General features: G+C 39.0%; 2 protein-coding genes and 1 long non-coding RNA gene across 4 annotated transcripts; 1 reads left to right on the plus strand and 2 right to left on the minus strand.

Moving 5' to 3' along the window:
• Nucleotides 1-11,844: 11,844 nt before the first annotated feature.
• Nucleotides 11,845-13,719, minus strand: LOC110957082 (ADP-ribosylation factor-like protein 4C). The gene has a single exon (XM_022202928.2). It carries the CDS (start codon nucleotides 12,952-12,954, stop codon nucleotides 12,376-12,378), a length of 579 nt encoding a protein of 192 aa, XP_022058620.1. The 5' UTR covers nucleotides 12,955-13,719; the 3' UTR covers nucleotides 11,845-12,375.
• An 8,152-nt stretch (nucleotides 13,720-21,871) lies between these two features.
• Nucleotides 21,872-26,997, plus strand: LOC127537114 (uncharacterized). The gene is made up of 2 exons (XR_007946599.1): nucleotides 21,872-22,471; nucleotides 25,458-26,997. It is a non-coding gene; the product is annotated as an uncharacterized LOC127537114 (long non-coding RNA).
• A 22,634-nt stretch (nucleotides 26,998-49,631) lies between these two features.
• On the minus strand, nucleotides 49,632-120,579 carry LOC110957081 (SH3 domain-binding protein 4). 2 transcript variants are annotated; one of them, XM_022202927.2, is made up of 5 exons: nucleotides 120,418-120,579; nucleotides 87,064-87,262; nucleotides 83,023-85,382; nucleotides 56,958-57,146; nucleotides 49,632-53,190 (listed from the first exon to the last, which is right to left on the minus strand). In XM_022202927.2, exons 2-5 carry the CDS (start codon nucleotides 87,185-87,187, stop codon nucleotides 52,966-52,968), a joined length of 2,898 nt encoding a protein of 965 aa, XP_022058619.1. In that variant the 5' UTR covers nucleotides 87,188-87,262; nucleotides 120,418-120,579; the 3' UTR covers nucleotides 49,632-52,965. The 2 variants fall into 2 exon arrangements, with proteins under 2 accessions (XP_022058619.1, XP_051814789.1); XM_051958829.1 differs by lacking the exon at nucleotides 120,418-120,579 and adding an exon at nucleotides 116,126-116,796.
• Between the last annotated feature and the right edge of the window lie 1,317 nt (nucleotides 120,580-121,896).

Below are 121,896 nucleotides of genomic sequence, written 5' to 3' on the forward strand. Positions count from 1 at the left end.
TTGATATTTGTGTGAATGTTGACAAATTTCAACAAGCTGAGAACGGCTCTTATTTTTCAGACTGTTTAGTCCAGTACAACCTCAAGTTCTTCGAGATTAAAGAAGATATTAAGAAACAACGCCCACAATTTTGGGACCAATTTCAGTCAAAAAAAATTGTAAAAATGCAACAGCCTCTCATTATTCTGATCTTCAAAATAAAAATTTGGCACTACAGGACGTTACGACGCAAGCAGGAAGTCCGCCATAGGTTTAACAAACGCTCAGATGCGGCCTCTGAATTGGAACTTGGCAACTGTAATGTACCAAATGGCATTAACTTCTATTCTGTCCTGTTATGTTAACAAGGCTAAAGCTAGATTTTTATCCAGTGAAGGTATTTAAATATTCAAGCTACTTACAAAAGTAAGTTTCTGGGCCCAGCAATAAAAGGTTGACAAGACCATTGACTCAAACTCTAAACAAAGATGTATGTATAGTCATCAACTTAATGGTGGAAGAAAGCTTTCTGGCTTATTGTGCTTGTAAGCGAGTCTAGCATCCAAAACTCGAGAATTAAACACCTGTACATGTAGATTAAAGTTGTTACACCATATTAATACCTGCGTTGACAGAAGAGTCTATGAATGTTAGCTAAACTATCTGTTCTTGGGGATAGTTACGTCTACGCTGTTGGAGACAGCTGAGATCGTCTCCGTGTGACTTCAGATGAATCTGCTGCTGTTGTATATTGTTGAGGAGAACCGTGACACGTTCCCCCACGTGCAGAATGTAAAGCAGAACAACAAGAGATGACCTATATCTGCCTGAACAATGCCATGGCTTATCAACCCTCCCAGCACAATAACAGCTACAGGAGCAACGAGGAGACCATCCACGAGGAGCTCAGAGCCAAGAACCTCCGACAAGCGTTCCTGTAAAACCAGTTGTCAGTGTTCTACTGTATTTTTACATAATTATAACTAGAATGGTTAATTAGTGTCGAATTAATTATTGAACTCTACAGCAGCAAATGAGGTTTGTTGTTTATTCCTGTATGTAATAAACAATAATGTAAATCAGATTTATCTGGTGTTGCCGCTGTAATCAACTTTAACTGGAGTTTTGTGTCTCGTTTTTTTTGTCATTTTGTAACTGTTATTGTGTTGTTTTGCCTCATTTGTGTGGTTTTGTGTCCTTTCGTGTCTCATTTGTTGTTTTGTGTCATTTTGTGTTTAATTTTTGTTGGTTTATGTCTTGTTTGTGCTGTTTTGTGTCTCCTTTTTCGTTGTTTTGTATTTTGTTTTTGTTGTTTTGTGTAATTTTGTGCCACATTTACATTGTTTTGTTTCTTCTTTTGTGTTGTTTTGTGTACGGTTTTTGTCATTTTGTGTCTTGTTTATGTTCTTTTGTGCTATTTTGTGTCTAACTGTTTTTTCTTTGTATCTCTATACATGTTTTGTGTATTGTCTTTGTTGTTTTATGTCTCATATTTGTTTTGTGTCTCTTTTTGTGTCATTTTGTGTTGTTTTCTGTTAACTTTTCGTCACTTTGTGTGTTGTTTTGTGTCATCATTTTGTATCTCATTTGTGTTGTTTTTGTAATGTGTCTTATTTTTGTTTTGTTGTGCCTCCTGTTGTGTTGCTTTGTGTTTTGTTTTTGTCACTTTGTGTGTGTCAGATTTGTTGTTGTGTGTGATGTTATGTGTCATTTGTGTCATCCTGTGTTTGTTTTTGTTGTTTTGTGTCTCCTAATGTGTTGCTTTGCCTCATTATGTTAAAGTTTTATCTCCTTTTTGTTGTTTTGTGTGTCATCATATTGTTTAGTTTGTCTTTTATGTCTCACTAGTGACGTTTTGTGTCAAATTTTACACACCATGAGTTTACAGCAGCTGCTGGATACAGCTATTCTCAGTCAGATTTTACAGTTTTTAACCGTATTTTAGAAAAAAAACCACCACAATACTGTTATTAGCTGGCTGTATTTTTACAGTAATGACACCACAAGATGAGTTTCAGAAGGAATCCATAGACTAGTTCTGTATTTTTTATAATCTCAGAGTCACAAGAAGTCAATCAAGCACTCATTACCGTCTGTATTTCTGCTAAATTCACAGAATGTTCAGTTTCACTTCAGATTAAAGATCACACGTGTGGTTTACAGGCTCACCGTGGAGACAAAGAGAGCTCGGGCTGCCGAGGTCGACGGCGTTTTACGGCGTCAGCTTATTATCTTTTAATTTCTGCAGCGACTGAAGCAGCACAAAGACTGGCTGCTCTGTAATCAGCAGTTTGTTTTGCACCAGCAGACATTCAGCTCCTGCTTTAAAGAGATAATTGGATGGCTGAGGGAGACACCGACAAAGACCAGAGCAGGAGGAGGATCAGGGACAAATAAAAGGGAGTTAAAATACGCAGATGTAAAAGAAAAATAAAAGGCTTAATGAAATGAAGGTTGTAAGAAACAAAAGCAACCAGTGAAAACCATTAAACCACCATGTCTGTCAACTGTTGGACTTGTTTTTAATCATTGTGTGCAATGAAAGGATTACACTATCTAAACTAAAGCTATAAAGTTTGTGTTGTTTTGTGTCTCATATTTGTTGTCCTGTCTCATTTGGTTCATTTTGTGTTGCTTGGTGTCTTATTTTTGTTGTTTTGTGTCGTGTCTTTGTCATTTTGTGTGTCATTTGTGTTGTTTTGTGTCTCATTTGTGTTGTTTTGTGCCTTGTTTTGATCATTTTCTGTCTGATATTTGTTGTCATGTCTCATTTGTGCTACTGTATCTCCCTTGTGTGTTGCTTTGTCTTGTTTTTGTCATTTTGTGTCTCACATTTTTTGTTTTGTGTCTTTTTGTCTCTCATCTATGTTGTTCTTGAGTCTTATTTTTGTCATTTGAAAACTGATGCAGTAGTTGTAGTAGTAGTTGTAGTAGTAGAGTGAAAAACAGCTGCTTTGTATTTAAGAAAAATGAAAAATTTGTAAAATAACAGATAAAATCTTTTTAAATTATTCCTTATATATACAATTTTGTTTTCAAATATCTGTAATTAATTATATTTTTGGCTTATTTTCAATGACAGTAAATAAAAAGTGTAATTTTATGATTGAATGTAAAAGGAGAAAATATCATTTTTGAATATCTTTTAATGTTTTTTTCTGTGATTAACTGTGTTTCCAGTAGTAAATGACACCAGATAAATATCATGTATGGCAGTGGCACAGCATAGAATAGATTTTGTGCCTGAATCAAACTTTCATAGATTATGAAGCCGTTAAATTGATATTTTTAATGTCATTTGTTCTGGTTGTTGGAGACTCTTATAAGAAGATGATCGGGGAATCAGGTCATCAGACAACTGGGTCAGTCTGAAAGCAAATGAAACCAACTTTCCTCGTGTTTCTTTCGGTCTGTGTGGGGTAAAGTTGACAAAAGTCACAGCAGCTTTCTGTAACGTTGCTTTCAGAGTAAACACAACTTTCTCTGGAGGCTGCTCTTGGTCTTAATGCAGCTAAACGTGGCGCTAAATGTGCTGCACACATGCGGCCTTGAGAGGTTTTTCCAGCTTCGGCACATTTCAAACCGACAAATGGGTCAAAGGAAGAGGAGCTCGGCCGTCACTGCATCGGCGTCTTATTGAAGAAGACAGCTGGAGTTTCCAGACATCACTTCAGAGAAACGTGTCCCTGTAATGTTAGATTTATCTCATATTAATAACTTCATATAGACTGTTGCTGTTGACACGCAGGAGGAATAGTAGATAATGTGTTTTTGAAGGTCCTTTAAAGCAAATTGAACTCAAGAACAAACCAGCTGAGACTATTGGGATGATTAACTGAAGCTGGAGCTGAGCCAGAGCTACAATAAAGAGCCTTCTTTCTCCTTTTAACTGGATTTTCTACCTAAAATCTCTCTGAGCGTCGTCCTCTGATTGCATAAACCATCACAGTCCTGATTAGAGAGCGGCTGCCTCGACTTTTGCCCTGACTTTTGCCTCTCAGGCTGAATTTTCTGCCTCAACCTGCTGGTTCTGACCAGTTAAAATAAGAAACTGTCAGATTTTAGTGCTTTTTTGGGAGAGAAATGCAACGGGAAACAACATTTTACATCTGAGAAGTGCTTGTTTTATGCTCAGCACATGTTGAATCTTCAAAATAAAAGCTCACATTTCACATCACATTTTATTTCCTTGCTGCTATTATTTTCTACAATACGGCTGGTTTATTAGAATGTACATCAGATTTTGTTGACTTGTTCAAATCAATGATTTGCTTTTTCAGGTCTTTTCTGAGCTCCTCAGACTTTCCTGCTGTAATTAATCGGATTCGGAGGAGTCACCAGCTGTAGTCGATTGTACATTTTCTTCGTGGCATGACGTCTTAACTTCTCCTGAATGATTCCAGTTGTCTACAGCTGGTGACTCAGGAGTCCTGTTTTGTGCCTCCTTTTGCGTCTAGTATTTGTTTTTTTGTGTCATGTTGTGTCTCATTTGTGTTATTTTGTGTTCTGATTTTTTGTCTTGTCTTGCTTTGTGTATCTTTTATGTCATTTGTGTCAATCTTTGTCATTTTGTTTCTTACTTGTGCATTTTGTGCCTTTTATTGTGTTGTTTTTTGTCTTGTTTTTGATTTTTTGTGTCATTTTGTCTCCTACTTGCCTTGTGTTGCTGTTTTCTTCTAAAAAAAATCGAAATTAAGGAAGCAAAAAGACAGGCAGTATTGTGTTGTTTTGTGTCTTGTTTTTGTCAGGGTGTACCTTTTATTGTTTCGTGTCTTGTTTGTATTGTTTTGTGTCTCCTTCTGTGCTGTTTTTGTATTGTTTTGGATCTTTTGTGTCATTTTGTCTCGTCTTGTTTTGTGCCTCCTTTCACTTCCGTATTGTGTTGTTTTGTCCCTTATTTGAGGTTGTGTGTTTAATTGTTCATGTTTTGTATTGTTTTTTTGCTGTGTGTCATGTTGTGCCTCGTTTGAGTTGTTTTGTGTCATTTTGTGACTTGTTTGCATTGTTTTGCACTCCATTTGTGTTGTTTTCTTCTAAAAAGGTCAAAATTAAGGCAATATAGAGACAGTCACACAGTATGTTGTGTTGTTTTGTGTCTTGTTTTTGCCATGTTGGGTCTCTTTTCTTGTCATTTTGTATTTAGTTTTGCATTGTTTTTGTGCTGTTATGAGTCATGTTGCCTTGCATGTCTTGTTTGTGTCTTATTTGTGTGGCTTTGTGCCTCATTTTGTGTTGTTTTCTTCTAACAAAGACAGTCCAACAGTATTGCGGTTATCATACTGAGGCGTATATTTTTATTGTCTGCACAGTAAATTTTAATTATCTGAACCCAAACTACTTAATTTTTAATGACCGTGAGGCTACTTTGGGGCCAATAACGCACAAGACGTACAGAATATTCAGAGGATCGCCGCAGGAGGAACATGTCTCTCCTTTTAATATTTCACTGAGTGCAAACATCATATAGCTTCAAAGAGAAGCTTCTCTGAGATGATACGGAATATTTAAAACTATACAATCTGAGGTTTTTTTTCTTTTGTCTGCGCTGTGAACGTCGGAGAGAATAACGCCGCGTTAAACTTCGCGACTTCTTGACAGCTGCCGGGAGGGAAAATCTGTTTTCCGTCTCCAGGATAGACCAGGGTTGCTTTGCTGTTGCCATGGCGACGGGTAGTCCTGAGATGACAGGCCTTTATTTTTTATTTTTTGTGGGAAACCACATTCTGTTTCTCTGAGCATCAAAGCATCAAACAATCACCATGTTCCTCAAAGTGAGACGTCTTCTTAAGCAACTTTTGTTATTTCGGTCTATTTTAAGTCTAGAGAAAAAAGCTTTTAATTTGAAGACATAAAACAGCAAAAGCTCTGAGCTCGTTGGTGTGAGATCGTTTTTAAAGTCAAACTGAGGTTTCCTGTTGTTGCTGCGGCTCCGAGTGACTCATTAGTTGATTCATCAGTTTTCAAGTCAAGTCCAGATTTTATTGTGAGACGCTAAAACAGCAACTGAGCTTTTATTAAACCGACTGAAGACGTGTTAAAGGAAACAAACACTGATTGGCTGCCTCGGCTCTTAAATATCGACGTTGTTTTCTCCTCACAGCTGGACGCTTTTAGTCTCAGCTGTTTCCAGGCAACATTTGAGCTGCTGGCATTTATTTCAGGCCTGACAAAGATGGTGCCAATAAAATATTCACTTTAAAAGGCGAGCTGATGTCAGCAGCAGGAAACACGCTGCTGTTCAGCGCTTACAAACATTATTGCAAAATGACTGGAATAAAGAAAAACTTGCTGTAATTTAATTATTTTAAACTAAAGTAAAATGTTTTACTGTGGGTGATGAAGTTTAAAGTGAAACACTGGCAGCAGGTTGTCGGTATTTTTACATCATTATTACTGTAATGGTTATTCAGTGTCCAAATAATTGTTGAACTCTGCAGCTGAAAATGAAGTGTATTACTGGAAGTAGACTTTACTATGTCAGATTTATCTGCTGCTGTCGCTGTCATCACATTACCTGGAGTTTTTTGTCTCGTTTTTGTCATTTTCTGCTTTTTATTGTGCCGTTTTGTGTCACGTTTGTTCTGCTTTGTGTCTTCTTTTGTGCTTTGTGTGTCATTTGAGTTGATTTGTGTTTTTTATTGCTTGTTTTGGGCCTTGTTTTTGTCTCATTTGTGTTGTTTTTGCATTTTGAGTCTTTTATTTTGTTGTTTAGTGTCTCATTTGTGTCAATTTGTGTCTCTTTTTGTTTTGTTTTGTGTCGTGTTGTACCTCATTTGGGTTGTTTTTGTGTTGTTTTTTGTCTCATTTATGTCGATTTGTCTTTTGTTTTGGTTTTGTTTTGTTTCTGTGCTGTTTTTTGTCTCATTTATGTCATTTTTCTTTGTTTTTGTCATTTTGCTTCTTGTTTGCGTCAATCTGGGTCTCGTATTTGTCGTTTTGTATCTCGGTCTTGTCACTTCCTGTCTTTTGTTGTGTCGTTCTGTGTTTCATGTGTTTTGTTTTGTGTCTGCTTTTGTGTTTTGTGTGTTATTTGAGTCGATTTGCATTTTCTTTTTGGCTTGTTTTGGGTCTCGTGTTGTGTCTCATTTTTGTTGTTTTTGTCATTTTGTGCCTTTTATTTTGTTGTTTAGCATCTCATTTGTGTCATTTTCCATCTCTTTTTGTGTTGTTTTGTGTCATGTTGTGCCTCATTTGCGTTGTTTTTGTGTTTTTGTCTCATTTATGCCGTTTTGTGTTTTGTTTTTGCGTGTTGTTTTGTGTGTCATTTAGGTCATTTGTGTCTCGTTTTGTCATTGTCTGTCTTGTTTGCGTTAATCTGGGTTTCGTATTTGTAGTTTTGAGGCGACAAGTCCCGCCCATCTAATATCTGATTGGTCATTTGTGTTTGTCATAATTTACAAACAAACTTAACCCAGCAGTCTCAATAATGTGTTTAGTTGTGTATGAATGTAATCTGGTGGAGCAGCTCTGAACTCGTTACCGGGTCAAAGTTTAAACATGAAGCTCTGAAGTTGCTCAACAGCCGATGCGTCACCGGAAACACTGAGCAGCTCCTCATGTTCACAGCAGTGGTTGCTCAACAGAGTGAAGAAGAGAATGAGGCTCATAAAACACAGCAGAAGAAGAAAAACTCTGGTCCCAAATTACACCAGAAAAGAAGCACAAGCTGATGTAGTTTGTGTCTGAGTCTCATATTTGTCATTTTGTGCCTTTTACTGTGTTGTTTTGTGTCTCATTTGTGTTGTTTGGTGCTGTTTTTGTGTTGTTTTGTGTCTCATTTGTGTTGTTTGGTGCTGTTTTTGTATTATTTTGTCTCATTTGTGTTGTTTGGTGCTGTTTTTGTGTTGTTTTGTGTCTCACTTGTGTTGTTTGGTGCTGTTTTTACGTTGCTTTGTGTCTCACTTGTGTTGTTTGGTGCTGTTTTTGTCGTTTTGTGTCTCACTTGTGTGGTTTGGTGCTGTTTTTGTGTTATTTTGCGTTTCGTTTGTGTTGTTTGGTGCTGTTTTTGTATTATTTTGTGTCTCATTTGTGTTGTTTGGTGCTGTTTTTGCGTTGTTTTGTGTCTCACTTGTGTGGTTTGGTGCTGTTTTTGTGTTATTTTGCGTTTCGTTTGTGTGGTTTGGTGCTGTTTTTGTGTTGTTTTGTGTCTCATATGTGTTGTTTGGTGCTGTTTTTGCGTTGTTTTGTGTCTCACTTGTGTGGTTTGGTGCTGTTTTTGTGTTATTTTGTGTATCGTTTCTCATTCGCACCTTGCTTTTTCCATTCTGACTTGTGTAATTTTGTGTTTTGTATTTGCTGTTTTGAGTCATGTTGCATCTTATTCCTGTCATTTTGTGTGTTTTTTTTTGTCATTTTGAGTTTAGTTGCGGTCGTTTTGTACGTCTTTTGTGTTGTTTTGCGTGTCGTTTGTGTCATTTGTGTCTCATTTTTGTCGCTTTGTTTCTTATAGTGTGATTTTGTGTCTTGCTTTTGTCATTTTGTGCTTTTTATTTTGCTGTTTTGTGTCTTTTGTGTAGTTTTCTGTCTTATTTGTGTTTTTCTATGTTTTGTTTGTCATTTTAAACCTTGTTTATTCCATTTTCTTTCTTATTTGTGTGATTTTGTGTCTTGTAATTGTCCTTTTCCTTGTCTTAGTTCATCCCTGGAACTTCATGCTAATTGTCATCTCAGAACATGTTGTAGCTGCACATTGTTAGCTTCTGTTTAGAAGAAGAAGAAGAAGAAGAAGAAGAAGAAGAAGAAGAAGAAGAAGAAGAAGAAGAAGAAGAAGAAGAAGAAGAAGCTCCTGCAGCAAATACGGAGTTTTACACATTTGGCTGCATCTTCTTGTTTGTTTCTGAGCTGCGGTTTCTTCTTTCCTCTTTCGTGTTTTGTCTTATACACGTTGGAACTATATTTTCAGACGCTGTTTAATGAAGGAACTGAGTACAAAGGAGGATGAAGGCTGTGAAGGTGTGATTGGATGAGCCCAGTGTCAGTTAAATTTACATTAGTTACACCTGTTTTATGGAAGAAACATTGCTGTGTAGGCCACATGATCTGATGATTTCATGATTTTTCAATGTTTTGGGTTCTAAAATCTCACTTGCAATCAGAAAGACAAGGGAAAAAAAACGACATTCAGTCACATTTAACAGGTACATTTTTGACCAGTTTTGCTCAGACGATAACCTTCTGTGTTGTAAATTTAGGTCAGCTGGCTTCTTGATTAATCTAAAAATGCAGTTTGAGCTCCCCTCTGGAGCAAATTACAGCGTGACAGGATTACAGGTGAGCCAGAGTTCAGAGTGATGCAACAAAAAGCTCAAACGAGTCACATCTCCACAGAACTGGTTCTCAAAAGGAGCTGCAGGAAATCAAAGGTCTTCACTTCATTTCTTGCATTCTGGCGAATTTTTATGAAGCAATTTGTGTCTTTTCTGCATCAATTTATAATAGAAACGTCTTTATATATTAAATAATTCCTACTCAGCCGTCTCTGATTTGCCTGAAATCTTTATAGCATAAAATGTGGACTTTTATGAGGATGTGTGGGAAGTTTTAGCTTCATATATTAAATACTTCACAAGATTTCTTTATAAACTGCATATTGACCCACTTTTTTTTGCACTTTTTTAAGCAGTTCCATAAAATCCTAGAAAAATGGGTTATTTAGTCCTAAATCATCAGGATGTTTTTGCTCTAACATGTCTGATTTATTTGAAACCTCTTTTTCATTATAAACTGGCAACTAAAAATAGTATATGTGAATTTTTAGAATGACATGTCAAGTATTTTCTGACATATTTTTTTTTCCGCACATTGAAATTCAAGACTGAACAACATCTCAGGAACTACTGAAGATAAAAACCTGAACTTTTCTCTGTTATTTCTCATCATGCCATTAATTCAGAGTCTGTAATATTGGACAAGATAAATCCCTGATTTCTGGTGAGTTGAAATATGAAAAAAAAAAAAATCAAAGCCAACATGAGAAGTTGCATCTTTAAGCTCACATTAACAGAAAAACTGATAATTCAGAAGTCGACTAGCGATTTTTTCTGATCAATATGTAGCTGAATGTCACAATGATACAAAAATAAACATATAGAAAAGGTTTTAATGTGAAATACTTTGTCACAAAAATGACAAGGAAGTATTTTAGCTAAACTTTTGTAACTGACTGAGCAGGCAGGAGAAGTTGTAGCACAAAAACTAAAGTATTGATGTATGGTTTTGGAGGTTTAATGTGGTTTTCTAAATATATAAATAGAAAAATAAGAGTTAAATGTCAGTGAAACCAAAAGTTTCAAGCGAATCAGACATGGTTGAGTTGATGATTTGGGATTATTTCGTGGGCAAAACTTTTCAATCGAGACACTAACAAGCAGATTAATCAACTGCACAAGGAGGAACTTTAAGTGAACAAACAGTCGAACGGTTCAGCTCTGACACCTCTGGCTGCATTGAACCACATCCAGCAGCGACATTTCTGCCTCCTCTGACACATAAACTCGTCTTTTCTGTCTCAAAAAACTAACTTTCAAACCAAACGCCCACATTAATTAGAGAGCAGCAAGCGAGAAGTGACGGAAATCTATAACAAGCTGACGAGTATCGGTCCAATTAGAGCTCCGTCGGCTGCTGTAAACACACAACCGCAATGCAGATCCATAAATCTCACAGAGGAGTTCCTGCTTCGTTCACGTGTTCCTGTTTGAAACCTGAGCTGAGACCTTCTGGACCTCAGGTTAACCTCCTGACTGACCTGTGAGAACATCTGGAGAAAGAGGAAGTGAGACACAAAACTACGGCAAAACAGCAATTTCCATGATAAAAATACAGCTTCTATCATTAATTTTTACACAATGCGCATTTTTTTAGGCTTTAAATGTTAAATAAAGGTTATTTACATTCATAAAAACAATCAAATTAACTAAAAATAAGGTGGAAAGTTGCTACAATAAAGATAATCCAACATATTAGCTGGGTTTTATTCTAGAAAATGTGTAAAATATGCCAAAAATACTGCTGTAAAATGAGTAACTTCATTTCAAACAGCAAGAATGTACAGTTGATATGAGATCATATCAAGCATAATGAGTAAATTATGTTGCTTTATGTAAAAATCTTCTATATTTCATATACATACTTTTTAAAAATTAAAAATATGTCCATAAAATTAATGGATTTTTCTTAAAACATACTTTTATCAGAATTTCCTCATTTAACTTGAGTTTTAATTCCCTTTGAACTTTCTTTTATTTCTTCGAACAATGTTATTTTTTTCAGTTTTATACAGCAAATTGTGTTTTACCAGTCTCATGTGATGATTTTTCAACACTGATTATTATTATTTAGATCCAGCTGTGAACAGAAAAGACACATTAACAACATGATGATGCCACCAGCATGCCTCACACAAAACAACCACAGGAAGAAAAACAATGACTGTTAGGGGTCATTTTTTTCTAATAATGTTGAATGTTTTTATAATTGTGTTTTTATCTGTCTGATCTGATGATTTTATAACTTTTTTGTTTCATTTTGCCGTTCTAAAATTTGGATTTGGTCTAGAATTTATTATTTTTTGTCATTATTTGGATCCAGCTGTGAACAGAAATGAAGCAACAGGCCTCTTGGTGTAGACACATTAAAAACATGATGATGCCACCACCATGCCTCACACAAAACAACCACAGAAGGAAAAAGAAATATTTCTCTAATGTGGCATTTCTGATCTCGGTCTGACCTGATGATTTTATGATTTCTCTGTCTAATTTTGTTGTTTTAAAATTAGGATTTGGTCGATAATTAAAAACTATTATCATTATTATCACTTGGATAAAGAGGAAGTCCCTTCTTAAAATAAACAAACAACCCAAATCATGATTTAAAATCTTTTAATATACAAAAAATACTTCAATTTTGGCTTCTTGGTACATAAACCACCTGGATTGGCTCCTCTATTAATACAGTGTAGTTCTCTACTGTTTGTTAGCAAATGAAAAGTGCAAAGTAGTGGACTCTGGTTCAGTCCACCATGCAGAGGGAAGGCTACTTCAATGCTCCAATAAACAGTCTGCAGGACATCCGCCACCATTCTGCGGATGTCTGTTGAAATAAAAAACTAGAGCAGGGAACACAAGGTGTCCCGAGCCACGTGCAAAATCAAACTCATCTCCACAAAGTCGACCTGTGGATGGAAAGAAACTGGTTAAAGCAGCAGGTGAACAGGCCAGCCCGTTCAGATCCTCAATGCTGGAGCTCCACAGAGTCACTTCAAGTCTGCTTTTTTTCGCTCTTTTTTTTGGTTAAAGTTGTGTTTTATCCACTGAGGCAGCTCCTGTGCGCACCGGCACCGTCCGCAGGGCTTTAAATCCAAACACAGGAGGTCGGATCACAGCGCAGAATGTGTTACCGCTTCTTCTTCTGCTTCAGGGATTTCCTCCTCTTCAGGATCATCTCGTACAGCTTGTCCATGCCTTCGTGCAGCCCCTCTCCGATGATGGCGCAGGCGGGCTGGATGTGGTAGCTGGTGGACGGGGTGAGCTCCTGCAGGGCCAGCTGCTTCTCGATGTCGGCCACCGGCAGCGACTTGGGCAGGTCCTGCTTGTTGGCGATGACCAGCAGCGGCGTGCCCTGGTTCTCCGCGAACTTGGTGACTTTGTGCAGCTCGGTCTTGGCCTCCTCCAGCCGGTCCACGTCCACGGAGTCCACCACGTAGATGATGCCGTCGGTGCAGCGGCTGTAGGACTTCCAGAGAGGCCGCAGCTTCTCCTGGCCCCCCACGTCCCAGAAGTGGCAGCTGATGCCCTTCGCCGTCCCGTTGCTCAGCTTGATCTTCTCCGTGTTGAAGCCGATCGTGGGCACCGTGTTGACGAACTCGTTGAATTTGAGCCTGTAGAGCACCGTGGTTTTCCCCGCAGAGTCCAGACCCAGCATGACGATGTGCAGCGACTGGAAGGCGGAGATGTTGGAGAAGCTGTTGCCCATTTTGGCGTCTTTTTATTTTTGATTAATAATGTTTCACGCAGCTCCCCCTCCTCCTCCTCTCCGCTTATGGAAGTGTAAATAAAAAGCAGCTCAGATGATTAATTCCCGGGCTGAAGGTGGGTAAATCTCCGGCCCTCAGGAGCAGCGGGGGACGCGGTGCGCCTCGGCAGGACGCAGCGCGCCGTTCATTAGCGATTCTCCTCACGCACTCGCATCCATTTGGCGGCGAGGAAAGCTCCACAGTTCAAATACTCCTTCAGGGAACAGTGTCAGGCTGAGCGCGGTAAAAAGCCCTCCTTTATTCTGTCCTTCAGAGTCCAGAACGTCCTTTAAAAATGACGCACAAACAAACAGCGTCTCCTCTCCAAAGCTCCAGGACCCGGACTGCGCCCCGCTGCTGCTGCTGCTGCTGCTGCTGCTGCGTCTCTGAAATCTCCTCCAGCGGCGGGTGTCGGTCGCTGCCCTTCTCCTCCTCCTCCCTCTTCTCTTGACGGTCGCTGCAGCTGCACTGACAAAACAAGAGAGCAAACGAGGAGGCAGCCCCGCTACGCTCCACCCCGCCGGGACATGTGCCAAGGAGGCTGCTGCGGCGGTCCGAGTCCTGGAGACAAAACGCGCAGGGTTTGGAGCCCAGCAGCGCGGGAAAAGGTTCACCTGTGGCACGAAATGAAGGTCAAACATGTGGTGTTTTATGTTGCATCAAAGAAAACCAAAGCCAGAGATACACAGATGGAGCAAACCAGGAAGTAGTCTCACTATGAGGATTGAAATTTGATAATTATTTATGGACAACTGCGCCACCTTCTGGTGCACATGGACACGGAATACAAAGGAGATGTAACCTTTGAACTTAAAGCAGTAATTCAGACCCCTAAAAAGGTCCTTAGAGGCTGTTAAATCTCAAAAATTATATCTTCCTGCTGTAGGTATTTTATATAAAATGAAATACAAATGTAAGATTTTGTCAAGTGTGCCCCAAAACCTGCTGGAAAACCACAATTTCCACAATTCTAATACAGTTTCTACCCTTAATTATTACATAATGTACATTTAATTATTACATAATGTACATTTTTTGCCTTTAAAAGACCTTTAGAGGATTTTAAATCTCCAGTTTAGTTCATAAAAATCCAAATTATATCTTCCTGCTGTAGACAGTGTTTAAAAATAAGTTAACAATCTAAAATTCTGTCAAGTGACACACAAAACTACTGTAAAACAAAAATTTTCACAATTATATGACAGTTTCTATAATTAATTTCTATATAATGTGCATTTTTTGGCTTTTAAATGGGCCTTACAGGTTGTTAAATCCTATTTAATTCACAAAACACCAAATGATATCTTCCTGCTGTAGTCAGCTACACTACACTGAGTGAGGAAAGGTAAATAAAAGGTACAATTCTGTCAAATGATGCATAAAAACTACTGTAAAATAACAGTTTCCACAATTAAAATCCATTTCATACCCTGATTTTTTAAATAATGTGTATTTTTGGCTTTTCAATGGGCCTTACTGTAAATTTCCAGTTTAATTGACAGAAGTTCAAATGTACAGCTTTACACATTTTACAAGGTCAGTCGTCTTGTTTTCCTTCTAAATGTGCTGTAGTTTGGTTATTTGGTTATTTGGTTTGGTCTGCTTGGTTTTATCTCCATTATTCTAATTTCTGCTTTGTGCTGTAGGACTTTAAAAGCTGCTGTAGAAACAACATTTTTCTTACTTTGTGCAAAAAACACACAGGAAAAAGCTTCATCTTTAATTCGAACCAAAGTCAATCATCCCAAAGAGAAACTTTTCCTGCAGTTATGTCACAGAACTGTAAACCAGTGAGGCCGGTGAGACGCATGTTTAGCCTTTTAGTCATTCAGGTAGTTTCACTGCAGCTTTTCTCCTCTACGCCTGGAAACCGTCCAGTACAACCAGTCTGACCGAACCCCGACCAGGCGTGGCGGTGAGGCGTTAAAGAGGTGAAAATGACCGACTGAAGGTTCTGGAAGGAGGAGGAAGTACAGGCTCATACGAATGAGAATAAAACACATTTAGAGAGCTGATAACATCTGAAAGGTCAGGCTGAGGGTCATGAATCCACTAAAACACAACAAAGAACAGAGACAATACAATCAGAACAGTAAATTAATGGTGCTCTTTCATTTAGAATTCTCTGTATTTCTGCATAAATACAATCTAAAACATCACCAGACTCACACACAAGTCCTCAGAGTAGAGGACCTGTCTGCCTTTTGGAGGCAATAAATGCCTAAATGTCTCCTGTTAATTAGTTCTGCACACCTGCTTGAAGGAATCTTCTAGTAAAGAAGATAAATGAACATTTCGGATGAGATAAGATCAGCTTTAGTGGAGTGATTCCCACATTACAGCAGCTGGATAGAAATGAAACTCAGTCAGAAACAGGACAATGAATACAAAAGGAAAAATAAATATTTTTTAAAAATAAAGACCCACAGAACTGCTGTAAAATAACAACTTCTGCAATTAAAATATTGTTTCTGCCCTTAATTTTTATGACATAGTGTTTTCTCTCTGTGGGGTCTGAGAGAGAAAACACAGTTCAACAAAGCAAACACAAAGGTTAGACTTAAAATGTCCAAAATTAGAAAATTCGGTTCATCTCCCCCTGTTGGAAGCAATAAAAGCAGCTAACCCTCCTGTTGTTTTCATTTACGGGCACCAAAAAATATTGTTTCCTTGTCTGAAAAAAAGCCAAAAATTCTGCAGAAAAATTCTACAAAACTCTGAAAATTTGCAAAACCTTCAGGACGAAAATTCCAATAACTCTTTAAAAGTTTCCCTTAAAAGTTTTATTTTTTAAAAAAAAAATCTCCCAAATTTGACAGGAAAATTTATGTAAATATTTTCTAAAATGAGTAAAGATCTCCAAAAAAAATCCTTAAAATATCTAACATGACTACATCTATATCAGTAAAACTTCTAACTTCTTTAATTCAAAAGCAAAAAGATAAGACCAAACAATTGAATTTCTCTTCAGGGATCAATAAAGTCTTTTTTTTCTATTCTATTCTAATGTTTTCTTTGAGAACATTCACCAAAATAAAAATCCAGCATGGCCTTTGAACATGAACCTGGATTTTGGTTGTTTTGTTTGTTTTTTTAAATTTTGCTTAACGTTGCATTTACCCCATTAACAATGTGTAGACGGTATTTCAGATTAATTTAATGTTTTCTTCATCAAGAAAAACTGTGTTTCTTTCAAAAATAAGGACATTTCTAAGTGACGCCAAACTTTTGAATGGTAGTGTAAAAACTAAATGCTTTTTAAAATGTTACAACCGGAGACGTGTTTGAAAATACAAGAATGTGGACCTCGGGGCATTCTACCATTCATTAGAATAAGAATTAGAGTGAATTAGAGCACGTTAAAGTGACAGACATCCTGGGTTTGACTGTTGCAGGTCTTATTTATAGATCTCTGTTGGCCAAACACTCCTGCGGGAGGGAACAATGCTCAGTCTGGCTGCAGATTTTTGGAGTCTAAACTCTTTCAAAATGGTTTTCTAACCTGATGAGCGTCAACAAATAAAACTTTTAGCTTCAGGAGCAGTTTCTTTCCCATCACCATTCGTCTTTTAAAGAGAGGACTGTAAATATCAACACAGACGCTCTTTACTGCCTTTCACATGCGCAATAACTTCTTATTTACTCTCTGTTTTCACTTACTGTCATTCACTGCACTACTGCACCAGTATTTAGAACTTATTTTATTTTATCAGGTTTGTTTTTGTCGCTGATCTGCATCGTCATTTTGTTCTGCAGCGCATCTCAGATGTAATTTGCCTGAATGACAATAAAGTCATCTGAACAGTTGTTTTTCTGACATTTTTTAGAAACTTCTGGAGTTTGATTCCCCTCCTTAAAGTGTGGATCACAGTGGGGTAGTGGTTAGCACTTTCGCCTTGCAGCAAGAAAATCCCCGGTTCAAATCTTTCTGCATGGAGTTTGTATGTTCTACCTGAGCATGTGTGGGTTTTCTCCGGGTACTTCGGCTTCCTCCCACAGTCCAAAAACATACTGAGGTTAATTGATGACTCTAAATTGCCCGTAGGTGTGAATGTGAGTGTGATTGTTTGTCTGTATATGTAGCCCTGTGACAGACTGGCGACCTGTCCAGGGTGTCCCCTGCCTTCGCCCGAGTCAGCTGGGATAGACTCCAGCACCCCCCACGACCCTAGTGAGGATAAAGTGATGTATCGAGGATGGATGGATGGACAGACGGGAAGTGTGGATCAGACTTGAATAGATTCTTGTTCTTTAAATAAACCAGGGTTCCACTGGTTCAACACACCTGAGTCTAATTTCACCTTCAGTTTTTCTGAATTTGTATTTGCTTTATTATGTTTTGGTCTCTGTTTATTTGGCTTGTTAGTCTCTTATCTAAAACACTTTGATTTTTGTGGATTTGCTTCACATTTAGTTTGAAAAACACAAATTGAATCTTTAACTTTGTCACGTTCAGTTCTTCATTCATCCACTAGATGGCGAAGTCTAACAGTGAAAGTCAGTTACTGTGTTTATTCAATATTCTGCTTTTATTTCATCACTCAGCTGACATGTGGCATTAATATGAGATAAACAGTGATTTTAGTCTTCAGTTTCAGTACATTTCTTCCTATATTTAAACCCAAAGAATAAAGCAGACATGGAGGGAAAAACTGGAAGAGAAACTCAGGAACTGAGAGGTCACAGGGGTCAGAACTACTGCTAATATTTCTGTTTGAAAGCTCAGTTATATGACATAAAACAACCACAAAGAGACAAAAAATGACTTGAAATACTCACAAAATGAAGAAAAACAAGTGAAATGATGCAAATAAAAGGTCCCAAATAAGCTGCAAACAAAGATTCAAGAGATACAAGAGACACAAATGCTGAAAAAAACACCACCGAAAGTGACCAAAAAGGGCCATAAAGCAACCACATATACAAAAAATACCCTGAAGAGACACAAAATGACCACAAAAGACATAAAATTACCATAAAGAAGCAAAAAAAAGTTGTACAGTAACCACAAAGACACTCATAAAGACCAGAAAGAGACACAAAGTGACAAGAAGTAGAAACAACCATAAAAAAGACGTACAAAATAACAACAGACACATTAAATTACCACAAAGATGCAAGAAATGCCCACAGAGACACAAAATTATGAGAGACACAAAGCAACCACAAAAGGCAAAAACTGACCACAACAAAATAAAAACTGACGAGAAAAACATAAGATGATCTCAAAAAGAAACAAAACGGCCATTAAAGGGCAGCAAAAGACTGCAGACACATGAAATAAAAACAAAGGTGACAAGGAGACACAAAGCAACTACAAAATGACATGAAAATGACTTTGAAGAGGCACAAAACGACCACAAAAGACATAAAATAACAAGTATACAAAAAATATTGTACAATTAAGAAACAACCACAAAAGTCGACAAAATACACAGAGACCAGAAAGAGACACAAAACAATGACAAAAAGACAAAAAATAACAACTCTAAATAGGCACAAAATGAAGACCGACACATTAAATGACCGCAGAGATGCAAAAATAATTGCAAAGAGACACAAAATGACCACAGAGAGACACAAACCAAACACAAAGGGGCAGAATAAGACCGCAGACACATGAAATGAACACAGCAAGGAGACACAAAACAACCACAAAATGGCATTGGCACATGAAGCGACCACAAATATGCAAAACAATTATCAAAAAGAGACACAAAATGAGCACAAAAACACAAACTAAGCAGCACAAGACACACTTCCTGTCTGAGGGTTTAACCGTTGAGTCTGAACAAGCAGCTGAACGTCTCGATGAAGGCGTGGAGATAAAATCTGAATAAATACGACAGGAGACCACTGAGCGTGTCCACGACACACACACACACACACACACACACACACACGTACCTGCAGCCTCTTCATCACTATTCCAGGGAGGAAACCTGCAGAGCCGCTCTCCACCCGCCTCCTGGAGAAACACACAAACACAGTGGCACATAAATCTCCTTCTGCACACACACACACACACACACACACACACACACACACACACACACACACACACACACACACACACACACACACACACACACACACACACACACACATCGGTTTGTCTGCATGTGTGAAGCCTGGTTCATTTCCAGGGACGTGGTTTCCACGGTGATCCTGGAGGTATATAAAGTCCATCTACGTCCTCTCAGGAGGCATCTCCTCTCCTTTCTGGATGTGCTAATCTCCACCCGGCACAGAGCAGCCATTAACCCGACGCCCACACAGGTGAGCCGGGGCCAAAAACAAGCACACCTCAGAGTGGGTTCAGCACAAACACAAGAGGAGTGGTTTCACTCACACCGTTTCTGAACAGGAAGGTAAATACTTCTCAGTGAGCTGGACGTCAGCTGAGGTCACATATGAACTGCACAGAATAAAACAAATCATCAGGATTATTTTTAAGATTACAGATTTTCCTTCTTTAAAAGTAGCACCTATTTTTTCTAACACTCTATAAACATTTCTCATTGCTATTTTAAACATTTTCCATATTTTTTTTGTTCAAGGTTTCTATGAAAAAATTATTTGATATTGTTTGATATTTTCACATTCAACAATCTTGGGATATTTTAAAAAATATTACCAAATGGTTTTGTCAATATATATACATATATATATATACATATATATTTGTATAAGAATTGCGCTGGACATTTTATCTCAGTTTTTTCAGGTAATTTTCTGACATTTAAAAAAAAAGTTACATTTCATGGATATGTGACAGACATTTATGTATATAATGGTTTCACTTGTTTTATTGATGTTTTTATTTTATTTTGTTATTTTTTTATTGAAATTTTCCTGATATTTTACTAAAATTATTACATTTTCAGATTTTTTTTCTTTTCATTTTTGGACATTTTGTAAACAGATTGAAGACATTTCAATGATACTTTTGGAGATATTTTAATTCAATTTTAGTACTAATTTAAAAATGTGTATATATTGCAAATGTTTTTCATTCCTCTTGTTTTAAAAAATATTCTACAGATTTTTTATTCTATATTATCAGTGATCTTTGTTCAAATGCAAAAAGTACTTCATCTAAATACTTATTATGTATATGCACATATGTTTTTTATATTTGTGCAATTTGTGTTGGATATTTTATTTATATTTTCCAGGTAAATTTCTTGTATTTTAAATAATATATGTTAACATTTCCTAAATATTTGACAGACATTTTGGGGAAATTCTGCTGATATTTTACTAAAATTTGGTTGATATTGTTCACGTTTAGGTTGGACATTTTACTGACAAATTTTAGAAGTTTTAATTATTCTGTTTGATGGATTTTGATTATCTTTTACTGATAATTAAAAAAATATATATTTTCCACAAGTTTTTCATTCCTCTGCTTTTTACATAAAATAAAACATTTTACAGATTTTGAATTTTTAAATCTTTGATATCAGTGATTTCTCTTTGATATTTTCCATTGGAACACTCTTTTTCATATTTTTTAAAAAATATTTCAAAGAAAAATATTTTTCAAATTTTTGTAAAATATGCGTTGGATATTTTTACATTTTTGAGGAACCCGTAATTTTTTTAATTGCTAACATTTCCTAAATTTGTTGACAGATATTTATAAATGTTTTTCAGTTATTTTATTGATATTTTTAGGAATTTTTCCTGATATTGTACTGTAATTAGTTTTCTTCTTTGATATCAGTGATATTTTTTTGGTATTTTCAAAAACAACACTTGTTGAATTCAATTTTTTTAATCTATATTTAATTAATATATTTTGCAGATTTTTGGGCCACTTTTTGGAGGGTATTTTAATAATATCTGTCTGGTGTTTATTCTGATATTTTACGAAAGTAAACTTCACATGCATCTCATTTTTGTTTTTTGGTTTTTTTTACAGATTTTTCTATATCACTGACATTGCCTGCACTGTAAGAAAAAATCTGTAGAATTTACGGTGAAATACTGGCAGCTGTGGTTGCCAGAAATTCACCACAAAAATTACGGTGACAATGTAGAGGACTTTACGGTATACTGTTTTGGCAACTGTAAATTTTGCAGAACAGAACTGTTATTTGTTTACGGTATTTTGCTGTAAAATAACAGGTAAAACATAAATCTGTTCACAATAATCTCCTGTCAAAATTACAGTCTATCTCAGTAATAAACACGACAGAAACTGTATGACATATTACGGTACTTTACTGCAGCTAGGTCAGCTAGGCTACAGACATTTATCAGTGTTTTTAATTAGTTTATTTTAAGGGAAATTTTGTGAATATTTTTTCCCTATTTTCCTAAACTTTGTTCAATATTTATCCAGATTTTGTTGGATTTTTCTACTCATATTTTCCAGTCATTTTACTGATACTATCAAGCATATTTTAATGGAATTAACCAGTAATTAAAACATATTTTGCCTCTATATTTTTCATAGATTTTACTGCTATTTTTTCCACTGAAGGACCACCAGTTTTTGTTCCTTCTGCATTGGTTTCATGTTTGGCCTCAGATGTTTTCCCCCTGATCTCAGTGCTAATATTAGTGTGTTAACTGAACGTCAGGATTCTAACATGCTAAAATATTGATTAGCGAAGAAAGGTTAGAGCCTCGTTTATGCAGCTTTGCTTTAAGTTTTGAAGCAGAGACAAAAAAGCTCGTCCCAGAGGGTCTCCACTTACGGCAACATGTTTGTGAACCAGATACTCACAGTCATGATTTATTCAGGTTATTAGACGTGTTTTCCAGAAGCATCTTCATGTCCTCAGCAGGCGTTTTCTAGTCTGCTGATGGGGTGCTTTGCATCTGTGTGGGCTGTTTATCTGATGTTGGCTGGGCGTGGCAGAACTTCCTACAGCTCTCCACCGAGTTATGTAAATTTGATGCTCCTGTTTCGTCCGAGGATATTAAACATTCACATTCGAAGCTCAAAGTGGGTCACATGAGTGGAAGAGAGGATGAACGGCTCCAAGTGAACGATGTGAAGCCGCCTTATGGACGTACAACGTAATTCTGGAAATAAAAGGAACTTTGTGAATGAATAATGGAGGGAGATAAAATGAGCGTTGGTTTTATTCTCAAGGACGAAGATAAATCAGGAATCCCATCCATGAAGGAACTGGTGAAATGCCATGTCACATCTGATAACGTCTCAACCGTTTGCTGCTGAAGACTTCAAAGTGGGATCTGCAGGATATCACATCCAGACGCTCCTAATGACCCTGAACTTGGAAGCCTTTTCTCTCTGGTTTTGACAGAGAGGCTACAGAAAAATGGACCGCAGCAGCCATAAAAGATGACTGATGCAACGGAGGTCTTTGGCTGTGAAACCGGAGTAAACGACTCGTAGGCAAGTCAGACTTTATTCACCACCGTACATATGAAAGATATCAGCAAAGGTTGTCTTTAAAGTCCATCCATTTCCCAGCATGCACTGGTTTGAACAGCAAGGTAATGACTTCATAATCACAACAACATAATGGAATCATTCATTGTAGTTTAACACCAACCCCTCTTAGATTAATGGTTATTGCTTTAAGACATAAAGATCTGGGTACCAGAGTATAATCCATTTTTCTGACAAATGAGAAAACCGGCCATTTCTTTTATTTTTTCCCACTTTAAACCAACAACAATGACAAAAGTGAAAAAACAGGTTGAGATATCATTTTTTCTCAATGGCCATTAACTTTGAAAATCAAAAGTAGTAAAATGGAAAAATCCGTGTATGGTTCGCTCATTCGCTTTTCCGTTTCAAAATAAAATGAGAAAACACAAATAATCAGTTTGTTTTTTTGCTTTTTCATTTAAAAACGAAATTCGAGAAACTAAAAGCAGAGAAAGAAAAAAACGCTTTGTTTTTACAAAATTTAAGGTTTAAACAAACAAAAAAGGCCTTTTCCCATTTGGAAGCTCCTGGCAGAACCGGAAGTCAAAGTGAGAACTCGTGGCGACTTGACTTCACTTCCCTGTCTCAAACTCTGCACCACGTACTGTGAAAACAAGACATGTTTCTCATTTAGAGCGAGTAGACGCATCACTCTGAGAACTCATGATCTCAGTGTGAACAAAATTGCTTTACAGGTCCAAGCAAGTATTTTTAAGTATTAAAATATCAAGAACTCTGGTGGCCGCCGTTATAGTTTAACTGATGATCAGATAAATTGATGATAGTTTCCGTCTCCTGCAGGTTTGTCCCGACCAGACCTGGTTGTGTGCCAAATAAAGACACTACACAAAGAAAACTTCCCCGAAAAGCGTCGGCATCATTACTTAATAAAGTCTATATCCATGTAAACATCACCTATAGACGGTTAAAAGAAATGTCTCTAATTTTATTTCTGGATTCCATCGTTTCCTCTTAACGTTCATAAAAATGCGTGTTTTTTATTTCACCAGTGCATTTCCTTGTAATGTCTGTAGGTGATATTTACATGGATAATGGATATAGACTTTATTCAGCAGTGATGCTCTTCTTTATCTAGTATCTTGAAAGCATTAGAGGAGATTTAATTTCCTACGACTTTGAACATAGCATGTGCATGCACACATACAACCTCTCCCTCACCCCCCCTCTAACCTCCCCCCTCTTAACATTTACGAAGAAACGCCCCCCCCTCCAGAAACTTGTGTAGGACTCGTGAAGTTGCCTACAGCTGCAGTATAATACAATAATACATTTTACCTGTCCAGAAGGAATTTAGCAACCACGGCATCTGTCTTTAGGTCCATTTGTTGCTTGAGCTGACGCCATCACCCAAATGACTCGCCAATAATCACTTTTGTTTTTGCATTCTCGTGATCCAGTTGTCTTTTATTTTCTCTGACCTCAAAAAATGACTTTCTTTTACGGCTGGGTCCCCCTGGATCTTTATCTGCCATTATGTAAAAAAAGATGAGCAAAACAAGTCGCCAGCTAACTACGAAGCTATACCAAAGCAACACATACACAAAACACGTAAGTCCAAGGCGTACGTAATCTACGTAACTAGGCCTGAGCCGGAAGATTTTTGATTGACAGGAAAGGGAGCAAACCAAACGCCTCGGTCCGAGCGCATTGATTGGCTGATGTTTTTCAGGTCCTGCCATGTCCACAGTTATTTATTTATTTATTTTATTCTTTTAGAAACCATACATACAAGTCCACTAAAGGTCAGTATATTCATTTTATGTGAATCAGACAAATTAAACAACAAAATCATCCTCCATAATGCCTTTAATTTCACACACAGCCAGGTCTGGTCTGGTCAAATCTGCTATGAAACATCTGGAGACAGAAACTATCACCAGTTAAACTGGAACACCGGCACCAATAGATAACATCCCGTCATAAACTTTCGTCCATACGTCGGACCTGTCTATAAAACACACAAAAGTGAAACATAACATTCTACAGTTAATGAAGTATGGCACTGAAAATATCATATCTGGTTAATAGAACAAATTACAGCTCTTTCCAAATCAGCATTAGACACGACTGCGTCTTCTTAAATTGTTCTCCATCCAGAACCTCCTAACTCTCATTATGCACTCTATAATATAATATAATATAATATAATATAATATAACATAGAGCAATGTGGAGCTCCATGATTTCTGCGTGGGTTTTGTCACTCTCAAAGAGAATGAAATTGGAAAAGGGCTCCAGTACAGCCATTCTAGATGTGTTCACGAGCCAGACCAGCTTTAAACTGTTCTTAATCAGCGACTTCCGGTGTTGCAACAAACTAAAACAACAGCCGTATTTTGTATTTCGGGTTAAAACGCCAGAGCAAAAATCCAACATTGTGGTTTTTCGATTAGTTAAATAATACGTTTCTACATTTAGGTTTTAAAAACTGAAAAACTGAAGAAAAAAAAACAAAAAAACAACTTGGTTTATTGGTTTTTTTAGATTTTATTTTGAAATGGAAAAACGAATGAGCGAACCATACACGGATTCGAACCATACACAGATTACAGATTATGGTTTATTGTTTTTTTTAGATTTTATTTTGAAATGGAAAAACCAAGAAACACATACACGGATTAAAAAAAAAAAAACAGTTCTTTTTTTGGTTTGGCTGATTTAATCCACAGTAATAAAACAAACAAGAAAATTGGACAATTTTTCCCATTTCCATTTAAACCCAATGGTGGCTGGGTGGGGGGATGGGAGGGGGGGGGATAAAATGGAACTGTGTTAAATTTTTCAGTTTTAAACCATTTTTTTTTCTCCGTTTGAACCCATTAAGGCAAAAAAGAAAGAAAGAAAGAAAGAAAACCAGCACGTTTTTTCATATTCCCAAAGTGGAAAACACAGTCTCTTTCACCTCTTCCATCTTAATCCAAAAATTGGTCTGTTTCCTCATTTTGTTTTACTTTGTTTTTGATATTTGACATTAAACATGACACCATACCTGACCCGTTAACATGAACCTTCAGTTCTCTGCTGCAGACCTACATGTCTTCACCTGAATGGAAACGTCTCTGAGCAGCTTGTTGAAGGAGGCTGACTGCTGCTCCTGAAGGGCTTTGTGAGCTCCAACCCGATACACCGACGAGCTCCCTCTTAATGGCTCCTTCCACCTGCTTAGGGGAGATAAAGGCATCACCTTCAATATCTCATGCGCCTCCAGCGGTCTGTGCTGAGCTTTAATGGAAGCTGACAGGACGAGTTCCCTGAACGCAGCATCTGGACTCTCAAAGACCGAGTGTCTTTGGTCTGAAGAGAAGAAGAGTGAAGGCTGAATTCTACTTTACCGCTTCACATCGCAAGTGTTTGTTTGAAATGTCGAAGAAAAACAACACCGAACCTAAAGTGTCCATGGAAAATAAAGCTAGATGGTAGAACATGTTTATCAGGAGTCTTTTTCTCTTCCTTAAACTGGTTGATTTGAGGTGTTTTTTTAAGCACTTAACCTTCTGAATTTAGTCAAATTTTACTTTACTGTGGGCTCATTTTACTTTGACATATAAAGTCCTGTTGTTGGTTATTTAAATGTAACATGTAGATTTTAGTGATATCGATAAAATATCATAATTTTAAATTGTGATTTGGTTAATTTTCCCAACAGAAAACTGCACGTCAGAAATAATAAGCTCAAGGATTGTCAACAGCTTGAAAATCCAGCAAATCTTTCTGTTTTTATTCTGCTATAGATAATTGGCTTCTTACATTTTTAATTTGTTTTCTGCTTCTTTCTGCTCTGTGTAACACTGCCTGCAGTTCATCCAAACAAAAAGAGGAATTTTGCTACATGACTGTTGTTTGCTAACAGCCTCAGTGTTGCACCAACATACACTGAATTTTAGTTATTTTTTTGTTAGTTTGTTTGTTTTTACAGAAGGTGGTTAGAAATGATATATTTTTGGCAAAACTTTTAATTGAGACATGCTAAATAATCTGATTTTGATTAAATATCTCAATATTAAGCTTTGGTTAAGTTTTCTGAGAGGAGTAGTTCAAGGAAAGTTGAAAATCAGATTTTTCTTTTAGTTTTTTTTCATTTCTGGCTCTGAAAAATGGTATAATTTTGGCATGTTTTGTAAAGTCAAACCATCAGCATGTTTTGAGGCTCAGAGGATTAATATACTGTACAAAACTATGAAAATGGTCGGCTCATGGTGGAACTAAAATTAGCAGAATTTATCCACTGGGGACCATGAATATCTGCAACAACAACAAAAATGTACCAAACCAATTATTAGATGTTGAAACTTCACTGAAAACTTTGCTGTCATTTTAGATCTAGATCTGGAAAGTCAGAAGTCGTCAAAATGATCGGAATTCATCCTCTGGGAACCACAAATGCCTGTATAAAAAAAATAATGGTTATCTCTTGAAATTTTACGAAACACAAACTCAGATGTAAACCATTTGGTTAATCATCCGATCAGTGCATTTTCAGGTTAAACCACTGCTTGTAGCTTAGCAAAATGCTGGATAAATGTGATTGTTTTCTCTATTACAATAAACTAGAGTTTACCAAAGACTAGCTAAGTGTTTTTGCAGTTTTTCTACAGCACAGTTCCATAAATTCTCAAAAATAAACCTAATTTTACACAGAATAACTCCTGCCTCCTTTGACTCCTGCCTCCCCATCATTGCTACAAACACAAACAGTTTTCCAGGACATATTTGCAACTTTTGGAGCCAAACTCTCCTGGAAAACATCGGCCTCCTCCTGCTGTGGGAGTCTCTGATTGATGCTCTGAAACTTTCAACAGAAGACCCAGTTCAGCTGGAAAACCTCCAACGTTCCTCTCGTGCATCCAAGTGTTAATGATTTCAGACACAACTATGCTTTTCCTGCTATTTAAAATCATTTTAATTAAAGCAAAAACCCACAGAGAACAATATCTGTTTAATGGGAAGAAGAGAAACTGCTGCAGGCGGGTAATTATCTTCAAGCAAACACATTTTTAACTAAATAAAATCACCACATAACTCCTATTGCTATCTACAGAGGCAAATGTCTCCCCTCTTATCTGCTGTACTGGCACCTCACAGTGCACACTCGTTAGCTTTGTTAATCTTTAACTAGCAGGATAACAGAGCTGGTCGGTCCGGTAGTGGATCTTTGTTCCTACGGTTTGTCTTCACTGATAAGAGCTCAGTATCTTCTGGAGCAAATACATTAATGAAAAGAGACAGAAATACATTTTCATAGTGGATTTTGCTGTAACTGTTAGATTAGGATCAGGTTTGAGTTCATTCACACACGTTTCTTTTATGGTTAACGCTTCCTCTTTTGTTTGCTTTTGTTAAAAAGTTACCAAAAAGAAGAAAACATCAGAACTCATATAAAGGGGAATTTTCAAGTTAACTGTTGCGTTTTTGATGTCTTTGTTGTTGTTTTTGTTGTTGTTGTTGTTGTTGTCAGTGTTAGGCTTGTTGGTGTCAGTGTTGCTGTTGTTAGTGGTGTTTGTCTTTGATGTGATGGTTGTTGGTTTTGGTGTTATTGCCAGTGAGGGTGTTGATGTTAGAGGTGTAGGTGAGGGTGTCATTGATGTTGTTGTGAGTACTGTTGTTGCCATTATTGTTGTTGGTGGTGGTAATGTTAGCGTTGTTATTAACCACGCCTGACGTGTACGTCAGCGGGGTTACTGCATTCGCTTCGGTGTCTGGCTGGCTGGGTAAGTATGTATATGTGTATGTCCGGTCAGATATCTCTGCAAGTGCTGAAGTCAGGATAATCAAACTTGACACTGAAGATCGGTCTAAGGTCCCCTGCTCAGTTGTGGAGTTAGAGGTCAGCAGATCAAGGTCACAGGGGTCACTTAGCACATTTCTTGCATATTGCATCAGTAACCACGCCTGACGTATATGTCAGAGGGGTTACTGCATTCGCTTCGGTATCTGGCTGACTGGGTAAGTATGTATGTGTGTATGTCCGTTCAGATATCTGGGCATGGTTCTGCCATCTACTGAGGGCTGGTCTAGTTGCAGTTGTTATGGTACGTGTCGACTAGTTGCATTTTTCCCACATGTAAACGCACCGCATCTCAAAATCGCCTGCATGGTGGGCGGTCGCCAGCAGGCCACAACATTGTCAGATGACAGCACTTGAGCTTCAGCAGACCACCTCATGGTCATGTGACAGCGCTTTGAGCTGGACAGTCCAGCAGATGTGTCGAACCAACATGGAGGCTCAGCCGCAAACTTTCTCTTTTATTTCGAAAACGCTTTGGAGAAAAATATTTCTGAAAGCATCTGAGGCGAGAAATAAGCTGAGCAGCAGCTGAATCTGTCCTTGTTTTAGTTCACTGACCGCTAGTTTAGATGCGTGGGATCTCTGTATGCCGCTTCAAATTTGCATAAAGAAGTCGAGTCTACTTTACGCAAATAAGCTGTGGCCCGCTCCGGGTAAACACACCGGATCTCAGCTCAAAGCACGCCACATGTTACATGCTGGTCTGGTTGTGGTTTTTCAGATGTGGGGTGTTTAACATGTGGGAAAAACACATGCAGTGGACACATGGCTTTAGTAGTTGTGGGTGTTGCTTGTGTTCATGTTTTTAGTGTTACTGTTGTTGCTCATGTTTTTGTCAGTGTTGTTCATGTTGTTGCTGGTTTTAGAGGTTTTGGTGGTGTTGTTGTTGTTGTGGGTGTTTGTGTTGGTGTTTTTAGTCCTGTTGTTGAGCCCAGAGAGGCCAGCAGCATTCAGTTAACATGATTTTAAATTAAAACGATGTTTCATTAGAGCTTACTACTTTGCTTTGCCTTTTGCTTCCTTTATTGAATTAGCAGCATCTTATCTCATTTCTGTAATTTCTGGTTCTGCACTGTTGCTGTATTTATGGAGTTGTTCACTCTTTTATCCTTTTCTATTTAAAGTGAGTTGATTTCTCTTTTGCATATGTTTTCTAATGTTCTTTTAATGTAGGGATATTCAGAAGGAATGAACTGATTTCATTATGCAATATTTTAATAAGGAAAAGCAATAGAAAAATCCAGCCAAGTCACAAGTTTTCTACTCACAATCAACTTTTATTTGATGTTTAAGGTCATCAGATGACATCGAGTAACAACAGCGATTAACTCAGTGGATCGTGATATGCTGTTATGTGTCTGGGAGGAATTCTCTTCTTGCATTGATGTTGACCATGCTGCAGGTGGTGGACACATTGAACACTTGTAAGACAGGAAATAAAAGTTGATTGTAGGTAGAATACTTGTGATTTGACTGGAGTTTTCTATTGCTTTTCCTTATTAAAATATTACATTGTGAAATTGGTTCATTCTTTATGAATAACCCTGTATAGCATTTCACAATCTCTGAATTTCTTGGTAACTCTGTGTGTATGTGTGTGAGTAAAGCAAAACTCAACATGTAATTTAGTTTATTCAAAATGTTTGGAATAATATCAAAGAAAATACGAAAGAAGCAGAACACCGGTTTAAACTGAATATTCCATTGATTTAATATTAGATTTTTTTTGTGTTTTGTGACAGACACAATACTCTTTAACCTTGCCAGCAAGTTGATTTCTCGCGATATTTGTGAGTTCACAAATCTCTCAAGAAACCATCTTGCTCCGCTCCCGCATTCACTGTTCGTACAGAGCCAAGTTGGCACGGGCCAATCACACAGCAGTATTCGTGTGTGGGGCGGGATATCCGGGTGTGAAGACGACACCAAGCGCCAGTAGATCAAAACAAACATGGCAACGGAGGACAACGATCGTGTAGATGCTGCTATTAAGTCAGTTTTTTGCTGAATCTCCTATTGCTTCTTTGAAGGAAGAACAACGAGAGGCGCTTTGCGCATTTCTGGATGGTAAAGATGTTTGTGCTTTTTTACCTACGGGTTTTGGTAAGAGTTTAATCTACCAATTGGCTCCGCTCGTTGTGAAGATCCCGCGATTGGCTAAAAACAAACTTGTCAGAGGCGGGACATACTGTTGCATTGTCCAATCCGTGCCTCTTTCCTCCGAACGGAGTTACATGGAGCGGTCCCAGATTGATATTGTGGAGTAATATCAAGTACTACACAATTATTAATCTGGCTATTGCCAGGTTAAATACTCTTTATTTGATATGATAAACTTGTTGCTTTTTTCCACTTATTTCCATTCATTTAAAGTTTTGTTTGGGCATCTGGTAAATACACATTCCATAATCACTCTCTTTTAGCTCAGTTTTTGGTCTCCACCAGCTCCTGAAGGAAATATCCGACTCTATAGCAGCAAAATGCTACAGTTTGGTTGTGTTTGCTCCTGAGCATCCAATGTACAGTAGGTTTTTCTTGGTAAACTGATGCTGCTGCGACCAAAAATGACCTTATGATCAGTGAGAGTGACGCCAAAGAGAAACTTTTTGCTAAAAAAAATGAACTGAAAGTCGCCATAAAGCTCTGTAAAGCTGAGAGAGAGCTGCATGTTCAGATGATAATTCGATTCATCCACACCTGAGACACCTTGTTTTCAGCCTTATTCAAGATATTGTTAATGTAAAATACAAGTTACAGGTGCTTTAACTTTAATTTTTTCATATGCTGACCCAAATTGCTTGATGATTGTTTCTTATGTAGATTTTATGGAAAGTGAAACAAGAGAGGAAGGTGGAATCTGGACTGAACGCCACATGTTGACTGGTGTTTGTGAGTCTGTCTGACATCTGCTGCATCACAAAGCAGGAATCCATCACCTGTGTGAAGAAAAATTCTCGTCGAAACTCACAGTGGGAGTTGAATCGCTGCTTTTCTGTGATTGTGTTGCTTCCAGTCGACCATCTGCAGGGGCGGGGGGCCCAGCGTGTCTCCTCCAACGCCCAGCAGTGAGCAGCGTTCATTAACACCTCCTGATGCAAATGAGGAACACTGATTGAAATTACAAGCTGCAGGTCACAGCGCTGCCTCCAAAAAGTCTGCCGGCAATTAGGGAACATCCTGTCAATTCAATAAAACACTGAATTCGTGGTTTTAATTTGGTTAAACACACTCGTCAGATCTCACTGTGGCTACATTTATATTTTGAAACAGAATTTATGCAGCATCGTAGAAAAACACACCACATATGACACCAGACTTTGATTTACAGCAGTTTCTTACTGTAAGCAAAGGCAAAAAACAACATGTGTTGGTACATATTTGACATTTCTTGATCCTCACCTCCAGAATGTCCATGTTGTCATGCTGCTGGATGCTTCACAAACAGATAGAAGAAGTATTTCCACTGGCGGATGAGTAATTTCATGTCCTAGTAAGTATTTGGCAGCGCTAGGAGGGACTGAGTCCAAACAGTGTGTGTTCAGAGTGATGAAGGAACAGTGCAGCTGCTCGCTATGATGTGGTTTTAATAGTTTTTGGACAGTAATGGAGCTCGGTGGCACAGAGGGGGAACAAAACAGGCTTCAACAAACACATACTTAGTAGGATACATTCATTGTTGTATTTGATCTAATTCAGTTTGTTTATGAGCGGCGTTGGGACGCTGTGACCTTCTAATTCTTTGCAGAAGAAAGCCTATTCACACAACTCCACTCAGTTCTATTAAATATGAGAAATACTCATAAAATAATGATGTGTGCATTGGAATCGTTGAGCTTCAGGTTGGTGCAGCTGCAAAAATGAAAGAAAATCTTTATTGTTACAAAAATAACATTATTGACAATAATAAAGCCATTTCCTTTTCCTTTTCCCGTATTTCACAGGGATTTAGAAATGTTCCCAGGCCAGGTGAGATAGGTAATCTCTCCAATGAGTTCTGGGTTTATGTCAGGGTTGAACAGTGCCAAACCTCAAAAAGAAGGCACCTAATAAGATGCCTGAACTACCTCAGGTGTATCGTTTTAATGCTCTAACCTGGACTCCTTTTGGATGTCTGAGCTCCTCATTGTATCGCGAAGGATTTGAAATTTCTTCATACAGACTATAAAGTTTCCAGTACTATCCACCTCACTACTGGATTTATCTGCAACTAAACTTGAAACTGATGACACACCTCATCTCTGACAGACTCTTAAAAGTGTGGATGTACCAAAACTACAGTTCCTCAGTTGTCCACTAGAGGCTGGCTCTTAAATTGAGTCATTCCCCATAGACCTCCATGTTAATAAAGTCAACTTCACAGGACAAACAGACATGTTTAAAGCCTGCTACAAGAAGCAGTTTTGGTCACTGTAGCAAATTTCTTCATTTGTGACAACTGTGAAAGGGTGAATATGTAACTCACCTGTTTAAACTGTATTAAGACTTAAACTTATGCATGATGGCAAGTATTACTAGTGACCATCGGCTGTTTCCTACTTCTCATGGTGCATTGTGGGATACTTTGAGTGACTTTATAGGCAGTAAAAATTGTAATTTAACATTCAAACACCACCAAAAAACAGCGAAAGCACTATATAGTGCACTACATATAATGTGGTGGCTGATTCTGTACAAAGCCTAAGTGGTGATTGATGGTGCTATTTACAGTTTCCCCCCAAAGCCTTCAGCACCAACTGCAAAAAACAAAAGCATTCGTAGGACTTTGTAAAGGCATACTTAGTGTTGAAATCATTCAAACCTGCTGCTCCTTATATACCAACAGTGACGACAACAACAAAGACAACAATAACACTATCAAACACAAGCAACAACACCAGAAACTGCCCTGACAACAACACCACTAACACCCCCAACAACATCAATGACACCAGCATGAATCCTCACACTGACAACATTGACACTGTCAACAAGCACACTGACAACAGCAGCAACAACACCAACAACAATAAAACCAAAGCCCTAACACCACGAACAACAACCCCGACAGTAACAACAGCAAAATTAATACCAACACTAACAACACCACCAACACCAACACCAAAAGCAACACAGCAACACTAGCAACAACAGCACTAATAACAACACTTACAACATCAGTGATCCCAGCAACACAAACACCCACAACACAAATGCTAGCAACAACAACCCACCGCACAGCAACCCACCGCATCTGAAAATCACTCGGGCGGTGGGTGGTCACTAGCGGACAACATTAACACGTGACCGAGCTTTCAGCTTGACAGTCCAGCAGATGAGCCGGATAAACACAGCGGGTTGGCCACAAACTTTCCCTTTTATTTTGAAAACACTAATGGTTACCATGAGTGCGCAGATACAGCTGTTATAAGCTTCTCCTCCAATGAGAATTTTGTTCAGCACCTTCTATAAACACCTTGCCTGTCCCTGATTGGACAAACGCATCGACTCAGGGGCTGAAATCCAGGAGCACTGGATTTCAAGCCGGACCAACACAGCGGCTCGGCCGCAAACTTTGTCTAATATTACAAAACACTTCAGCGAAAAGTATTTCTGTGAGCATTTGAGGCGAGAAATAAGGTGTGCAGCAGCTGAATCTGTTCTCGTTTTATTTCAACCACGGCTAGTTTAGATGTTTGAGGACAGTTTCTCAATGCGTGGAATCTCCACAGGCCTAAGTCCAGTCTACTCCATGCAAATGAGCTGCGGCCTGCTTCAGTAAATACACCGGATCACAGCAGGAAACACACCGCATGTGGCATTCTGGTCCAGTTGTGGTGCGTTTCCAGCTGCAATCCGGTGTGTTTACCCGGAGCGGGCCGCAGCTCATTTGAATAAAGTAGACTGCACTTCTACCTTATGCAAATTTGATCCAGGTGCGAAGATTTCACGCATCGTGAAAATGTCCTCAAACATCTAAACTAGCCGTCGGTGACCTAAAACGAGGACAGATTCAGCTACTGCACAGCTTATTTCTCGCCTCAAATGCTTTCAGAAATACTTTTCGCTGAAGTGTTTTCGAAATTAAAGGGAAAGTTTTGCGGCCAAGCTGCTGTGTTTATCCAGCATGCCTGCTAGACCAGGGGTCGGCAACCTTTAACACTCAAAGAGCCATTTCGACCCGTTTCCCACAGAAAAGAAAACACCAGGAGCCGCAAAATCCTTTTGGCATTTAAAATGAAGACAACACTGCATATATCGCTTTTTTTTTTTTTACCTCTATGCCCTTGTTAATCAGTCGTGATTAATTAATTACAAAGCCTCTAATTAGATTCATTTTTTAAATTGTGTCCTACCACTAATATTTATCTTACCTGGTTAATGTCATTTTTGCTCCTGGACCTCATATGTTACGTAATGTTAGCTGGAAATCAATATTTTGCGAATGTCTATTTAACTTGTAAAATCTATTTATCTTAAGCTAATAACTTTTCTCCGGTAAGTCGCTGCCCTATTTTCCAAGACGACACTCCTCTGACTCTCTGACCTGCTGCCGTGTTCTTGCGAGTAACGTGTATTACCCTATCACGAGTACTTTTGAATCAAAGACAAGACGTGTCTTTCTTGGAGTGGAGCTTTAATACACAGGCTTGCCATTCTTGAGTACAAAACGATGTGAAACTACAGGTGTTGCTTCTTCATCTCCTCTGCATCAACCTTGCGCTCTCATGCATAGTCATGTCCCAGCCAGAGGAAAACCCCAGCAGCACATCCGGTGGAGTGACGCGTCAAAATAAGAGCGGTAATTTCACAATAAAACGCTCGATATTAAAATGCATTGAAACGCGCCTGAAAGGCAGAGCAATTTATTTTCCAAAGTTACAGGGAGCCACAACAGAGGGCTGAAAGAGCCGCATGCGGCTCCGGACCCCTGTGCTAGACCGTCAAACTGAAAGCTCAGTCACATGGCGGCCTGCTGTTGCTCATGCGCTGTCATGTGACAGTGGTAAATGGTTGTATTTATATAGCCCTTTTATCCAAAGCGCTTTACATGATACATCACATTCACACACTGATGGGGGAAGCTGCCATGCAAGGCGCTAACCACAACCCACCAGGAGCAATTAGGGGTTCGGTGTCTTGCTAAGGGACACCTCGACATGAGCTCGATGTGCCAAGGATCAAACCGGCAACCTTCCTGTTACAAGACGGCCACTCTACCCACTGAGCCATGTTCTGGTCTGTTCGCCATCCATGCGATTTTCAGATGCGGTGTGTTGCTGTGCGGGAAAAATGCATCTAGTGGACATGTGGCTTAACACTAACAACCCGAACAACATAAGCAACAACACCTGCAATTACACTGACAACAATGTCACTAACAACATCAGTGACAACAGTAACAACACTTACACTGACAAAATTCACAGTCAGCAACAACACCGACAACATCAACAGCACTGACAACACCAACATTTGTAACACCACCAGGAACACTTACAACAACACCAACACTAAAGGCAACAACAACAACACGAGAAGCAGCACCACTAATAACAACACTAACAACATCAGTGATCCCAACAACACGAACAACAACATCAACAGCAACACTGTGCCTGTCTGGTTTTTACTCTCCTCTTCCTTCTGTAATGCTGCTTCAGATTCATTCAGCCTTAAGACAAGGCCCCCTCTGAGTTTTCTAATTTAGGTGAACCCATCCTTTATTGCCTCGTAAAACAGGAGCACCGAGTGACAAATGAAGTGACTCGAGGCCTCTGCAAAGGTGTTTGCTATCAGGAAATTGTGTTGTTGTTGTTGTTTCCCCTTGTTGCCCTGCAGCTCCCTCATCATTCATCTCCGGGACGCTGCAGCCAGAGCCCAAACGAATAGCAAGCGCATTTATCAGTCATTTTTCTGGATGCCTTTCAATCATTATCTTGCATTTTTCCCCTCACCCGCGCACACAAACATGAACGGGTTGCCATGGAGACGTGCATGCTGTGCTCTGGGGGTTGCCATGGCGGCAGTGTTTACTAGGAGGAGGGTGTTTTGTTGGTCGCCCTGCTTCACTCCTGCAGCTCCGAACTGTTGAATGCGGCGCTGGATGTTTACCGACTCCTGAAATGGATCATAATGAGTGACAAAGAGGGAGAGGAGGATGTGGGCGAGACGGGAAAGTGAGAAGAGGGGTTCGAGCTACAGGGATGATGTATGATCCGCCGACTGAAAACAAAGTGAGGGCAAATTAAAAGCAAGGAAAAGCAGAGCAACAGCTGCACAGAGGGAGGAAAAACAACTTCACGCTGCTTTCACTAAAACATCTCACCACTAGTGTCCCTCTTGAAGCAGCCTATGCATTAAAAATCAGAACCTCCCCTCTGTGGTGTACATTAGAAGAGACACATGAACAGCCTCGTCATCTGAATCCAGCACATTTCAACACCCGGCAGGACATTATTGCAAATTTTTTAGATAATAGCATCAAAAGACTTCCCTCCCTGCTCAGTGTACGTCTTAATATTTTATTCTGTTTGCTGCTTAGCTCAGCCCAGAGCCTCACTTGCTCTTCATGCTGATGAAAAGAAAAAGAATAAGATGCTAAAAATACAGTCGAGACTGCAGGGAGAGGCAAGTTTGACGGAGGAACGCGCTGATTGTGAAATGTTCACTTGTGTTGCTCTGCGGTGATAAAGAGGCAGAGTTTCTTTAACCTGCTCTCCAGTGTAATGCTGATGAAATGCCCCTTATCTCAGGCAAACCTATCCTCCTTGAAGCTGGGTTTCAAACCGACGAGGTTTCCAAGGAGACAATCGGCTAACGTCACACAACAGTGCAGCTTTTTTTTTTTTTTTTTTTACATTTTTTTTGTTGAGAAATAAGAGGAGAAACAGGGGGAAATCCAACCTTCACTGAGGTGCTTGTGTTAGACACAGTGAAAAGTGATGCATTCGGTCCATCACGTTGACACTTTGGCCTCTTTCCCGCTTTAACTTCACCACCTCTTGTGAACAGTAAATCCCCTAAAATCCTACAAACCTCACTCAGGAGTCTCGGTGCATTCAGCTAATCAATGCTGCCTCCAGCTCTATGAATCATTTCTTTCGTAGTTATTAAAAAACAGCGCTCGTGTCATTTAATCGACATTCTGGAGGCGTAAATCCACCAAGAAGGACAACATATACAGTAACAATTCACACTTAAAGCTGCGGTAATTGATTTTTCTTTGGCTACCGGGGGGCAGAGGAGCAGCTCAGAGTCGCTCTGCTGCACCGGATTATTTTATGTGGTGTTTATTGATGGCTGCTTCTCAGAACTAGTCATCAATATGTACACAGCCAATCAAGGAGTGGAGAATACAAGGCTCAGCACTGGTACAGACTGATGCCCAAATGCTTTTCTTTATTTGTATATGCATTCAAATTTATTCAAACTGTCCTTCAACCCTTTAAACAAACATCTCAGCATCAGCACCATTTGAAATTCATTCTTTTTTTCAGTTTGACTGCCTAGTATTTCTCAAACGATCTGTCTTTAACAACGTTTTGGTGTCCAAAATTAGAAAAAACACAGTTTTTCTAATGCTTTTGAGTAAAAATAGCAATATAATGAATGAAAATTATACAAAGCGATGAAGTAATTTCCCTTATGGCCACATGGCGACAGTCTTGTTTCACTGGTTTGATGCTTAAAGCCAAACACACTGATACGGAAGTTTGTCTATTTAGCTAATTATAGCGATAACATGACGGTGTTGCAGCTGGTTTTGGTTAAAAAAAATTCTAACTAGAGTCCCAAGAAAAGTTTGGACAGAAGAAATGTATTTATTTACAAATGAACATTAATTTAAGCTTTTTTTCAACCTTCAGAAATGCACACATCAGCACCAACATGCCGTGTGAATCATTCTTTTTTTTTTTAACTTAAGCTCTCAGCTGCTGGGTTTTTCTGAAGTGATCTATCTTTAACAATGTTCTGGTGTCCGCAATAATAAAAAAAAACACTCTTTTTTTGATTCTTTTGAGTAAAAATAACAGTATAATGCATGAAAATTACAGATGCTAATGTTATAATTTCCAGTATGGCCACGTGGTGACAGTATTGTCTCATTGTTTTGATGCTTAAACTCAGACACACTGATACAGAAGTTTGTCTATTTGGTGAGGTTTGTCAGTTTGTTCTGCTTTAACAGGAACATGGTGGTGATTTTTTCAAAACAGCAGAAAAAAACAAAGTAGCAGATCAGAGCTAGAGCATGAAAACGACATGAGTGGTGAAAATGCATCTATCTAGAGATTTTAATTTCCCTTCCTGGTCATTAATTTAACTTATTAAAACTCCTCACTGTATATTAAATACAGAATAATCGTCAAAAAACTCGTAACCAAAACTAGAAACATTCATATCCACGAATGAGTTTAAGAATATTAAAAAGAATACAGTGAAGGAGGAATGTCAATGTTTTTCATAAGACATCACTGTCCTTGAACAGCTGACAGTCTGTTATGTTCTTTTATTGTTCATCGTTTATTTGTGTATCGTGTCCGTTTTATATAGCTTTTAAATTGTGTATGGCTGCTACCTTGGCCAAGTCTCTCTTGTAAAAGAGATCTCTAATCTCAATGGGACTTCCTGGTTAAATAAAGGTAAATATTAAATAACAAAATATTTAACTGTGAGGACTGATTCTTTTGGGTTGTTACATGGGAAGGCCTGGAAGTCTGAATTCATGTTTTTAAGTTGGTGTAGTTTCTGCTTATTGCACATGTGATGTATCTTCCAGCATATAAAAAAACACCATATGGACAACTTGATTTTCACCAGAGGAAGTCTAATTTTTATCTGGTTCATCTATAATAGTGTCAGAAAAATGGCTTTCAGGATGGAAACGTGACTTTAATGCACAAAAATGACTCAATACAACGAGGAGCTCTCTGCGCTGTTGTGTCAGGTAAACATGTAGCTCTTTCCTTCTGCTCCGACTCCTGTTTTTTGCTCCTTATCTCTTTGTTATCTCCTCAAACCTGAGAGTGTTTACCGTGTACAAATGCTGCGTATTCTCACACATAAAGGGTTAATCGGGTGGATGGAGCAGGTTTTGGTTTGTGCAGGGGGCTGACGGCTGCAGAGCAAACAGAAAGCCTCGGCCTCCCTGCCAGGTTTCGATCTTACTCACCTTTCTCATCAGAGAGCTGCTCTGAGAACAAACAGGCTTCTGTTCTGCTCATGTCAGCAGACACACAAACTCCTGCTGCGGCAACACTACACAACATGTTGGCCTCTTTTTGTGCACGTAGGTCCTTGAAATCAGCACCAGGAGCAGCAGGCAAAGGCAGGTCATGAAATTTATGGAAACCAGAGTGACACGTACACTTTTAAACCAAAGAAGTGAATGAACAGTGAAGATCTGTCACGTTAGAGAGAAAAAAAATAAATATTTGTGAGAAAACATTTCTGTGCTGGGAATTATCCATCCATCCATCCATTCTCTACATGGCTTTATCGTCATTAGGGTCATGGGGGGTGCTGGAGCCTATCCCAGCTGACTCGGGCAAAGGCAGGGGACACCCTGGACAGGTCGCCAGTCTGTCACAGGGCTACATATACAGACACACAATCACACTCACATTCACACCTACGGGCATTTTAGAGTAACCAATTAACCTCAGCATGTTTTTGGACTGTGGGAGGAAGCTAGCCTAGCCGCGCTACATAACCCACGGCAACAAATTTAATTCTCTGCCAGGGTGGGTCTAGTTACCCTCCATAAGGCTCGAGGCTGGATTCTCCTAAAACTGGCCGGACCAATCACCATGAAGTGTAGAGTCAGAAGGCGGGCGTAACTAAGTGACGACAGAGGCGTGACGATTCTGACAGAAACAACCGGCGCACAATAAACAGTTATCTTTCGACTCGGCTTTGGTCACAGCCCTTAAAGATTTGAAGCTAAAATTCAACTTGAAAGATAAACAAAGGACGGCATTTAAGTGTTTCATTGAGAAGAAAGACGTATTTGGTCTTATGCCGACGGGATATGGCAAATCTTTAATATACCAGTTGGCTCCGCGGCTCTGCTGGTTGGGAAGCTAATGGGACTTAGCCACAATCCGCCGGTGCTCTCGGAACTACGTCAGCCTATTCGTTGCGTTGATTGGTTGTATACCTACCCAACTGCTGCAGAAGGATTTGATAGACAACATTTTAGTCTGCCTCCCTGCCTGTCGAGCGTTCCTAGACCCTTGTGCCGTCAGAAACATGGGTATAGCATGGCTAGGCTAGGAGGAAGCCGGAGTACCCGGAGAAAACCCACGCATGCACAGGGAGAACATGCAAACTCCATGCAGAAAGATCCCAGGCCCAGGTCGGGATTTGAACCGGGGATCTTCTTGCTGCAAGACAAAGTGCTAACCACTAGGGCACTGTGCAACCCATTGTATTGTATTGTGAAATTTAAGAAAAAATGCAAAAAGTAAGCTCTTTAAGGTGCAAAAATTTTGTTTGAGAAAGCAAAAGAATACAGAAAAGTCTAATAATAAGGGTGTCAGAAAAACAACGACAATGGAATAGTGTAGAGTTCAAAAACTGCAAAAATAAATAATTTTTCAAAAAAGACAAAAAAAACAGTAAATATCTGTAAAATAATTTTGTTACTATTTACATGTTAAACATTATTACTATTTAATATTTAGCAGATTTAAATTTTATAAAAATGGTGCAAATTCATGGTCAAGTATTGTCAAACTAAATAAACATTATTTATTGAAACCGTTGAAAAATATTTACCATTTTCAATCCTTGATAAATGTAACTTTCTTGTAAATAACAGCAGATATCATAATCATTTTCTGAACCTAGACAGGCAGTTTGGGCACTTAAACTATATAAAAGTGGGTTTTAAGAGGTAATTTTAAAGAAGTTACTGTTTCAGCGAGCCTTATCTCCTCAGGCAGGTCGTTCCAAAGCTGAGGGGCCCTGATGGAGAAGGTCCGGTCACCCTTGGATTTAAGACTCGACTTTGGAACAACTCGGACGGACCCACCCGAGGATCTAAGACTGCGCGATGGGATTTACGGGGTTAGCATGTCAAAAATATAGCCAGGAGCAAGGTCTTGGCAAGCTTTGAAAGTGATCAACAAAATCTTAAAATCAATTCTAAAACGGACAGGGAGCCAGTGGAGGGAAGCTAGAACAGGGGAGATGTGATGTCTTCTGATAAAACCAGTAAGAAGAAGACAGATTTGTTTACATTTGCCAGTTGTACGTCACATTGGATTGTCCTAACATTCGCTTTCTTTTGTTTGTTTTGGGGGGTTTTGGAAACTTTTTGCCCTTCATTATGGCTCCCAAGCCCAAGTCAGACTCTTCTGATGGCAGTGCTTCAAAGAAAAGGAAAACCATCTCAATGCAAGTGAAATTAGATGTAATAAAACGGTAGTTATGTATGTGAGTTCCAACTTACGGTGAAAATCGTGTTACAATGCAACATAGGAACGGAATTCTGACATAAGTCGAGGACCCCCTATACATCTGGTTAATTTTGTTTCACCCAGCTGACCCTAGTGGCGGGGTGTGACAAGATACTTAAGAAATTCCAAGTTGGCTTTCCTTAAAATTTACTTAAAGTAACATCAATTTTAGGGGTACTTAATTGATTTATGTACTTCTAACATAAGCTAGTGCCACTAATATTACTTGCTATAAGTGCAAAATTGAGGCTCTACCGTCATTACATGAGGTGTTAATTTACTGTTATTTTACCAAACATGTCAAAATGGGTGACTAGATGTGACCAAAGTCACCTCCAAAAACACAACAGGAGATCTTTGGCAGTCGAAAATAAATAGCTAAGCTCCTCTTTCTCTGGACTACATTTTCTGACACACCAGAAAATGGATCCATTAAGCGTCTCCGGGGGTCTCCAGCCGAGCAGTTCATTCAGACAGTGACCTTTCCCGGCTGCAGCTGATAGCTGCCATGGCAAAATGACAACGCAATGATAAAAAATGACTCGAATTACACCGAGACGCTCTTCGGCCGGCGGGGAAGTCGAAGCATCGCAGCGGTTAAAGTGACATCTGACCGCGGCTGTTGACAGAAGGTCTTTAAAAACAAAACACCACGTCGGTTTCAGGCTTCAAACTATCCGGGAGGTAAAACTGTGGGAAAAGGGATGAAAGAAAATGCAAATATGATTGTGAAAAGCTGAAGACGAACCTGCCGGAGAAATGTCAAGTCTGTCAAGAATCAATTAGTTTCGACTGAGCCGTCTGGTATTAGAAAAGTAGGTCTGGTGGCCTTTCATGCTGTCTGAACAACCCTGTTAGCATATAAGCTGGTAGAAGAAGAAGAAAACAGTGAATCACATGAAATGCTGGAATTGGCATCATCAAACAGTTTTCCAAAAGAATGGATAGAGCAAAGCTATGTCCTCTCTTCTATTTTTCATACTTTCATAACATTGTCAGCCTTGATTGAATGCCTCACTCTGTCTCATATTATCAGGATAAGACTTTTTTTTTCTTTTTTCTTTATTAGATTGGTCAGCAGTAACATCTAGCTAAATATCTAACTTTTACTCCTGAGAAAAAGCTAACATTAGCGTGGATTAGCAACTCTGTTACTGTGATTAGAGTAGGGTTAGCAAACAACACATAAAACATGGAATAAAAATGGTACCATTGATGTGTAAGCTGAGCCATCAAGCCTTTGATAATTTATTACCCATTACTAATGAATTTGTAGCAGAAAAATGTAAAATAGACAGTTCTTTTCTTCTTTTTTTTAAATTTGAACCCCAAATGTCCTCCAATTCTGGAATGACCCTACTGTTTACTGATGTTTCTCCTGGTTTCAGTGATTTTAAACTCCAGAATGATTGTCTGCAATAAGCTTCTGGGAGCTGAAATGAAATGGCAGCTCCAAATTATTTGACAATCTGCTGCAGTGTCTCGGCAAATGTTAGCAGTGAGGAGTTACGGACAGAAGAAGAAGAAGAAGATGACAAAAGAGGGATTTGAGGCGGAATGATGGAGTCTCTCTCTGCGTTTCTGGGGAACTTTGATTTCCTGCTTCATGCTCGGTCACCACAAAGGGCCAAATTTAGAAACAGCATTATGGAAATGGGAAACGTATCATTCAGGAGAGCGGCAACGGAAGCAGAGCCAGATACTTAAAGGACTTGATCCCCTATAAAAATGCACAGCAGAACAGCGAGGAAACACGGCGGCTTAGTTGGTTTTTAACATTCGGAGTGTGGTTCGTACCTGCGTATAATGTGGCACCTGCAGGCGTTTATGAGGCTTTACACTTATAATCCACTCGTACTGCATCACTTGCAAGTGGAATTTTTTTTTTTTGGAAACTAAACCCAGCGAAGATAAGAAGTGAAATCCCATGGAGCGGACGTTGGACGCGACAATGGAAAGTCAACATGTTGAATGATTGGCCCCTGAGTCCCCTCTTTGTACAGATTATCCCTGGATTTTGAAGCCGACTGCGGAGCTGTGTGCAGCTCCGTGAGCCCTGGGGGAGCTCATTACCAGCACTCCGGGCCGGGATTTGAAGCCTGTCAGCCTGAGCTCGGCAGTAATTAATTCCACTCCTTTTAGCTCTTTTTTTCTCCTCCATTAATCTGTGTATTTAATTAAGGTCTGCTTGCTTTAGAGAGCGAGAGGCAGACGACGGGACAGAGACGAGAGAAAATGAGCCTCGGAGCTTAAGATGCTTTTTATGTCGAAATCTTCCCAATTATCGGAGTAAAGATGCAGGTCTATTCCTCTGACCGAGAACGCCCAGTTCTACTCAATTAAAATCTCGAAGGTCACATGACCAGAAAGCAAACGTCTTCATCTGAAAATAACAAGAAGAATGTTTAATATCGTCAGGTTGCAGGTTCTAATGACGAGTCTGCTGTGGTTAAACCTGAGATTAGCTGTGACAGTTTTTAGCCGAGCTCAGACTGCAGAGTTTCAGGTTAATTTGACCCCAGTTTCATCTTTCAGAGAAGAAATCTCATCTAAACAGATGTTGGTTCCAGATTATTTGCTCTGAAAAAGACCAAAACAGCTCATAAACTCTTCAAAGGGCTGCACAACGAAGCAACTTCAACATATCCAGACTGTCTTTGTGTAAGTTGGTTCAACAAAACTAAAGCTGAAATCAGAGATATCGGGTATTGCGAAGGTGGTTATTAACTTTATTAGTAAACTCAGACTTTCTTCACGCAAAAACAGGAGTTTGAAGCGTCCTGTGACTCTTCTTCTGCACAAAATGAACCAGTCATGTCCTACTTCAGTCAACAGGTTGTTTTAATGTAGAACAAGGGAAAAAAGTGCTGCTACTATGAATGAAACAGGGCAGAAATGTTGGTAGAAAACTGTTAATCATGTGTTAATATATTGATTTTACTGATCAATGCAGCTGATTATTGATAACTTACAGCTGCACATTAGAGCTGTTAAACCTTAAACTTCATATATTTAAACATGATATTGTATTGAAGTGTATTTAGGTCTGACACTGTCCCATAATGCAGGATGTAAATGTCATTTTTAACCAAATCAAAGTGAAATTAAGGTTACTGAATATTTTCTGTAATCATCAGCTGAATACATGTCAGGTTTCCATGGCAACGCGACATATATAGAGTGTGATACTGAGTACACAGTTCATTCGGTGGTTTTAGTAATGTTCACATCAACAGGTTTACAGATAAAACAGAATCTGAGTCCCTGGTTAAAAGGAGACGAAACCCTGAATAGAACCTGATCTGGACTATGACAGCGTTGCAGAAACCCAAAGCACAACATAAAAAGGGTGAAAGTTAAGTGAACAATCAGGCGGACAAAGCAAAGGAAGACAGAAAAATCTGTGTCTAGGATTGGCAGAGACAACTAATTCAGATCTTTTGCCAATAAAGTGACAGATCCTGATAATATCTCTTCTCTGAGTAATCTTTGAGTCCAGGTTTCCAACCAAACAGACAGACAGATTGAGGAGAAAGTGGTGAAGAACCAGGGAACGGGCAGCATTAATACTGAGGGACTAATCGGTAAGTGGATGCAGGTGAGCAGGTCAGGTGAGAACGAGGCAGGTGGAGACATGTTGGAAGTCATTTAAATTGGAACAGACAACAAGAATCAATGAATGATGAACTGGGACAACCTGAGATTAAAGAAAGAAAACCACAACTTTGAGCTTTTTAATCGTATTGTGCCATGTCCAATAACATTGGACTAAAGTATTTTTCATCCATTCAAAATGGTAATTTCTGAGTGTAGTGATTGTGGGTGTAGATTTCATTTGAATTTTGTGTGGGACACTCTAATCAGGGGTCTGGGAGGGAAAATTATGAGAAACAAACACAACAGGATGCCTTTTCTGCACCAATTTGTGGCTTTTCTGCATTAGTTTAAGGTGGAAATGTTGAAAAACCCAGGCATCAGGTGACAATTTTAACATAAAAGTGAATATTTATGCAACTAATTACATTTTCCACTATAGATTTGTTAGTTGTACAGCCACATAATTCATATTTTGTGAGTCCCGGTGTAGAAGAAAGAAGTCCTGCTGCTGTCTGAGGCGTTTTTGCATCTATTAGTAGTAGTTGTTTTATTGTGCTTCTTTAAAAGTTTTAATTTGGGTGGAAAATGCACAATTTATTAACACTGAGGGGGACATAAACTCTGCATTACCCTCTGAAATCTACACCTCTCTTAATAATCAGAACAGACTTGTAGTTTTGTGGATGTCATAAAATGATGCTTATAAAATGCTTTCCATCAACCTAACAGGATGACACTAGAATCCTGTTTTCCTCTCTGCCTTTATGGAACCTGCTGTTAGGAATATTACATCTGACCAGACCTTGCTTGGTTTTAAACCCCAGCACTCTGATTTGCTTCCATTTTTAATCATATTGGTCTCATGGTGTCACACACTGAAATGGAGATTATTATTCATGCATTAGTTTCAGTAACAAGGAGTGAAAAATCCTCAGAGCTCCAGCAAGTTGTTAAAATTGCTGCTGCAAAGCTTCTAACCAGATTTCTAAGTGGTCTCATGTCACACCTCTGTTCTTCTCCTTGAACTGTCTCCCAATTAAATTCAGCCCACGCTCTGAAACAAAGAGCTTCTGAAGTTGTGGCCGCCAACACTTTGGATCGCTATGAGGCAGAAAAATGATGGTAAAAAAAGAGTGAAAAGAATCCAAATTTTACTTTTTGTGATTGTTGAAATAGGCCTATAGTTGAAAATGACTTGATACAGATGGACTCCTGTCAAGAAGATGATCCTGGTATCTTCGGTAGGTGAAAATGATCATCTTTTTTTTTTTTTTGATCATCTATAAGTTGTTCTGACCAACCACCTATCACACATGCTGATATGAGCTTTGGAAGTTTCTCCTAAATACACTTTTTAAAGTTTTCTCTCGTGAATTGTCAGAAAACAGAAATACATCTAGAGTACTACTGATTGTTTCTTATTTCATCGATGTTACACAGGTGCAGTTTTACAATGGAAATTATGATTTAACTAACAAAATTCATGTAAAGTTGTGTTGAACAAAAGCAAGATTTTGGATTTTTTTCACCTGGAGTGGATGTGGAATTGACTTCATTGCCATTTTAAACAGAATTAAGCTGCATTTTTAAACCGTTTAAGCAATTCCACCTGTCTACCTGCTGAAATTTGAAGATAGTAGTGATGCGAATGGGTGCAAACTCGTACTTGAAGGACCTATAGGTGTAAAAATATGCACAGTATGAGGGTAAAAAAGTTGCATGGCTTCAATAAATATATAGATTTTTTTTTTTAATATATAAAGCCAGCTGGTTCTGAAGGAGTCAAGTGTCAACTCTTGTCAGATTTGGTTGATTTTTATATCGAAGGATTCACACATTCTACAGAATCCTTATTTTCTGGAGCTCTTTTCCTAATGGACAGAAACTTCTTCATCTGGATGGTAACAAAAGAGCTTTTGGAAAACCTTTAGAGGTCACTTAAAGCTGCGTTGAACAGAAATCTAGAAAAGGCAGAAAAAATGCAACGTAATTGGTGAACAGCTGTGTCTGGTACAATCTCGCATGACCAAAAAAAAGGAAAAAATTGAACTAAATGGACGCATATTAGTCTAGTTTCCTCTCATAGCAGTTAAAATGCAACATGATGAAATGTTAAGGTGGAATTCTTGACCAACATTGCAATGAAGTACTGCCTACCCCAGCTTTAAGCCGTATTAATCACCTAAACATCCGACACCTTTTTACTAAATGAGGCTCAGAGCTTTGAATCATTTTGTTTTTAGGATTCCTTCAGTGAAAACATTAAGGATGCTTCTTTCCTCTAACTTTTCTCGGGTCTTCTGACCTTGTAGACTCTTCCTGCTTCTGAGGAAGTCAGATGGGAAGCTTTTTCAGATTTGATATTGAATTTTATATTGAATGGCTCATACCTGCTGGAGACCCCAATTTTCTCTGTTTTCCTAACGGAAAGAATCTTCTTCATCTGGACGGTCAAAAAGAGCCTTTGGAAAACATTAATACGACACTTAAAGCTGCAGTGGATAGAAATCTATCAAAGGCTGAAAAAATGCATTGTGACTAGTAAAAAGCTGTGTTTGGTACAATCACCCATGACAAAAAAATGGGAAAAAAATGGAACTAAATGGAATCATATTAGTCTAGTTTCCTCACATATCAGTTGAATTACAACATGCTGAAATGTTAAGGTGGAATTCTTGACCAGTATCGCGATAAAGTATTGCTTACCCCAGCTTTAAGTCATTTTCATCGCCTTAAATCTCGCCTCAATCTGTTACGTTACTGTTAAGATGCATTTTCCACTAGGGAAAAAAATGGAGCCAAATGTAAGCATATTAGACTAGTTTCACCTTAAACCACTTGAATTACAATATACTGAAAAGTTGGGGTGGAATTACTGACTAATGATGTACAAAAGTCCTGCTTATCTCAGCTTTAAGGCGCATTAATCACCTTAACATGCCACCTTCTTTAGTAAATGAGCCTCAAAGCTTTGAAGCATTTTGTTTGTAGGTTTCTTGCAGTAAAAACACTGAGGATCCTTCTTTCCTCTAACTTTGCTTGTTTCCTCTAATTTTGCCGACTCTTCTTGCTTCTGAGGGAGTGAAGTGGATTTTTAACTCTTTTCCCAACTGTTGAACTGAATGTTTTTCATCTGGATGGCAAAAAAGAGCCTTGGGAATACCTTTAGCACGGCACTTAAAGCTGCAGTGGACAGAAATCTAGAAAAGACAGAAAAAATGCAAAATGATTGATGAAAATCTGTGTTTGGTATAATCTCCCATGACAAAAAATGTGGAAAAAATGGAGCCAAATGGAAGCATATTAGACTAGTTTCACATTAAACCACTTGAACTACAATATACTGAAAAGTTAAGGTGGAATTACTGACCAGTTAGGGATGGGAATCGAGAACCGGTTCTTTATGAGAACCGGCTCCCAGTAATTCGATTCCTAAGAATTGTTTGTTTACTTGCCCGACGATTCTGCTTATCGATTCCTCTTACGTCGCAAAAACGTGATGACGTCACACGCAGGTTCTGGACTTTTCCAACATGGCGTCCCAGCAGAAGCACTCAAAAGTGTGGCTATATTTCACTCGTAAAGACGACACCAGGGCTACTTGCAACACTTGCAATGCTTCAATTTCGTCAAAGGGCGGAAATACTTCCAATATGCTCAAACATCTGTCCACCCAGCATTCAATTAGTTTGCGGAAATGTACTGCGTTTGATACGCTACTTAGCGCAGGTGAGCCTCATCCAGGTAAAAGCAGGAGCGGAGCTAACATCTTGGCGTCATCTGCTTTACATGTCGAAGGTAACGATAAACTCCTCCAGGTCCTGTACATTGTGTTTATGCTAGTGCAGTTAACCTCACTTCACCATATGAATATTGCCTATCTCCTGGAATTATATTTTAGATGACAATGATGATGGCCTGAGCCATGCTGGCTCAGATGCTGGCTCTCACTCTGGCTCGGAGTATTGTATTTTTTCATGCCCTTACCCAATGAGAATCGATAAGCGAATCGATAAGGAATCGGATCGATAAGCAGTATCGATAATGGAATCGGAATCGCTAAATTCTTATCCATTCCCATCCCTACCAGTGATGTACAAAAGTACTGCTTTACCCCAGGTTTACGGAGTTTTAATCACCTTAACATGCCACCATTGTTACTATACGAGGCTCAAAGCTTTGGAGCATGTTGTTTGTAGGATTCTTGCAGTTTCTTGCTCTTCTGACTTTGCTCGTGTCTTCTGACCTTGCCAACTCTTCCTCTGGTGTTTTCCTCTAACAGAAGCGAAGATAAGGCAGCGAACACAGCGGCCCGTCGCTCAGATAAGAAAACCCTCCGACTGTGTGTTTGTGCAGCAGCCACGTTCTCACAAGCGGTGCGTGTACAAATATTTACATTTTATTTTTCCACAAAAGTATGCAGTCACAAAAAAAAAAAAGAAAGAGGGAGGTTTTCAAAACTCACCACTGGATGTGTTACGAGCACATTTTACAGTATGCAGCACTGAGACAAAACCTAACCAGAAGCTCTGACAGACAGTGTCGTTACAACAGTCGTCTCCACATTACACTTCTGAGACGTCCGCTCATTTTTGGCAAGCTTTGGTAGAAAAAGCACATTTTTGAGGACTGTAGGAAAACAGGCAAGAGAGTGGACAAATGAAAGAAGACAGTCTGGTTTTTATGTGGAGGGAAAATCTGAAAATAACTGGAAATTTAACTTTAAATAACTAATATATTAATAGTCACTTGTTCTGGAGCTTTCAACCACATCGCAGGAAAGATACTTATTGATTCTGCTAAGTGATACTGTACTAAGAGAAAAAGCAAATTTTAAAAAAGCAAACTACCATACTTATTTTCATCCGTAGGGAAATTCAGGTTTTTAATTCCGTCTCATTTTACCTCCAGCTGCTCTTGGTTTAGTTGATTTATTTGTTGTTTAGATTGCAGAATGCTCCAATTACTGTTTTGATTGCTAACTTTGCTTTTAGAATATTTTTATTGTTGTTGTTTTCCAAGTTTTCTATATGTGTGCCAGCCTCTTTCATTTTTTCCATACATCAGTGTACTCTAAATTTGAATAAAAGTTGAAAAACACTGCTGTATTTTCTTTGTATATCCACTCGAAACATTTTCTTTCACAGTTTTTTTTTTTTTTACTGTGAGGTATTAATAGTTTAGATCACTTCTTTTATTTCACTGCAAACACCAAGATTCAGACAGAAAACGGGTTAAACTAAAGTAAGACTGAGTTTGCCTGCAGCCTCCAAATCTTTAAATCTGCTCTGAGCGCTCTGAAGCTGAATTTCTGAACGAGGCTGCAGGTAAACAGACCAGAGATGAACTCGGAGCCAGATGGTGGAAAACTCAGCATTTCTGCACCTGCATGTGATGAGCGTTTGCTGCATGTTTCCACGGATGCATCGAGTTTCCACGAACACGCAAACGGCTTGTTTAACATCAACTCTAGGGAAGTGGAATCGCAATTCTGACTATTTAGTTCCGCCAATGTCACTAAGGCCTTGTTCACATAAATACAGATATTATCCAACATTTTAGGTCATGAAAACTGTTTTAAATGACTTCTATTGGGAGTTTGGAAGAAGACAGCATCACATCTCAATTAGCATGCGACTGAAACAACAATAATGGTGATATATATATGCTGGTTTCTTTGGTTTCCACTAACAGCTACAAGTTTCCAACCTGACTTGGCATTGCTGCATCACCCCACCTTTATCTATTGTGCCTGAGGCTACTTAGTTCGCAACCTAACCCCATAACAGAATGTTCTTCTGTGGTATTTGCTGTATCATTAACGTAGACTGGCCTCATGCTTGTAGTTGAGATGTTTTTGTCCACAGAGACATTTATGACTGTGTGGACAAACTGTTCCATTGTTGTTGTTTTTTAATGGAGAAGGAAAATATCTGTCCACAGAAATATCTGTATTACTGTGTACAAAACCAAAAAGCAGAGTTTGAATATTGGCCAAACCAGTGGAGATCTCTCAGAAAATGCATTTGTGTAGCAATAACAAATAGTAAGGATGTCCCAAATGAGTTGTTTAATATTCAATATCTGCCAATATCTAGTCCTAATATGACACCATTTTCCTGCATAATACACGTTTTTTGGACAGATTTGGTGCAGTACCTGGTGACCCACCAGGTGGAGATTCTTACTATCTACTCCTGTAGAAGAGGTGGTCAGTTCCATACTGGCAAGCAAAGAGCATTAGAAGGTGTTTAGCTTGTAAAGGGCCACCATGACAAAGTTTTCTGTGATGCACAATGACTCCTGTCCAGTGTATGTGTTGTAAATCATGCCTGGATCAACTACAATAGTGTTTTCACAACCAAGTACCATTATCTGCATAGGTGCTAGACTAAGAAAATTTTAAATTTCATGAGACCAGCGCTACAGGAACCGCAAACAAAGGATCAGGCATTGTTGGGGGTGTAAATAATAAAAAGGCACCATGACAAAGTCTTCTATGATGCTTAATGACATCCAGCCAGTGCATATATGCTAATTCATGCTGAGATCAATTATACCAGCATTTTTTTTAACCTAATAGCATTATCAGCATAGGACTAATGTCCACTGTATTTAATCCACATGATAAAATAATCAATTATTGAATGAGAAAGCTACATAAATTAAGAAAATGTTAAAATTCCCAACTCCTGCATGACAGGAGACAAGAATCAGGATTAGGTTTGTGCAAATATTGATTTGTTAAAACTGTCCTTGATAAGAATCCCAATCTAGCATTTAGAATCTATTTTCCTTCATTTCTGCGACACCAACAGCAGAACCAATAACACCAGAGATTATTGATCCTTCAGTTTCTAATATTTGAAACCAGGAGTTTAACACAATCTCTCAGGATGTGGTAGAAAGCCCCAGAACAAAGTGAGTAAGAGGACTTTGAGTTGAGTCTTAAGAGATGCTTACAAGGTGAAAAGTTTTCAGTGAAATTTTCAGATGACACCTTCAGACTTCTCATTTCATCTAACCAAAGACAACCACTTTATGGTGATAGAAAACAGAAAAAGTAACAGATTCTCACTAAAGAATCATTTTAAAACGAACACATCTGCTGGTTAATAAAATCAGTTCCAGCACTAGGGGGGAGTTTGATTAAAAGTTGGTGCTCAAGAGTAATAAATTATTCAGTTTTCATCTTAGAAAATACAGACTGACACCAAAATATTTGGATCTCTGAAATGAGAAGGACCACAGGGAGAGAGAACCTGAAGAGAAAGACGAGGAGGTGGCGTTTCTCTTTGACGTATAAATAAATAGAACAGATTTGACACGTTTGACGAGGCTACGGTAACAAGGATACGATATCTAAAAGTGTCTCTTCTTGGGAAAAAGTGTCTTTCTTGGCGTTCAATCCACAGTTCATAACCAAAGGGTTCAAAGTGTTGCTTTACAAAAATGCTGTGCCATAATAAGAGTACAAAAATACATAACTGTGCAAGACGGGAGCTAATAAAAGAGTCTGTGTGAATACTGCGAGCTCCATACGGCACTGTGTCGCTGGGTGGAGTCCGGTTGGAGTTCCTCTGGGCGAGAAGAGCTGAAGGCGACGCCTCGGGAACAACACGACAACAAACGACAGCGGCGGTGGCGTTCGGAGTGAGCAGACGGCCGATATGCAGCATTTCAAACTGGTCTTTAGAGCTGGTGAAGGGCTTCAGATGGCGTAGTCGTCCTGAGCTGCGGGGCTGAAGGCGGAGCTCCGCAGGGCGTCCAGGCAGTTGACCAAGATGAGCGTCCCGGTCAGGTGCTTCCAGCGTTTGGTGATGGGGCTCTTCATCTTGTCCAGCCCCATGTGCAGCTCCTGGATCACGTCCCGGTAGCTGTCGCCGATCTGAGCCGCCCACGTGACCAGGAAGTCGTACGCTGGCTTCCACATGGCCTGAAAACACACAGAGAGGAAAGAAACGTCATGTTTTGACTCCATACCGATGAGTTCTGTTCTTTCTTTGACTGTCTTGTACAACAAAAATCAACGATCTGAACATGATGGTTGTGTTGTGGGTCACATCAAGAACTCATGTAGCACACCTCATCAGTCGGCTATAGTGTAAGGACTAGTCATCGTGCACGTAAATCTTTTTTTATATCATTTTTAGATTTCTAAGTTGTCATTTTGTAGTTACTTATTAGGGCGGGACTTTAACGCATTAATTTTGCTGAATTATTTGCAGAAAAAATAACATTAAAAAAATGGCGCTGCCACACCGGTAACACTGATGAACACTCCAGCCCAGTAAGTGGCGATAATGACTCTCAAGTCAGTTTTCCAGCAGCAAAAATGATGCACTGATGCACAAATTGTGCAACAAAGAGTTTTCTTATCAGCACTTCAAGCTGACGGTATCACCTCATTGTAAAATATGTTGCTGTTAGCACCAAAGCTAACATTAGCTACGACAGTCCTGGCGACAGCTAACAGTGTAGCCATCCCATAATAGACCGATATTCAAGACACTGAAAGTGCTTTAGTTTAGAAAAAAGTCTTAAAATATTGAATAGCTTGATCTGTCAAAGTAGCAGACAGATGAAAAATGATGAAAAATATAAATGAAACAAACATTCTGGCTGTCTAAGTTCAGATATATGTCTATTCATCCAAAATTTATTTGAACTGAAAACCTTTGCTTATTGTGTCAAATATTGCTATTTGACAAAATGTGATTAATCATGATTAATTTGTCACAAAGCCTCTAATTAATTAAATATTTTTTTAAACCCATTCCACCACTAATATTCATTTCTTATTACTTATTTGCAGGGGTGATAGTAGTTTTTTCTTTTCCCGCAACTGCGTTCTGCCACCAGATCTTTTGCGGTACGCAGTTCCGGACCGTTCCGGACCGTTCCGGCTTACTTTCACCCCTGCTTATTTGTATCATAGAATATACATATTTTATTTTTTTAAAAAGGTTATTACATCAGAAGGAGTCCAGTTATCACCACCATAAATAGAGATAAATAAATAAAAATGTGCAGCAAATAAAAAAACAATAAGAAATACACTGACAGTCATTAAAAACTTTGACACCATATTTTTCAACATAATTTTTATTTTGAAGCCCGAAAATGGATTTTCTTCATATGAATCATTTGTTTAGCATATTGGCATACAGAAACAAAAATCTAAAGTTTCAAGAATGATTTCAAAATAAAGAATTTCACAAAAGAAAACAGCACCTGCCAAACACAAAGTCACAACAGTCAATACCGAGTACGGCCTCCATTTGCTTCGATGCAGGCAGCAATCCGTCGGCGCATGCTTTGGACCAGGCTTCTGATTGTGGGTTGGGAACAGCCCATACGCCTGGCTACATCACTGTAGCTCAAACCGGCCTCCACCATACCCAGTGACCGGAGACGTTGTTCATGTGATAGACGCGGCATGATGCTGTTCACTGGACTAACAATGGTGGCCTTTATTGGGCCTTTATATAGGCCTTCAAAACCCATTCTCAAATTGTGCAGATACTCACTGAGTATTGCTTGGTGTGTATTTGGTTCAAAGTGACCAACCCATGTGCAATGAATCATGACAAAATGACAGCTCATCATTATCTCAACTACCAGGGCACTAGATCATCAGTAATTCCACAATGAATAATTACAACCCCCCTACAAGTAGAGTTCTGCATACATTTCTACCTCAAAGTTTCTATTGACTGTCAGTATATATACAATGCAAAATATCCAATGGAAAGAATGTACAAAAGTGTTTCATTTGTGGTGCAGATAAATACATTTTGCACCGTACTGGGACTGGGAGAACAGCATTTCATTTTTTGTTGATGTAAATATACAAGAAATGACAGTAAACAAATCTTGAATCTCGGAATCAGGAAACAGAAAACCTTAGAATGAAACACTGTCCAATCAGATGCAGATGTTTGCATGAGTGTAGTAGGGCAAATCCTGTCAATAATCTGTCAGCAAACTGCCACGTTGTATGGCCATCAAACGGCCAATATTGGGAAGTTGTGCCATCCTTCACGTCTAAATCAGTCCCTCTAGGATTTCGCGGGTGTTTTTCGTGATTGTTGCGGCCGAAAATGCCTGAATTCGCGGCAGCTTTTCTAAAAAAAATTGCGATGTTTTAAGCTTGTTTGTTGTGATTAAATTGCGGGAGACAGTGACAACTGCTAAACAGCTGCATTTTTTCCAGCTTGCAGAACATGTTTCAACACTGTAAGTTACAACATTTATCCCAAAATTAATTATTTTGCGTTCCAACCCATTTCCACAAAAGCTGGCGCACCATGGTGGGAAATTAGCAGCAGCCAGATACTAGTTTAACATGAAGTGGTTGGTAGATTTAAGGCACAAAATGATAATTTACTATTGAATGAATCATATTCGGACATATCTGTCAGTGGCTTAAAAAGTTAATTTCACTTCCTGGCACACACGTGTTCACACACACACACACACGGCTTGTCACGTCAGTTAAAAAGAACAGCACTGAGAGAGCGCAGTCCTCCACCAAGACAGGTGTGTGTTCTGCATGTGTACATATCGAATCACGTGACCTAAACATATAGCAGGCAACTGGAATTGATAGGACTCAGAAACACCCCCACAATTTAATCAGCTGTTCCTTGTATCATTTCCGATACGTCCACAGTGGTAGATTTGTTGTAGGATCACAATGATGTGATCGTCAGCAGGCTGCTGAGGTAGCTTGTTGCCATGGTTACCGTGCCGCTATGAATCCTTAACAAATCCGTGGATCCAAACTTTAAGCCGCATCACTGCCGAAGTCTAATCACTTGGTCCTTGTGTCATTTCTGACCGACCCTGAAAATTTCATTCACATCCCCGAGTCCGTTTTGAGTGATGTTTGTTTGTTTGTTTATTTGTTTATTTGACAGGGACAGAACAACAAACATTGTTACATTAACCGATGTCGTGTTCATAGGTCAATAGCTGACAGCTAATTCGCAGACCTGGTCCCTCACACATAGAATGTTGGTAACAGAGGAATGATTCACACACGCTGATCGTCACATAACTCCGCCGTGTTCTTTGGTGGAATAATTAATCTAATTTACCTCATTCTTTCAGTGCTCTAACGGATCTGGATGCAACTGCTTCCATCATGGTGATTTATGTGGTCTGTTGTCTGATCATTTCAGCCGTTCTAATATGGTTCATGTGCTTAAAAAAAGTGTTTATCAATCGATGATTTTTTTTTTGTATTCCACCACAATATTGCACGGTTGTAAAACAGTTTAGCTCCGCTTTGGTGAAGAACATCAGTGAATTAATTGTTTATCACGGTCTTCAGCAGTAATTTTTGTTGGTAAATGAGAGACATTAGTATCGCACATTTCTGCATCTTCAAACCATAAACAAGGAAGTGACATCGGTGATGTACGTGCATTAGGTTTGCGCTAGGAGCTGCTATGATTGGTGGAACTCACGGGAGGCGGGCCAGAATTGCGGGAAAGTTGCGCTGATTGGACAAAATTGCAAGGCCGCGCAAAATTTGCGGAGATTGGTTGATTTTGCATGAATTCGCGCGATCGCAACATTGCGACTTCCTGGAGGGACTGCTAAATACATCCCGGTGAACACCAATGATGACTCCTGTGCCATGGATGCAAGTAAATAAATCCTAAACAACAGTATTCTGCAGTAAAACTGTCGTACCTCACTGTCCACCACCCCATTCTTGTCGCGATGCGGCGCCTCGTAAGCGTCCATCTGCTGGCGTGAAACCTTGACCAGTCGCTCGGCCAGCTCCCTCCACCGTCCGGCCACCTCCACCGCCGTGGTCAGGAGGACGAAATCCATGACCAGCCTGGCCACCAGACCCTGACAGTCCATCTTCAGCAGAGCCTGCAGAGAGAATACAGAGATAAGCACATAAAAGTTTAGTTAAAAAGCTGCAGCCTGAAGTGATGGAGACTTTATATTCTGCACATACAGGCCCTGAAAAAACCCCAGATATGAGCTGCGACTGGAGTAAAAAGGAGGGTGATGCTGAATCGTTAACAAGGAGTCTAGTGAAGATGGAAGTCTGTGAAGTCTGACTGAAAAACTAAAAGAAACACACTACAAAGAGACTAATAAATGTACATCTACAGGTTTCATTCCACTGAGCTGATCCTGAGTTATTTTCCACCGCCTGCCTCCACAATCCCCCTGCAAAGTCTCAGCTTTGTGCATTTTTCAGATGCTTGCTGCTGGAAATAGAAAGTAAGAGCCTTGTGCTGCTTGAACGGGAGATTAAAGTTACATCTGAACTGAGGGGAGGAGAAGCGCTGATCAACGCTGATAGACGTAAGCTGTGTTTCCATAGAGCTGTCAGAAGAATTACTGGCCACTTCTTTAAATGTTGCACAAAAAACCCCCAACAATTTGGCTTGTTTCTAACACCTGGTGGCTTCGTGTCACCAGAAGGTGGCGCTATAGGCGACACAGCTGTGATAAACAGAATAGAAGAAGCTTGAAACCAAACCAATTGCTTGATATTTGCTGAAATCCTCAAAGAAGAAGAGGAGACAGGCTTGATCTACAAGAGAAACATGGAGATAAGTCTGGAAGAGGAACTACAGAGGAACTTTTTCAATCGAGAAAGTTGGATTTCTTCTTTCATGTGAGCTGGTTTTAACCATGTTTCACAGTACCAGGAGACAGAAATAACAGAAGAAACAGCTGATCAGCCATGTGAATTGTGATAAAATGGCCAAAATGACACCAATTTTCAGAGCCTGACAAATTAAAAACAGGGGAAACTTTTTACCAAATCTGAGCTTAAACTTGTGATATTTCTTCAAAGCGACATTATTGTACAGGTCTTGTTTTTAAAAATGGCCAAAAAGAAACCACGTTGCACCAGAATTTATATGAAAACACAGTAAAATGTAAGTGATTTGTCTACAGTATGAAGAAACACCTTTTTTAAAAAAAAAAATTTTTTGCAGTATTAGCAGCACCTGTGGTTACTGGGCAAAATGTTGTAGATGTAAATTTTTGAGTTTTTCAGTTCTGTTAAATAAATAATTAAAGAAATTCTAATTTTCTTTTTCTTGTTTTAATGATTACATGATGGCATTTCATACTGCACTGAATTTTGCCACCTTGGCACAAAAATTCGGAAACCTTTCAGCTGAACTGCAGTCAGTGTTTACCAAGAAGAGCCAGGAGGTGAAAGTGAGTGTGAATGCAGATCAGAGCAAAATGAGACATACTTGATCGATAGAATGAATGCAGAGGAGTTGGAAGATACATTCAGCATGGTGAAACGTCTTCCTACAGCTGATGTGCAGAGCAGCTTGAAAACAAAGTTTGCAAAAGTTGTAAAAACTTCACAACCTCTGCAAATGGTTTTTAGTTCTTCCGTAGATCCACTGTGATGTTTAAGTTGTATTATGTATTACGTGTTGCAGGAGTAAATGAAACTGAGGTATATTATTGGTGAAATTGCACGTTTAACTCAAGTTTTAGTTCTGAATATGTTTTGTAAAAAGGACAGTTCAATACATGTGAACATCTTAATAATGAAAACAAAGAGATAAATTCTCATTATTTATAGATTATTATAATATTTTACTGGTCCGGCCAACTTGAGATCAAACTGCGCTGAACTAAAATGAGTTTGACACCCCTGATCTACAGTATGTAAACCAAACCTTTTTTTCCTAGTGTTGGTTACACCTGTGGGCACATGTTGAGTCCAGGTTTTCTCCAATTTTGCAACACAGATAATCAAAGAAAGGCAACATTTTTTTAATGATGTGCAGCAAAACAGCTTTGTTATTCTGCACAGAAGTCATGTTTTTCATTTCTATTTCAGTTTACTCATGGTTGCTCTGCTTCCATGGAGGTGCAGGACTTTACACTGCAGTGAAAAATGAGCTCACGAAAAACATGACAGGAACTGAAAAAAACAGAAAGCGCTTTGGGGTTCAGAGGGTTAAATGTTCGCTACATCAGAACTTATTAGGAAAAGGAGATTTTGTCTGTTTTAACTCTGGTTTGAAAGACTCAAGAACGACCTCAAATGAACTTTTCTTGCAACATTGAGGAAATTTCTTCAAATTTTGTTGCTTTTGTTATTTTTTTCCAATGAGATGCTAGAAAAATGTGCATAACAGAGACTTTTTGAAATTCTACAATAGCTTCTTCCCCCCTGCCACAGTGAGATTGAAGGGAAACACAAATGTGAACAATATGTGCAACAACCCCGACACATTCCTGGACAGTTGTTCCTTGTAGCATTCACATTTATTCATCATATTTGTTTGTATTTTATCTTTTATTGCTCTTATAGATTGTTTTGCTTTGGAAATCTTTGTACTTCCTGTTTTGATTGGTGTTAATTCTATATTTCATTTTAATTTTTACTCTGCTCCAAAACAACCAAGCACAAGAACTCCTACATGCCTAGACTGCCTGTCTGCACACAAATGACAAATAAAAAAATCTAAGAATACATTACAGACAAGCAGGACAAGACCACAGTGAAGCTTTAACTCTAGCTGGTGTTCAGGAGGAGCTTCAGAAAAACCGTCAGACTCATAATCAACACTTTGGACTGAAGCTTGTGCAGCTGAACAACGTCTCCTCTTGCCACGGCGTCTCCTGTTTGTTCGGAGTTAACTGGTCTGGACAGCAGCCCGGTTCCTCCCATCAGCCCCTGCAACCCCTCTGTCTCCGTCAATTCTGCCCAGATGGCTGCTGATTGTGGGAAAAAGAGGAACGCTGGAGGAGACCGACTCCTGCAGCAGACAGAACCTCAGAGGGGATTTGCAAACACAAATGTCCCCCATGCAAATACGAGCGCATATACAATCTCATGCACATCTCACACACATCTGGACTGGTTAGCTTGCGAGGACACACTGCATTCTAGAGGCCCTGGAGCAGCTAACACAATATTCGTTATTAGTGTTCCACACAGCAAACTGAACAACAGTCAATAAAAGATATTAAAATGCTGCTGCCGCTCAGTCGACCTCCTCATCAGATTAATCAAAGGTCCTGGACTCTAATTTCAAGCCTGAACTCTTCCAAAGAAAACAAAACCTTCACAGCTACACGCTTCACCGGCATCCTTAACCTTCTGGACTTGTGTTTTTTTGTTGTTTTTTTTTTGCTCCTGTCACATTTACCCTCAATATGGGAGCATTTTTCACTGCAGTATAGACTATGGAAACAGAACAACCATGACTAGAAATGCCTTCTGTGCAGAATGACACAGTTAGAATGATTAAAACTAAAAAAAAAAGATAAAGGTGAATCTGTACAGGATTATAGCCATTTACCTTTCGATGTTTGACAAACTCTACATTTTCCTCTCTACTCTGCACATCAACTCGACATGTTTCACCATGCTGAGTGTATCTTCCAACAGCCTGCTCCTCTGTTCACAGGTGTAGAGCCATGCTACACTTACTGTATTGATCCACTGTGTTTAATTGTCCTCTCAGGGTCTCTAATCTAGTCCCATACTTATCTACACTGCCTGCAGTTCAGCCGAACAGTCGCTGAATTTTTTATTTTTCATAGAGCCTTCTGCTATTTTTTCGCTGATCTGAGAGGTTCAGAAAGTGTTTTATTTCAGCTTTATTTCAGAAATGCTTTTCATTTTTTATTTTATTTTTTTGGTTCTTAGTATTTATTCATTACTCTTTTAAACTTATTATGTATGGAAGTGTGTGGTGTTACGACTGTTATGAAACTTCTGTGGCACTAATTTACTGCAAACGATTATTAAAAGACATGTCTATCTGTCTGTCTGTCTGATGTTTATATGAGACATGTAAAATAAAGATATTTTGATAAAATATGATTTTTTAGGCTTAGATGAGGTTAATTTTCCAGACAAAATTGCAGTTCATGCATGTTTAGTTTATTTAGAACTGTTAGAAACCTGAATTATCAAATTAATCATCTAATTTTTTGCATTTTTTTCTACAAGTTTTGTTGTTTTTTTGTTGGATTTTTACATGTAAAGTGCTTTCGATGAAATATCACAATTTTAAGGCTAGATTTGGTAAATTTTCACGTCAGACCTGCAAGTTACAAATGATTCATTCAAAGACATCTAAAAAAATTAAAATCTGATGATTTTTTCTGTTTTTACAGTTTGTGGCTCTAACAAATGACGCAATTTTGGCATTTTTTAAAAAAAAAGATAGCGTGTTTTGAACTCCCTGGTGGATTTAAGTGAAGCTAAAGCCAAAATTAATCCTGAAATCAAGATTGAACACTTCAAACAACACTTTGAAAAAGCAGGGACCTGATAAACAGTCTTGTCCTTGCTTTTTCAAAGTGTCGTTTGAGGTGTTTAATCTTGATTTCAGGATTAATTTTGGCTTTAGCTTCATTTAAATCCACCAGCGAGTTTAAAATATATGCTATCTTTCTTTTAAAAATTGTCAAAATTGCATCATTTATCAGAGCCACAAACCGTACAAACAGAAAAATTAATTAGATTTTCAACTGTTTAGATGCCCTTAAATTAATCATTTGTGATGTATGGTTCTGTCATGAAAATTAACCAAATCTAATCATAAAATTGTGATATTTCATCAAAATTGAAAGACAAAAATCCAATAAAACAAAACAAAAGAAAACTTGTGAACAAAATATTTTTTAAAAATCATTATTAAAAAAATCACCACAATTGCACCATTTATCAGAGCCTGAAATTGTAAAATCAAGACTGAACCCGTCAAACAACACTTTTAAAAAGCACATTTTGTCGAGTCCCTGCTTTTCTTGTCCTGTTTTATGCTGCAGTCTGCTGGGGAGGCAGCATAAAGCAGAAGCAAACTGATTAAAAAAGCTGCTCTGTGGTTGGAATCGGATTGAACACATTGGAGGATGAGGTGGAGAGACGGGCACTGAGCAAGATGGAGGCCATTCTGACAAACATGGATCATCCACTTCACATCTGCCTCAATGAACAACGAAACATCAGTGGACGGCTCCTATCCCTGCGCTGCAAGACCGAAAGATTTAGGAAATCTCTCTTGCCATCAGCAGTCAGGCTATTCAATTCAAAACTAAACAGATAAGAACCCTGACAACTGAATTTCCCTTCGGGGATGAATAAAGTGATTCTGATTCTAAAGTGTCGTTTGACGGGTTCAGTCTTGATTTCAGGAATAACTTTCCAGCAACTTTATAAAAATGCCCTCATCTGCAAAACACATCTCGACTTTGCAGAAACTTTAAAAACGTCCAGACTTTCTCCAAATGTCCTCACTTTTCAAGACTGCTGCCTCCCCCAAAATATCCCCGCTGTCCAGAAATACAAATTGCTCGGTGAGTCTGCAGCTCAAACCGGTCCTGACGGAGGGAAAAAAGCTGCAAAGGTGACTTTAAAGCTGCACTCGGGGGGCCTCAGCGGCTCCACGATCAGGAATGTGTGGAACGACAGGATACGGAGGAGGGGGTGAGGATGGAGAGAGGCCGGGGGGAGGGGGTGAGGAATGTGGATGCCATCCGTGCTCCGGCAGCCTCCCTCACCCCTCAGCCCGGAGGACCAGATAGCGACGGCCAATCAGACGCTGGCTGGGTGACATCAATCAGGAGCTGAAGCCGTTCGGACTCTTTTTGGACAAAAGTTTGTTTGTGGCGTCGCGGTGGGTTCTGCTTGTTTGTGAGACAAACACCTGTTTCCTCGCTGGAGAAGGACAGGAAATCCCTGCCAAATAAAGGAAATCACTTCCTGTCTCAACAGGACCTGAAGTCTGTCACCGGACACGAGTTCTGCTGTAACAATACCACGCTTTGTTTGCTCAGCGAAGACACACAGCTGGAGGCAAACAGTCGCTAAATAAACATGAACAAAGTGTCTGTAGTGAACCACAGCCACTTTCATTTCATTAATAAGGATTTAAATCTCTCATATAAGTTTAGTTAGGTCAGATGATTATTCAGACTTTAAAACCCGCCAACAAATAAATATTAAGATGTTTTTTTGACATCCAAAAGACAAATTCATAGTGTTTGCATCTCCAGGTGCTACAAGTAAAAGTGGTTTTCATAAATTGTTTGATTGTTTAACCCTCTGAGCCCCAAAAGCCAAACAGCGAGTTTAAAAAGCATACTAATCTTTTTAAAAACTGCCAGAGTGAAACCATTAGAAACTGCAAAAAGAGTAAAACTCTGCTGGATTTTCAGCTATCCAACAGTCCTGGAACTAATCCTGTGTGAGGTTCCTTGTTGCTTGTAAAATTAGCCAAATCTAAACTTAAAATCGTGATATTTTATCAAAATCACTTCATAGGAAGCCTTATGAATCAATTCTGACTGACTATTTCCAAAAACTTTGCAAAATTGCACCATTTATCAGAGCCAAAAACTGCAAAAACATGAAAAAAATTCAACAGATTCTCAGGTTTCCACTGATCCTTGAACTAATCACGCATAACATGGAGGTCTGTCTGGAAACTTAACCAACATTAAAATGTTCTGTTTAACATACATGTGCAATATTGTGGTTAAAACTATTGACATAACTGAGAAAGTCTTGTAATGTGTATTATGGCTGCAGCTTTCGCTTATTTTAGTATTTGAGTATTCTATGCATTAATCAAATGATCGGATTCCGTGCTTGGTGTTACAGCACTGAAAGCGAAAGTGAGCGCACAGTGCAACAGACATAACCATCCTGGTGGAACATGGGTGGACATCTATGGTGTATTGTACATATATAGTATAGTACAGGTGTATTATACATAAATAGTACATTACAAGAGTATAGTACATATATAGACATTTATTTAGTTGGTGATGCAGAAATCACATAAAGATGTTTTTATGTTTGGTCCATTTAAACTACTTGCACTGCAGCTGATAGAACACAAATAATAAAACTGATCAGTTCCTTAGTATTTATTACAGAGAATATTCAATCAATAATTTTAGTTTCACTTTGATTTGGTTACAAATTTAAGTGATTTCCTTCATTATGAGTCAGTGTCAGACCTGCATAATCAGGTTTAAATATATGAACTTTGATAGTTTTATTGTGCAGCTGTCAGTGGTCAATAATCTGTTGTATTGATCGATAAAATAAACACATTAATGCACGTTTAACAGTTTTCTGCTAGCATCCATGTCTTACATAATTTACAGTCACAGTTTTTTGCCATCATAAATGCATATGTTCCTCATTGTTCTCCACTAAAACAATCTGCTGGCGATTGGTTCATTTTGTGCAGAAAACCAGTCAAATGATCGTTAAACGTTCCTGTTTGTGTATCGAGATTTTAGCAAAAATCTGAGTTAACAAAGAAAGCTGATAATCCCCTTCATACCTGTTAACTCTGAGTGAAGTTTTAGTTTTTGTCGAGCCAGCTTAAACAAAGAAAGTCTGAATACGTCAAACTGCCTTCATAGTTCAGTCTTTGAGCTGATAAACCGTAAACACTTGCAAAGCTGCGTCTGTTAAAATAAAGGGTGGGCCATAAGTTTCCATGCATAAGAAAATGTATAATGTATACTTTTTTATGTTTCAGATAGCCTAGAAGATGCATTTGATGCTATCTTTGGGGGCACTTGAAGGCCATGGTGTATCAGGTGAAGATACGAGACAAATCATCTCAAGGAACGTATCACCAATGCCGTTACCACCAGAACTTCAACTGTGCTAACGCAAGTTCATCAGCAGCTTACTGTATGGTCCACCCTATAGAAGCACCCCGTCACATTCATAAGTTATTGATTACAGGTCCTGGTCTGTATCGGATGAAGACTGGGTCTGGACTCAAACTGTGGTCCACCAGTTAGTGACCTGGGGTCTAGTATGTAGTGGATTAAACGAAGATGAGAAGTGAACGAAAACCTCCACATTACTTGGCGATCGCTATTTGCCTCCAAGTAATGTGGAGGTTTTCGTTCACTTCTCATCTCTAGTATGTTGTGGGACACTCATTGAGACTATCTGAGCCGGTCAGTGTGGGGAAAAAAGCACGTTGGGGCAGACTTTGACGCGGGGGGGCAATTTGCCCCATACTTTTCGCTAGCTGAGCTGCTAGCTGAGCTGCTAAGTTGCCTGCCTGGCTAAATACTGGAGCTATGTGGAAAATTCATTTCTCCATCACTCACATGTATGAAATGACATATGAAAACAGACCCCAGGTTGAAAAAAACCGAAGTTCCCCTTTAATAAGCAACGAAACCCTCATTCTTTTTTTTACTGACTAACCTCTATTTTCTTTACTTTTAAACCTTCCAGTTTATCATTTTTGACCCAGTGCCACTTTTATTTCCTTCAATGATCCTGATTTAGCGTTTTTGTTGCAAGCCATGAGGTCCATTTCAGGACTTTCTGGCACATCCTAAATGTTTGATGGCGTGCTGTAAAGTATTTATCGCTGAGCCTCGAGAGTCGGATTTTTAAACTAATAATTGCTGATCCTCTCCTCACCATCATGACTGAGACTTCTTCCTCCATGACGCTGCTGTTGCTGCTGGTGGAGGGGGAATTAAACGCTGTGCTGTGTTTTTTTCCAAAATGCCAGCTGGCCTTGTGTGTTCTGGGAATGTGTGTGCTGGTTAAATGCCACAGAGTTTGTTTCACCAGCTCAGCAATCAGCGGCGTGAAGCCCTGAAGCTCCCCCACCTCCTCCTCCCCCAGCTCCTCTTCCCCCAGCTCCTCCTCCCCCAGCTCCTCTTCCCCCACCTCCTCCTCCCCCAGCTCCTCCTCCCCCAGCTCCTCCTCCCCCTCCACCCGCGCATAAATCATCTGCTTGTCAAAACCAGGAGAAAATTCCCGCAGACATATTTTCGGAGATAACATTGATGTGGAAGCGGGCGGTTCAATCAGTCGGTAAACACACACACACACACACACACACATACACAAACACACACATATTCACAGAAAACAGCTAAAATGAAGCCACAGTGTGACCGTCGGTGAAGGTTTTTTGATAAACGACTTGTTTCTTTCTGTTTTCTCCCCCCTTCAGCGACACAACTGACACTCCATCTCTCCACTTCAATCTCCTCTTTATTATTTTTCTATCCCGTCTTCATTTTCCGTCTGACTTCCTCCACCTCTCCCATTTGCAGCCTCTCTACACTCCATCTTAGCCGCACACTTTCATTCCCATTTCGTGTCTCTTCGCTGTCCTGCGAAAACCCTTGAATCCTTTTCTTTCTCTTTTTCTTTTCTGTTCTGACCTCACACGTGAACTTTCCTCGTTCGTCTCAGACCAAAATAACTCCCAAACGTGGCTGAGTCTCTCCAGAGAGAGAACAAATCTGTTGCTCGGTCAATTATTCCAAAACCACACCCAGCCGCTGAAGGAGGAAGTGAAGGGAAGAAGAAAAAATGTTGATCTGTGTACAAAAATGGCTAATCGCTTAAAATGGGCCTCTCCAGTGTTTCACAGTCTCCAGAAATAGGATGTTATCATTATTCCCAGGCTCGATCCGCCACACTGATCTCACTGCAAATAATTCAGCAGGGTCGGCTGCAGGGCCCGGCTTGAAATGAAAACCCCCTTTTAGCGGTGAGACACCACTAAGGTTCCCCCTCTGTGGTCACCAGGCTTCATGGACAGTGCAATAAGATGAGGGTTTTCTCTGCCGAGTCTCTTTTCTCTGATCAACAGGAGGAATTTAAGCTGAAGTTAAAGGACAGAAGCTCACAGTGAGACCAACAGGATGCAAGATTCACTCTGGATTTGTCGCTTTGTGCTGAAAATGTGACTATTTTGATCAAAGAAAGAGGAAAAAATGAACCAAATCGAAGCTTAAGATCATGATATTTCATCAAAATCACTTCATACATAGCGGATTCAGAGAAATCATTGTAATATAAACTAATTTTGATTATTTTCAAAAAAAAATCTGCAAAATTGCACCATTTATCACAGCTGTAAACTGCAAAAACATTCAAAAGATTCAGCAAATTCTCAGCATTCCAATGATCCATGAACTAATCATGTATGACATGGAGTTCTGTCTGGAAAAGTAACCAAATCTAAGCTTAAAAATTGTAAAAATTCATCAAAATCACTTAAATTGTTTAAATATCAGGCAAAATAAACCATTGGCTCCAGATTCGGTGAAAAACAGAATTCAGAGCATTTCAGCGCAACTTGGAGCCGTGATTCATCCAATTGTGACTAAAACTTCAGAGAAATGAAGTGACTTTTTGGCTGAACTGCAGGCAGTGTTTACATAAAGCAGAGAGGAGACAAGAATGGAAGCAGATTAGATGTGCAGATTGGTGTGAAAAAGTTCTTGGACGCAAGACTTTAACCCTTATGTCGCCCTGAACACCACTGAAGTCAAAATCAACTTTATTGTCAATTCTACCACATGTACGGGACGTTTCTCTCAGACCCCAGGAAAAAAAACAGGCAAAGACGGGAAGAAACAGAACAGGCGATTCAGTGCAATAATGCTGTCCGGTGTGCAATTAGATAGACAGAACATCACACTCTGCATTTACACATTAATGAAAACACAAAAGGTCTGTTGGCCTGCAGATTCCACATGTCCAAAACAAAACAAGTGGCAGAAAAACACTAAAAAGGTGCAAAAATCAATGAGTTATAGCTGCAGAAAGGATTAGCAAAAACAGTGCATCCACCCGATGAGGAAACACGACTACTGTCCACAGTTAGTTTGAATATTCAAACCAGCAGCATGAAGCCACATCTAACTGCCATCAAAGCAAAACAAAACTATTTTAAATTCCTTGCCGGGGTTCCAGCGTGTAATAAAGGCTCCAAACGGCAGACAGGAGCCACCGATGCGATAACTTGTCACCCGACAAAAAGACACGATACCAATTACTGCAGATACCAGAGAGGGTTTTACAAACATGATCCGGTCGCTCGACGAGATGTGAGTAAGATTTATCTGAAGCTGCAGGTTGAAACAGAGCTGTGGAATATTTGTTGTGTAACTAACCGTCCATTTTATTCATGAGGAAAGTGTTTCCCCCCAAAGGATCGCACAAGTGAGAACAGAAAGAGGCAGTTTTTAGAGCCGGTTAGAGACGTATAGTCTGTAGAACAACATGAAGAAGAAAAGCACTCAGAGAGCACATCACTCCACCAAAGCTGTTCAGTCGTTGCATCATTTCCAACGGATGAAATCTTGAAAAAATTTGTGGCAGAAATCACAACACCATAGAATGAGGATACTTAATATAGATATACCCACAAACAAAATGACCTTGCACTGAGCACATGCGTGTGTTCTCCATGTGTACATTATGTACGGATACCAAATCATGTGACCTAAATATGTAGCGTGTGAATTGATGGGACTCAGAAACACCTCCCAAATGTAATCAATTATTCCTTGTATCATTCCCGATGGATAAGCACGGTAAGTCCGCAGCGGCCAATTTGTAGTAGGATCACAATCATGTGATCATCAGCAGGCAGATGACGCAGTGTTCACTTGCTGTCCTAAGTACAGTGGTGCCACGCTGCTATCTTGCAATGATATAGAAATCTTTAACAAATCCGTAGATCCAGACTATAAGCTACATCACGGCCAAAATGTACAGCCATGGCCATAAGTTTGGACACAAGTACCATGACGCTTGTGAATCTTAGAAAATACCACAAAATTGCCACTTACAATATAAATACCAGTCATAGCCATCAACCAAAATGGTATTTTCTAAGATTCACAAGCGTCATGGTACTTGTGTCCAAACTTATGGCCATGGCTATAATCACTTGGTCCTTGTGTCATTTCTGACCTTCCCTGAAAAGTTCATCCAAATCCGTTTGTCAGTTTTTGAGTAAGACTAACAGACAGACAGACAGGCAGGCAGACAGATCGTCAGACAAACCACAGGCGATTGTCAAAAAACAGGGGATCCTCGATTTACGACGTCCTCGACCTCCTTTGTCATTACGTTGGAACTGGTTACATGGAACTAGTTGGTGAGTGGAGCAGATGAAGATGTCATCACACTGTGCTAGAAGATGGCTTGTTTACATTCACCGGTTGTACACCACCTTGGATGGTGCTGCATGCTAACTTTTTGCCCTTCATTATGGCTCCCAAGCATAAGTCAGACTCTTCTGATGGCAGTGCTTCCAAGAAAACGAAAGCTATGTCCATGGAAGTGAAACAAGATATCATAAAACACTCAAGTTGTAAAAACTAAAATATATTCTGTTATCTTCTTTCAAATGACTCATACATGCATGAAAGTCAGTGGTATTCATGACTTTTCAGTAGAACTGATCAACATCGTGATGCACGTGACGGCTTTGTTTACGTTTTCGCTGGAGTTCTGACTTAGGGCGAAAACTGACTTATGTCGATCTGTAGGAACTGACCTCTGATGTGAGCCAAGGACCCTCTGTATGGTGAAAACATGGACCAGGCTTCATTTCACACATTAGTAAGTTACTCCATTGTTACATTTACAAAGTTTTGTCTTTATATTGAAATATACTGTACACTTGTAAAGATCATATGAACAATCTAGTTGTCATATTTCCAGAAGACAGATAATAAAGATTCGTGTGTTTTAGTGACTCCATCATAGAAACTCAAGACTGAAATGACAGTTTCTGTTTACAATAAGTGTAATCATGAGAATATACAGGAGGTGAATATGTACACTTGTGTGAGTGAGGTTTGACGTTTCATTAATTTATTCTAGTGTTTTATCCATTATGTATTTATTTACACACGTGGACAAAATTGCTGGTACCCCTCAGTTAAAGAAGGAAAAACCCACAATTCTCACTGAAATCACCTGAAACTCACAAAAGTAACAATAAATAAAAATTTATTGAAAATTAAATAATCAAAAACAGCCATTACTTTTGAATTGTTGATTAACATAATTATTTAAAAAAACAAACTATTGAAACAGGCCTGGACAAAAATGATGGTACCTCTATAAAAGATTGAAAACTATTTGACCAGAGTGACATGATTAACTCAGGTGTGTCATTTAATTGACATCACAGGTGTTTCCAAACTCATAATCAGTCAGTCTGCCTATTTAAAGGGAGACAAGTAGTCACCCTGCTGTTTGGTGAAAAGGTGTGTACCACACTGAACATGGACAACAGAAAGCGAAGGAGAGAATTGTCCCAGGACATCCGAAAAAAAATTATAGACAAACATCTTAAAGGTAAAGGCTATAAGACCATCTCTAAACAGCTTGAAGTTCCTGTGACAACAGTGGCTCATATTATTCAGAAGTTCAAGACCCACGGGACAGTAGCCAACCTCCCTGGACGTGGCCGCAAGAGGAAAATTGATGACAAATTGAAGAGACGGATCGTTGGAATTGTATCCAAAGAGCCCAGAGCAACCTCCAAAGAAATTAAAGGTGAACTCCAAGGCCAAGGTACATCAGTGTCAGATCGCACCATTCGTCGTTGTTTGAGCCAAAGTGGACTTCATGGGAGACGACCAAGGAGGACACCACTGCTGAAAAAAACTCATAAAAAAGCCAGACTGGAATTTGCAAAAATGCATGTTGACAAGCCACAAAGCTTCTGGGAGAATGTCCTTTGGACAGATGAGACCAAACTGGAGCTTTTTGGTAAGGCACATCAACTCTATGTTCATAGACTGAAAAACCAAGCATACGAAGAAAAGAACACTGTCCCTACGGTGAAACATGGAGGAGGCTCAGTAATGTTTTGGGGCTGCTTTGCTGCATCTGGCACAGGGTGTCTTGAAAGTGTGCAAGGTACGATGAAATCTGAAGACTATCAAGGCATTCTGGAGAGAAATGTGCTGCCTAGTGTCAGAAAGCTTGGTCTCAGTCGCAGGTCATGGGTCTTCCAACAGGACAACGATCCAAAACACACAGTCAAAAACACCCAAGAATGGCTGAGAGAAAAGCGTTGGACTATTCTAAAGTGGCCTTCTATGAGCCCAGATCTGAATCCCATTGAACATATGTGGAAGGAGCTGAAACATGGCATTTGGAGAAGACACCCATCAAACCTGAGACAACTGGAGCTGTTTGCTCATGAGGAGTGGGCCAAAATACCTGTTGACAGCTGCAGAACGCTCATTGACAAATACAGAAATCGTTTAATTGCAGTGATTGCCTCAAAAGGTTGTGCTACAAAATATTAAGTTATGGGTACCATCATTTTTGTCCAGCCCTATTTCATTAGTTTGTTTTTTTAAATAATTATGTTAATCAACAATTCAAAAGTGATGGCTGATTTTGATTATTTAATTTTCAATAAATTTTTATTTATTGTTACTTTTGTGAGTTTCAAGTGATTTCAGTGAGAATTGTGGGTTTTTCCTTCTTTAACTGAGGGGTACCAACAATTTTGTCCACGTGTGTATATCAACATAAGAGGAAGACGGACACATTTTCCTGCTGATTTGCCAGAAAAACATGAAAATCAGGTTTGTTTACTCATTTCAGGTTTTCATGAAACGTATTTGCTCTACGCTGCCATTTGTGCCCATAAAAAAGTACATTTGTTGCTGCAGCAGCAATATCTCTGCTGGCAGGAGAACGACGGAGTACGCAGCTCGCAGGCAGGTTTACATTTCTGTCAGAACCTGAACGTGTCTGAACATCACACGGGGGTTACAGCGGGCCGCTCAGTGCGTTCTGCATCTTTAATTTCTGTCTAAAGCCCCAAAGAAAAAGCAGGGAGTGAACAACACGGCCGACCTGCAAAGACTTGCTTAGAATTTCCCAAATTACACGACAGTGGGAACAGAACGAATGAGTTGTGTAATTAAAGAAATGACACCCACAACAGCCCCGAAGTCACGTAGACGATTGTGAAAAACTTCCACACACCTCAAGAATTCAGGTTCTCTGCTTATGCTTAAAGCGCGTGAAATCCCAGCAGCTTCACAAACAGCTCAAGGCAAGAGATGTTGAATTGTCAGGTTGATTAATGTTAAAGCCTCACACTCTGAATAATTCAATAAAAGAGGATAAACTTTTAGTCAAACTTTTAGTAACAGATGTTTTTGAGCTGTGAATATTTTTCATTTGCAGCTGGTTGAGTCCAGTTTTCAGACTCTTTTACCTCCGGTTTTGGTTTCCGACTTCTAAATGCAAAAATTCCACTTTTCTGTCGCCACATCCAGATTTTGTCAAGTTTTCTTTACTTTATGATTTGCAAAACACATAACTCTCATCAAGTGGACACATATAAATAAAATACAAAATAAACACCTTCTTCTTGTCTAATAGCCTTTGAAGTTTTTTCTTCTTACTTACAAATCTGTGCCACAATAATACGTTTCTATCAGCATTTTTGTATCATGACAGAAAGAGCAATATTGTTATTTCCACATCCAGGTGAATCTGGACAATCTGAACTACCATTTGTGTATATTTATATTTTTGCTTGATTTTGACATTTCTACTGATATTTTCTGACGTTTGCACAGTTTCCTTTGCTACTTTGTCATATCGTACAATTACAGATTAAAAATTTTCTTTAATCATCTTTCTCCAGCTATCATAAGTACAATATTCATTCTTCTAATCACAGTCACTACAAACCATCCACAAACCCAAAACAAGTCTCCACCTGACAAGACAAGGCGAGAGTGGTTTAGAATGAGCCTGTTTTTACTTGAGGTGTCGTTACAGTCGAGGCATGATAGTAATGCTTAAAAATAAAACATGCACACATACAATAGCGTTAAAAAGTTTGGGGTCACACAGACAATTTCCATTAAAACTCACACTTTTATTCATGTGCTAGCATAACTGCACAAGTATTTTCTAATCATCAGTTAGCCTTTCAACACCATTAGCTAACACAATGTAGCATTAGAACACAGGAGTGATGGTGACATTTCTAAGTGACTCCAAACTTTGAACAGTAGTGTACAGATACTTCAGGATGTGGGGCATCCTTGGCAATAATTGGCTTGGATCTAAAATAAACTGTTTTTAAAATATGGCTTCCCAAATAAAAAAGTGTTTTCTTGGCTCGGCAAGGGTAGATCGACCCTTTAGAGAAAATATGTCGGGGTAAATTGGGCCGAAGTAAACTTCTAAATTTTAAACCTCATATAATGCTGTAAAAGCAAGACAAATTTAACACCAAATGACCTTTTAAAAGTTGTTTTTAAAGATAAAATGCGCAACTTTAAAGGCCAATTTCCTTCAATAAGGCCAACAGATGACCAATTCTGGAGCAAAATCATGTTTAAAATAAACAAATTTTACTCTCATTTTTACAAAACTAGGCTACTATTCAACATATAGCTGTAGATTTACAGTTATGTAATTTTTTACCAATAATCATATTGGCCACCATTTAAACAAAAGTGTGTCATCCAGGCAGTTTAGAGCTAGCTTCATGCTAACAGTTTAGCTTCACATTGTAGCTTACTAAAACACTAACACATGTGTGAAATAGTTTCAGATGGCTCAACAATTGTTCAGACACAACACTCATAAAACCACACATGAAAAATTTACTCTGAACAGCAGAAAACCGTTTTGTTAACTAAAATGTCCTTTTGTTAACTAAAATGTCCTTCCCTCTTCCTCTGTGTGCTCCTCTGCACTGGGAGAGTAGAATTTCTTCCATTTCATTTCTAGAAAGAACAAACTACTATCCCCTATGTCATAGAATGAATCTCACACCTTTGTCATCATTTTCTTACTTTTTCCAGGTCATATTCTCAGTAATATTCCATCCCAGGACTCAGACTGAGCGTAGCACCTCCAGCTGGGACACTTTAAATCAAATTTATTTCAAAAATTGCTTCTCAACCAAAAAATAATGTTGAAATCAGAAAGAAAATGCCAGAAAGAAAGGCAATATAAGAGATGTGGCTCCAGTGACACCAAAACTACGATATCTAACAAATCTCTTGAACCCTCAAACAGCAGAAAATAAGCCTGATATTTACATCTGTTGAGGCTACAACTAAACATTATTTTCATTGCCTGGTTATTTTCTCAATTATTTAATAAGTTTATAGGTTTATAAAAAGTTAGAAAATGATGGAAACTGCTCATCAGTGTTTCCTAAAGTCCACAAATTCAATTTTACTGCCATAGAAGAGGTAAATAAAAAAAGGAAAATATTCATATTTAGGATGCAATAACCAGAGAATCTAGAGTTAAAATACTTGTTGTGGAATACTAGTGGAAAACTGATTATTGGATGAACGGTTTTTGCCCTGACTGCAGGCTGCATGGAGGAAAATCTGCACAAATACAAATCCGTGTTTCCACATTATGGCTGTTTGCTTTTTGTTTGTATTTCTTCCAAACTTTACTCATCTCTCTTTCACACAACAACTCATAAAATGGTGCATGAATCAGCCATCTCTGCTACTTACAAATCAAATAAACAGCAAGAAAATATCAAAACAGAATGTGCATCGTAGATTTAGGAGCCAAAAAGTCTCAACCAGCCTCAAGAAACCACCTTGAAACCTTAAAACACTTCATACTGCAGCTCATTACTGCAACTATAGACACGTTTTTCAAGTTTAATTGTAAGAATCACTTCAGTGAACCAACATCCCCACTCAGTCTTGTAGAGACAGAGACAAAAATGTGTGTTTCAGAGTGCACCGGTTGACAAAAAAAATCCAAATTCTCGCAGTCAAAGGTTCTATTTTATGCATTTATCAGCTGAGAGACATTTTAATCTGTGATATTTTTCGTGGGTAGAGCAGGAGCCTGTTTAATATTTTAAAGTGTAATAAACCTAAAAGGCTTCCTGGCATTAGTTTCAAATGACACTCCAGAGTTTAGATCACAGACACGGTTCTCCACCTCTGAATAAAACTGCAGTGCTCATATTTGAGAAAGTCTTCATTTAAAAAGTCCAGTTTAATTTTATTATTAACCGGAAAGTTTGTGTTCAGTCAAAGCTGGTGATATCTGAATTTAATTTAACCTACTCGCTGTGAAATTTCCAGAATCTGGAAATGTCTTTGCACCTACTACCTTATAAACCTTGTATTTATTTACCAAACCACACGTCTTTAGATTGAACTGCGCCTTGTGCGTCATTTCTGCTCTACTTTAAGACATCACCTTTTCATACACAAGCTAAATTACTGTTTTAATAGCTCTTAATACACCAAAAATAAGCTATATTTAAAAGAATAATGTTCCCATAAATACACTTGCATGCAGTATTTTTTCCTACTGGATGTTTACGTGGGGCTGCACAGTGGGGTAGTGGTTAGCACTTTCGCCTCCCAGCAAGAAGATCCCTGGTTCGTGTCCCAGCTTTCCTGGGATCTTTCTGCATGGAGTTTGCATGTGTGGGTTTTCTCCACTCCTCCGGCTTCCTCCCACAGTCCAAAAATATGCTGAAGTTAATTGATTATTCTAAATTGCCTGTAGGAGCGAATGCAAGTGTGATTGTTAGTCTCTAAATGTAGCCCTGTGACAGACTGGTGACCTGTCCAGAGTGTCCCGTCTTCACGCTAAGTCATCTGGGATGGACTCCAGCCTCCCTGCGACCCTAGTGAGGATTAGCGGTGTATAGAGAATGGATGGATGGATGTTTACATATTTGCATAATTTTTTTTACTGTACTTTAATGTACTTTGAATTGCTAATCATTGCTCACTTTATTCTCCACATCGTTTATTTTGGTAGATATATATATAATGTTTATATATTATAAACAGAATTTTTAGTTTTTTTTTTACGTTTTGATGCATTTGTAATGTTTACATTTTATTTATTTGCTGTAATATATTTTTATAATTGCAGATACTGTTTGATTTCTTTGATAATTTTGTTGCATAATCATGGAATCAACACTTGTCCCACTGTTTGCTGTTTTTTTTTTTTTTTTAGCAATGTTGCAATAAATTATTAATCAACAATATTATCCAATTTGTTTCCATACTTGTCCCCTATCTGCTCTGTGCAAACACTGCCTGCAGTTCAACCAAATAGCCCTTCTTCTATAGTCAATAAATGAGACATGTAAACTGGAGAGATTCTGAGGAAATATCACATTATTTTAGGTTTAGGTTTTGATCATTTTCCAGGCAAAACTGCATGATAAGTGCAGAGATTGTTGGAAAGTTGAAGATTTGATGATTTTGTTTACGTTTTAATTGTTTTTCAGTCCGAAAAACGGTGCAATTTTGAAGCTTTTTTTGAAAATTATTTTCCGTTTAACGTTCACTTACAGTTCACATCCCATATTGTACTGGTGGAATTTTATTAAAATCTACTCTGCAGTGTTGATATCGATGTTTTTTGTGCAGGTTAAGTCACATCAAAGACTTTAACAGATTTTCCAGCACATTATAAGGTGTAATAAAACCTAATCCTCTGTTTAATGCAGCAGCCAGATGTTTTCACTGCAAGACTGTGACACTAAAATGAAAAGTCCCTGAATTATTCATCACGTTAATCACAGTTGATCTGTGGTGACACTGAGCAGAAATCTCTACGTGTTCTGTTAAAGAATCCACCTGCCGCCGGCTCAGAGGCCTATGATTGGTCCTCTGAGGGGCGTCCGGGTCGAGGAGGATCATGGGAAGGACGAGGCGCCTGCAGGTCCACAACTGGAGCTTCTGTTTAGTTTCTGAACAATGAGGCAGGAAACATCTGCAGCCCCAGATCCAGCAGACGCAACCTGGATCCATTCCATCATCCGCCGACAACAACAACAACTCAAGTCTTCACAAACCGATAGCCAACTGTTAAATATGACAGCGATGAAGCTTCACGTGTTCATTATGTAACCTGGAAGGATCCACAATGAACAAATGAATGAAACAACTCTACATGCAACGTCTTAACCTAACTCAGGATATGACTGTATAAAAACTTATTCAAATAAAGTCATGGAAAAGCTCCTCCAGAAAACTCTAAAACACATTTTTTCCTGCTCACCTTAAAGCTCAGAGCAGCGTATGCATTTTTAATGAGATTTAACTTGTAAATCTGCACTGTTTACTGTCTTCATGGTGTTTTTAAGTATAAACTGTTCCACACACACAAAAGGTCTCCAGACAATTAGAGGAAAAAACATACAACTTTAAATGAACAGTGAGAACTTATTGTTCTGTTGGCAACCAAACTCTTTAAATAAATAAAAGCACTGCCATAGATGAACTAAATGTTCAACAGAGTCTTTTTCTGCAGCCTTATTAGCCTAAATGGACCATAAATCAACATAAACAGTGACTATTTGCATCACATTAAAAGCATTTTAACCTGGTTATTATATACTGAAATGATCAAAACGGACAGGAAGCAGAGCAGCTGCTGATATTCACACGATTTCAAAAAATATGTCAACTCTATTCCTCCCACCACCAAAAGTAAAGAATTATTCATGGAAGATCGTTGAAGAGCTTTTCTCCTTAATAAAGCATCACTAGTTGTCAGACCAATTAGAATTTGGTCAGATGAGAACAAACTGATCAACCAATGGATCATTTGGAAGCTACAACCCAAATAACATCACAGTTATGAACTAGACAAGCAGTCAGAGAGCGCAGTACTCCGCCAAGGCATTGTCAGAAATGCAGCACGTGTTAATTGATTCAGGAATCACAGCACTGTAGAATGTTGTCATTTAATATAGATGTACCCACAAACAACATGACCTTGCACTGAGCACAGGCGTGTGTTATGCATGTGTATGTTATGCATGGATACCGAATCACATGACCTAAGTATGTAGTAGGCAGCGGGAATTGATGGGACTCAGAAACACCCCCACAATTTAATTAATTATTCCTTGTATCATTTCAGATGGAAAACTTCCAATAAGTCTGCAGCGGTTGATTTGTAGTAGGATCACAATCATGTGATCATCAGCGGGCAGATGAGGTAGTCTTCACTTGTTGTCATGGTTACAGTGATGCCATGCCGCTATCTCGCAATGATACAGAAATCTTTAACAAATCCGTGGATCCAGATTATAAGCCACATCACTGCCAAAATGAAATCACTTGGTCCTTGTGTCATTTCTGACCTTCCCTGAAAATTTCACCTAAATCTATTAGTCCGTTTTTGAGTCATGTTGCTAACAGACAGACAGACAGACAAACCAACGGCGATTATCACATAACTCCGCCGTTTTCCATGGCAGAGTAATAACAGCTTGTCGTGTGATGAATCTATGAGTAAACCAACTGAAATGCATTTGATTCTGGCAGAAACATGAGTAGCTTTTCCTAGAAATAATTATCAGCCATACTTACATTACAACTATATAACTCTATCAGTCCTTCAGCTGAATGCTCGATTCTAAAACTAGTCAGATATTTGATCACTTGAAGGTAACAGAGATCACAAGCAGCAGATGTCCGCCTACACAATTACAAACCCCCTTCTTCGATTCCCATGCTGCTGAAGTGCATAACACATAATAATATTGCATATTGCAACCCTAATATCATCATAATGTTGTTGATTTAGTGCTTTTCATCTTATAAAAGCGCCACCGATTAACCAGCCAGTGGCAGTTTGACCAACTAATCGACCAGATAACCTAAAAAATACCTCAGCTTTTAACTCTTAGCTGATTTTACAAAGAGGTTTACAGGTCAAACTGACTTTTAAGAGCATCCTTATTAGACAAGTTTGTCAGACTGTGCACTAAAATCGCCGTTAATCCCACACGCCCATCTCCTTTTGCATCCTGTGACCATGTTATTATCAGCAAAAATGCTTCACATAGGACACATAAATGCATCACTTAAAGAAATAAAGGAGTAACTCTCCATGTAGCAGTTTCCAACAGGTGGTTCGCAAAGAGACACATGACGATAAACCCCAGCTTGAGGTTTCCATGGAGACATTAAGCCAGTTTGTGCCTGCAGGACTAGAACCTGTAATTTAACGTATGTACTGATGTATGTCATTAAACTGTACGAACACAACATGTGCAAGTTGTTAGTAAGCACAAGGAATACTCGCCTTCAGCTGAGCACATAATTGAAAACCCCATTTAAGCCTGCTAGCTTTCATTTTAATTTGTCAGTACTGTTAAAAGGATTCACTAGGATTCTCCCCCTGAATTCCTGCTGCTACACCCCATAATGCTAGAATGTTCAATTAAAGAAGCTCTCTGACACTGCGGCTGAAACAATCCTGAGGTAAAAAGTTCATTAAAACCTAACGGCTTCATCCTCTGAGCTGCAGGAGAAGCAGAGTTTAGTGTCTCACAATTAGAGCTGCAACTGACTATTTTTAATCGCTGAATCTGTTTATAAGCTAATTGTTTAATAGTTTCGAGTTCAAGGAGAGTCCAAGGCAAAGCTCACAAACCCCAAAATAATCAAATTATAGACACCAAACTGAAAAGCAGCAATTACACAATATCTGGCAGCTTTCGCTTGAACGATTCGTCGATAATCAAAAGCAGATTAATTGTTTTTGACAATCAGCTAATCTACTAATTGCTGCGGCTCTAATTAGAAAATGACATTTATTGCACTGAAGAGGAAAATGTGGTCCTTACAGAGGAGAGGCTGAATACAAAATACAAAATACATGAGCTAATTAGCTTCAGCTAATGCTGCTGGAAGTGAAGCCGGAAAAATAATGATTTTCCTCTTCCAGCTTCTCCAATACGATCATTTGTTTTCTTTTTTCTGCTTTAAATCACTGAAAATTCAATATATCTGGATCTGGACCAAACAAAACACAACAAAACTCAAGAATCTGCCCTCTGAACACGTCCTGTCACATTTTTACTCACTGTGGGATCATTTTTCACTGCAACAGAAAGTCCTCAACCTCTATGGAAACAGAACAACCACGACTAGAAGTACAGAGAACTTAATTGTGACTTTTGTGTAATTTAACACAGCTATAATACCACAAGTCATGCAAAATAAGAAGCAAAAATTCAATTTATTTGAATTTTGATTTTACATGAATTGAAGAAACACGGCCATGTGTGTAACCAATACTGAGAGAAAAAGCTGTGCTCAGATATTTAACCGTTTACTTCTTAAAAACTCGACAATCTCAACATTTTCCACACTGGTTTGTGTATCGACTCTAGAAAGATGCTTCACCATGCTGAATGTATTTTCCAACTCACCCCACTGTATACTGATTTTTAGCTTTGCTGCATTAACTTATTGATCAAATATGTCGTATTTTGTGTTAATTTTTTTCCAAGCTTGTCTCCTATCTGTGTGCAGTTCAGCTGAAAAAATTGTGATTTTTGTGTGTTGGTTATGGTTGAGTGAATCATAGCTTTGACTTTTTGTTTTTCCCCATCTTGTGCTATTTTGAGTAATATTTAAATGAGTTGTGTAAGATAAAGAGATTTCAATAAAAAAAAAATCACAATTTTTAGAACTTAGATTTGCTTAATTTTCCAGGTAAAATTACATAATAAGGTCAAAAACGGTGGGAAAGTTACAAATTTGATGATTTTGTTAAGCTTATTAACCCTGCCTGTGAATATTTTTGGCTAATACTTAAATTAGATGTGTAAAATAAAGAGATTTTAATGAAATATTACAATTTTTAGATTTCTTAGATTTTGTTAAATTTCCAAGAAAAAACTGCATGATAAGTTGAGAGACTGTGGCAAAGTTAAAAATTTGATGCTTTTGTGAATGTTATTAACCCTGATGTGGATATTTTTTTGGTTAACATTTAAATGAGGCAGGTGAAATGAAGAGATTTTGTTAAAATGTCACAATTTTTAGGCTTAGATTTTGTTAATTTTCCAGGTAAAACTGCATGACAAATTCGGACATTGGTGGAAAATTTGATGATTTTTTTAATGATTTAACTGTTTTGGGGTCTGATAAATACATAACTTGCCTTTTAAAACTACCTGTAGGTTATTTAATCATCAATCAATCAAAATCAGTTTATATGAATCCTTTCTCTTTAACATAACTCATACTGTAATAACGGAGCATCCTGAGATGAAAACAATGCAAAGTTCACGTCTCATTTTGTTTCTCTGCCACACGGGGGGCAATTTTATAATAGAAGCAAGGCAGTTCCAGCAAAAAGTGATCATCACAACCTTGCTGATGAAGTATTTATTCAAAGACTGTTGTTTTAGACTCTACTGGTTTTCATTAATGTACCTAATGACTCTACTTCTAATTGAATATTTAGGCAACACCGACCAGCCGGGATGCAGCGAAAGCAATCAAAAACAGTTCTCAAACAGCTCTCTGTGTCGATGTTCTCCCTCCACTAACAATCAAAGCAGACCAGAATGGGTTCAGACGTTCAAAACACAAGAGCGTCTCTTTGGTGCTTTTGATTTCGAGCTCTCTTTCGTCTATAAATAGACTTCCGTCCATGTCAAAGCGTGACAACAGACAAATCATTAGGTTGTCCTCTCCAACGCAAAGCTGCTCATTTTGAGGAGGAGGAGGAGGAAGATCTCATCTGACAGCCTTATAGTCGCTCGGCTTTATTCTGCGATCAGAAATTCACTTTTTTTCAGAGAATGTCAGATGTTGGCACGTAGCGTAAACACCATATTTGTGTCTGTTAAACAAAGAAGCCTTCGTGAGCTCAAATTTGCCCGGGTTGCTGCGTGCTTTGATTGTCCCCGCAGCAACCAGTAGTTTAGGTGTAATGCAGACAGAAATAACATAAAAAACAAGTCTATATTCAAACTCACCAGCATATTTTCAGTCACCACCTTTTATTATGTTCTTTTCCATACTGCAGTTTTTCTGGCTATAAATGGTTCTAACTAGTGTTTACAACCTTGTGTAAATTACAGCGTTTGTGCTCCGAGTTACTTCAACTGTAGTACGTCTGTGACCTCTGACAGAGACTCTCCAGAGGATAATATACCGACACAGAAACAGAGTGTAGAAACAGGAGGGAACACTCTCCACAAAAAGAAGGGTGCAGTATTTCAAACGCACGGAATAAAAACCATAAAAGTAAAATGCTGAGTTTTACGGCGTGCGGGGCCACGAGCATAAGTCCGAGCGAATGTGACAGGAAGTTGTGTTTATTGAGCATGTGAGGGTGACACTCGCTACCCAGACGGCCTGAGGCGATGCTGAAAAATCCACATTTCCATGACAGAAGATGCACAGCCGAGTGTCAGAGAGGAGCTGCTTCGCACATCTACAGCAAACACAGCTTAGCATTTTGGCTTCTTTGAAGAAAAGCTGAATGTAGAGAAAAGAGGAAAGCGTGAGGCGTGGACTGGGCCTCTTGGTCTGCTGTGGACATCTGCTCACGTTAAGGAGAAAGTAAAAGTTTAACTTGGCTAAACAACACCAATGTGATAATGTAATTATAGCACAATGCTTTCTGGAAAAAGACATGTAAGAAAAGAAGGGTTCAGTTGTGAGATCAGACTAAACTACTTGGTTTGTTTCTCCCTTCCAGTTTGATTCATACGTCCATGCAAATCCACTGGATTGATCACATCAGCATACTGTACTCTCACTGCACACTCAAGCAACACAAGCTCATATGGGGACAAACTGCTCTGCTGCTTTCTACAGCTCCTCAAGTCCCGATTAGACCCTGATGCCTACACAGCAGTTATCGACTGCACTCCCAGCAGAATTAGCCGACTGGACCACAGCCTAAAGCCTGAAGCCTGAAGCCCGGAGCAGCTGTGGGCAGATAAAGCAAGAGAGGAACAACTGAGAGAGAAATCTCCTAGCGAGAGGATACTGACAGGAACATATGGCCATTTAATTGGAAACATGACGGACAAAACACAACCAACCAAGACTCACAAGTTTAAACGGGGGAGGAACAAATTTGCATTTTTTTCAAATCAGTGGCTCGGAGAAAAACTCTGCAGCAGAGTGGGATGCCAAAGCCGTAACTTACCGTGAGGAGTTCTTTCTGGAAAGACTTCCTCTCTTTGCTCTCTGCATTGTTGCAGTCCTCCTTCAGACACTCCAGCACCGACGCAACCCTCTCCGGTTCGCTGTCTAGCTCCGCCCGGCAGAAGTGCGTCAAGGGCAGGTTGATGTATCCAAGAGCATCAGCGAACGCTCGCCAGTTGCCGATGTTCTCCATCAGTATAGTTCTTACGGAGGCATAGATGTATGTGAGAAACTTGCAGGGCTTCAGTATCTGCTCCAGCAGCAGTGAAGTTGTGAGGTCTGGTCCACTGAAGTAAATGGGCTTCACTTTGCCGACCACCAGCACGTTCTTGGCGTGAACAAGTCCCATCTTGCCCTGATAATATCCAATGTACCATTCCTTCGTCCACAACTGACCCTTCAGCTTGATCTTCTCCTCGCTCAGCAGGGCTACAAAGTCTCCTTTTTTGTACTCGAGCAGGTACTGATTTTTTGTTTGTCGGATGACGGTTTTGATCAACTTTCCAAACTTCAGGTTGTTTATTCTCCGGTCCTGGAAAATGGGGTACTTGGTGGCGATGGCGAGAGGAGACAGGACGATCTTGCCGACCTCTTTCTTCTTCAGGAATCGCCGCTGCACCGACGTCTTTGGGCCTGCTTTGGGTGGCGGTGTTGGTGTCTGGACACAAAACTGAGCGAGTATACAATCTTGGTCGTCTTTGACCTGGACTCTGAGGGTGAAGTCAGAAACGTCTTCAGCGTTGCGTGAGGCGATGACATAGACGAGCCTGCTGACTTTGCCTAGTTTGACCTGGAAGCCTCGAACCACTCTGGCCTGCTCGCTGGCCTTCACCTCGTAATTGGCCATGTTGGAATAAACTCCGACTCGGAGGTCCTGCGGTCTGGATAGGACGAACTGGTGTTTGCCCCAAAGCTGCAGGGCAACTGGTGGTGCAGACTGAGCCTGTTTTCCGACCTCACTCACCAGCAGCGTCTTTGGGGCACAATCGTGGCCGAACATCGCCACGACTGTCTTGAAGGACGGGTGGATGTGTTTGGGTCCATAGACTCCTAAGGTGATCTTTTTAACCACTTGCTCCCAAACAGTGGACTCTGGCGCTATGGACTGGGCCTGAGCCACGACGCACACATACATACAGGGTTCGAGGTTATCCAGGCACACCTGAACCGTGTCCCCGTACAGGTACGCCTGAGGAACCGGAGTATAAGGTCCCTCTTTACAGTCACTTCGAACACACAAGACTTCAGTCGTCTGCCTGTTCTCCATTTTAACCACCACAGACACCTTCATCTCCAAGGTGACGGTGGTTTTGGTTTCCATGTTGCTGAGTTTGATCTCCACCACGGGGCTGACAGTGGTGCAGCGGTCGTTGTTGAGCTCCAGTGGCGGGTCGAGCAGAGCTTTAATCGAGATCTGCTGGGTGTCCCCTGGAGCCACGTGGCCTTCGGGTATGTGGATGCTGATATTGGTGTCGGGAAGCTGGACAGCGCCTCCCGAGCTGTCCAGCCGACACACGATGTTAGTCTCCACCGGTTGTGTTTGGCCCCAGCCTGGGTTCTGGCCCAGCGAATCCAAATCGTGGCAAGACCTGGCCAACTTGCGGTGGGTGAGCCATGCTGTCCGGAAATCCTCCCGGCTCTGGAACTGCTCGGGCGCCGGCGCTTTGAGGCCTCCAAAGAAACCAGTGGAGGTCTGAGGGGCGTCGGATTGAGCTTGCAGGATGGACAGCTCAGACAGACTGTAAGAACGCTTGCTTCTAAAAAAGGGGTTGTCCCTGCGCAATGTTGGTCCCACTCCCACAGTGGGACTGAGAGGGTTAAAGTTAAAAACGCCACTGCCGAAACCGTTGATGTCGGCAGTGCTGCTGGTGGAGGTGGGCATCGATGGAGTGAGCGTATCAAACAGGAGGAGGTCGACTGATTTCTCCTTACTGTTCTGATCGAGCGAGCTCTGAGGACCCCCATTTAGGAAAGGGTTTGTAGAGGTATGGTTTGTTGCAAAAGGATTTCCATTTTGGAAGGTGGTTGGTTTCAGAATGACTCCTGCCCACTCGCCTAGAAGGTCCATTTCTTTGGCTGCCTCCTCATTGTCTCCCACTGTGTCAATCATCCCGCTGTCGCTAAAGGACGAGTCTCTGTAGTTGATGGGCTCAACGTAAGCTGCAGGGATGTAACCCATCTCTGTATTGTTGTGGGCATACCACCACTCTCCTCCTGATGAGTCCAGAACATAGAGGCGGTCCCCTTTGGAGAACTTCAGGGTGGTGAAGCTGGATGGGCAGTAGTCCTTAATGGCAACGACCTCCCTGGCAGCGCCGAAGGAGGCGGTCGCATCCAGTCGTAAGGCACTGGGAGAAGGCACTGGAAAAGAGAGAATCAAGTCAGATGTGGATGACATGGTCTACACAGAACATCATATTGTATATCGTTGATAGCATTAAAAATGTGCAGGGTGTTAAGTTTTTGCTTCCTCTTTGCAGTGTCTGTGAGTCAAATCATCACTCAAGCATTTTTACTACAGGGAAACTCAGTGTGAACTTTTAAAATTCGAAAAACAGGACTTTAACCCTCAAAAATTCCCAAATTTGTGAGAAAGGCATCATGTTTAATTTTTAAAAAAATGCCAGAAACACAGCATTTGTCAGCCAGAAACTGTAACAACTGAAAAGATTGTCAGTGGTCCTTGAACTAATCATGTGGGACATTGAGGTCCTTCAACAAAACTGAGTCAAATTTAAGCTTAAAATCATAATATTTGATTACAAATAGTTTACTCCACCTGTCACATTTCAAATTCAGCAAACATAAACCGTTGCCCCAGATCACAACCTATAGAAACTGCTTGGGAAGTTCATAGATATTCATGTCTTGCAAAGTACTGAGCAAACTAAACACAGCTAAAACATACAAATCTGACTCCTACATGTGCAAAACCATTATTTAAATAAGCAAAAACAAAACTGCTGCTTGTGAGGATATCATCATTGATGCCTCATATTGCATCTTTAGGGAAATACAGACAATCCCATGCAGCTACATGCTGTCACAAACAGATGCTGCAGCTGAGTAGAAAACAAGTATCCACTTAATCTACACAGACACGAAAGGACAGAAAGACCTCTCGCTACTTTATGCTGCAGGAATAGGTGGTTCATTTCCAACACTATAACCAAAAGGAAATAGAAGACTTTGAGCTTTATACAATTATTTCTTTTTCTGATTATCCTCACTGATCAGTGGTTTTCTTAGAGCTACAGCTGTTTGGTCCCAATCCTTTGAGTTCCCTTTGCACTGGATGTGTGGAAATGTTCTTACTTCCACTATTAAGCATAGCCATGAGTTCTATTGCTGATTTCCTACGATCATTTAAGAGTTTGTTCCTGGAAGATGATGATTCACTGCTATCCTTCAGGTTTTAATAATGCGTTGGACGATTCTTAACCTGATCTTAGTATTTTCAGAAATCTCCTTAGTTGTTTTCTTTGTGCTTGATGCAGACCAATAATTTAACCCTTCTGAGACATATCAACATCCTTTCCATGACCACAGGATTTGTCTTCTGACATGGTTGTTTAAGAAATGAGAAGCTCCTCACTGCATCAGCTAGGGTTAAATAAGTTGTTGCAGCTGAAACTTATTAATCACTGCAGTAATTATCCAATGGAAGGCTCTTACTTATTGCTTAGCTAAATCCAGGCAGTAACTTCTTTTTTTTGGACCAGGCAGTGTAAATGGCATTGTTTATATTTCCTCACAGATTATGTCTTGTTTTACATCTTGAACCGTAAAGCACTTTGGTCAACCTTGGTTGTTTATTAAATGTGCTATACAAATAAAGTTGACTTGACTTGACTTAAAGCCCTGTTTTTAGGATTTTAACGCTCATATGCGACTGATGCATCAAAACATGTCAAATCACCGCTTTCAAACCCAGCAGTTGAGCTTCAAACCTGCTAAATCTAACCCACAACTGTTCAGATTTTAGAATTGTACTGCAAGAAGTCAACTGAGGAAGTGCATTTTCAGTGTTTCAGTCGCTGACCTTTGACGTCGGTCAGACTGGCTTCTGAAACGCCTTCGCTGAGGTCGATCAGCGTCCCCTCTGACTTGCAGCGAGGCAGCGACGTGTTGTTGTTGTTGGTGGCTCTGATCCGGTGGGCGGCCATGCTGGATTGGTTCAGGCTGCTGTTATGTCCTTTTAGCGAGCGGTGACGTCGGATGTCAACAACCTCCCATCATCTCTGAAAGACACATAGAAAATACCCAGAGTTACTACTAAATACTACTCAGGATGCACAGTTTTCCATTGATGCTTGCTATTTATTTTGTCTTCATGTTGCAAATCAACCAACAAACATCTCTTTATATAGTGAATGTGCATAAATATGTGTGAATGGAGTCTTTGAAATAACTGTGAGTGTTTATATCTCAATGTTCAGAGCAACAGGAGGATCAGAAAATCAATACAAACAGAATAATAAATTAAATTCACGCTGAGTTTCGACTGTTAGACTCGTGGATGCAGACGTGTTAAAGATGTTAGTTTATTTATCTCATTTACCACTAACTGATCCATGATTTCTGCAATTATTAGCACATTAGTAGAAAAAAAATTGAGAGTAGCTGAGTTTACTGCTTTGAAAATGGGAAAAGCAAAGTAGTTTTCAGAACATTCAGAGGAAAAAAACAGCTGCCAATCACTATACATTAACATTAATTAAGATGCACAGCCTGTATTTACGTATATTTACCTGCAAAGCTGTTGGTACAGACCTTAAATACTGGACTACAGCAAATCTTAAACTCTTAATGGTTTAAAATCAGCTAATAAACTGAATTATGACATATAATCATTAACTGATTGACCTCCTGATGTTCTTTATTTTCCTGATCATCAATAAAACCTCTGAAAAGACCAAAACAACCACTTTTGGTTGGTTTTCCTGCAGCACTCAGCTCCAAACTGGCCCTTTTCTGCTGAAGAAAAACTCTCCACTAATGTATAGTTTCATTTTCTAAAAGGTCTCAGCGGATTTGTCAAACTGCTTTCCCAGAGGGAAACAGTGCTTCTGTAGTTTGGCTATTTTCAGCAGAAGATAAATCCACATTTGTTGAGTTTCTGCAGGGTTGAAAAGTCTTTAAAAGCTCTGATTGCAGACCCCTGGAGGAAGATCGTTTTTCTGTCCGGCTGTAGGTTGTAAAATGAGTAATAAAAGGTTTCCTGCGTGTGATTTTAGCAGAAACTAGATGGGAAATCCTCACTGTACCTTCAAAATCCTCTGACTTTATATAAAAGTCTTATTAGTCCATCCAACCGCTCTGCTGCTGTTCCAGGTCCAGATTAAAGGCTTAGTGAATGATACTATTAGGAATAACTGTTAGTCAGGCTCTCTTACAACAAATATTTCTTTTAAAAAGGGGTTTATTGATCTATAAAACATTAGAAAACTGAAGAAAACCCCCAGCAAGACTTCAAACGACAAGTTCATGTCATCAAAAGTCACAAAAATTCCCCAAAAATATTTGATTTATTCCAATGTGAGATTAGAAAAAGCAACAAATTCACACCTTTGAGAAACTGAAAGCAACAAATGTCTATTAGATGACCTGATCTGCTCAAAATTGCTGAAATGTGCTGACAAAAAGTAATATTTAAGTTCTAAATATCAGATTCATGCAACGTTGTCATCGTGGTGTGGAAATATCTACTTTATTTTTAATGACATGATCAAGAAACTGGTGCTAAATTGCATTAACATGATTTTCAGAGCGACAAAGAGGGCATATTTACGTATGTTTATATTTTTAGGACATTTTTCTATTAATGTTTATATTTTAGGACACATTTTAGGATTTTTTTTAACTTATGTTTATATTTTTAGGACAATTTTCTATTGCTGTTTATATTTTAGGACATTTTTGTATGTATGTTTATAATTTTATTACATTTTTGTACTTATGTTAATATTTTAGGACATATTTTTCGGCATATGTTGATATTTTTATGACATTTTCTATTTATGTTTATATTTTAGGACATATTTCTACTTATGTTTATATTTTAGGACATATTTTTCTACCTAAGTTTATGTTTTAGGACATAGTTTTCTAAGGTTCAGGCATATGGATTCTGTAAAACGTCGTGTTACATAAATACAACTGAACTGAAAGTATGTTTATACTTTCACTATGCTATACTACTCATGTTTATCTTATATATTTTTCTGCTGCTTGCACTTCTAGGACTTTAAATGGGGGCAACTGTTAGTAATTTACCTTCAGGATCAATGAAGTATTTGAAATTCTTGCTATGAATTTGAATTTTAGAGTCCTGCTGCAAATATTTCCAGTTCAAAGTGTGCTGCGTCTTCTTTTCTTTGCCATCCTCCACAGAAACACTGAGGTAAATCTGATCTGTCGTTTGCTGTTTCCACTCAGAACATTTTGCACATCTGCAGCAGTATTTCCTGCCATTCGTCGGAGCATCGTTGCCAAGTTTTCACGACGCTTCGCTGTTCGTTCGGTCCCTCACAGTTACTGTACGGACAAATATTTAAAGCACTCTAAACGATGTTAACACAAAGCTTACAGATAATAAGGAGGTGGATGAATTAAATGCAAGCAGCAGATGTGGGTCAGTGGAACGCAGCGGTTTGAGAGATACCAGGCTTTTTACTTCAATCCATAATTCATAGCGGTGGAGGAGTCGCTGCCGTCTGGAGATGGTTTATTACTGACACACTTCTACTGAACCGCAGCAAGGCAACAACTCGGTTCCACCTGATAAACTCTATTTTAGATATTTACTTTACACAATTCCATACCATCAGCAGCTTTAACTGGACAATGAATACCAGTTTCTGCAGAGGAGGGTTGCAACTTTTCATTGTTGATCGTTTTCTCGGTTAATCGATTGCTTGTTTGGTCTATAAAATGTCAGAAATTGGTAAAAAAATGTTAACCAGTGATCGGTAAAGTCCAAGATATTGACCACAAATGTCCCGCTTCATTCACAACCCAAATATTTTCAGTTTACTGTATTGAAAGTTGAGCTGCAATTCATTATTTTCATAGTTAAAAACACTCAAAATACTAAGTTTACAGTCACAGAGGAGGACAGAAAATAGCAAATAGTCACATTTAAGCAGCAGTAATTACAGAATTTAGACTTTATTTTCTTTTTCAAATGTGATACGATAGAAACTTTGCCTGCAACTGATTATTTCCATTGCTAAAAAAACCCAAATATTCAGTTTACTGTCACATAGGAGTACAAAAAATAGCAAATATTCACATTTCAGCAGCTGCAGTTTGAGAAATTAGACTTTATTTTCTTTGCAAAGTTTGGAAAGGTAGAAACTGGGGCTGCAACTTATTATTTCCACTGATAAAACTCTAAAAATATTTAGTTTACCGTCACAGAGGATGAAACAAACTGGAAAATACTCCCATTTAAGAAGCTGCCATAAGAGAATTTAGACTTGATTTTCCTTTTAAAAAGTTAATGGTTGAATGTTGAGCTGCAATTGATCATTTCCATCGTCAAAACTCCAAAATGTTCGGTTTACTGTGACAGAGGAGGACAGAAAATAGCAAATAGTCACATTTAGGAAGCTGCAATCTGACAATTTAGACTTTATTTTTAGTTTTGTTTTAATTATTGATTATTTCAATTGTTAAATCCCACAGAAGAGGACAGAAAATAGCAAATATTCACATCTAAGCAGCTTTTTTCTTGTCAAAATACATTTGTATATTTTTTAATTTAACAGCTAATCGATGCTCTGCTGCAAAGAATCCTATCCACTGAATAAAAGCCACAGATTTTTGTGGAAATTAAAGATACTTACAAATCCAGAAAAGGCTGAATGAAGCTATGTTTAAAGACAGATAACAACATGGTCCATTAAAAACTTGATGTTCTGTCTCTTCTTGTGACATTAACTACATGTTGTTACGTGATTTTAAAAAAAATAATCGATTCAACCACATCAGCTGGCTCTGGTTTAAATTAAGGACATCTCAGAGTGTTTCTTGTTTTCCGACACGCTTCCTCAACTCTTTTGTTCCTCAGTGCTGCAGCCACTTTACAGTTAATGCTGTTGTTCCTGCTGCAAATGAAACATTCACAGACAGAAAAAAAGAGCATCCAGGTTGGAAAAAAACAGTGAGTTCTGCTTTTAAGTGCGTAAAACAAGAAGTCACCACGTTCCAGCTTCCCCCTGATGCATGTTGACATTTAGGACGGAGGAGGAATTATTCCGTTATGCTTTTAAAACTCTTAACAGCCTCGTTCGGTGGAGCTGAATTATTGTTCTGGTGCATAAAAGCTGCAGCATCAGCTCCTTTATAGAGCAGGACTCTGCATAAACCGACGTCCTCACCGGACCAGACAATACTCTATTGTCTGCTATCAGCTTATGATGAATCTGTATCCACTTAAAAGCCGACCGAAACAGAAAAATGCTGTGAAAAGATAAACGCCTGGTAGTCTGACCTCGCATGTAACATTTATTATTCTCATTAAAGCAGTTTTATCGCTCTTTAATAACCAAGTTGGTACGATCCGCTCCACGGAACAATCTGAAATAAAGAGTGTCTTGAAAAGGACCACATTGTTAATAGTTGAAACTTTAACCTGCTGTTAAAAATGGAGGAAAGCTTTAATTTTATACTTTAAATATCATACATTTACTACTTGTGAGTATTTTTGGAGCATCATCCTCTATATATACTGACTTAAAGCTCTGCTGGTGGCCCAAAACATCCAAAACATGTGCAATAAGAATATTTAAAAAACAAACAAACATGTAAACAACATCTTTACAAATTCACTTACATTTTTAGTTGTCACGTCTTTATATTCAGAGGTAAAATCCGGATTTCCTAAGTTCAGCAGACTAATGCCATACAGTACAGAATACTAAGTTCAGTATTGTTTTGCATGCTAAACTCTGCAATACCACTCCGATCCATAATGTCTGGTTTCGTCATTATGCTGATGACTGTCGACTATAAATACCTAACGTCCAATGTACCACGTACACTGGTATCTTGCAGGATGTAGCTCCTGAGTAGAGACAAGTGATTTTGATTAACTATTATGATTTTAAGTTTAGATTTCCTGAAAAAACAGCATGCCAAAGATGAGGAGTTCAATGACAGCTGGAAAGTACAAAATCAGATGTTTATTTTGTGTTTTTACTGTTTCTGGCTCTGATAAATAGTGTAATTTTAGCATTTTTTAAAGATAACTTAACCAGCCAGCAGGTTAAGTAATGAATTATTTAAATTCTGAAAGCCTAGAAAGACTTAAAATTACAATAATCCACTTGGAGACATAAAATATTGAGTAAACAACGCACCATGGAGGCAGATTGTTCATCAATAACACACAGCTTGATGAAGATTATCTCTTTTATCCCATTTCATAGCATTTATTTTGGCTCCGTCAGCCAGTTTTAAACAACTACACAGTCCTACACCGGCATACGTCTGAAATATTGTTTTACTTGATGATCCAGGAGGCCCCCCTTCAGCTCACTGGTTCTTTAGATCTGTGATGTAAGAAATCCTGGAAGTTTGAATCTGTGTTTTTGAGGCTGTCACCAGCACACTGCAGTGTCAGGGTGGAAATGCTTTACTTTGCCAATGATATGTTCTTCTACCACATAAAAAGCACACAATATAGACATGTTAACAAGGTAGAAAACTAGATTTTAACACAGAAAGGGTCTCTAAAAATGGTAAATTGTCAATTAACAGCAATGTCAGCTTCTACAAAAAGAGGATATTTTCTTGGTTTTGTCAAACTGATTATCTTTGGGTTTTCAGACTGTTGGTCTGACAAAACTTGACATCTGAAGACATCAACATGAACTTTAGGAAACTGTAGTGGACACTTTATACCATTTTGTGACTTTTTTTTAGAAGAAATAAATGCTACATGCGGCTGTAATTCAGTTTCTATCCTCTCTCCTACTTGCATATCATTACAAGCTCCTAATTGTTTGGAAGTTTTGTTGCAAACCAACAGAAACCGTTACAATTTTCCAAATCGTCAGGATGGATTACGGATAAATGAGTGTAGAATGAGGCACAATAAATCTGTAATTTTGTACATTGGTTACAAGTTTCCCAATAGAATAAAATTGTGATTCCACATACTGTATTTTTACTATTCATGTTGCAAATTTTAAATTGGCTCCGTCAGCTGGTTTTAAACGACTGCACAGTCCTGCACCAGCATGTGTCTGAAGTATTTTACTGGATGAACCAGGAGGTCCCCCTTCACTTCTCTGCATGAGATTCTTTAGTTTTTCCAAAGCCAAAAGCCTCTAGTGAGCCCGATTCCAGCTCTTAAGCAGCCGGACGATGATGCGAGAGCATCGACAGCTTTAAAACGTACAAGTTCCGCTTCTTCTTTATCTATTATTTCCTTTTCATTTGAACCTTCTTGTTTTACTGCCCACACTCCAGCTACCTTATTAGTTTCCCAGCCGCCTATAAAAACACCTTTAACTGTATGCAAAGGTGCTGCACAAACAGTGTGATTAAAAATTCAGCTATCAGCAGCTTTGATCCCTATCAGGTTTGATAATTCAGCCCCTCCGGAGGCGATCCTGTCACCGCTAACAGGCCGTGTTGGCTCTGTGGGGCGGCATGACGTCTGGATCTCGTCTCTTTTGAAGAAGGCGGGGGAGGAGGAGGGGAGGAAGGTGAGGCAAGGTCAGAAGTAAAACTCTGGGTGGTCTGCAGCGGCGGCAGATATCCAAACCTCAGCGTGACCACCCTGCACTGTTTAACAATGGCGGGTGGGGTCCTTCTGGCATGTAAATCTGAGAAAAAAAGCATAATAAGGAGAAAACTGTGCTATGCAAATCTCCACATGTTGAACAGTAATGAGGCTTTCTCTGCTAACGGCGTGTCGAGAAACCCTCCCTCAGGACGCTTCTAATAACGTTTCTGCAGAGTTTAACCGCTCGGCCGTTAAGCGTCGGCTTTCATAACAGCTAACACAGTTTCGTGTGGTTCATCGGGGGACGAGGAGGAAAGTGTTTGGCTCGGACGCTTTCCTTGACACGAGATAACTGCACAGGAAGTCATCTGAGATCATCGCGGAAACTATTGGTTTTATTAGACCTGGAGCCTGATGGTAGAGACAAATCAGCTAAATCTGGTCCTCAGACGCCTCAAAAAGTGTAAATAAACACCCACAGGATTCCAAGAAAGCTGCAAGAATGAACTGAGCGAGGAAGCTGCTCATTATTGGGGCTCCGAGTCAGATTTCAAAGTCTAAAAGTCCAACTTTACTGACATTTAACTTCCTTTTCACTGATTATGTCCATTTAGGAGGTGTTCTGTCTTACAGCTCCATCCATCTCATCCTTATTTACTGTCATATTTACGGTTCTTATTTTCTGTTTCGGTGTTTAATTGTGTTTCCAGCAACCACGGCAACAGATGTATTTGAATTGTGGAAAAAAATGTGGTTATTTGTAGACTGGAAAACAAACTATAAAGTCACTTTAACATGGATGCAGTGCTCTGTCTGTACGGGGATCCTGCACCAACGGTTACTTTTTTGTTTTGCATGTTGGTTTTTTATGATTAGGTCTGGATAAAATAATACTCCTTTTCGCCTAACAGATACTGTGTCATGGCACTGTTGCAAAAATTCAACCCCTACAGCCCTAAAAAAAAAAAACAGTCTACACACACTAAAATTATACCAAAAGCATCCGTAAAACTGTACACCAGACACCTGTAACTTCAATTAGAGTAATCCATTTTTTTCTGTTTGTTAACCTTCTCCAAAGCCTAGAAAGCCACTCTTAGATGCAGTTATTTATTTCTATTTAGCTTCAATCACAGGGACTGTCGACATCTTGCAGAATAGAACAGATTTCCTTCGTCACGGCACTGTGTACAACAAAATAAAGCCCGTTATTGCATTTACAAAATCAGACGACATCTCTAAAAGTGCATTAAGAAATGTGCAACAAGAGAATACAAACATCTAGCCTAAAAAGCAACGTGTGCAGGAGTATCTATGAAAACAGCGAGATGGGGTATTCTCTTAAAGATGGCTTATTTGGTGTGCTACACACTATAAAAACAGTTATAGCAGTAGATATTGCACATTGCTGATCGCATATGAAAAAACAATGGCTTAAAATAGTGCAAGAGTTACAAACAAAGAGCAGTTTTGTGTAAAAATGTGTAGCTTCACGAAATAAATACAAGGTGCTGAAGGTGGTAGGTGGAGCTTTATCCAGGTTTTGTCAATTTAACAGTGAGTAAATTACATTAGATTGAGTTAAATTGCTAGCAGACACTCAGATCCAGACAGTTCAGATGAGTGTCGGTTCTCACAAGATAATAAAGCAGAATAACGCAGCTTCACTTAACCTTTAAGTTATCCAGCTAACTCAAAACCTGCTCCGTGTCCATTTGTTTGAGTGTATATTGTTACATGAACATCATTAAAAGGCGAATTAAACCCGTCTCCTAACATCTAAATGGCTTCAGCAGTTTGTACCATGAAAATAATCCCCTACTGCCTTTAATCCTAAATACCTATCTAAGTCTCCACAGATTTGGTATTTCTACCATGTTCTCCACTCTCACTGGAGCTCAGCACACCAGCTCACCTACAACTCAAACACTGTAAAGCGTCTACATGTCACTGCAAGTTGTAATACTGGAGCAATTCAGCCAAACATGTTTGACCTGGAAACTGAGTCTTAAGAATGATGAGACAGAAAGCTCTGTCCTGCAAGCTGATTGGTTACTTCAGATTTCTGATGTAAGAAATCCTGGAAGTTTGAAGCTATCATCAGCACACTGCAGTTTCAGGGTGGAAATGCTTTATTTTGCTGATGATATGTTCTTCTACCCCATAAAAACACAATATAGACATGATAGCAAGGTAGAAAACTTGATGTTTACCTGCAGGGGGTCTTTAAAAAACGTAAATTGTCTTTAGAAAGCAACTTTAGCTTCTAAAAAAAGAGGATTTTTTTTGTTTCTGTCGTCTCCTTTGACAGTAAACTGATTATTTGGGGGTTTCAGACTGTTGGTGAGACAAAATTTGACATCTGAAGACATAATTTTGGATCACTCTTTTTTTATTATTTTGTGACTTTTTTGAGAAGAAATAAATGTTGCATGCAGCTGTAGTTCATTTTCTGTTCTTTTTACTCTCATTGTTCTACTTATGTATCATTCCAAGTTCGTATTTGCTAAGAAGTTTTGTTTTGTTGCAAACCAACAGAAATCAATAAATTTTCCAAATCATCAGGCTGGATTTCAGATAAATGAGTGAAATGAGGCACAACATATACAGAATATTATACATAGGTTAAAATGGTGTGGTGTTTAAAGAAACATTTGAATTAAGAGCAGGAGCTCAATTTAAAGTAAACTTCTGATGTTTCCGTGACCCAACCTGCGATATTTGTTCACCAAAAGAAGAGTAATCATCTCTTTAACTACTGCTTGCCTTGCTTGGCTTTTACACTCAAACACATCAAATACATCTTTACAGAGAGAAAAAATGCAATAAACTCTAAATTATTAACACAGAACATTTAACAGGCTTCAGATCGTCCCATAAACTGTAGTGCAGTGGACTGTTGTGCAGACAGTTTGCTCATATCTTGTGTTTGCTGCCCGTCTCTGCAGAGTTGTTTAACGCTACAGATCCGCTGTTAAAGCTCAGCCGGCCTCAGGCTGAATGCAGCAGCAGCAGGAGGAGGAGGGAGGCTCTGCTCTGCTAACTGCTTCTTCAGACTGACAGGATTCTACCAACGCAAAGCCAAGCTATGAATACAAAATCATAATCACGTCTGTCATTCTCCAGCCTAGGGCCCAGGAGGTGGTCATTGTCGACCCGGCAGAGGAACCGTAAGCCGATTTCCACACTCGGATTCACTGCCGCCGCCATGGGAGAACATCCCGGCTTTAAGGACAAGTTAAAGCACTCAGCCTTTCCTTCACGGCCCTGCAGGAGGAAGCGCTCGACCAGGCTGTCATCCGTGCCACTCCTTTCATTCAGCTTCCTGTGGGGTGGACGTCCCTCCGGAAAAGGTTGCCGCCAAATGGTTTTTATTACAGATTCATGGAGAAAAAACACAAAGCTGCCTCTGGACAACTGACAGGACACAGCGGGATGCTCACCTTCATCAAAGTCGCGACGCTAATGTGCTCATGTTAAGCACGTTTAATGTTGTTCACCTTCAAAGTTTAGGGAATTTTCTGTTTGCTAATTAACAGTGAACACAGCTGAGGCTGCAGAGAATCACAGCTCTGCAGGGTTTTTGGTTAAATTCATTATTCATTTGGAAATGGAGCACGCACACCGGGTTTGAGTGTGTTCATAGATGCTAACTGGAGTTTGCTGTTGCCAGTCTATGATTGGTTAACCAGCTGCCAGCCTGATGGTGATTGGTATCAAACAGATGAGCCAAGATGGCCGCCGTGGCAAAGAGAATCTGTCCCATTTCCAAACTGGTCACAATAACATCCAGTTTCATACTATTTCTGTCAAGATGGTGGATTTTTTTTGGTGACTTACAGGAGTTTGCAAAAGGTTTTCTTCTATTTAGGAAGTTGCATAAGTTATTGTATGTTGGTTTGTTGCCTTTAGTTAGATTACCTTGGTCATTTTATGGTTGTTGTTTTGGCCTATATCCAGCCTGAAGTTACGATTTGACTTCTAGCTTCTGTAAATAGTATAAACAAATATCACAACTCCATTACTGAGCTGGAGAAGACTGGTATATTTCACTAAAAATCATCAGGAACCACCTTTCTCTGGTCTCTATAAAACTTCCTGCCAATAAATGTAGCAGTTGGCAATAGCAAAAGAAGTATTCAGATGAGCAAAAGTACCAAAACGGTAGTGATTGGTATCATACTGATGAGCCAAGATGGCTGCTGTGGCGAAGCGAATCGTTCTGTTTGCACCACTTCCCACCTGGTCACACTGGAATCCAGCTTCGTATGAGTAGATTTTTGGTTCCTTATAGGAGTTCATAAGGGTTTTCTTCTATTTAGGAAGTTGCATTAACTGTTGTATGTCGGTTTGTTGCCTTTAGTTAGATCATCTTGGTCATTTTATGGTTGTTGCTTTGACCTATTTCCACCCTGAAGTTAAGATTTGACTCCTCGCTTGTGTAAACAGTATAAATAAATATCACAACTCCACCACTGAAGATCGATATATTTCACTAAACTCATCAGGTATCAACTTTCTTTGGTCTGTAAAAAATGTCCTGCCAATACATCCAACAGTGGAAGAAGTACTCGGATAAGTAAAAGTACCAAAACGGTGATAACTGACATCGGACTGATGACTGCCATGGTGAACAGAATCTGCCTATTTGCACCATTTCCCAACTAGTAACACTGTAATCTAGCTTTGTATTAGTGAATTTTGGGCGACTGATAGGAGCTTGTAGAAGTTTTCTTCTATTTTAGTAGCTAGGAAGTTTCATAAGCTATTGTATGTTGGTTTGTTGCCTTTGGTGAGACCACCTTGGTAATTTAATGGTTATTGTTTTGGTCAAAAGTTACGATTTGACTCTAGCTTCTGTAAATAGTGTAAATAATTATCACAACTCCGCCTCTGAGCTGGAGAAGATCAGTATAATTCACTAAATTCACCAGGAAACGACCTTCTTTGGTCTCTACGAAAATTCCTGCAATTCATCCAGTAGTTGCCAATAGTGGAAGAAATGTGCATGAAGAGCAAGAACTAAAAAAGCAGAGCAAAAAAACAAAAAGTTAAAGTTCTGCATGAAAAATCCTCCTTGAATATGGTCCAAGAGTTCAATTGTTTATCATAAAGCAGCTCCAGTGATTCACAGCTCAACACATCTTAAGTCTTCATCAATAGTAGAAGTATTTAGATTATTTACTACAGTAAAGGTGCCAATAAGCAAAGTAAAAAATACTGCATTACAAGTAAAAGGCCTGCATGACAAATCCTGCTTCAGTTCAAATACACAACAGCTAAATCTTGCTAAAAAAATATTGCAGTGTAAGTTTTAGGTTTTGGTCCTTCTGATATATTATTTGATCTGCCACTATTAGATTATTCAGTGTGTCAGCTGTTGTAACTGCAGTTTAAGCTAATTTATATCCAGTTTTATATTTAGGGACAGAAGACAAATCTGAGGTTCCAAACATGATTAATTCAAAGGAAAAGAAGAAATAACTCAATTCTGATGCCCAAATCTGTCCTCGGTTTCTCTCTTATCTTGATTTTTGGTGAGATATTGGATCATTTGATCATATATTGAAATATGTGAGAAGTTTAAAAGAAAACATCCCTTTTAGATGGAGCTGTTAGAAACTCATAAACCTGAAATGTTAGTTATGTAAGAAGCCACAATGGCTGGAAACTGGTGTAATCTTTAACTGTTTCACTGTGAAAGCTTGTTTTATTATGTACTGTGTCAATTTTGCATCTTCAGAGGAACTAAAGCTGTCAGATAAATGTAGTTTAGTAGGAAGTGAAACATTTCCCTCAAGCTCCTGTAAAAGGTAAACAGGCAGCAGAATTTAGATTTTGTTGCTGGTATGGTTCCAAAATCTTTTTTTTAATTAAATTACTGAGATATTTGAAAATTCTGACACAACTTCAGCTTTTCATTTAGTTTTTCAAGCAAAAGTAGTGAAAAAAACTAACATTTTCTGGTTCTAGCTCCTCGAATGAGTGAATTTACCTTTTTTAAGTTCATCACCTCTCTGTAAACTGAGTAGTTTTAGGGTTTTGGAAAGTTGACCGACTTGAACTTTGAACTAGAGCTGCAACAATCATCCATCCATCCATCCATTCCTTATACACTGCTTTATCCTCACTAGGGTCTTGGGGAGTTCTGGAGCCTATGCAACAATCAACTATTTAATTATTCTTTAACTATTTTGATCAGTTTGAGGACATTTTTAAGGACTGGATATCCACATTTTATGATTCAGACTTCTTAAATGTAAATATTTTACTTGTTTTTCTCCTCTGTGACTGTAAACTCAATAAGAAATTAGTCATTTGGACTTAAGCAAACACTGATGGACATTTTATTTCCCCATTTTCTGACACTATATAGACCAAATTGACCGATTAAGAAAATAATCGATTCTTTTAGCACTCTTCTCAACTGTGATGGACGTGAATTTTGCATTTTTTGACACTGTAACACCCAGAAAAATGCTCCTGCCAGCAGTTAATTTGATAAAACAGTTTGTTTACGTGCGTCTTTAAAGACTTCTTGGTGCATCATGACAGATTTTCCAGCTTCAGGAAACAAATAAATCAGGTTTAGCTGTTGTCTTGAGCGGCTGCGATTAGATTTTTCCTGTTTTTATTGAGTTTGCATCTCAGATTGTGACTTTGCAGCTTCCTGCTCACTCGTCATGTTGACTTTCTGCTCCTGCTTACGTTGAGGGTAGAGTAGACGTTGTGTTGAGGATGAACATTAATGAAGGTCGGGCCATAAAACTGCCTCCCGTACAAGGTCAAAGACATGACAACGGTTTCTCTACAGCTATAAAGCATCCAGAATGCTGCCTCCATATCAGGCCTCGGACCAGCCGGGAGAGTTTAAGGACGACTGCTCCTTAGCAGGAAGTGGCTGAGGAGGAAATGCCTTTGTGATGAGAGACGACCAAAATCTCTGCTGCACTTCCTTCAAAGCGCCGCCTTCCATACGTCTGCTCAAGAAAGATGCTAAAGAGCGGCTGAAGACGCTCACAGATTTATTTTTTAAAAAAACCTCTTTGTTTACCTTCTAACTTTGATGAAAGGTTAAACTGATCCCGTCACATTTATTATGCAGAGCGGTTCAGGGGTTTTGTTGTTTGCAGCTGAGGAGCGACTGCTGCTAAACGAGCTCACAGACCTCGACTCGGCTCGTGAATTTGTGAGATAATGAGAGAAACCCAGATGCTGCGTTCTCAGGCTGCATCCCAGGGAGAGATGGAAGAACGGCAGCAGCCTCTGACTGCCGGGGACTTCAGCGCAAAGAAGCAAAGCTCCAGTATCTCCTAGAGCCCCACAGTGAGGTGGAGCTACACAGCTGAGAACACAACCAGCACAATGTTTCTGAACATCTAGAGACTCATGGCTACACCTTAAAATGTACTAAACACCAAGGTAGCGGCTAAAGATTCACTTTGTTATCCACTAATTTATTACCTCTGGTACATTTAGGCAGTCCAAAGGGAAAGTGCAAGGACAACTCTGCCAGTATTATTCAAAAGAGCTCCAGAATTTCATGCCAAAAAGTGAGTAATCTCTAGTTTTGAGACTGAATTTAATTCAGTTAATGGCATCAAAAAACTCTTCCAACATTAGAAACCCAACAAATCCTTAATACTACATTGTTTTTACTTTAATTTACTTGATAGATCATGATACAACTGTCAGAAATGTTTCTGTATGACTAGAGAGCCACGACTACACCTTAAAATATACTTAAACTGGATAAAGATTCACTTTATCATCCAGTCATTTATTACCTTTAGCAGATTTAGTCAGAAAGTCCAAGGACAACTCTCCCAATATTATTCAAAAGAGCTTCATAATTTCATGCCAAAAAGTGAGTTTTCTCTAGTTTTGAGACCTAACAAACCCAACTAGTTCTTAATACTACAGTGTTTTTACTTGAATCTTTTTGGTAGATCTCGATACGATGGTCACAAATGTTTCTGTACATCTAACAGTCACAACTACACCTTAAATTATACTAAACAGCATTGTTAGCAGCTGATATTCATTCAATTATCGGGTAATTTATTACTTTTTGCACATTTAGTCAAAAAGTTTAGGGCAAACTCTTGCCAAAACTATTAGATAACAACACTTTTCAAATATCTCCAAAAATTGGAGCTAAAACCCATTCGATCTCCAGTTGTTCACACTTCAGACTAAATGTTACTTAATTAATGGCAACAGAAAACTGTTCCAACATTAGAAATCAGCAAATTAGTAAAACTACTGTTTTTACTTGAATCTACCTGGTAGATCACGATCCAACTATCATAAATGTTTCTGAACGTCTACACCAAGATTCACTTCATCATCCAGTCATTTATTACCTTTGGCACATGTAGTCACAAAGTCTCAGTGAAATTTCTCTGTTTTTGAGACTTTAGATTTAGAAATGACTAGATTTGGCAACAGAAAACTGTCCCATCATTAGAAGTCCAATAAATCCTTCAGAGGCTATCAGGTTCAGTTATTACAGCAACACTACAGAGAACTTGCAACCATCAGAAATGTTTCTGTCCATCTGGTGAGTTAAATTTACACCTTAAAAAAAATTTAACAGCAGGGTAGTGGCTAAAGATTCACTCCATTATCCGGTCATTTATTACCTCTGGCGCATTTAGTGAGAAAGGCGAGCTAGGAAAAGCTAAACAAAATAACTTAGATTACTGAAAGTAATCGTTGGTTTTGTCCCTATTGTCACAGCAAAATGTAACTAGAGCCCTTTTCAGACACAGGTTAGGTAATATTGCTGCATCATCATTAAAAGCCCCTGTGGAGACCATTATATGGATCCTAAAGCTGCAGATATATAACAAACTCAGAGGAAATACTCCTAAATAGCTGGAAGCAATAGACTAAACTTTAGTTCATGTTAACATCTTGTGGGAAATAAAACCCAGATTACATTAATGACTGGTAAGAGCCATCGATCTAAGCTGCTGCTGCCTGTTTTCAATGCACTACAGCTGTATTTTTATGAACATCTCAGTTTGGTATAGATAGAAATTGTGGAGCAAAGTGAGTGAAAACAGTATTTGGCTCTCTGTGATGTTGGTTTTGTCCCAATTATTCACACAACTCAAAGCACCGTCACATTTGAGTTGCTGTGAAAGCAAAATCTTACTAAATGCAAACTAGCAAGGTTGTTGTTGCACTTTCTACAGAAAATTATCCGTAATGTTCATTCAGACATGAAGTAAACAGGTTCAGGCGCCGTCACAATGACAAAAAGCTTTCCACATTTAGTTCCTGGTGACAAAAGCACCCCAAACACAAACCTCACACCTGTTCCTACCTGTATTCAGCTATATTTGGTGCCACCAGAACTAACGTTATGATAAAAGACAGACATGTATTGCACTGACATTAAACAAAAACGTGCACTAAGAAGAGTGAGATGAAGGGAACACTGGGCAAAGAACCCAGAGCAACTCTGGGGAAAGTGTGGGCAGGAGAATGAAATGCTTTTTTTTCATTCCAGTTACCTTCCACAGCAGAAATAAATCTCAGGTAAACAGCCTCCTTTTGTTGTTATTTATTATTGCATTCATTCAAACGTCATAGCGCAGGAAACACATCATTACTGTTTTCTTGTGTGAAAATTGCTGCTGTCTTTGCAGGTTTTCAGATGCAGTGAAAATGGAAACAGGAATGAGATAAAGGACTGTCAGTTCCTGAATAGTTCCTGTAACTCGACAGCAAACGTTTGGCTTCTGAAACATCTCAAACGATTATCAGAGGAGCTGTCGATTCCTGTCAACCAGCGGATTCAGTATTTAATCTGTTTGTTGAATGATGCCAGCACAGAGGCAATCTGTCGTTTTAATTGATGGCATTGAAAATGTGTCCACACCAATAGTTTTGAACCAATGCGAGGATATTTAAAGTAATTTAAGTGACTGGAACAAATGTTTTTCTTCCATAACATGACACATTTGTGAATTTTTTTTCCAAAGACCCAAAGCTTTCAAAATAAGGAAGTATTTCAGATGATCATAAAACACAAAACAAAGTCTTAAAGATGCACCGCCAGAAATGTTAAAAACCATCGTTAATGTTGTCTGTTCACTAGTTGGAACACATTTTCAGTATATTTTGTTCTTATGGCGGCTAGAAACATGAAGCTAAAACTCAAAAATAATACAAACTGTTAATTCGTCTGTTTGAAGGAAAATTAATCATTTAGATGAATGTAGTGACTATTTTTCTATCGATTGATCTATCAACCACTTAATCGATGAAATGATTATGAATTTTCCACTGAAAATGGTAAAAAAAAATTATTTAAATTGGAACAAGGTTGTAGAGGTAATTCAGAAAATACAAAAATAATAAACAAAGACTTAAAAAAATTCTATCAAATCCCTTAAGAAATGGAAAAAACTTACAGACCAGTGAAAGCACAGACATTTTAATGTCATTATTATTACTATTTAATGATTACACAGGTTTAACTCGTGTGTTTGGTGAGTGTGTCAGATGAAACCGTGGTTCTAAAATCCAGATTTATAACCATGGTTAGATTTTAGCAGCTCGGAAGTGACGTTTTAGCTACTTTTCCAAACTTGTTCTGTCGTCTGATTATAGAAATATGAAAATATGTAAATGAGAGCAGCTTTATGAAGAATTCAGCTGCATTAAGATACAGAACATGTGAGCACAGAGAGCAGGAGAGAAGTAAACAGATGCATCCGGTGTGTTACACTGCAGTTTTTCGCCATCTAAACTCTGCACTGCTTGCTTTTTATTTGGTGTATTCTGAAGTACTGCAATACTCTCAAAGCCTCGTGTCTTTGGAAAATTGTAAACTGAGGAGAGTTGAACTGCAGCCACAGATTTGCATAAAATATTGATGTTGACGCATTTTCAACATGGCCATCGTTGATTATGACGTCCAAAGACCCAAGAATAACCAACTAATTGGTCACAGCAATCTTCTGTTGCAACTGTAGTACAAACTGGGTTTGTTTTCCATCAAAAACGCGGGTTAAAATTCTTCCACCTTTCAGCTAAGATGTAGAACAAAGCCCTGCTCATGCCGTGTAACCTGCCTGCTTCACATATCATGCGCTGGCTTTGCTCTTTTTCATTATTTCACATTTCTGACCGGCAGCCAGGACTCCTGATCGCCTCAGGTCCGAACCGAGACGAACCAACAAACATGCCGACTAAGAATTTTCAGTGCAGCTCTTCGTTTTTTTTTGTTGTTTTGTTTTGTTTGTTGACTCTCCTGCTGATGACCAGAGGCGAAACACTGAGCATGGTCAGGCGTTCGTGCTGCTGCTGTCAGTCACAGGTACATTAGCCTGAGCACATATTTGCAGACGTTTGCAGTGGGTTCTCTACAGCTGCAGATGTTCATTTTCTTCCTCTTGCAAACGCAACAGGTATTCGGTGTGTTTTTCTTTAGGGGATTTTTTGTGGCGGCTGCAGCCATCGTTCATTCTTTCGCTTCGTAATATAAACACACCGACGTGGAATGGGTCTGCGGGGAAAAAAGTGAGGAAGAATGCGAGGAATGCCGAGCTCCAAATGAAATCATGCATTATTCAAGCGAAGGAGGTGGTAAAAAAAAAAAAAAAACGGGGGAAAAAAAGGAAAAAAAACATCATTCTTTTTACCACAAAAGGGGAGGTTAGAGATCATGTTCAACTGTCATTCTGGGCTTTTATCAGGAAATTCATTGGGCGGCTTTCAGTGTTACCAGTCTTGTCACGAACCGCGAAACAATGGCAATGAACACACACTCACAATGACACACACACACCCCTCCACTCCAACACCCACACAATGACACGCACACACTTCATTCACTTTCCTCAACAAGTCTGCAGCTAACGCAGAGGTGTGCAGCTTGAATCTTTATTACAAACCAGGAAGCAGCACTGACTGAGCGAATCTTTACTTCTTTTTCCCCCATAAGTTCGTCCTGAAGCAGCCTGGCTCGCACTAACTCATATCGGATGCAGCGCAAAGCTCAGCAGCACACATTCCTGCGGGTTTGTTTACTACCGCGGTCATTGCTCATCACTTAAAAATAACTCTTAGATCAGCATCTTTTCCAGTTAAATGACCAGATTCGTAGCAACTGCTGAAACGTCTCCCAAATCCACCGAAAATAACGTTTAGTGGGACAAACACATGCTCGATGCTTTTTTTGGGCTGTTGACACTATAGTCCTGAGAGAGATGATATTTTGTTTGGATGCAGTAGGTTCATAAATAGGAACGCCAGAGCATAACTGTGAAATGTCAGATGCCTAATGTCAAATACGTGGTGCGATCAATAAATTCTGGGACTGTTTCTCCTGCATATAGTAAGTATAAGAACTTATGGGTGTTTTCGTAACAACTGGTCCATTTGCAATTTCTACATGCACCTCAAACTGGAGCACACATCATATTCTGTCTCTAACCAACTTTCATATAGAGATGACCACAGGTGGGTCTGCAGTGACCATCAGGAGAAGAAACAGAAGAATTCATAGCAGAAGAGCTTTAGTTTCCAAAACCAGAGAAGTCAAAATGTTCCACCGTTTGGAGCGATTGGAAAAGAAAAGAGCACGCCATAAGAACCGCCTGAAATTCAACCTCCAATGGAGAAACGAGGATAAAACACAAACAAGCGTCAACATCAGGAACCCCATCCCGACCAAAAACGCAGCAAACATGATCAGCAAAGCGATAAAGGCCCACATCGGAGAGAAAATCAGTACCATGGAAAACAAACTTGAAAAAAATCATTGCACAAATTACAAAGGAATTAAGCAAATTTAAGGAATGCTTCCCTTTGGAACAATTGCTAATCTAATATATAAGAAAATGACAAAATGAGCATAATCAATCTACAGAGATGAAGCACCAGGTACATGCTCTTTGTTTTCTTTAATATTCATGTGGATTTGAACTAACAATTACTCTCCCACGTTCCAACTGTCAAGGCAGGTTATCCATTCATTCAATCCACTATCCTTGTTCACTAAATTCAGCTCCCCGTGATGTCTTCATCTTCCCCAAGATGCAATTGAAATTGAAACTTTGCCACATTTTCATATACTTAAGGATATATCTACGCATAGAGCGCTCAACATGTTTACAGAACTGGTTGTTACAAGCGTTGCAGGAATGCTGGGAGCAGAGTGTCACTGCATACTGAAGATACTTCGACAGTGATTTGTATAATATAATTTTAAAGCTGATATTTGGGGGGGTTCTGGCTTTTGTTTGAATTAAGCAAGATATTAGAAGATGTCACCTTCTGAGAAACAGTCTGTAGATGAATCAGGAGCAAAGAACTGTGAGTTGTGAGTGATTGTAAGCAGCCTAATAGAAGCGAAAAATCATAGTGTTTAAATCCTCAGTTTTCTAGAGTCAGAACACCTTAAGCGAGATGGTTCGGCTTGTTTTCCTCGACTAAACGACTGGTCCTCGTTTACGGTCTGATTCTGTCTCCAGAGACACCTACACTGCGAGTCAGGCTCAAATATTCACTTTTCAGTCACATTTTGTCACTGAGACTTATAAAAAATTATGCCAAAGGTGGCCAAATTTAACTTGGGCATAGGTTAGGATTCTGGATTTTCATACAGATTTTCATAGTCTTTTTGCATACAGGGTCTCCATTACATAGTTTGAGACAAAATAGCTCTGACAAGTTTATTTACCTAAAGCAAAATGTTACACACAGTAAACAACTTAACCAAATTTGTGGGATCTGGGCTATCGAAAGCATTTGGCTGATATTTGACAATTTTATACTGAAAAGTCACATGATTAGCCATTGATAGATTGATTGCCACTAATAGTCAATTAAAAATATAGCATTCAAGTAAAACAGCTGTAGAACCTGGCACCAGGTGGAGCCTGTTTCACGAGACAGAAGACTGCAGTTTATTTGTGTTTAATACTGTATTTCGTTAGTGTAGCAGTTCTGTGTTGACAAGCAGAGAGCACTGTGGAGGTTTAGCTAGCAACGGGCACCATGACAGAGACTTCTGTAACAGTTAATGACTTCTAACCAGCGCTCACCACAGCAAAGTAGCCAAACAAATAAAGCGTTCAGCGGCATTGAAAATAACACAATCTTCATTTTGGTATGTCGACTGGACCCTATCAATTATTGGTTAAGAAAATTGTTTGAAATTTGCTTCCACGGTTAGGACAGCACTTTTTTATTTTACATTCTTGTTTGTCCCTGGACCTTCTTTCCCAATAACATCATAAAAGACAATTTGTGAGCATACTCTGCTGTTCAGAAGTTTGGGGTTACTTAAAAATGTCCTTATTTTTGAAAGAAAAGCACCTTTTTTATTCAATGAAGATAACATTAAATTAATCAGAAATAAAGTCCAGACATTGTTAATGTGCTAAATGACTATTCTAGCTGGAAGCGGCTGATTTTTCTTGGAATATCTCCATAGGGGTACAGAGGAACATTTCCAGCAACCATCACTCCTGTGTTCTAATGCTACATTGTGTTAGCTAATAGTGTTGGAAGGCTCATTGATGATTACAAAACCCTTGTGCAGTTATGTTAGCACATGAATAATAGTGAGAGTTTTCATGGAAAACATGAAATTGCCAGGGTGGACCCAAACTTTTGAACAGCCGTGTATAATCCCCTGATGTGACTCAGTGTTCATCTTATCAGCTAGAAATATTGTGCAGCGTGTGCCTTTTGGGCTGTTTTCCATTAGCTTGACCTCACACGTACGTATGACAAGTTGTGCCAGAAACCTCATACTCTGGAACAAAACACTGACAGACAGCTGCTGCCAAACGTGCAGCCAGACAGCAGCTAAAAACAGCTGCGGTGATGAATGTCTAGCACCAGTGCAGGGACGGTGATGTTCACACCTTGTCACGGAGCGCGGCTTAAAAGCAAAGATGTAAATCAAATTGATAAATGGAGCGTTTCCTTCCTGATAGCAGGTAGCGATGACCCTCGGGCGGTAGCATAACGCTCGCTCTGGGCTCCAGCTGAGGGGGGAGGTTGTTAGGAAAAAGACGAAGCTCTCGGATGACTCACCCCTGGTATAAAGGCTGGCTTCAGGCCCTGACAAGTAAAGCTGACGGCGGTGGCCCCGGACTGGAGGGGACGGGCGGGGGGGTGGGCAGAGACCAGCTGGCGGTCTGATGCCAGCAGCAGCCGAACCCTCGCTGTCATAACTCGCAATCAGCTGGAACTGAGGTCCAGCGACACCAGGACAAGCACGTTCACCCCTGGAGGGGAAGAGGCGAGGCTCGCGGGGTGAGACGCTTATCTGGAATCACATGCATTCATTCACACAAAGGAGGCCATTCAAGAGCAGCTGAAACACAAGATCGGGCCGATGGAAGGATGAACTAAGTTTTGCTCCACCGTTTTCTCCACACAGATCCTCACAGAGCTGCAGTTCCAGCCGAGCCGTCAGTCATGCTGCCGTTAATCAAATCTGCATCGCAATCAACCGTCTGGTGTGTTCAGAGCCAATATTAGAAATGTCTGAGACGGGAGGCCAGTCTGGACTGAGGACAAAAGAACCAGCAAATAAAACACAAGATACGATCTATAATTCTTATCTTAATCGAGACACTTGCTGTCAAAAGTCCTATTTTGTTGCTGAGGATGTTGGTGAAGTGGAAAACATGAGTTATGAAACGTCTAAGGGATTTCAAATGACATTAAGCATGCTAGCGCTCAAAAATTAATCATTTTCTTGCAAACTATGCAATTAGAAAATCTCAAAGGCTTTGAGATTTAAAAACCTTCATTATGCAGGGCTTAAACTGTCGTAATGATACGACAAAATCAAATTTTAAAAAAAATCGGTCACAAAAATGGCGATTAAACATTCAGCCCTGAAGGATGCCAAGGGTATCTTTTGAACATTCAGCTTCCAGCGACAACTTCAATTTATACTACTGCCAACAAATCCCACAAAAAAACACACCAATGGTCAATTAACTGATCCTAGTAACAAGTATTTTGAATGTATACTGGCTTCCCACAATTAAATGAACACGATGGACTACAATATTGATGTTTAAAATGCTTCATCCATAGAAAACAGCTCATGTAGATAAAGTCAATTGGGTGAATTTCAGAGTATAACATCTTATCTTTATGCTTTCTAAAGTGATTGTGGCATCAGAACTGTCTAAGCTGGAGCAGTAACTGAGCGGAGACTAGAGGCTTCTCCATGCACAGCTGCTGAGGTAGCATCTACTGTAGCCTGCATGCAAGGCATTTAGGAAACATCTGTAAATTGCATCATCTGTTGCCATCAAATGTTTAGTAACTGAGAAGGTTTGAATACGATTTATTTCTATTTTTCCTCTTGGAGATGCGCTGAATTTGGGGATTTGAAGAATATTTTAAGCCCTATTTTGATGTACATCTGCACTTTAAACAGGAATGTATCACAACATGGAAGTGGAAGCAGTTCTCTGTCCATTTAAATATGAAAGTCACTATTTCAACACTGAGGGGAATACCTGTAAACAGAATCTGTCTCTTTTTCCAGTGATTTTTGGACTCACATCTACCGTATTTTCACGACCAAAAGGCGCACTGTACCAAAAGGCGCAGTCTCAGTTATGTGTGCCATTACTGTATTTAAAACACACATAAGGCGCACCTGATTATATGGCGAGGGTTTTATATACAATCCACGCCCACACTTCCCCCTTTAACGTTCTCATGGTGTCCTCTACTACGTCGGCCTTACAACAACAACAACACACACACAAGCATACAAGTGTGCGTATTTAAAAATAGAGCGGGAGCAAAACTGAGTTTGGTATTCACATTTTTTTTTTACCGGTAATCGTCATCAATCAAACCCATGGAAGTCCTCATCCTCTGTTTCTGAATTGAACAGCTGCGCTAAACCTCCATCAAACATGCCAGGTTCACTTTCTTCACTGTCAGAGTCACTTTCCGTGCCGTGCGGCGCCTCGGAAATGATGCCGGCTTTTGCGAAAGCTCGAACAACAGTGCCAGCAGACACGTTAGCCCAAGCATTTACAATCCATTCGCAAATTGTGGCGTAACTCGCCCGGCGCTGCCTTCCACTCTTAGTGAAACTGTGGTCTCCATCGGTCATCCGTCGCTCCCACGCCGCTCGCAGCCTTACTTTGAACGGCCGGTTCACACCGATGTCCAGCGGTTGGAGTTCCTTTGTCAGGCCTCCCGGAATGACAGCAAGCTCAGAGTTCATTTGCTTCACTTGTTTTTTCACATCGGCTGTGAGATGGGCACGCATAGAGTCACAGATCAACAGCGATGGTGATGCGTGGAAAAAACCACCTGGTCTACGTCCGCCTTACAACAACAACAACACACACAGGACGCACTGCACCATAGGGCGCGCCGCACAATTTGAAGAAAATCTAAGACTTTTATGTGCGCCTTATAGTCGTGAAAATACGGTAAGTTCCTGCAGTAACTGAGTGGAGACTAGAGGCTTCTCTGTGCAACCGCCTAGCTAGCTTCTACTGTAACCTGCATGTGAGGCATTTAAAAAACATCTGTAAATTGGAGCGTCTATTGACAAGTAAATCATCCATAACTGAGGAGGTTTGGGTACAGATTATTCCTATTCTGTCTCTTGGACATGTGCTGAATTGTCATCATGATCTCAACACTGATCAGAGTATTTGTAATTAGAAATTTGGTCACAATCCCACAGCCCCGGTGGATATTTTTCTTCTCTGTGCCTCAGAGCTCCATTGTTGTCCAAAAACAATTAAAAACACATCACAGCCACCCTGTTGCGCTGAGTTCCTGAGGCTTATTTTGAATCAATCCCACATACGGTCAGCAGAGCACCAAATTAATCCACCACTGAAACTAGTCTCCAGTAAATTCAGGACCACACTTTGCAAAGTAGCCACAGCTGCTTCAGGAAATGGAGCTTTAACAGTGAGAGTTTTTCGTGTTTTGAGAGCTGTTTTTTTACATCTTCAGTGGGAGGTAGTGGAGCTGAGAGCCCCAGACAGGGCAGGGAGTTCATCTGAGGAGATATTCAGAGACAGAATAACACTCTACCGGGTTCGACGGGTTCACTGGATCTCTTGGCGATATGATAATACTGCCAGCATTGTTCTTTAATTAAAACCTGCCTCTCCAAGAAACAGGAGTTCCCTTCAGAGATCTAGAGTGGTTTTAATGTTGTTTTATTTCATTATGCGAGGCACAGCAAACTGCCCTTGCGCTACACAAATAAACTTGCATTATTCTCTTTCATACATAAGTTAAGAGGAGATCGATTGCACTCGCACTTGGAGCAGAAGGTAATTAGCTCAGTTTAGCATAAAGGCTGGAAACAGGGGAGACAGCAGACGCCTGAAGGGAAACAACAAGCACCTAGCGGCCTCCAAAAGCTCACAGATTAACACAAAAATGTAAAAACAAGCTGCGGTAAAGACAGAAAATACTCTGTAGACTTTGTTAAGCTACCGTTTAAGGCCAAAAATTAACTTTCATGCGCTCTTTCTTGTGTGGTTTCGATTTAACAGCAGCAGATTTATGACATTTAAGAGATTTGAAGTGATTATCATACAGTTTGTGATATTTAAAATACATGCTGATGCTACTGCTGCACCTTTTTTATTCTAAATGTGTGATTTAAAGTCAGATGAGGCATTAACTAACAGTTTTTGGGTGTGTTTTTCTGAATGTGGGCTCATTTTTCTCTGCAATATACAGTCTTGCACAACTATGAAAACAGCAAAAACAAAATGACTGGAAGCAGAGAGAAGTCAACATAATCTGCTCTGTAAACACTGCCTGCAGTTGAAAAGTTTTTGAATATTTTTCATGTGACTGTTGCTCACAGCTGAGTCACTTATGGCTTCACAGTTGTGTCGATAGTCACAGAATTTTTATTTTTTTACAAAATGTGGTCAGAACCAAAGAGTTGTTTATGGTGAATTTTTGAATGAAACATGTCGAACAAAATGATTTCAATGAAATATCACAGTTTTAACCCTATATTTGGATCCATTTTCTAGATAGAAGAACAACACATCACTGGTTTAGTTTTGTTTGGTTTAGTTTAGTTGTAGAACCATAAAAAAGTTGAACTTCTGTTCTCAATTTTTATAATTTCTGTTTCTGAAATTATGCAATTTTGGCTTTTCTGTTTTTAAAGATAACATGAATTTCAAACCTCCTGGTGGGTTCAGAGGCTAAAATATGACCCTAAGGAATAAAAATCATTAAATATGAAGCAGAAATAAAATTTTGATCACGGTGTAGGAGCTGTAATCACTGTTTGGAAAGTGGAAAACTCCAATTGGTCCTGTAGAGATATTACACACGTGGACAAAATTGTTGGTACCCCTCAGTTAAAGAAGGAAAAACCCACAATTCTCACTGAAATCACTTGAAACTCACAAAAGTAACAATAGATAAAAATTTATTGAAAATTAAATAATCAAAATCAGCCATCACTTTTGAATTGTTGATTAACATAATTATTTAAAAAAACAAACTAATGAAATAGGGCTGGACAAAAATGATGGTACCCATAACTTAATATTTTGTTGCACAACCTTTTGAGGCAATCACTGCAATTAAACGATTTCTGTATTTGTCAATGAGCGTTCTGCAGCTGTCAACAGGTATTTTGGCCCACTCCTCATGAGCAAACAGCTCCAGTTGTCTCAGGTTTGATGGGTGTCTTCTCCAAATGGCATGTTTCAGCTCCTTCCACATATGTTCAATGGGATTCAGATCTGGGCTCATAGAAGGCCACTTTAGAATAGTCCAACGCTTTTCTCTCAGCCATTCTTGGGTGTTTTTGGCTGTGTGTTTTGGATCGTTGTCCTGTTGGAAGACCCATGACCTGCGACTGAGACCAAGCTTTCTGACACTAGGCAGCACATTTCTCTCCAGAATGCCTTGATAGTCTTCAGATTTCATCGTACCTTGCACACTTTCAAGACACCCTGTGCCAGATGCAGCAAAGCAGCCCCAAAACATTACTGAGCCTCCTCCATGTTTCACCGTAGGGACAGTGTTCTTTTCTTCGTATGCTTGGTTTTTGAGTCTATGAACATAGAGTTGATGTGCCTTACCAAAAAGCTCCAGTTTGGTCTCATCTGTCCAAAGGACATTCTCCCAGAAGCTTTGTGGCTTGTCAACATGCATTTTTGCAAATTCCAGTCTCGCTTTTTTATGAGTTTTTTTCAGCAGTGGTGTCCTCCTTGGTCGTCTCCCATGAAGTCCACTTTGGCTCAAACAACGACGAATGGTGCGATCTGACACTGATGTACCTTGGCCTTGGAGTTCACCTTTAATTTCTTTGGAGGTTGCTCTGGGCTCTTTGGATACAATTCCAACGATCCGTCTCTTCAATTTGTCATCAATTTTCCTCTTGCGGCCACGTCCAGGGAGGTTGGCTACTGTCCCGTGGGTCTTGAACTTCTGAATAATATGAGCCACTGTTGTCACAGGAACTTCAAGCTGTTTAGAGATGGTCTTATAGCCTTTACCTTTAAGATGTTTGTCTATAATTTTTTTTCGGATGTCCTGGGACAATTCTCTCCTTCGCTTTCTGTTGTCCATGTTCAGTGTGGTACACACCTTTTCACCAAACAGCAGGGTGACTACTTGTCTCCCTTTAAATAGGCAGACTGACTGATTATGAGTTTGGAAACACCTGTGATGTCAATTAAATGACACACCTGAGTTAATCATGTCACTCTGGTCAAATAGTTTTCAATCTTTTATAGAGGTACCATCATTTTTGTCCAGGCCTGTTTCATTAGTTTGTTTTTTTAAATAATTATGTTAATCAACAATTCAAAAGTAATGGCTGTTTTTGATTATTTAATGTTCAATAAATTTTTATTTATTGTTACTTTTGTGAGTTTCAAGTGATTTCAGTGAGAATTGTGGGTTTTTCCTTCTTTAACTGAGGGGTACCAACAATTTTGTCCACGTGTGTACATCCGGTAAAAAAAAAAAAAAAAAAAAAAGAACGTTGCTGGTTGTAGCCTCGGAGAGAGAGCAGGTAATATATTGCAGAAATATGAGGACAATTGCAAAAGACTTTATCTATCCTTTATATTTCTGATGTAAACAGGTTGATTTTACATCACAGTTTTACACTTTATGGTGTTCATACCAGCCAGGGGTTTGAAAGGCTTGTCATCTTCTTAAAAAATGCCTAAATTTCACCATTTCACAAACTAAAAACAAACAGAAATGTCAGAGTTTCAACTTTATCATGGTTCTAAATCGAGAACTGTTTTAAATTGAACCAGATCTCATCTTAAAATCAGGATATTACATTCAAATCACTTTATTCGACATGTTTCACTTTTAAAAATTGCCAAAAAAGAACCTTGAAGGAGTTAAATGTGCATGAAATTAAATCTACTGAGGAGCGGAACCTTTTAAACTTGGATGCATTCACGTATATAAACACAATGTGTTTGACAGAAAGTTAAAAATGAGTTCAGATTTCCATTCTGATCCTCCTAGTTTTGCATTCTGCAGGATGCCTGATGTAGGTTTGACATTTTAACATTGGAAGCTGCTTGTTTTTGTGAGTTTTTGTTATTTTTTTAGTTGTTCAAGTTAAAATTAGGATGAAGCAGTCGGGGGTTTTTTTTTTAACCCTTTATTTAATTAACATTTTTCTAAATACGTTTAGTTGCTGTATAACTACACTTCTTGTCTTTTGAATTCCATCTCTGGTTTCCTCACTGTACTTTTGAAGGTCTAATGTATTTCTGGGTCTGCACATTAATTAGGGCTGCAATTAACAGTTATCACTCTCACTGGTGATTCATCTGTAAATTATTATTTTGATGAATAAACGAGTTGTTTGATTCAGAAAATGTCAGAAAATGATGCAAAAATGTTGATCGTGCTCTATTTCACTCCTTCAGTATCAATTTAATGTCACAGAGGTGGAAAAAAAAACAAGAAAATGTTCACATTCAAAAAGCTGGAAGTTTATTTTTTATGACTTTTTCTATAAAAGGTACTCAAACTTGATTAAAACAGTAGGCAGTTAAGTTAATAGTGGACAACTGATTGTTAAATCGTTGCAGCTGGTGACTTATATAAAAGCTTCACATGTTTTAGAGCTGATGAACTGATCAGGTGGTTGACAGGAAGAGAAGATTCATTTTGATTAACGAGTCATATTTCCAAGCAAAAGTTGTGGAAAAAGTGGCAAATGAGTGCGTTTTCAAAAGCGTCACCATCTGACAAACAGACTGCAGATAAATCAATGAGGAACTGTGAGTTGTGAGTGATTGTAAGCAGCCTAACAGACGACAGAAGAGCATAAAGCGTTTAAATCCTCAGTTTTCTAGACTCAGATCACCTGGACTAAGATGGTTCAGCTCGTTCTCCTCGACTCTCTGCTCTGATTGGTCCTTGTTCACAGTCAGATCATCTCCTTCTGTCTCCAGACACACCTGCTCTGTAGGTCGAGCTCAAATATTCACTTTTCAGTCATGTTTGTTGTGCATCCTTGAAGCCTGTTTTACTGCTTCATCAGGCGGGTTTTCTATTAATGGGGCAAACTTGACCTCAACTGCAGGAAAGAATTGATTTAAGAACCTCGTAGTGATTCTTCATGCTTCTAAAAATATGAATTTAGCACGTTAAAACAGCCGATGTTTAGTCTTAAACTCACCTCTCGTGTTAAAACAGGATTTACTCTCTAAACATCTGCATGTTGTCAACATCTGGCCTGAATATCTCATTCAATCTGAATATTAAATGATGGTTATGACGCTACATCCACGTAAAATCACATCTTTTACAAACGGACTGCTGGTAAATCTCTGTATGAATGACATTTCATCTCAGGGTTTAAGGGTTTTTGTCATGATTTATCAGTTTTCTACAGATGTGCATGTGTAGATTCTGTTTTCAGTAACATTTTCTCAAACAAAAAAAAATTAAAATGTAAAGATATTCACCATTTGGGCCTGTTTTGTTTTACTTTTTAACTCGGTGTAAATAATTCTGCAATTTCTCTGTGATTTTAGTGGATATTAATTAGTAATTCAACAAAACTGGGAAAATCTGTAAAGTAACTGTTAAAAACTATATTTGCCATTTTTCCGTCCTAAATGTAAATAATTTTTTCTTTCAGTTAACAGCAAATATATGCAAAATTGTATTGTTTGTTGATTTAAATACAGCAAAAACTGTGTATTTTACAGCCACACATTATAAAATACCCTTTTTCAAACTTAGAATGTATTACCATTATTGTGCATTTTATTTTTTTCTTGTTTTTGTCCTTACTGCATATTTTTGCATATTTATCTGTATTTACGTTGGTGGTAACTGTATTCTTTCTGCTGTACACACGTGGACAAAATTGTTGGTACCCCTCAGTTAAAGAAGGAAAAACTCACAATTCTCACTGAAATCACTTGAAACTCACAAAAGTAACAATAAATAAAAATTTATTGAAAATTAAATAATCAAAAACAGCCATTACTTTTGAATTGTTGATTAACATAATTATTTAAAAAAACAAACTAATGAAACAGGCCTGGACAAAAATGATGGTACCTCTATAAAAGATTGAAAACTATTTGACCAGAGTGACATGATTAACTCAGGTGTGTCATTTAATTGACATCACAGGTGTTTCCAAACTCATAATCAGTCAGTCTGCCTATTTAAAGGGAGACAAGTAGTCACCCTGCTGTTTGGTGAAAAGGTGTGTACCACACTGAACATGGACAACAGAAAGCGAAGGAGAGAATTATCCCAGGACATCCGAAAAAAAATGATAGACAAACATCTTAAAGGTAAAGGCTATAAGACCATCTCTAAATAGCTTGAAGTTCCTGTGACAACAGTGGCTCATATTATTCAGAAGTTCAAGACCCACGGGACAGTAGCCAACCTCCCTGGACGTGGCCGCAAGAGGAAAATTGATGACAAATTGAAGAGACGGATCGTTGGAATTGTATCCAAAGAGCCCAGAGAAACCTCCAAAGAAATTAAAGGTGAACTCCAAGGCCAAGGTACATCAGTGTCAGATCGCACCATTCGTCGTTGTTTGAGCCAAAGTGGACTTCATGGGAGACGGCCAAGGAGGACACCACTGCTGAAAAAAACTCATAAAAAAGCCAGACTGGAATTTGCAAAAATGCATGTTGACAAGCCACAAAGCTTCTGGGAGAATGTCCTTTGGACAGATGAGACCAAACTGGAGCTTTTTGGTAAGGCACATCAACTCTATGTTCATAGACTCAAAAACCAAGCATACGAAGAAAAGAACACTGTCCCTACGGTGAAACATGGAGGAGGCTCAGTAATGTTTTGGGGCTGCTTTGCTGCATCTGGCACAGGGTGTCTTGAAAGTGTGCAAGGTACGATGAAATCTGAAGACTATCAAGGCATTCTGGAGAGAAATGTGCTGCCTAGTGTCAGAAAGCTTGGTCTCAGTCGCAGGTCATGGGTCTTCCAACAGGACAACGATCCAAAACACACAGCCAAAAACAGCCAAGAATGGCTGAGAGAAAAGCGTTGGACTATTCTAAAGTGGCCTTCTATGAGCCCAGATCTGAATCCCATTGAACATATGTGGAAGGAGCTGAAACATGCCATTTGGAGAAGACACCCATCAAACCTGAGACAACTGGAGCTGTTTGCTCATGAGGAGTGGGCCAAAATACCTGTTGACAGCTGCAGAACGCTCATTGACAAATACAGAAATCGTTTAATTGCAGTGATTGCCTCAAAAGGTTGTGCAACAAAATATTAAGTTATGGGTACCATCATTTTTGTCCAGCCCTATTTCATTAGTTTGTTTTTTAAATAATTATGTTAATCAACAATTCAAAAGTGATGGCTGATTTTGATTATTTAATTTTCAATAAATTTTTATTTATTGTTACTTTTGTGAGTTTCAAGTGATTTCAGTGAGAATTGTGGGTTTTTCCTTCTTTAACTGAGGGGTACCAACAACTTTGTCCACGTGTGTAACAACTGAGATCATTGAAATCCTATTCTATATTTTTACTATTTATAAAATACAGATTAAATCCTAATGTCTATCATTTTCCTTTAATAACAGAAAACATCTGTAAAGTGCTTTTGTGATTCTTTTGCTTTCTTTACATTTTTTATAAAAAAAATTTTACTGCTGCAAATACAACAAAAAAATTGTGTAATTTTACAGTCAAACATAGTAAATAGCAAAATACATTTAAAATAGTGTACTTTTACAGTCAAATAGTGTAAAGGAAACATTACCTTTTTTTAAAAAAAATGTAGATTTTTTTTAATGTGGATATTATGTCCAGTAGTGAACGTTTATTTTGTTTTGTTTTGTTTTGTTTTGGTCAAGTTTGGTAAAGTAAATAATTTGTTTTTTGATCAATTAAACACTAGAAACAGTGTAAAAATTATTTAGCATTTATCAATCTTTAAATTCCATATTTTTTATGTTTTTGTTTTTTTCTGACTGATTTGAATATATTAGAATTGAATTAATTTTACAGTTAAAGCATGTAAAGGAACAAATTCCCATTTCTAAAAGGACACAAATGTTATGATATGTTGTACAAGAAAGAATTATTAATGACATGAACATTAGCTTTTATTTTGTTGTTGTCTGTGTATTTATTTTTTACATAATCAATATGCAAATTAATATGTTTTTCTGTGATTTTAAATGATGCTATCTTTAATTTAACAAATAAAAAAATAAAATTAACATTTTTTTACTCAATTTAAATCAGAAAAAAACTTTGGAAAATAACAGCACATCGAGAAAAAGATTAAAGTAGACACTTCTTTAAATGCATATTTACAAACACATTTACAACTTTTGGCCTGTTTTTTGTGGGCGACATGTAAATTAACACATTCTTTTTGTCGTTTTACTGATTGTTATGTGTCATTTAAAATACCAGACAACCGTAGAATAAAACACAGCTAACAATGAATGAAAGGATGATCGGTTTTTTGCATTTTTTTACAGTGTAGAGCAGAGTAGACTTGGACCCTGGAGGTCAGGGTCCCACTGAGAAGGTGATAAAGATGATGAAGATGATGAAGATGACTTGTTATCAGTGTTGTGTTTAATTGGCTGCCATGGTAACCAGCCTCATTAACACACAGTGAAGCATCCGGATAAACACTGCAGCGGCTCCACATCTGTTCCGACATTATTCTAACATTAATCCAGTCTTTATCTCTATTTTAGAGGCTTTAATTCATCTCCACGCTTCTTTAAAACTCCATGAGGTTTAAAAACAGACTTTTGCTCACAAACAAACAGCAGCTCTTACTGTAGTTGTCCAGCAGGTACGATCCACCCAGAGAAGCGAGAAAACAGCGAACCGTTAACGAACACCGGAGCCTGAACCGAACTAAGGAAGTCCGAATACACCGAGGATTTAAGAAAAGAGGAATAAAAACCCACCCGGTGTCGGTTAACCGCCGTTTTCTCTCCTTCTCTCGATGAAAACGCAGCGCAGAAGCGGATTTAAACAGAGAAAAGTTGCAGCTTGGAAAGAAAAAAAAACAGAACTGTCGCTTCCAGCTGGATAAACATTTTCTCCCCCAGAAATTAAAAATAAGATGGAAAAAAACACCACGGAGGAAGGTGGAGAACCGGAGCCGGGATTGGAGGCTTACCTGGCGGAGAACCGCGCTGCTTTTGTCCCATGAAGAGAAGCTCTGGCGGGGCTCCGGGCGTCGAGCTCTCCGGCGGAGCTGATGTGGATCCAGCGAGTCTCCTGGAGGAAAGAAGCCGAGCAGCGGCTGATGTCACCCGGACAGGGAGGAGCCTCAGCGGGCCCCGGCTCCAGGAGGACATGATGTCACCGGTTCAAACATCCACAGACCCAGTCAGAGCAGCTCAGACTGCTGGAGGTCTCAGGCTTTTTGGGGCTTTTTAACCCTTCAATGCAGAATTATTTATTTTCAAAATAAGTGAGAATATTTTTTGAAAAGATTTTCAGTACATCCAAACGAAATTTAAAACATTTTTTTCACCCAAAATAGTGAGTATTTCACTTCCTGAAAACCTGTACTTTCATAATAATTCCAACAATTCTATAAACACTGACCCCTTTTTATTATTATACAGAAAATAAAGAATAATTAAACACATAAAAGATGACCCCACATCAAGATGAAACTTGTGGACCTTTTTGTTGGTAAAATCAACAAATAAATCAATATATTTTTTATTTATATAATTTTTTTTGCTGTGATTTTAGTAGATATTCTGTAATTCTAACAAAACATGAAAAACCTGTAAAACAAACGGATGAAACAGTCATAGTTTTTTTTTCCAGTGCAGTCGTGGTTAAAATGTAAAACTGAGCGATCCACCAACCTCACAGCAAACTGATGATACAGTTTGTTGAGAAGCTGAACACCTCCTTTAAAAGATGATCTGATTCAGCGTCTGTGGGAAGTTCAGTTAAACAAAGTGTTCGTCACATGTCAGGAGCTGCTCAGAGGTTTGAGTTCCTTCTTTTGTTCTGCCACTTCCAGTCTTTCTTACAGAGGAACAGCTGGATCTGACGTTTCTTTACTATGGGCCTGAATCGCTGCTCCAGAACTTTCACTCCGACTCTGTTTCCACTCTGCAGCTTTTTATTTCTTTCAAAAAGAAGATAACACTGGAATGACTTCATCTTTTATGTATTTTTAATCAGTGTGCTCTCAGTGCTAACAAGCCTCTTGTAGCTAAAGCACATAAAGGTCTGGGATTCCTCATTTCATCCTGTTACATATAAAGCTCCCGGCTACTGGGGAATCTGTAAACATGTAAACATCCAGTACACAGCTGTTTGGATTCTCCAAGTGTGACACACTAATCAGTCACAATGTGACTTCAGAACAGACTTGTAAGGTGTCTGTAAAAAGAACTCACCCACCTTGAGAGTCTCCACTTTAATTGCATTTCAACATTGAATTTCATTTTGCAGATTTCTACAGAGTTGTGTCAATTAATTAGAAAAATGAAACATGTAAATGCATAAGTATTCACCCCCGTCAAGTCAATACTTAGTAGATGCACCTTTGGCTGCATTGATCATGATGCTGCCACCACCATGCTTCACGTCTTGATGCTGCCACCACCGTGCTTCACACCATGATGCT

This window comes from Acanthochromis polyacanthus, chromosome 14 (genome assembly GCF_021347895.1).
Source record: "Acanthochromis polyacanthus isolate Apoly-LR-REF ecotype Palm Island chromosome 14, KAUST_Apoly_ChrSc, whole genome shotgun sequence".
Classification (NCBI taxonomy): Eukaryota; Metazoa; Chordata; class Actinopteri; family Pomacentridae; genus Acanthochromis; species Acanthochromis polyacanthus.

What these genes read in the sequence shown, in the direction of transcription:
- LOC110957081 (XM_022202927.2), bottom strand. Translation starts at nt 87,187, where the DNA reads ATGGCCGCCCACCGGATCAGAGCCACCAACAACAACAACACGTCGCTG. An exon ending in CAGTCTGACCGACGTCAAAG is followed by an intron (nt 85,383 to 87,063) that starts GTCAGCGACTGA and finishes TCTCTTTTCCAG; the next exon opens with TGCCTTCTCCCAGTGCCTTA. An exon ending in ATGGGGTGGTGGACAGTGAG is followed by an intron (nt 53,191 to 56,957) that starts GTACGACAGTTT and finishes GTGTGTTTTCAG; the next exon opens with GCCATGTGGAAGCCAGCGTA.
- LOC110957082 (XM_022202928.2), bottom strand. Translation starts at nt 12,954, where the DNA reads ATGGGCAACAGCTTCTCCAACATCTCCGCCTTCCAGTCGCTGCACATC.